At 37.7% G+C, this 121,220-nt stretch overlaps 5 protein-coding genes and 1 long non-coding RNA gene across 8 annotated transcripts; 5 read left to right on the plus strand and 1 right to left on the minus strand.

Annotated features, from left to right (window-relative positions):
• Positions 1–9,707: 9,707 nt before the first annotated feature.
• Positions 9,708–40,002, plus strand: lhfpl6 (LHFPL tetraspan subfamily member 6). Its single transcript, XM_082158300.1, has 4 exons — positions 9,708–9,971; positions 11,265–11,775; positions 38,465–38,563; positions 39,285–40,002. Exons 2-4 carry the CDS (start codon positions 11,391–11,393, stop codon positions 39,401–39,403), a joined length of 603 nt encoding a protein of 200 aa, XP_082014426.1. The 5' UTR covers positions 9,708–9,971; positions 11,265–11,390; the 3' UTR covers positions 39,404–40,002.
• Positions 18,572–27,000, minus strand: LOC309489498. Its single transcript, XR_014202428.1, has 2 exons — positions 26,596–27,000; positions 18,572–26,280 (listed from the first exon to the last, which is right to left on the minus strand). It is a non-coding gene; the product is annotated as an uncharacterized lncRNA (long non-coding RNA).
• Positions 40,003–42,996: 2,994 nt separating the features above from the next.
• Positions 42,997–47,466, plus strand: LOC309489456 (cytoskeleton-associated protein 2). Its single transcript, XM_082158240.1, has 7 exons — positions 42,997–43,155; positions 43,863–43,932; positions 44,077–44,861; positions 45,416–45,749; positions 45,852–45,912; positions 46,042–46,354; positions 46,480–47,466. Exons 2-7 carry the CDS (start codon positions 43,900–43,902, stop codon positions 46,766–46,768), a joined length of 1,815 nt encoding a protein of 604 aa, XP_082014366.1. The 5' UTR covers positions 42,997–43,155; positions 43,863–43,899; the 3' UTR covers positions 46,769–47,466.
• A 393-nt stretch (positions 47,467–47,859) lies between these two features.
• Positions 47,860–51,782, plus strand: thap12a (THAP domain containing 12a). The gene is made up of 5 exons (XM_082158239.1): positions 47,860–48,138; positions 48,665–48,785; positions 49,142–49,222; positions 49,364–49,403; positions 49,644–51,782. Exons 1-5 carry the CDS (start codon positions 48,050–48,052, stop codon positions 51,539–51,541), a joined length of 2,229 nt encoding a protein of 742 aa, XP_082014365.1. The 5' UTR covers positions 47,860–48,049; the 3' UTR covers positions 51,542–51,782.
• An 880-nt stretch (positions 51,783–52,662) lies between these two features.
• On the plus strand, positions 52,663–68,549 carry LOC309489553 (uncharacterized protein). 2 transcript variants are annotated; one of them, XM_082158371.1, is made up of 14 exons: positions 52,663–53,169; positions 53,720–53,840; positions 54,586–54,693; positions 55,371–55,407; positions 55,521–57,370; positions 57,520–57,547; positions 57,701–59,469; positions 59,552–59,600; positions 59,841–59,884; positions 60,884–60,926; positions 61,053–62,896; positions 63,048–63,084; positions 63,253–63,336; positions 63,440–68,549. In XM_082158371.1, the coding sequence occupies exons 1-14, from the start codon at positions 53,066–53,068 to the stop codon at positions 67,819–67,821; spliced, it is 10,500 nt and encodes a 3,499-aa protein (XP_082014497.1). In that variant the 5' UTR covers positions 52,663–53,065; the 3' UTR covers positions 67,822–68,549. The 2 variants fall into 2 exon arrangements, with proteins under 2 accessions (XP_082014497.1, XP_082014498.1); XM_082158372.1 differs by having other exon boundaries at positions 61,056–62,896.
• Positions 68,550–79,172: 10,623 nt separating this feature from the next.
• wnt11 (wingless-type MMTV integration site family, member 11) lies at positions 79,173–91,116 on the plus strand. Of its 2 annotated transcripts, none has more exons than XM_082157101.1 (6): positions 79,173–79,394; positions 80,826–81,039; positions 82,359–82,585; positions 83,816–84,096; positions 85,380–85,672; positions 89,841–91,116. In XM_082157101.1, the coding sequence occupies exons 2-6, from the start codon at positions 80,957–80,959 to the stop codon at positions 90,013–90,015; spliced, it is 1,059 nt and encodes a 352-aa protein (XP_082013227.1). In that variant the 5' UTR covers positions 79,173–79,394; positions 80,826–80,956; the 3' UTR covers positions 90,016–91,116. The 2 variants fall into 2 exon arrangements, with proteins under 2 accessions (XP_082013227.1, XP_082013226.1); XM_082157100.1 differs by having other exon boundaries at positions 80,829–81,039.
• The last annotated feature ends 30,104 nt before the right edge of the window (positions 91,117–121,220 follow it).

Here is a 121,220-nt window from a genome sequence, read left to right on the forward strand (position 1 = left end):
TCATCCCACACTACACAGATTTTTGTCCAATCAAATGCACTTTAGAATGAGAACGTAACTACTACGAAAACAGTACTTGCAACCAATTAGCAAGTAGCACATTACATTTCATTACTGTGGTATACAGTAGGATCATTGACTTCCTTAGATGTCCACCTAAACTTCCTGTTTTAACAGGAAATGGCTGCGTCTGAAAGCTTAAAATGGCTGCCTTAGGAGGATGCATTTGGAGTCGTGAATACTGTAACCCCCCTTACAATAGTATTAGTATGGGTGGTATGAATGAAATTCGGACGTACTACCAAAGCCATTTGAAGGCAAACCGGCAACCTTGGCCAAAAAAAGCAAACGCTGCGGTACGCAACGAAGGAGACAAGAGGCTGTTTTTTTTTTTTTTTTTAAAAGGATGTCAATGGAGGAGAGGCTTCACTCCGCTGAATAAACCACTTGAGGAAATAACTTATTTAATGATAGCCCATCGGCTAATCTTCAACATGTTTGCTCTTAAACATTCGTTTTGGATTTATCTATTTTTAGAGTTTACACCAACAAAAAAAAAAATGCTGTTTTATAAAAGAAGTTGCGAACAGGTATGATTCAGTTTACAGCACTTATAAATTTATATGGTAACCGCAAACAGTGATTGACTGTCGCGCAACTCTGAACGAAATTCAGTGATGTGAAGGCTAGAATGTGATTGGTTGTCCAGGAACACATGATCCAAATTAGCCGTTACGCTTTTTCGAAAGGCAGAGCCACAGATCCTCGTATCTCCCAATAATATGACATACTCCCAATTCGCTTACCATCCGACCTAAATCGTATTCGAAATTAGAATTAGTGTGTCCCAGACTCCCAAATCATAGTATGTTGAAATGAGTATTACAAAGAGACCTGGATCGTCTACTTTTTATGGTTAAAATCCGAAGTGCAGATCGATGCACACTCTAAGAGCTAATATTGCCCACAACTCATTGCGTGTTGGATGAGGATTCTCTATTAGAACTACAAACATGAATAAAGTGTTTAAAAAACTACAAACATGGCAGACGTGCAAGTCCGACAGTTAAGTAGAGAGGTTTAGATAAAAGGGTTTGATTAATTATCAATATCTAACCTGATAAAAAGATATGTATTCGATGTTATCCACATTATATTTAATCTGCAACAGCATTGTGAACTTTTGTACAGATTCGTTTGGTCATTAACGTTTAAATGCATCATTGTGCAAATTGCAAAACTCATGAGGAAAGTTCTCCGCATGAAAAACCCATGACTGCCAGATCAACGTGCTACTTCTCTAAAATGGTAGGAAATTTAATTTAATTTAATGTGGAGGATTTTAACTGTGACAAGATGATTGACAGGGCAGTTTAAATGGTGACAGGATGTACATAACTAAGTGACAGAGCTGTGCAATTATAACGTAGCATGTTCCAAAGCTTGCCTATACTCTTTTGCTACACACTCAAAAGTATTTACTTTTTCTTCACAAAAACAGTACATGCTTTTAGGGCATAAACACTGACGTCAAGGCTGTCAGTGTCAATGCCTAAGTGAAATTGGGACACAGCACATCTCTGGTATTACATCCGCCATGTTGTTACTGTCAGGTGACCTACCAGCGTCAGTTGCGATGCTTTACTTCCATTCATAAATCCCCTCTCGTGGCCTCACAGGATAGTAAAGTGTCCATCGGTTGTGCACTTCAGAATCTCTGTGGAAGTAGTATGTCATCCAGGCACTTCTCATGTACTGTTTTTCAAATACTATGGCTGCATCCGAAATTGCATACTTCCCAACTATATAGTAGACAAAAAAAAATAGTATGTGACAAAAGAAATATGTCCAAATTCACAGTACTCATAAAAGAGTAGGCAAAAAGTACCCAGATGACCTTCTTCCGGCAAGATTCTGGTGTGCATACGATGGACACTTTTCTCCCATGAGGCCACGGGAGAGGATTTATGAATGGCAGTGATGCAACGTAACTGAAGCTGCTAGGTTACATGATAATGACAACATGGTGAATGTAGTACATCCAGATTACAATCATACTTCACACACTCAAACTATATAGATCTCACTTTTGTAGCAGTCGTGGAGTAATTACTTATTAAAAACAAGTGCCTACTCAAGAAAGTATGCAATTTGCGATGCAGCCAATGTATTCAGACATACTACTCTTCTGGCTTAGGCTACTGTTTTGCATACTATATAGTTGTCACAATTATGTTCTGTCTTGTCTGCACCTGTTCTTGTTAGTCCCTGATTAGTTAACCTTCATCCACCTGTGTCTAGTTAGTTCACTCATTTACCCTGTGTATATATTCTCCCCGTTCAGTCCCTTGTTGGTTATTGTTCATGTTGTTGTTGATTGGTGGTCAGTTTTCCACTTTTGATGTCATATCTAGCGAGAAATTGCTATTGAAGTAATTCAATATTCGCTTAGTTATCACCAAAGCTCTCTCTATTTTAACTGTAGATCATTAAACCGTTACGCTGCCTAAGTCTGTCTGAAATCAGTTAAGGTACCTTCGCACGCAAAGCCTGGCTGCAAAGTAATTGCCTGATAAGGCAGCGAGGCAACAAGTCAGCTGCCTAAGATTTCGGAGTCAGACACAGCCAATATGTCAGCACAATCTGTGGAAAACTATATCCCACAATGCAATTTGCCATTGACCTTTGATTTCCTGTGACAAATGATTATCTGCAGATTTGAACAATCCTTCTTTGACTCATTATTTGATCAGACTGCCAAAATTGTATTAAATATTGAATATAATATACATCCATCATCAGTTGTGGAGATGTAAATTAAGCTAATTACATTTATAACAAAGTTTTGTTAGAAAAAAAACTGAAAAAGAAAGTCTAGTGATTTATTTGTTTTTTTCTAACATAACTTTGTGTCCTAAGGTATGAAATAAGTGAAAATGAAAAGACAGTGAAGGTCAAGCTCTTTTAATTAGATTTGTACATTCAAACACATCTTTAATTCATGCTGTGCTTCATACATGATGTAATAAATTGTACACAGTTAGTTCAGAAGTGTTTTAAATAACAGTTTTTGTTGCAAGAGACCCTTAGCGCCTTTTAACTTCAATTACATCTCCACAACTGATGCTGCATGTATATTATATTCAATATTTAATAAAATTTTGGCAGTCTGATCAAATGAGTCAAAGAAGGATTGTTAAAATCTGCAGATGATCATTTGTCACAGGAAATCGAAGGTTAATGGCAAATTGCATTGTGGGATACAGTATTCCACGGTGTCCTCAGATTTTATGCTGAAAGACAAAAAATATATGCACATCCAAGACAAACAACTTCAATTGCAATTTTAAAACTGACAAACTAATCAACAATACACAAAAATAAAGCTCCTTTTACTTCTTCACATCTTGTATACTATTTTTTTTTAACCAAATTAGCATACTGTGTAACGTATAATACTGTATACTGCAGAGGAAGTATTTGTAATATGGTAGTGCACTATTCCATGCTACTCCATGACAGGCAGGGTTGATAACAAGTCCCACAGCGCCACCTACTGGGTTTCAAGAGAAAAACTTGCCTCTGTTTATATTGAATTAATGCTAAAGATCTCCCTCTAGTGGAATGAGTCCACATTCACTGTTTAGTTGCCATTTTAGCAGATTTTTTTTTTTTTTTTTTTTTTTTGACACAAGCAAGGTTCTTTGTCAACACGCACATGAATTTTTGCATAAGTAGGCTAATATACCATAAGTGAAACCATCACTTTTCAGAGAAGAGCTATTAGAATAACATAACTCGCCCCACACAGGGTAATAAATACATTTCGTGTAGGTAGAAAATGATATAGCAGGGGGCCCAGCTGGAGACTGTATTTAATGAGTTATATTTGATGCAACCGAGAAAGGTTTTATTGCTGCTTGCTTGCGGCTGTCGACTCGACAGAGAAGTAAAGTGGCAAGAGCAAGGGGATAATGGCTAGATGAGTTTAAACTAAATCACAAAATCATGATAGGACAGAATGAATCAACTCATGCCTGTTTGCTCATAGCAAACACATTTTTGTCATTTTGCTGCCACTTATACTGGCGTGTCTTGCTTAAGCTGAAATAAACTTGTTTAGCGCAGGGGTGATTTGAGGAAACATGGAGCTGGATGTGCATCAAAAAGCATGAGTTCTACGAGAGGGCCATTTCCTGGATGGAACGTAGTAGCCTACGTCAAGCAATAAAAGCGTCTGCCCAGCTGCATGTTTACCTCCCTAAAAGGCTTGATGTTTTCAAATGAAACTTTTCATTTTTCCTTGGGATACTTGTATGGACGAGGAAGAAGAATGAGGCTTGTTGGCCCATCTATTTTTTTCACTACTTTGAAGTAGTGAGCATTAAAAGAATAAGAAATGCTGTTATTTCAATCATTTATGATGCTGCTTTTGATTCAAATACAACTTTATCCTCCAAGGGAATTTTTATTCATCTGGTGAAGCTTTTTATGCGAATCTTTGAGCGCTTGGTTTAAATGGTCTTTAGCTGTAATGTTTGTAATCCATTTAATCTTTTATTAGGCCTAAACTATATTACAACATTCTACATTAAATATTACTATACAATATAATTCATATATTGGGAGGGATATTATATTTTATTATGTAAAAATATAGAATAATTATCACATTTATCTATACTTTAGATTAAATTGTTTCAACTTTTGGGTCTGTTCTGATAGTGTCAGCAGGGAATCATAAAAAAAATAAAAAAAAAGTGGGATTAAATAGGGAGAAAAAACACTTCCCATGTCTTTTCGTTTCTGGCCTCAAAACATGTGCGTCCAATCAAACTCCTCAGTTTTTCATCACGGATTTTTTGTTTACTTTTGTGCGGTTAAGAATTTTGATATTGAGTTGTGTAAGGACTTGATGGCAAATGTAAAATCTGGATGCTGAAGCAGAACTAGATAGAACAATGGCTCCCAATCTTTACAGCAGTGGCCCACTAGGGGTCCTCAGTAAACTTCTGCAAGATGTAAAAAAAGGATTTTAATTAAGAAAAAATTTAATAAAGTAACCAACCACTAAAATGCAGCATCCAAAGTGACATCAAATTAATTACTCTGGAGAAAAATCAGAAACTTCCCAAGCAAGAGCACAATGACTGACTTTTTTAATCTAATGAATGGGGTGGCAAGATGACATGGTTGCCATCTACTAATTGTATAGGCCTGTTCATGGCTAAGCCAAGTAAGAAGCTACCTTTAGATTTATTGTCAGGTGGTTTTTTTTTTGGGGGGGGGGGGGGGGGGGGTTGCCTCTCTCTCTGAAAAAACTACACATGCTCCTTGTAATTACATTTGGTCTGATGAAAAGTGGAAAACCCACTGAACAATTTAAAATGCAAGAACATCTATAGGTCATACATTTAGTCATTTCTAAACTGTTTTCTTTCTAGACGTGTCAGAGATGTAACCCAAACTGCACTGAGGATCAGGTTTTGGAATAGGCTTCTGCTGGCACAGCTGATATGGCCATTATCTGGATGTCTCTAGGTCACACTGTGATGGTTCAACCTTGATGTTATGAAGCGACGATAATACTTTTTGAACAAAACAAAACAAAAATAATGACTTTATTCAACAATTTCTTCTCTTCCGTGTGAGTCTTTGACGCTTTTCACGTGAGCAACATGACGCATGCGTGTGTTCTCCTCGCTTCATAACATTAAGGTTGAACCACTGTAGTCACATGGACTATTTTAACAATGTCTTTACTACCTTTCTGGGCCTTGAAAGAGGTGATTACGTTGCAGTCTGTGAGGGTTTTAATCAAAAATATCTTAATTTAGGTTCCGAAGATGAACGAAAGCGGGTTTGGAACGACATGAGGGTGAGGAATTAATGACAGAAATGTCATTTTTGGGTGAACTGTACCTTTAAAGGATGGTGCTATAAAGTGTCACAGAAGTTACACACATTACTTATAATTGAATGAAGGATGATAATTAAAAAGGAGAGGGATAAAAGAAAATTGTTATCTTTATTCATTACATTCATCACTGACATTTAATTAGAAAGCAAACAGAAGTTGTCTATAAGCTAAAAAGAGACTACAGGGAGAAGCATAGGGTGTTAAAGTGTGAAAGTCAATTTGAGCGCTATGTGTTATGGGTTCTCTGTCCCTTTCTCCTTCACAGACTGCTGTGTTTGCATTTATGATTTGTGTTTGGAGGTTCATGGCTGAGACTTCTGGAGGGTGAATAACAGAACCTCTTTCTCTGATTCATTCACTCACTCTGTTGCCCTTTTCCATCATCTCCACCCCTCTACCCCTGATCATGCTCAAACAAGGTATCATCCTTTGTTCTTCATGACTCCTTCTGTGTGTCATTTGTGACTTCGCAAATCTGATAGGGTGTGTATTTAAACTTGGCCAAATAAATGTGTTTCCGTACTTGATGTTGCCCATATGAACTAAAAGCATCAGGTAGCCCAAATTGCTTTTACGATTGCGATATAAAATGCAACAGCTGTTATGTGCCACATTTTATTTTGTGCTCCCAAACGTACTTCCATACATATGTTGACATTGTTCCATTTGGAAAGGGTAACAATTAACGTATGTGGTTTCCTGAGGTGGTTTGAATGATCGCATTGGTATCGAATGCGACTTGGAGAGCACTTACACTGCATACAGCATAAATGCCTTCTTCTTAATCTTGGCTCAATTCAGTGAAGAAGGGAAGGACAATGGCAACAACTATAAAATGACTTTTGTTGTCAGCCTGAATGACGAATTTCTTACAGGGAGACTGTACTGTCTTCAAGTGTTCACAGTAATGAGGTAAATGTGTGGGTAACTGTGAGATCTCATTAACTTCTCTTGTGAGATTCTTCATCATTAGCAGGTAACAGTTATGGTGTCTCTGTGGATCACATTTGTCAGTTTAAGCAACATGACGCAACTACACCACACAAAGACAGACTATTTAACATTCTTATGAAGTTTTGACAGCTCATAACCACTTGTGCGTGGCTTGGGAGAGGGAATAATTATAATGGTCGGGTTTTGATGAGTGTCTTTGCTCTCCCAGGTCACAAACTGCCAACAAAGTCGGATGCTCCATATTGATAGGGTAACAAGGTCTCAGTTCACGCCTACAAAATCCAGATGATATCATTTATGAGGATGGTAAATGTCAGCCTGGCACTAAATTAACTACTGTCATATACATCTGTGACATGCAGGTGAATTCTATTGAACAGAACACACATCTGGCATCTCCTTACACTTTTAATAGACATCTGGGTTTACTGGGTTCACTGAATACTGAGCTGAAATCAGATCAGTCAGGTGGAAAGCAATATGGCTTCTGCAAATTGATTTGGTGCTCAAGTAATCATAAGAGCTAATGAAGCAATAACTCTAGCAGGACACAAATATCATAAGTTAAAGTTCTTTAAATTTATTAGCTGGTAAATGCATTTTATTGTGTTTCCTACACAGCACCCCATTACTAATAGCCAAAGTCAGTCATGTGGGGTGTTTATTTAAAAAAAACAATTGTATTGTTATTGTTTATTCATTTTTTTATTATTTTTTTTTTAATAAAATACAGTTTGTTAATTATTAATCAAATCAAGATTTTAAGAGGCAAAGAGGATGTCAAGATTGAAAATTGAACGTAGGCTGTTCAAATAATAATAATCGAATACAGATGAAATTTTTTTACATACAGATTTTAATTGATTGAATATGCTAAACAGAATAATATCATGCTGTGAGGGTGGTAAGTGAAATATTGCACCTTTTTCTTTGTGTTGGTGCAATTAAAACCACCAATGGGAGCAGCATCACAAAGTGTGTGTGAGTAACATTATTCAGTGCTAAGGGGGAAAAACATCAAGCAAACATATGGTCACAAACACTTCAATGATCTGAATGCAGAGCCAGATGCAAACGAGGTTTACAGAAATTAGTGTGGTGTTTTTCTGTAGGATCATGGTCCATTGAGAAGCTAAATGGTCCGTCTATCTAAAAGGCTTCATGCAGAGATTCAAACAGACCTGAGTTGAACAAACTGAATGAGATCAGAGGATTGTCTAGAGACTGCTCAAATTGTGCTCTCTCTAACGTTCGATTGAGAGATTTCCACTCAAAGGCAAGTTCTGGTTGAACTGTGTAGGAAATACATCCCAGTCATAAGTACCCCATAACTAATCATTGGACAGGCACTTGCAGCCCAGATCTTTAAACACTAGGCTATATCACAGTATACATATGATCAAATAAAGTAGTCTTTAAGTCTGGATATTTCATGCGCAAGAGGCGCTTTCTATGAATTCTGCATGACTGCTTACGGCTGCATCGCTTTACACAAGGGAAAGAAGTAGAGATGGGCTCCCCCAATTTGCATTTCTCATCAGGGTCAGAACTGCTTTAACATGCAGCAAATCTCTGATGTTGCTTTTGGTTCATAATAAAATGCATGAAACAGCAGTGAAGATATTGAATACTAAAACATCATTACAGCCACATTAGCCAATGCCACCAGAGATACACTGCTGATGAGAAATAACACTGCAGGATGGAAATTATAATAATGGATCAAGAAGAGGTGCTGACAGTGTACCCTCTCCTCTGTCGGTTCCTGAAGGTCATTGCTGCCCTCAGAACCATTTTGATAAACATCAGTTTTTATGTGCCTTTTAGGCATTGTGACAGCATACATGTGATTGATGTGACCCATGCTAGCTTTTAAAACTCAGCAGTTTGCATAAATGTTTCTCAGATTAAAAGGTTAGTTCACCCAAAAAGGAAAATTCTGTCATTAATTACTCACCCTCATGTCGTTCCAAGCCCGTAAGACTTTCGTTCATCTTCGGAACGCAAATGAAGATCTTTCTGATGAAATCTGAGAGCTTTCTGTCCCTCCATAGACAGCTACGCAACTGAAACTTTGACATTTCAAAAAGTTCATAAAGAGATTAGGAAACTAATCCATAAGAGACCAGTCCAAAAGAGACTCGATTGCTTTATATGATGAAGAGATTTAATTTAGTCTTTTATTCACATTTAAACATTGATCAGCGAACATAAACAGAAACTCAACCGATGCTGCTTAACGCCGAAAACAAACCTCATTGGTTCTTGCTGAAGCTCAAGCATGCTGCGTAACACACGAGAACGAACCTCATTGGTTCTTGAGGGAGCTCAATCATGCTGCATAACATGAGTATGAACCTCATTGTTTACTGCTTCAAGTAATTCAAAATTTCCTACTCAAAAGAACGATTCGTTCTTCAATCGCACATTTGACGCGGCATTTGGCGCAGCAGACATAATGTATATAATATTTTATCTAAATTATGCATTTTATGTAAACTTGAAATTGTATTGTTGCTTTTTAATTTTATGATTAAAATCGTCATATAGTTAATTTCATAAATTATTGTTAATGTTTATCCTTAATTTGTATTTTTTTTTAAATTAAGCCCAATTATTGTAGGCTGTACCCCATAGGGTATAAATCACGTATTTGGCTTGAAAACATTTGTAACCTGATATATTTTTCACCATAGCTGCTGGAGATACTACGTTTCTACTCTCCCACGGAACACCGAATGACAATAAATTACTGCTTTGACTTTGAAGAGGGACTTTGAGAGAGCGCGCGGCAGCCAGGCGGAGTCTTGGGAAACACAGCATATTGTCAGACCAGCCCCTGGGCGGAGGATCTGGAGATTGATGCCTCCGCTTGCGCTTTCCTTACTCCGTTTTAACACTCGGTTTAGTCCCGGTCGGAGACCTGCATGTGCTCGGGCAGTGAGTGGACTGTAGACGCCAGAGTTAAAGACTTCAGGGACGCTCGACCCAGGACAGGATAGAAGCAAACAGACAGCATACGCCACATTTTTTCGTGTTTTATGCTCTTTAGTTCTTGAAAACAAGTGGAATCGGAAACAGTGAACGACACAGACATGTAAGATATCTATTGCATGCTTAAATCAGTTTCTGCCATACTTTTGGACTCTGGTTCTACATGACAGCTCGTTTTCCTTTATGTTTACATCCCACATGGTTATGGATAGATGACTCATAATGTGTCCATTAACTTTTCTTTTATCAACATCAAGATTTTAGGTCAAAATGTATATGAACGCATGAGGAAAGTGTATGTGCTTTACCATTTTAAATCTCCTCTTACTTATGCTCGTTTTTTTAAAGTAATTTTAAATGGCCCTGACGTGTGACATATTTTAAAATATCACATGTAGTCTCTCCATTAATATGACGTCATAAAATGGATAATCTATTATGCTAATAAAATGAGCAAAATTCCGTATAAAATGATTTTAGATTGACTACAGCATGTTACACAATGTCAACATCCTAAAAATATTTTATGTCAGCAACTAATGTATATAAATATTATTAGGTGTGAAAATGTTAATTGTAAACCCACTCTTCATTCATTTAAATACCATAATCCAGAGTTTTGAGTCTTAAAAGTATTTTGTTGCCTGGATATTGTATTTTTGTCTTATTGGTGACATTTTATTCTATAATGCATTTAATAGTTTAAGTCTGTTCATTGGTCTCTTATATAGAAAACTATCTCAAAAATTTTAGTAATGAGTTGTAATCATGCATGACTGGAAAAGTCAATCAAAAATCTATAATTTCCTGGGTTCTCAGAAGTGGAAGTCGTCATAGTTGGGTAAACTTCTATAATGGTAAAAGGGGGATGACAGCAAATATATTTTTTTGTATTCCCATTTGCTTCAATAGCAAATGAAAAAATCCATGATAGTGTTTCCACGACTCCAAAAGATAGAAAATAGAGAGAGATTGATTACAGCAGTCTGAACAGAGAAAATTATGTAAAATTTGCCATTATACTCCCTGAGCTGTTGTACAGTAGAAGCACCCTAGCAGCAGCGTTAATTCATTTTTTGTCATTTACTGCCGGGGTAATATAACACAAAGTATAGTGTTAAAAAATGTATGTTAACATTTTTAAAAATTAAAACATGAAAAACTTTACTACAGTTGAGATGTTGATAACTGTGGAAACCGATCATTACAGTCTTTGAAAAGGGTCCATTCATGGGTGACAAACAGGCAAAGATTTTTTTTTAATGTTTACCTATGTTTAATGCACATATGAAAGTGAACAGGTTTCAGTAACCTTTATGCAATTTGAAGAGCTTAGTTGTCACCTTGGATTTATGACTTTTTACTGATGTTCCCACACTTTTTACTCTTTCCTCAGGTGTAACAGAGCAGGAAGACATCGGGAGGATCTGGGCCGGTGGGCTTAGGAGCTCTGCATGTGTTGTGCACAACCTAAAATCAAGTGTCTTTTGCATCTGAAAGCTTTTAGTTTGAGCTGAGCGTGATGGCATCCAGTCTTACATGTGCAGGTGTGGTATGGGCCCTGTTGTCCTTCCTATGTGCAGCCACATCTTGCATAGGCTTTTTCATGCCATACTGGCTGCTTGGGTCTCAGATGGGTAAGTCAGTGTCATTTGGAACATTCCGGCGCTGTTCCTACCCCGTAAGGGATGAAGCTCGTGGTGGGACGGTTATGTTGGAGCAATGTGGGCGCTATGCCTCCTTCCAGGGCATCCCGAGTCTGGAGTGGAGGATCTGCACGGTGGTGACGGGGACAGGCTGCGGACTGCTGCTCCTGGTGGCTCTCACAGCAATGATGGGATGCTGTGTTACGGATCTAATCTCTCGCACCATCGGACGAGTGGCAGGAGGGATACAGTTTGTGGGAGGTGAGTCCAATTACAAGGACCTTGACTGGAGATAAATTGGATGGGTAAATGGATAAATGCTTGGATGAATGGATGTATTAGTTGCCTGAATGAGACTGAATTGAGAGATGATAATTTTGAATAATGAAATAATTGAATGGACAACTGTCATATTAAGTGGTTATAGATTGACATACTAGCCATGATGATACTAGCCATGATGATAACCCTGCCGATATTTACTTTGAGTTTATCGTCCTGTAATATAAATAAAATGTAATTAGTTTAAAGGATTAAAAAAAGGTCTAATTTCAGATTTATACCAATATTGGATTTATATCGGCCACCCCACTTTCTAGTTAATTGATATCGGCATTGGTTGACTACTAGTTTTCTGTGCATTTATTGGTTGGATGCATAGATGGGTTGTCAGTATATTAATATTTTGATAAATGGATAGTCAGATGAAACACTGCAACTTTGCAAACACACACTTCCATTTGCTGTCTTTTTAGACGTACTTAGCAACTACTGAGAGGGAACACATGACGACCGCATCCTCTTAGTGAAATTCAGTTTGCTTGTTTTAACATTCGGTCGCTACGATTCGTGTCATCCTGTGAAGAGAGGAGCCTGTGACCTCTTGCTGATTTGGGCAAGGACACCAAACTTACATCCTGGTGAAAATCAGTTTGAGTTTGTTTGTTAACCGAACAAATGGTGAAAAGCAAACAAGAGTTTCTTTTCATGTCTTTAGTACTGTTTAGACGGGATTGGTTTGCAAAACGACGTTTGAGTTACAATTGTTAACACAGAATGTCTTATGATTTCATGTACTGATTTCGGACGGAGTGTGAGCATATTATGGAAAATTTGGTAAAATTATAAAATAAGTTATATACGTTATTATGTGTATAATTAAAAGCATAGTTCATCCAAAAAATTTAATTCTCTCATCATTTACTCTACTCACTAATCTACTCGCAAGATATTTTGATGTCTTATGTCGTAGTGTCGTAATGTCCATAGACTTTCCTTTTATGAAATAAACATCCTTCAAAAGTCGTACAGGTTTGGGCCGACATGAGGATGTGTAAACGTTAATAGAATTTACATTTGTTTGGTGAACTGTCCCTTTAAGAAAAGGAAGTCATTAAAGTAAGAACCATACCTGATGCTTCTACAGTGGCCTTTCTGATCAGTTTGTGATTGGACTTTCTGTAGTGCTTTTCTTTTTATATCGGATGCAATACCAGCAGTACTTGAACCGCCAACTGTTATTTTACCCAGATGGCAAGCCGAAGTCAGCCGAAAGGTCTAAATCCATCATGAAGACTCACCAGGCAGTGAAACGAGAAATTTAAGCTTTAGTTATGGCATTCACCAAAGGTCAAAGTAAATGAGGAGAAGAGTTGTGAAAAATAATATACTGTAATTGCACACATTCCTCTCCGGATGGTATTCGATTTCTCACAGGACCCCAGCATTAGCTGAGAAACTTAAATTGCTCAGTAATTTATACAGAGGTTATATGAGGGGGGAAAAGACTTGTTCAAACGTCTGTGAAGAACAAATTTACCTGACCTCCTTGGGGAAAACTAGTCAAATATGGCCAAATGCCAAATAAGCTTTTAATGGTCAAGAAAATGGATGTGCCTTGCAAATGTAGTCTTGCTCACACACACACACAGGTAGAAAAAGAGCAGGTTACACAGCATCATTTGGCTCTTGTAACTGTCCTTTTTACGAGATCTTTATATATGTGAGGCAGTAACAGATCTGCTTATGAAGCGATTGGCCCTGTAATGAGCAATATATGAGGGGAGGCGGGCCCCTCACGGGCCCTTATGACTTACATCACCCTTTCTTCTTTTGACTTGCCTCAGAGCAGAGACTTTGCTCCATTTCAATGAGATGGGAAATAATGAAGGTTGATTATACATGACCTCTCTATGAGGGACTGTAGGCAACTGTTCTCTCTTTCATATCCCTTTCTCCTTTGTGCTCTCTTAACTTAACCACACACACACTTTGATACGTACACCGGCTTGCTTTGTGATGTTTTATTCATGGGCAACTAAATATTTCCTGTTTTTAGTTTTTCCTTGTCATAGAAAGCTGTGGCTTTGCTTTGTTTTGTTTTTATCACTTGATACAGTAAGGGCGATAGAGACTTGCTAATTCTGGGACAGATGCCATATTGGTGTCACATCTTCAGTTTGCCCTTTTTCAGATGGGAATATTATTCATTAATAGGTTGAACTTGTGAAGTCTATTGTTTAACGTTCCCGCATCATGTTGGATTTCCTCTCACACCCACGTCTCGCTTCACAGCACCCGTTGCATGTTTGCATACATCACGCACCCCCTCCTGAAAGACAGTCGGCTCAGTCATGTTTTATACACTGAATTTACCATAGGATTTATGGGTTCCGTCTAAATACTGTCAGGATCCTGTCCAATGAGAACACAAGACCTTGAAATGAGTCTTATTCGCTTGAGAGATCTGCCGATATGACTCAGTTGGTCTGGGTGTTTTCTCAATTACTCTTTAATGTCTTCTTATCACATTAGTGAAATACTGAGGACATATCCTTTCAGAACAACCAGTTCCTGGGAGATGTTTCACACTTTGCTGTAATGACAATGCCTGATGAGTTTGTTACATTTTGCGAATACAAACATTTTTTGAATTTCTCCCATGCTTTTCCTCCCTTATGCAATGCCTTACTGTCTCCATCAAAGGTCTGTTCTCTAATTTTCTTTCCTTATCTCTTACCGTTTTCTCTTAACTGTTGAAGTATTTTCTGCACTGTATGCATTTCACAGTAGAAGATGAAAAAGAATGCATTCATTGAACCATATCAATGGCCACTAGAGTCGGTATCACTTTTTTTCATTTTCTGCAGTGCTTGCAGGCAAGACTTTTAAAGGGTTTATCATAAAAAAATATATATAAAAAGAGGAATTGAAGACGGAGTAATGATGCTAAAAATTCAGCTTTGCCATCACAGGGATAAATTACTTTTTAATTTTTTTTAAATTTTTTTTTGTAATAATATTTCACAATGTAAAATTTTTTGCTGTATTTTTGAGCTTGTTGTTGAGCATAAGAGTCTTCTTTCAAAAAAATCTTACAGACCTATTTGCATGTATATCCTATATAATATAATTGTGAATTCCCCACATTCAGTTCAAGTGACAGAAATTATGCCAACTTATGTCCAGCTGTGAGAATATCACAATCGTTCTGTTTTTGTGGCCCCTTCACTCCATAGATCACGTCATTGTATTTACAGTGGGGAACTCTTATACAACCTTACCCCGAGGAAAACACAAATAAGTCAGGTGGCAAAAACTCTGTGTACAAGTGCTCAAGTGAGCTTTGAGACGTGACGGTTCAGTAATCCAGGCGGCAGCAGTTGTCTTACTGTAATCTTTCACTTCTTGAACAGTAAACTTTCAACGAATACCAACAGAGAGTCAATTCAGCTTGGAAAGCATGTTATCTTTCAATGTTTAATGTTCAATGTTCTCAGAGTTTAAAAACTGCACAATAATATGGTGTTTTACCCTTATCTTTAAGTCATTAAGCAGGATAAGTATGAAAATAATCATTAACTTTTCCAGAGTTGTCCTTGACTTTCCGTCCGGTCACATTGGACTGCAGGGTTTGCCTCCTGATTTCCCTCTGTTAGCTCAGATGTCCAATATGTCACGTTTGTGTGCTGTGTAAATCTCTCTCGTTTAAATCTAGATTGGCAATATTTAATTAGTCACGCTGGAATGTTTCTAATTGGGGATACGACCGGGTGTCGAGAACTGCTGATTTTCGTGTACATTCGTGTGGGTGAATGGAAGCGTGTGCGCTTGAGCGACGTGCCGTGTGTATTTGTAGTTGTGTGGGAACAGGCCTAGCTGAGGGTGTAAACGCTGGTTTTAGCCGACCCGTGCCGACCCCTGGGCGCTTGGAAAGAGACGGATGGAGAGATGAGAGGACGTAGGGTGGTGTGAATGGGAAAGACAGGCAGGATCCAGCTGATGGAGACAGCTGCAATGGCAGTAAGAGACTTACTGGCTCCAGTACGACGAGAAGACTGGTGCACATCTCTCACTATGTCTCACTGTCAGTTTCTCACTGTCTGTCAATCCGTCTGAAAATTCCGTCGACTCATTGGAATGTATTTGGAATGTTGCTGGAAAATAGGAGAAAATAAGTCTGAGAGAGTGACACTTAGTGAACTGAACGGGGCAGAGGTAAAGAAAATCTGTTTCTGTCCTTCACAGAAATCAATGACAGTTGTAACAGATATTGTCTTGTAAACTTGACACCAATGGGTGTAACCCATTATGAATGCAGGATGAATTTCAATCCACATTTCCTCCTTTCTAAATGATACACAAGATTAGAAATCTCACAAGGCCAGCCATGTTTCACCCAAAAATCTAAAAGAAATTATATTTGACATAAAGGACAATGAAGCCTATATTCAAAACCAGTAAAAAAAAATTGCGCTGTGATGTTATTTTAATGGCTATTAAGCAAAGTTTCCCCAAATTTTCTTTACTTTAATGTCCCCAGTATTTATTTCATTAATGGTGCATGTTACAAGTTTATCGAATGGTTGTATAATGTATTATTAAACATAATGATACTCAATGCTGTAATCCCGTAATTTTTTTATTACTGTGTTAAGTTAAAAAATACTTGGGGGGGAAAAATCATAAATTACAGGTAGAACAACAAAAACAATTTTACAATTAAATTGATTTTGCACATTATGCTGATTATATTGTAAGAAATCTTTTTTTTTTATATTTTGAAGAAAAAGGAAAATGTACTTAGTCAATATAATATAAAAAATAAAAGATTAAAATGTTAATTATATGCAAAATATATATTCTTATTTTTTTCTTTCGATTTTTGTAGGGACTTTTTCATGACAGATTTTGTTAGATTCACCCTAGCGCCTTCTGAATTATAGTACGATATAGAAAATAAAATTCCAGAAGATGCCTGAATGATGTACTAGTGTGCATCCATGTGTGCAAATATTGCTTGCAACCCTTTGTGCTATGAAAGAGATGTTTGTAATTATTCCCTTTCAACTTCAACTTCTTTTACTGAAGTCAATGGCATAATGAAAAAAGTAAAGGCAGAAACTACCACAGCTTCTTTTGAATGAATTTAAACGTTAAGTTATAATGCATTTTAAAGTAATGAATTTACAGATGCTAGCAGTCCAACTTGATATCAACAGTGTTGAGGGTAACGCGAGTTACGTAATCAGATTACTTTTTTCAAGTAACGCATAGTGAAATGCAAACTCGGACTATTATGCAAACATGCAATAATTAAATATGTTAACACAAATATACTTTAATCTGTTTTTAATATTGTTATTTTTTTATTGTTATTAAAAAACAAACAAGCAAGCCCAGGTGAGAAAAAGTAATGCAAAAGTAATGTAACGCATCACTTTCAATGTTACTTTTAGGGAGTAACACAATATAACTTTCCGCAACACTGGATATCAAGATGCATTTTTTTTGACGTTGCATGTCCCTATGCTAGTATGTACTTTCCCATTGCAAAGTGCAATTATAGGGATATTTGATTATTTGGAAAATAAAAATGGGTCATTATACAAGATGTGCAATAACAGTTCCACTTGCCATTTTCTATTCTTTCTTGTTATTTGAGTCACACATAATTTAAGGCATATTTGGGAGAGATGATGATAGCATCTCTCCAGATGCCAGAGAAAACAATGTGAGAGCAGCAGGGCACCATCAGTTGGCCAATCTCAACTTTTATAAAGAAACCCACATGGTTTACAAGAAATGATTCCTCCGTGACTCCTTAAGGAAATGATTCTGAAACCATTCCATCAGGCCACAGCATTGGCCACCTTGACAAAACTGTACACAGCTGTAAGGATATGTAGGTCATGGCTTTGACTGGTTTTCGCATGTTTACATTCTTGTGAGAAAAGCGGTGTGCTGCATGACTTCATTTTCAGCGCCACAAAATCTTTGCCTTTGCTTTGCGCTAGTCTGGAATGATAGGTGCTGTCTTTGCTCACTTTGCTCGTTGTAGGTCAAGGACAAAATGCAAAGAAACTTGGGTTTGAGATCAAATAAATTTTTGGGGGGTATGCCTTTTGTGACAATATGAATAAAAAGGTTGTTTTTATTTTAGTATTGATATTCAGTCATTTTAACCACTAAATATGATGTAAAGTATTTCACAAAATACAAAGTGACATGAGAATAGTATAGTGTATATTGTTTGGACGACGAGACTCACAATGAGTTTGCTATGGATTTGTTGAATATAAAGAGGTTTGTGTTACCATTGTTTTGAGCATCTGTGTGAGGGTGTGTATGGCCAGATAAACGAGTCAGGCGGACACGTGCTGGAAGGAGAGCTTTCATTCATGAATTATTCATTGGGAAAAAAAAAAATCTGTCTTCAAATCCAGTTTGATATTTTAGCTTTGAGGCATAAATCTTGAAACCAGCTCACATAATTGAGAAAGGCAGTGATTCACAAGAGAGCGGGGACGTTCAAATCCTCAGATGCTCAGAATAGCATATGCGAGCATGTGGGTGAGAGCAGCGCACGAAAAAGCATCCTGATACTTTTTCATATTTGCCCGTCTACCATGTCCTCAGTCTGCTTCGGCGTCCCTTGAAAATAGTATCTAGCACTCCTTCTTCCTTCATCCTCTGACAAAACTATGAGCAATATGAGACATGGATCTTTTGTTCCAGTTAACGGAATAGTTCACAAATTTTTTTTTTTAATTCGTCATTTACTTAAAGGGACATTGTGTAGGAATTTCTCCCATCTAGTGGTGAAATTGTATTTTGCATTCAAACGAATAATGCTCTCCAGCGCCTCACTTTTTCAAATGCGCGTTGCATCTACGGTAGCCGTTATGTACCTAAAAGCTATGACAGGATGTCTTATAATAGCACTTCGAGTTTTTCTTCGGGTGAACATGTTTGTTATTTAAAACAAACTGAAACTTGAAACAACGAAAAAAAGAATGTTACAGTATGAACTACTGACTGTCAAAAACATTAACTATGGTAATTAGTAGTAATGCCTTCTTTACTCGTTATATTTTTTGAAGTATGTGCATTGTTAGATATCATCATCATCAGAGCCTTCTCTAACGTTACTTTACTCAATAGCTGCTATTCATCAAAGAGCCTGTTTAACTTTTAACTATAAATGTTCGACTGTCTATATAATAAAGTACACAACCAAGCAATGAAAAAAAAGCTTGTAATTAAGACTGTAACATTGACTTACCTGTCGAGAAGAAAGCAGGCAACTTCAGGGTCTCTTTTGAAAGCTTTCTCCTGCATTAGCTATCCTGACAGTAACCCTTGTTTTTGTAATCTCCGGTCACGTTTCCTTTTACGATCTATTTTGGACTTTTTCGACGACGAGGACTCCTTATCCTGTGACTCATATGTATGTATGAATGAACGGTGTATAAATAACCGTGCAGTGCAGCCTTTTAAACTTGCCGCGGCAGTGACAAGCGCCTCTCACTGCTCTGCTCCTCCGCTTCTGCTGGCTTCAGTCACGTGACGCTGGCTCTGAACGAAACGCGTTGTGGAAACGCGTTGGCCTAGTACTTTTTGTCCCTCTCTGCTATTATAGTTTTTCAAGATGGCGGAACTACATGGAAGCCTCCGTGGACTTACCCGTCCCATGTATATAAAGATAATAAATTCTTCGTTTACGAGGATTAGTCTGAACATTGGCATAGGTATTTGTACACCATTGAGGGCATATTTATGAATAAAAATATAGATTTTAGATAATAAAATACCTAAAAAGCTACACATTGTCCCTTTAACCTCATGTTGTTTCAAACACGTATGACTTCCACAGAACATATTCCAATCAGTTTCAATCAATGAGGACTAAGGTTTTCAAGCTTAAAAAAAATAAAAAATAAAGTAGTTCATTCCATGTCATAAAATAGCTTTTGACTGAAATCGACATCATTATTCAGTAATAATCATCCCCTCCAGTGAGCTGTTATCCGCTTTGAGTGGATCATTGAGTCAGTGAGTTGATTTGAGAACTGGATTAGTCTGATTAGTTCTTGAACATGATTCAGACATCTTTTGTGAAATGGATCAACCGATTCATCCAAAATCAACTGAAAAGATCTGAATCTTAAACTTTTATGTTTGATCACCTCCAATCTTTAATTCATGGTTACAACCTCCTTTATTTGTAAAATAATTGAGATATTTATGGTTTGGTTTGCCGTTGAGTTGAAACAATGGCATTTTTCCAAGGTTTGGAACTACATGAGGGTGAGTAAAGATGACAGAATTTAAATGTTTCTGTGAAATATCACTTTAATTTCTCATTACAAAGTTTTTTCTTATCCAGTAGGGCAAGAGCTAGACGTTATTAACTTTTCACAAATTTGCACACTCACATTTGAACAAAGCCAACTTTCTATGGATAAGTGAACAAAGGATCCTCTGTGTTCAAGAACTTTGAGAAGTTCCATGTCTGACTTGGCTCAGTCCACTTCCAGCGCTGCGTGGTCCCTCTCCGGCCTGGCTCCCTCCCTCAGATTGGAATGCAGGTCTGCATTCTCCTTAGGGCAATCATACTGGAATGTTCCAGGCTTCCAGATGGTCCTCTAAGGTCCACGACTGTGGCAGCAGAGACATTCTTTGGCTACAGTAAAAGAGGAAATAAATGGTTTTCTCTCCTAACTCAGAGACCGATCCAAAAGCGTGGCAGAGGGAGATTTTTTTGAGGATAAAGCAGAAGAGAAGAAAGGCTTGGACTCACACAGATGGCACATGCACGTTTGAAGGAAGCTCAGTAGAGAAGGGTTTTCATCTTTTGCAACCTGAATGTGTTATCTCTGAGGAACCATTAGAGCCTTGATGGATTTTTTTTCAGTCTGTTTACTGCTTTCTTGAGTTTGAATATTTTTTTTGTTTTTTTCTACAGCACTGTAACCTGCAGTTTCTGTTGAAGCTGATGTAGTGAAAATTCTGTCATTTACTCACCCTCATGATGATCTTTCTTACATAGAAGAAGAACAGAGAACAAACAATGTGTCTGCTCACTTTTTTATGCAGTTACATTGAATGAGGACTGGAGCTTTCAAGCTTCAAACAGAACAGAGACGCACCAAAACATATCATAAATATATCATAAAAGTGCTCCATATGACTTATTTATTATATACTGCAAGTCTTCAGAAGCCATGCGATATCTTTGTATTATGAACAAAACAAAACAAAAATAAGACTTGATCTCCTATTCTAGGAGTCTTGCGACCGAATCATTGAGTTCACATTGAGAGTGAGTTGAACTTTAGATCTGGATCTGATTTGTGAACAGATCATTCACACTGCTTTTGTGAACTGGATCAACCGATTTATTTACTCAGACTCAGAAGAACAATTCGTGAATGTAATTTCAGTAAATAATGAATAAATGTTTTGTCTTCTCAAAATAAACTATTATATAAGTAATACAGACTTGGAATTTAGCATATATGAACCACCTTTATCATACTTTTATGGTGTGTTTTTGTCTAATTGTGAAAATAGAGACAAGGATATTCAAATTTTTCTTTGATATATTCTTCTTTTTTTTTTTAAGAAATTAATACTTTCATTTAGCAAGGATGCATTCAATTGATCGAAAGTGACAGAAAATACATGTATTATAATGTTACAAAAGATGTTTATTTCAAATAAATGCTGTTATTTTTAACTTTCTATTGAAAGAATCCTGACAAAATAGAAACATTTTCGAATTTTCAGAACATAATTACTGACAGTGTGTTATAAGGAAGAAAGAAAGTCATACAGGTTAACAAAGGGTGAGTAAATAATAAAAGAATTGTAATGTTTGAGAGAACTATTCGTTTAAAAGGGAACTTGGCTACTATAATTTTAAATAGCTGAGATATTAGGTTCCTCTAAACAGAACTCCAGTATTCTTAATTCATTCCCTGCCTCACACCAACATTGTACAGGTTTTTCTGCAGTGTGATTTTTAAAGTAACAGGCTTTTGGAATAATTCTGTGTTTATGTTCATGAAAACATTCCCAGCTGTTGGCTGTTATGATGGTAAATGAATTCATAAGCTTAGGACACAGCAGTGGCCTTTTTCCTCTGTGTTCTTTTCTCTCACCATTTCATGCCTTCCTCAGTCTCTGGCTGATTGAAATAAGAGTTATGGTCCGTGTAAGTCTGTGGTGGTCTATAATGGTGTGTGATGACAGTGCGGCTTTACATCCTGTGCACGAGGCTGATAGCAGTGGCTGGCCGCCCGCTTGAGCCGAGCTCAGGACTGTCAGTCACGTCTAGGGATTGAATGCCAAGTTTTATGATGGAACTCCGTTTGGACACTTTGGTATAGCTGCGGGCCCAACTACTTTATTAAAGGGATATTTCACCCAAAAACGTATATTCTGTGTCTTTCCAAACCTGTAAAACTTTTTTCTTATGTGGAACACAAAACAGAATTTTAAAAGCTTAAACCAGTTGGAATAATAGTTTTGTAGTGGCTTGTTATTTTATTCTAATGTTCCTTGTTGGTCTAGCTCAAAGGTTAAACATAAAGACTATCCCTGTCGGGGTCAGCTGGAGCGAAAGGGTCGTCTGGAGATCGTTGACCCTTTATTGCCTTCTCACACGTTACTGTCGTGGTATTTTAGTCATGCTTTGTCGGTCTTTTGGTTAAAGAATTTTCAGAAGAACAAGTCAGAAGATGCTTTCGAGAGGGACACACACCTCTGTGTTCAAAGGAAATCTTGTCAGGTCAGGTTTGTTTTGACTGTGGCCCAAGAACACTAAATTAGCAGCCTTGGTTTGTCCTCAAATTTACTTTACCATTTTATTTTACAGGTCCCTTTTGTGTCCTCGCTTTGCTGGCACATTCTCATGCAGACTTTAACAAACAGCAGCTAATTCGTCACGAAAGCTGCCAAAAAAAGCCAGTCATTCATGGAAAATTCCATTTGTAACAGCAGGTCCGAGCCGGTGCAGGTCTGTCTCTGTTTTCACAGTGTTGGGTTGTGATAAGACAGGACTGCACATAAACATCCACTTGCCAACTCACATATAAGATAAAACAGGATGTCTGAATTTTTAGAAATGGTTGTAATTGCTATGAAGAGTTCCAGATTGTAAGTATGTGAGTTGTGGAACTTTCTGTCTAGTCTGACCAGTTGACTTGGCAACAATGAAGTCAACAATGACATGACTAGCCCTGGCAGTGATAACCCTTCATCCCTGGCAGGCCACTTCACAGATTGTGCTCTGGTAATTGAGATGTAATATGCCTAGTGCAGTTATATATAGATTGGAAAGTGCTTGGTGGTGAAAGTCAGATGAGGAGAAGACAAGCTTATGTGCTAGAACTTCCTCCTTTACAAACAGCTTTACAAACATTCCACTCCACAATCACTTTACTATTGACAAATGGTTTGATTAGTTTTCACTGTTTTTGCAAAGTCTTCATATGAACCACAAAAGGTCAGTGATTTTACTCTTTTAACTGGGGTAAAATCTAGGGATGCTCCATTTTTTTAAAATTCTTTCAGACAATTACGTTTTGGCTAATTAGTGATAAATTACTTAGATTCAATTTCTGCACTATTTGTTTAGACAAGTAAAAGATAAAAGATTAAAAACAATCATTTTAAACTCTACAGTGAGTTTAGGCATCACAATAGTATTGTACCCAAAATGGATATTAATTTTGATGTTTGCTAAGGATTACATTGTTTTAAAGGTTAACTTTAAGTGAGTGTTATCTAAATGTAAAAATAGGGTAAATGAGCATGATCAATTAAATAACATTACAAAAAATAAATAAAATTATATTTGATAGTGGTTGATATTGTTTAATTTATACAAGACAAATCTAATATCGGAAGATAACCAATATAGTATCAATATATTGTTACACACACCATTGAACTAGAGGGTTCTGGACGGTTGCTAGGGCATTTCTAATATGGTTGCTATGGGGTTTGGGATAGTTGCTGGGTTATTTAATAACCAAAGTCAAAAGTTCCCACCCATGATATTCTGGTCTCTATATGGCTATTTTCTTTAACCCTATTTTGTCCACCTCTTAAAAATTGTACTTCCGGTTTCTTGTTTAATACACACCATTAGACATACAAATGCTTTTATTCATGTTTTTTATTTATTTTTATTGTCTATTCTTCATCTTGAAGTTCTAGTTTCTGTATCTTCTAATACACTGCCTCAGTCACATTCTCTGAACTCTTTTTTGGCAAGCTTTATAACAGAAGGCTTGTTGCTGTTGTTGCAGGTTCAATAGACCTCCTGTGCGTCATTTGAAAGCTATTGATTTTCCATTTTGTAAGTGTGCTTTAATTATATTTTTAGAAAGTAAATGCAAAAAACATCTCACCTCAGTTTTCCTTCAACCTCAGGAAATGAAATTGGATTTGAATCACTGCAAAAGACAGACTGCATCGGTAATGCAATACTTACATTGATTTCTTTCGGAGAGAAGTAGAAGACGGACAGAAGTGGTAGAGAGTAATCAGAAATATAACATTCTTCAGTGTGAAACAAGGGCCAGCGGTTTAACATATTTAGAAGTTATTTTTTTTGTTTCTTATGAAGGACTGTGTGGAGCTGAATGGACAAGAAGCCAGTTTATGCTCAACCCCAGAGAGTAAGAGGATATTGTTTATTCAGTGTCTATTCAAAGCCACTGACTCTGGGTTTTATGTCTCAACCCACTGAAACTATAATACACTAGTAGAACTAGTTTTAGACACTAGTAATGGAACACATTTCTTTTATTGAAACTGGATAATGTAGATGACTTAATCAGTGTTTGACTACACACCAAAAAAATCTGTGAAATTTACAGTAAAAAAAAGTCAGTTGCCAGAAATTTACTGTAAAAAAAAATACAGTATCAACATTTTAGGTTTTACGGATTTAACTTAAATTTATAGTAAAAAAACAAAGAAACACATGATATAATGATAATATAACTGATGTAATGTTAATATACCAACCTATTGGAGTACTAATATCTATTTCTGTTTTGTACCTTTGTAATGGACTAACAACCACCAATAACAGGTTATAATGGGAGTCCAGAACTCAGTCATTAACTCGTTTGATTGACAGCTCTAGTGATTATAAACGGAGGACTGATCGCTTTCTATATACTATTATCACAATTTAAATAACGTCTGACTGTACATTAATCATTACTTCTCAGAAATCACTGGTCACAGATCAGGCATTAGAATTAACACGGTTACTTATATGTTGTGGCATTACTGTCGGGTCCATATCTTACAGCAAAAGTCTTTTTGCTGAAATTGAGACTGATTTACCAAAGAATCCACAATGAAATGTACCGAACAAACAAATAATGCTCTACTGAGAAATTCACAATAAATAAGCACTCTCCTAGCATTAGGATCCTTTGGAAGGTAATGTTATTTTTAGTCCAGTGATCCTGTATCGCTCTTCTCTCGGGGCCAAAGATGCGATAAAGTAGAAGTAGGCATTGATCTGATTCTGCAGCGGCAGGGTTTCATTGCACTATTACATAATAATGTGACAAAATCCGAAATGAGTCATTTTCAGAGCTTGGTTTCATCAAAAGCTGTTTTTGGACTAATGATTAAGTTTTACGTTCTAAAACTTAGAGGATGTTTTTAAAGTATAATGACCTCTTACATGTCAAAAGATCAAGGAAAATTTGATTCCTCAATTCATGACCCCTTTAAAAATGCATATAGCACGGGAATTGAAGATCAGATTTATAGATCAGCTCCACTCACAAGATTGATGAGACTTTTTTTGCCTTTCATTAGAGCTACGGAAGGAGAAGGCAGTTCTAGGAGATGTCCAGGATGTATTTTTTAGTGTTTTGTGCAGCCTAAACATGAAATAATTGGGACGTCTCACTGTTTTTTCAGCATCTTGCATCAAAGCATTGTGCTTTTTAAGACAAGACAGAGTGTTTAACTTTCTGTCTTTTTTAGAGCCTATTTTACTTACTTGTTTGAGATCCTATTTTAATAGTTCCACTGTTTTTTCTGTCTGGTTGTAGCTCACTAAAAGTCACGGTCACCTTCTCAAGCTGAAGAAAAGGACACAGTATTGATCATGACGGGACACAGATCAATAGGAAGATAATCACTCTTGACCCCAGTGCCTCTGTGACCTGTAAGAGGGCATGCATGGTTCTTTGTGCTGATAAAAATGTAGAGAGACGTAGTAAGGAGAGGTTTTGTTTGTTTGATTTATTTTGTGTGTTCTAGAGCAGGGAAGGTATCATAGTCTCGGGGGGGGACGACAAGTCATAGTCTGTTCTTTGAACTCCTGGTACAGCTGTCACAGCACACTGTGACACCTTAGTATGGCAGCGTAGGACAACCTGTGATGGATGATTTTTACACACACACACACACACACACACACACACACACACACACACACGTCTGGTTTACTATCTTTGTGGGGACTCTCCATAGACTTAATGGTTTTTATACTGTACAAACAGTATATTCTATCTCCTTACACTAACCCTACCCCTAAACCTACCCATCACAGAACACTTTCTGCATTTTTACATTTCCAAAAAAACCTCATTCTGTATGATTTATAAGCTTGTTTACCCATGGGGACCTCTATTTAGGTCCCCACTGTGACATGAGTCCCCATGAGTCTGTGTGCATTCAGGTTGAAGTCCCCACCGGGATAGAAAAACGGGTACACGCGCGCGCGCACACACACACACACACACACACACACACACCAATTCTTCACATGAGCAGTGGACTATAAACTAGAGATTTAATTTTCTAGTTGGCAGTCTTTCCATGATTTGTAACCAGAGTTTTCTGTCAGTAGGAGTGTGTGCATTTTGCATCATTTTAGTGGTGCTTGCTTGGACTTATTGCTCATACTCAGGGTTAGGGATTTTAACAAACCCTTAACCATAAGCATTCAACTTTGGCACAACTAATACCTATTTAGTGACACTTCAAATCATGCTGCTTAAATATAAAATAAAAAAATTATATATATATATATATATATTTTTTTTTTTAAATACAACTAAAATCGTTGTAACCAGCCAGAACACCCTTGCATCCACCTAGCGATGTGCTAAAAAACACCAAGAGAGAAACTATGAATAATGGCTTCTGAAAATGTAAGAATCTGACACTCCTTGTCAAACTCCCCTTCCTCCATATATCTCATTTTAATATCATCATCTATGTTTCCCTTAAAAATGTATTTTATTTTCCTCTTTTACTCTCTATTTGTCTCATCAAGCTTTGGCGTATCTTTCAAGTCAATGTTCACATCTTCACTAATGTTTCTGATTGAAACCTCTGGGTCTGTTTATTTCACAATAACTTTGCATGTTATTATTTCCTGGTTTCATTTTACAAAAACATCACTGGTTTTATAAACTGAGGGACAAAAGAAATCCAGTTCACCCTCTATTGCTATATAGGTGAGATATTTTTTCATTATTATTATGGCAGAGTATCAAACTCTGAATATTACACAGGGGAAAGAGAAAGCGAAATTGTATTAGGGTATCTTGATATCATCCCACTGCAATCCATTTCCTCTGAGCTTAACTGGGATTTTCTTTCCCACATCCAAGCTGATGATGACTCTACTTGTGATGCATGTCTCCTAGGCAGTGACCTTGAATTCTCTTTTTCTCTCCTTTTAGTAGGTATAACCGGTTGTGATGAAGAGTAAATTACTGTTCTCCTTCCTAATGTAGCACCTCACTTCATGCTGGCATTTTTCATTAGTATGATACTGGGAGTGATTTTTCACACCTCCTATCCACCTTTACATGTTTTCCATAACTCTTTGATGTCATTCGTTCCCTTCGCTTTTTACCCTTCAGATTCCTGCTCCACTGCTCTTCCATGATCAAAGCTCCTTTTCTATATTAAATCACATCTTGAAAGGGAGAAGATATTAAAAGGGTCCAGACTTTTTTTTGCATGGTAGAAACCTTACATGTGAGCTATTAAAATCCCATTTAAACAAATTAAAAGGCAGGGAACATTTAAAGTGTACTGAATTAGATTTGAATTAAATGTGGACTTGCATTTAAGGTATTAAAAAAGTATTAAAATACCATTTTGATGTGTAGAGATAGCTATAAGTAAGCAATGTGTAGGCTGATTCCCACAATAAAAGTGTGAACTGGCAAATTCAAAACATTGCATTGTTTGTTTGCCCGAAAACAGAAACGTTGGCTCAATCAATGGCATGAGTTTGGGATGGAGCTATCTCTTTGGCTGACCAATAATAGATGGGTGAAACAGTCATTCTTTTTTTGCAATTCTGTTTGGTAATTTGAGCCTGATAATGTTAAAATTAGTTTATTAGCTTCAAATGGGATAGTTCACCCAAAACATTTTATTCCATCATTATTTACCAACCTTTGTGTCTGTGTTTATATTGTAAAAGTCGATGGGGTCTAAAGTCGTTTTGGATCCCCTTGACTTTCACTGTATGGACAAAAACATTATTTTATGAATTTTATTAACAATATCTTTTATGTTCAACATTTGTACATTTCAAGTTTGTAACAATACAAATACATTCAGTAAATGATGCCAGAACTGTTATTTTTGGGTGAACTATTCCTTTAACATACAAGCTTCATGGTAATGAGTGAAGTTTATTTATTTATTTATTCACTTCTAAGAGCTTCTTCTAGAACAATGGAACTCTGTTCTTTTTCTGAGAACCTTGCGACTGTCATTTAACATCTGGTATTGATAGAAGTTGTGGGTCTTTTGGGAAGGTTCCTCCCATCGGTTCTTTTTCTCAACTCTCTCCTGCTGATTCCTGAATGACGTCTTCTCCTCTGTGTGGGAATGCACTGTGTTGTAACTGCATCCAGATGTTTCCAATGTTGACTTCAACCAAACTCAATAAACTTTCCATTCTCTCTAGGGTTAAAAAGAAAATCAACACTCAACATCTGCAAGAACGTTATGTTGAAACTAGTGAAATCAGTGGGGTGTTGAAAGCAAGACTCTAGAAGCACTTCAGATCATAACCGGTTTAAGAAAGACTTTCCGCTTTCTTGTCTCAAAACACCCAGTTAGTGTGCGGGTTAGGACAACAATGCCTTAGTTTCCCCTATTTAATCATTAATCCTGTTCAAGAGTTTATGGGTGGTCTGGGAGAGTCCTCTGCCTTCAGAAAATACTTGGTAGAATAATCAAAATGCATATTTTCTGAAGCAAATATGAGCAAAAACTTATTTCCTTCAGGGTTTGAGGAGATCGATTGGTTTAAAGTCAAATGAATTTGAGGTTAGAAAGATGATGACACAATTTTCAGTTTAAAGCAAATAATCTGTGGAAGGAGCAGCTCGATTGGACTGACCAAACTTGAAACGAAAACTCGTTCTGTAATATTTAACAGGAAGATGGTGTGGAATAGAAATGTTGTGTCATTCTCAAAAGGCTGTTAATTTCAGATTAGAATTGGCTTTGGTCTGTGTGGATATGATCTTCCACCATATGCTGCCATAATGGAGCCATCTGTGATCAGATCTTCCAGCCAAGATGTCACACACTGATGTTAACAGTGACAGGAGTGGATGCATGAATATGGGAGACCAAGGTTGGTCATATGAAGCCTTCAGGGCTCCATTTTCATGAGTTTTTCATCTAAATGATTGACATTAAAGCCAAGAACTGCCTCTGTTATAGGTCTGTTTCATTAGCCAGGGAGAGTTATTGAAGTCCACCAAATTATATTCCTAATAATTTGTGGCAAAATAAACGTAGGCAACATTGCAATGTGATCGCAAATCTTTTGTATTTGGTCATTGAATGGACAGCATGCAGGAATGAAAATTCTGTTATGCCAAACCTGTACGACAACATGAAAGAAAATATTTTGGAAAATTTCTTTTTTTTGTCCTTACAATGAAAGTCACTGGGGTTAAATGTTGTTTTGGACCCCACTGACTTTCATTACATAGGCAAAAACAATTGAAATGTTCTACAACATGTCTTCTTGTGTTCCTCAGTAGGCTCTGCTGATTAATGTGGCACCCGGCCTGGAGCCGCATCAAACCTCAGAAGTGCTTGCTCATGAGAACATTAGTGGACCTTGTCTAAACTTGCAGACCTCACGCTGACCCGTTTGTCATGGCCTTTCATCTTTGACCTGACACTCTTTCCTGAGAGAGGCAACAGTAGCATTGCTAAACGTCAGGCTGCTTTTGCAGCTGCTGAGTTTGAACCCTTCAGAAGTCATTAAAGTCTTCTGAAATAACTTTGTTATACTGACCAATTATCTATTGTAAAAACAAGATTAGAGTTTAGACAATAATTAGACAATAATGCAAATCATTTTATTAAAATAATTTATGAGAAACATGTTATGTCTTAGAGGAATGGATCAGATTGCTAGATTTTCAAGCTTTTGGACATTGGCTATTTTCGCAAATGTGACTGGAGATTAATTTCATTATTAGAATATTCAATTATTAGAATCATTTAGTATGTTGTTGAAATGTAATACTTTGGTTACTGGTTGGTTTAAACCAGTGTTATTATTTACTAATCTATAGTTTTCATTAGTTGAAGCTGAAATAATATAAAATATTAGATGAAAAACTTAAACTTAATTAAAAATTAAACTAACTGAAATAAGTTTAAGTACTGAAATGTAAATTAAAGCTAAATATTTAAAAAACAAAAAACAAATAAAAATGAAAAAAGCACATAAAAGTACAAAAGCAAACTAAAATTAAAAGGAAACCTAGATATAATTTTAATTATATTAATATTATTAATTATATTAATATTAATAAAATATTAATAAATCCTATAATATTATATACATAATAATCATAAATAACACTTAGTGTTAATAATAATAATAATAATTAGTGGTTCGAACCACTAACCCAAAGTATAAGCAATGGTAAGTAAGTAAGTAAGTAAGTAAATTTTATTTATAAAGCACATTTCAACATAGCAGAGCTATCCAAAGTGCTGGACTTAGTAAAGAAAAAGAAAATAAATAAAAGCACAGTAACGTAGAACCACACAAAACAAACAGTAAGACAAGGATATTAAGTATCAAAACGCCAGAGAGTAGAGGTAAACATGATGCTTGCATTAGCTACAGAGTAAATACATAAGGCTGTATCTTCAAGTCAGCAGAGATATTTATCAATATGGAAGAGGATTGTCTAGTCCAGTATGCAGTCCAAAGTATATCTGAGCACTTAACAAATGATCAGACCGAGAGGCTCATCTTTAAGCCAGCATAACACAATTCTTCTTCCTCCCCAGTCTTGGAGATGCTTATTTTTTTGAGAAGCAGAGGGAATGGAAGTGGGAGGGCAGGAGAGAGCAAGAGTGCAGGGCAGGCATGGAGCCAGATATCCAGTTCATGAAAGAGCAATGATAAAATATCCCAAAGCCTATAAGACCGACTAGCACTGTATGAATGCCTCCCTTCCTCGAAAATGATGGTTATGTCAGGACAGCGCACTCCAGTTCTGAGGAATGGCTTTCAACATTAGAATGAGGACCGGCTGGGTTTTGTTCTCAATCGAAGCGGTCGCAGCCTGCCAAGTCTTTTTAATAAAGAAGGGCAGATTTATGCCGACATCAAAGTGAGATTCTAAATGTCTGACATTGTTCGTCTACCCGGTGCCAAACTGTATGGAAAGGGCAGAGTTTGATCTATGATAGTGGTATTATCAAACATTTGAAGACTGAGTTCTTCTGAAGACACTTCACACAAACCTTAGATTTGCAGATGACTTTCAAGGTCACAAGTTCTACGTAGATTTTTAACCTTGGCTAGCATGTGGCATAATTTGACTAAATAAGTATTTTTGTTTGAGAAAGATTGACTTTATAATGGAATTACACACTGGTTACAAATTTAAAGAAAAATGAAAGCATATTTCTTAAAGGTCCACTATGAAACTTTTGGCCCTCTAGCGGTTAAAAAACAAATCCGCATGCATTTTGCGGAAGAACATTGTTTTGGTTGTTCGACTCTGCGTGACTGTGCGGATGAATATGACCCTTCACAATAAATAATGCTTTACGATGAACTCTTTTAGAGAGCTACATATGGCAATTTATCTGTTCAATAACATACCTTACTCACCTGTTGAGTAATAAAAACAGCATCTCCGTGTTGCTTTTGCAACATTTCAAATCCATCAGTTCTCGCCATCTCCAAAAAGTCAATCCAATGTTGATTCCTGTTTTATTACGAGCTTTGTCGCGTTCTCTTTTTGCCAGCAGACTCTCCTCTGTTCGGCCTATTTTTTTAAACAGGTGATTACCCGGAGGTTCAAGAATTAGCATATTAGCAAAGTTCAACCTTTCTCGCTCATTGTGACAACTAACTTATGTTAGGGGGCTTTTTTAATTATGAAATGGACTTTTGGAATATGATTTTTGATTTTGCACTAAGGGTCATAGTTTGATTAGCAAGGTCACAGGGTTGAAAATATTATTTTATTATTATTATTGGTTCTTGGCCAAATTTCCATATTTCTTTGTGACATCCTCTCTCTTTTTTTACTAAAGTCTTTGAATCGACAGAGAGGATGGGGTGAGTGATTGCAGTGGAGATGAAAGTGGAATGTTTTGAGACTGTTGTCTGCTGTCAGGTTGAGAGATATGTCTTATCATTGTGTGCTGGAGTGTTTACTGTATCCATGAGTGACTGATACCCACGCGTTCCCGACAGCAGATCTTCGGGATTGTATGTGAAATGTGAAGTTCAAGTCATTCCTTTTAGATGATGCTGTCCCTTCCTCCACAACATGTATTGTTCCCAGTGGAAAACACTTGGTACAGATACTGTATGAATGTCCTATATGCGCACTCACTGAAGAGAGCTTGCGTAAGTAGCAATCAGAGGTGTTGCTTTTAGTGATAAGACAGTTGTCTCAGCTGTCCCTGTGTTGGCGCTCTCATTTCCTGAGGTGTTGTCAGGCTGTGTGAGCACTGTAGAGTTGACAATAGACCATCTGCTGTGTGTGTTGCACAAAAACTAGTTATTACTTATCACCTCTAGAAAACAACCTATTCCTTTGTTTTCCCCAAGCAGGAGTGCAAGTTAATTTTAGATGTTTTTTTCTTTTTACTATGCTATGAAATATCTGTGTATATTGTTTCTTTGTTAGTTTTATAGATTGTTATTGTGGTTTATAATACATTTCTAAATGACTAATTTTGGTTATATATTTTATTCTCTAATAAATTTCTACACTCTTTATCAGTATGTACCTATTTTCCATCCACTAATTTTTCTGTGCATTTTGGGATATCGCATAAAAAAGCATGTATCGAAATGCCAAGATGAGCATAAATTCTAAAATTGTGTATAAAAAATGTAGGCTCTCAGTTGAGGCGGATACATGTTTTATCCAATAAGAAGACCTAGGGCCCTATTTTAACGATCTGAAGCGCAAGTATCAAACGCGAAACGCAAGTAACTTTGTGGGCTGGTCTGAAGTAGCTACATTACTCATAGGTGTGGTTTGGGCGTACCGTGTAATAAACCAATCAGAGCGTCATCTCACTTTCCCTTTAAAAGCAGGCGCGCTTGTTCCATGGTGGTTTGCTATTATAATGGCGGATTTGCCAGGCGCATGCCAGGAGCGGTTCACAGCCGAGGAGACCGACGTTCTTGTCAGGGCCATAAAATACACTTTGTCAGGTGTCCTTATATACCAATGTGTCTTTCCACTATTGGTCAAACAGGTTTGATCTGTCATTACTACAATTATCCTAAATAATTTGGGTAAATGTGTAAGCTAGATTTATGCCTATTTTTTCACATCTTCATGGACACCACAATGATTTCCCTTGTGTGGTAATATTTTTCATTGTAATTATGTATGGTTTGCACTAATTTGAACTGCTGCGTCTGTGTAGATGAGAGAAGCAAAGTGTATGCGTGTAACGCGCCACTGACTTTAGACTAGGTTTTTCCTGGTCTGTGGCGGAATAGTTTTCTGAAACTGCAAAATAGCACCAGGGAAGTTGGGAACGTTTGTGCCGGAACACGCCTCCTCTTTTCGCTGAACCGCCCCCGGGAGTGCAAGTTCATTCCCTAATTTACCGACGTGCGTCTGTGGAGGGAAAAGTCTGCTGTGTGTCGGGTGCAAAATAGGAATGATACATGCGTCAGTGTACAAAGTCAATTGCGCTGGGTGCAAGATAGGTCCCATAAACTACGGTGGAAACGCATTTACCATATAAATCCCTCAATACACAACAAAAACCTTTGCCTAAACAGAGAATGTGATTGGATAACTGGACTAACAACCAGCGTACCAATTTCAATTTCATAGTATCTCAAATGTTGGTTTGGTCATTCTGAAAGGCTTGAGCCAAAGTCTGTCATCAGAATGATTTGGTATAATGTCCCAGATGTGTCTCACATGATTGTGTTCCCAAACACCAAGCATCCGAACGCAATATAACAGGACAACGTTTATTGTGTTTCATCTGCGTGCTCTGAGACGCGAATCATTAATTATGCTGATAAAAGAGCCACAGTTGCTTACCCGATTGCAGCAACTTCCATTTTTATTACAGATGTTTTGCACAAATTTCCCAGGAAGTGAAGATTTTGTTCTCTTGAATACATGGGATACAAATGTGCTTTATTCACAAATGTTTTATGTGAAATTCCAATTTTGCACACAAGTTAAATTCACAACTTTTGATGGAAACATAAATTATGGAAAAGAAAACTGAATTAAAATCTTAAAAGGTTTTTATTTAAAAATTGATCTGTGGTGAGATGTTTAGACTTTTAGAAATGTATTCGAAAATGTTATTATTATTTCTAATACATTTATAAATTCTGCATCAGTTACTAAATTAAAGATTTTCTCTCAAATAAAAATGAGGTAAACCCATATTTCTTACATGACAAACATTGACTAATACTAATCCATTTGATATAAGCCTATATACTCATTCTATTTCAGGGTTCTGAAAGCTCAAGTATTGGCAACACATGTGACATGAGAGTTAGAAGATTGAAGTTGTTGTTTTTGTGGACTGAATGAAAATTCAAAACCCTGCCACTCTCTATGCAGGCTGAGTATTGTGTTTAGATGAGGGTTTAAAACAGGATTATGGGTTTCAGGTTAGAGCTTGATCTTTATATGTGAGCAACATGAGAATCCTTAGAGACGAGATGCTCAGAAGTAGTGTCTCCTATGCAGGATTCTTTTCTCCTATGCTTCTCTCTCACATGCATCTTTATACTTGATTTCCTCCAAATGTATGGCAGCTACAGATAAGACTTTGCCCAGCACACATAATGGTTTTCCTTTTCATCCTGTTATTCAAACACGTATGAAGTAAACACACACATGCCATTTCATGAGATCATTATCTAATGATTCAAACTCTCCACTGTTTTCTTCACTTTGTTCCTTAGATAACATTTTTTTTGTGCTTTCTGTTCAGATCCAGAATACATGACTCGCATGTACAACTGCAACTAGTCAGCTTTGCACACAATGTCATGCACTCTACCAAGTGATTTAGTTTTTATGCATTGTATGTAACGCATAGTGTCTGGTTTAGTCTTGTTGTGTAGTACATTTTTTTAGTAAATTCTACTGCATACTTGTTTTGTAGTGCATAGTGCCTAGTTCAGTCTAGTTGTGTAGTACATATTTGTAGTAAGCATTGCTTAGTGCATACTGTTTTGTATGTAGTTTTCTAGAGCACTTTTATATTTTACTGCACACTCTTCAATTAAAATGAACTTTTGCTAGTATGCACTAAGGGTGTGCCTGAAGCAGAATACAAAATTCGGAAAGGAAATAACACATTCTACGGAACCCCTTAAGGGACATGGTAATAGAAAAAATATGAGATGGGAGGAAAAAGTATATTTCAATGCTTTTGCGTCTCGCATAATTATATAGTTGGGTAATTATATGTGACCCTGGACCACAAAACCAGTCACATGGGTCAATTTTTTTTTAATTGAGATGTATGCATCCTCTGAAAGCTGAATAAGTAAGCTTTCCATTGATGTATGGTTTGTTAGGATAGGAGAATATTTGGTTGAGATACAACTATTTGAAAATCTGGAATCTGAGGGTGCAAAATAATCAAAATATTGAGAAAATCGCCTTTAAAGTTCTACATTTATGTTCGCAATTGTGCTGCATTCACTCACAAAAATAAAAGTTTTATATATTTACGGTAGGAAATTTACTAAATATCTTCATGGAAAGTGATCTTTTCTTAATATCCTAATGATTTGTGGCATAAAAGAAAAATCGATAATTTTGACACATACAATGTATTGTTGGCTATTGCCACAAATATACCTGTGCTACTTGTGACTGGTTTTGTGATCCAGGGTCAAATATTGTATATAATTTGCGGGCATCGGAGCCGTAATCAATATGCAGGGTATTAAAATTGTGGTAACACTTTATTTTAATGTGTCCTTGTTACACATTACATGTATTTACTGTAGTAATAACCATAAATTAGGCATAATTGTATTCAACCAACCCTAAAACAAAGCCTATTGTAAGTACACGTAGTTAATTACTATTACTCAGTACTTAAATGTATAATTACACTGTAACAGGGACACATTCAAATAAAGTGTGACTGAAATTGCTTTGGAATGTGCGCACGCTTTTCACTTTCGATTTCGAATTCACGATCACGTACTCGGTGTATACGGCTGTTCTGACCACACATTTTATAAGATAATATATTTGTCAATGACGCTCAAGACCTGTTGCGCATCAAATCCTCTACCTGGGCAATTAATGTAATGTAACCTACCTTAGCAAGCCAAACCATGTCCTTTTAGGGGCTCCGTAGAATGCGCTATTCATTTTCTGTGCTTTTCCAAATAAGGTATTCAGCTTCGGGCATGGATATTTATAACTATTTAAGAACTTTCCCAATGCTAGTGGTAATATGACTTTGAAAACACAGTGCAACCAGAAGCTCATTGCAGGCCAATAAGCTGCTTTTTTCATATTCTGAGTGTGCAGCTCTCCGTCCCTCTTATTCACTTCATCACTGTCAATTTTTCCTCACCTTTTCTGTGGCCAGAGGACCTCCTCGTTTCACAGTACTGCAACAGTCCATTTTTGTCTTGGTTTTGTCAAGGAGAAATGCTGTACTCGCAAACCTTAAAATACGTGCTCGACCACATGCCAGCGAGTGAAATGAGTATGCCGCTGCAATCCATAAAGTTAATTTCTGCATAAGTTGGCATTCTTCTCATGCTCTCACATCCACATAATAAACTTGCCCAATATCGACTTATCGATTACTCGCTCATAACTTCTCTGATTGCAGGATACAGGAAAGTGAAGCACGTAAAAGGTTATTTCCCTTCTCTCTGTATTCCTTTGTCGTTTTGAACTCTGAAGTAGAATGTCATTTTTATAAGTGCCTGACTCAGTGTAATGGATTTTCAGGCCTGCTTGAATGGTTGCAGGGAAAAGAAGACATTTGAAGAATTTTAAAGACAAAGACAAGTTTTGAAACGTATAACAAGGAGCGATTCCTATAGAACTGGAATAATAATGTTGTATTCTTGACTTTTTTTTATATCAAAGAATATCCATGACATCAAAGTAAGTACAAACGAAAGTGTCTTTGTTACTGGGATTTAGCTTGCACGGCAGTGTGGGAGTGTTCTTTGTGTTCAGTCCTCTGTCCTTTTATTATCTCAGACCAAAACTACTCTGCACAGACAACTTGAGACGATCACACACCCATCATTTGTAAGCAGACACAAAGAGAACCAAACATTACATGGCACACATAGTATGCACACGACAGCACTAACTGCTAAATATGTTCCATGCACACGGTTAGACAAGGCAAAGTCACTGTATATCTACTTATTTACATGTAATCTCTCTCTCTCTCTCTCTCTCTCTCTCTCTCTCTCTCTCTCTATATATATATATATATATATATATATATATATAATTTATGTATGTCATATCACAATCAGTATCACCACTGGGAAAAGAGCCTGGCATTGAAATAGATGAAGGCACATGGTTTGCAGTTCTTTTTTTATTAGGAAACATTCTGGTAAGGATTTAGAGAGGAGGTGCCACAGTGAAACTACAGTTTTATATATTTCTGGTGGGAATTACATGCCTGTTTATTTTTGCTGAATTGGTGAGAACATAAAAGGGGAAATATGATATAATTCCCAAGAAGCTTGTTTATAAATAAGCTACTTGCTGCATTCATTATCATATTTTCATGGCTGTTTGGATCTTGAGCCCAGATGAAAACAAGATTTGTGCTTTATAGTCTCTGCGGAGGTGTGTGTTTGCATTTGCGTGTGATAGAGTATCTGTGTCAAATGGGAAAAAAAACAAGCTAATGATCCTGCGTTGTTTGCAGTAAAACAAATAATAGCTTTTCAGACCGATGACAAAATGCGTGAAGCTATCATGGCTTTCATGGCTATCATCTATTTTTCAGGAGATATCACGCTCTTCTCCTCACAGCGGGGAACTTTGTGAGCTCTTAGTCATGTCTTAAAGTTCTACTTCTTGTGTACGTTTGGGTCTCTTTGCATTCATAGTGTGTTTTTTTCTCTCTGCAGGGCTGCTGATCGGATCTGGATGTGCCCTGTATCCTTTAGGATGGGACAGTGAAGAGGTCAGACAGACTTGCAGCAACAGTTCTGACCAGTTCGATCTTGGTACGTTGGTATATATATTGAGACGCAAAATTTCACATTATAATTTAGGCCTATATGGCAAAGTAGGGGTGTACCAATATTGAAATTTAAAAATATTAGATAGTCTACATTATATGAGACTTATTACAATTTATGTACACTACCATTTTTTTAAGAACTTAATACTTTTTTTCAGCAAGAATTTATTAAATTGATCAAAAGTGACAGTAAGACATTTATAATGTTCAAATAAATTCTGTTCTTTTGAACTTTTTTTCCATAAAAATATTAAGCGGCACAAAGGTTTTCAACATTGATAATAATAATAAATGTTTCTTAAGCACCAAATCCTCATATTACAATGATTTCAGAAGGATCAAGCGACACTGAAGACTTAAGTAATGATGCTGAAAATTCAGCTTTGATCACAGAAATAAATTACATTTAAAAATATATTAAAATAGAAAACAGTTATTTTAAATTGTAATACCTTTTGACAATATTACTGTTTTCACTGTATTTTTGATAAATGCAGCCTGATAAATGTATCTTACCAACCCCAAATATTTCAAAATTTGATTTTGCACATTCTATATATATATAATTATTATATATATAACAAATATAACAAATTATTAAAGTAAAAAAATTCTGTATCATGGTTAAAATACATGAAAACATTTTATTTTTGTTTAAAAATAGGTAGGCCAACTTTTGAATATGTGGTTTATGTTTCTTCCAGGTTCTTGTGAGATCGGATGGGCTTATTACTGCACCGGGGCTGGGGCTGTGCTGGCCATGCTGTTGTGCACGTGGATGGCATGTTTCGCAGGGAAGAAACAGAAACACTACCCTTACTAAACATGTGGAAGACAAAACAACAGTAGAGGAAACTATATGAACACCACATACGGGCATGACTTTCATTCTCTGATTCAGAGAGCTTGTACATCAGTCCTCTTCCCTAACACTTATCATATACAAGGAGACATGACTGAACGTTGACCTTTCCACGGCAGTTCCCTCTTGAGATTTTTTCTGTGACTGACCTTTGACCTGCATTGGAATCTTTTGCATTTGAAGTGATCAAAAAGAAATATGTCAAATGACCTATTGACTTTTGACCTTTGTAGTTGAAAAGGACTTACTGTATTACTCTCATTTATCTGTTGTGTTTGTGTAAGAACAGTATTCTTGGTGGCTTAAGTTGTTGCGTTTTAGTACATTGTGATATTATAATAACCTATTCTATATTATTCATTCAATCATGTCCTGTTATTGACTTAAATGTCTCCGCTGCAACAATATACATCTCAGACAGTCTGTGTATTTGCTAATTGTATGTTTGACAATATATTGTCTGATATCTTTGTCTGTTATTTACAACTTTTATATATCACATGCATAAATGTCCATTATATTTCACTGTATTTGTAAATAAATACTGAGATTTAAACTCGGTTGTTGACCCTAAATCATTCATGTTAGTGCATTTGTGTTTTTAATGCCTTTTATTTTAACCTTAAAAAGAGACTCAGTAAACGTAATTTCTTATCTGCATGATCTGTGTATTTTTAACCTGCATGTATCTTTCTCTTTTCGAATGATGGATTGCCTAGTGTTAATTTCCGACAGGGAGATGCAGTGCTGGAGAATTCGCCGCTGGAATGTGAAACTACAGGGATCCACACTGCAGGAAGATCTAAAAGCTGATCAGAAGTTATTGACGATCTGCTTTTCCCATTTAGCACCATCAGCAAACCGTCACACACACGCTGCAGTCAGCTGTTGTTTTAGGAATGCATAAGCCGGCCTGAATAAGATGAACTGTTATTGATAATCACAGCATTTCATCAAACCTTCCCCTGGTTTAACACTTGACTGAGTGAAGGAAAGGTTCAAACAGTTTCCTCCTTGATTAAGCTAAACCTGTCAGTGAGAAGAACAGGCCAATGGTGGAGAGCTGCAGTCAATGTAAGGCAACAGAAAATCAATGTCACACATGGTGGAGTTTTGACAAATGTATCACTTTGTTCAGCAAAGACAAGCAGAATCTGGCTGACTTAAGGGAAAACAAGCTGTCTATATGTATTAAGCTCATCTCATCACTGCTCTGTGATTTCTTCTTACCTCAATAGTTTTGTTGGACACTTTACTCTCACAATGTCCCATTGCTTCTACACCGGCATTGTCTCAAATCAGGTATGTCTTTGAATAAGACAGATATTTCATATTCACAACATGCACCTTTGGCCAGATATTTCATATTCACAACACTGTTTTAGACTGGTGTGGTATCGAAATCTGACGCCAATCTGAATCCATTCAACTTTGAGGAGCGCAAGCATTTAAAGCAGCCGATGTCAAAACTATAATAAGGAGAACGTTATCGTGTACTGGTGTGGACACTAATATGTATCATTCTAGTATCTTTATAGTTATCGTTCTTAGTGTGAATGGATCTTAATAGAAATAACAAACTTATCTGAGGTCATTTCACAACAATCGATAATTGGAAGGCTGGAATACACTTTTAAAAAATTCAAATTTTACCATAGCCTAGGCAGTAGGCAACATACACTTGCCGACTTTGTAAAAGGTTACAGAGAAAAACTAGGCATCATACACTAAATGACTGAGGATCACACACTACCAGGCATTCAAGTTTTTCAGAACAAAACAAACTCATGCAGAAACATGTGCCTTTGTTGCTGAAATGCAATATAGTCTTCATAGTCATAGTGTTCATAGTCTGAAGCTAAAGAATCGGATTCTGTGCCCAATGTCCATACACTACATATACCCATCAACTTTTGTACTCAAACTGCCCAATATCAGCAGCTAGCTATTTTCGGCAACTAGCATTAACTGTAATTTGGGGCAAAAATCTGGGCAAAAGCCATGTTGTGTTTTCCAGCCTTAAAGTCAACATTAAAAAGAAGTTGCGATAGTCTTTTCTTCCCTATTGTGACGTATATCTGAGTGAAACGGCTTCTCAAACAAGAAAAAAAAAAACGTTTTTTTTTTTTTTTAAGTAATGATGTGCACATATAATCTATTCAATAATAGCATGATAATAATATTATTTATAACAAATACTGCAATATTCCATAAAAAGAAAAGAAAAAAAAGAATGGTCAATTTTGATTTCATGGTGACTTTAAGACTCAAGATGCATTTCATTTTAAACAAAAGAGAGCAGTCTGCAGTGTGATAGACATAGAGGTAGCAATTCTATTATCCCTCACAGAAGTTGTCTTATAGTATGTGACAAGGTTTAGTGTTATTGTAGATTAAATACAAAACAGGGAATGGTTGATTTTGTTTTTTGATGTTTAGAGACATATGTGAAGTTTGAAGGGGTACATAAAGATGTTTCCATTTTTAAAGGTGAGAAACTGTAAACACTGATTCATTATAGTTTTTTCCCCTCTTGTAACATCAGGAGTGGACTGAATAACATTTAAATATTAAATTATATATATATATATATATATATATATATATATATATATATATATATATATATATATATATATATATATATATATATATATATATATTTATAAAGAAGTAAATGTTAATGGATATTAAGTAGGTCCATGTCCATTTTAATTCTTATTGTGCATAACAGAAAACAATGCTTTTCATGGCCCATGTCCACTTAAACAGAATAACCAAAATGTTGATCATGCTTGCTTGGTTATCCAACCTTGTTTTTGATATTGAAATGAGTCCAGTCCAGACACACAATTACATACAAGGTAAATTAGTTGCCCTTCTTTATTTAAAATGAATAAAGGGCATAAATGACCATACATAATCATGCAGTCAGCAGAATGTCTCATGAATAATATATAGCATTAATTAAAGTGGAAACCTCGAGGGAAGCAATTTGAGGTCACAGTTGGAGACATATAAGCTCCTTATTTACTCATTATCACACACTGAAATGAAGGCACATTTTACAGTCACATTTTACTCAGCGTAGAGCTGATTAAGGGCATCAAGATTGTGGAATCTTCTGCCATCTTGTGGCTAAATGTGATTTTTTTCTGCCCCATGTGGACAAGAAGTAGACAATGAACTGTGAATGCGTCCAAACTTTTTAATCGAGTACATTTTGAAGGTATGCAGGTGTGTAGTAGAAATATATTCAAAGACGTGCTACTATCCACCATGTTGGATAAGTCATTGTCCTTGCGCGTATGTTATTTGACTAGCAAAAACCATGAACACAACATTTTAAACATTTCATTAAACATTAATGTGATTAGACTGGAGTTTAGGTCAAGCGTCCAAAACACTGAGCAGTTATTAGAGGAATTTTATTTTGGTTCAAAACAGGCAGCACCCAGTTTTCAGAAAAGGGGTGAGGCCGACTCTATTTTTATCACGTGATCAGAAGCAGCCAATACATTTCGTTGGCTGGAGTGACTCACAAACGGTCATCGCCAAAGCCAATCCGACAGTTCGCCGCGCTGAACTCAAATCTCTGTTTGAATGAGCGTGCTCTGTATTTGAATGTTAGGATAATTGCTCTTCAAATTCACTTTTTAATCTGAGATACCTATACTTGTCTTGCCTGACTGATTGAAGAAGCCTCAGATAACGTAAGTAGATGTTGTTTTGTCAACCGTTAGCATTGATTTGTGAGTATTGCCATGACCTTTTTGAAGCGTGTTAGCATAATAGGGACTCCTTGCTGATTATTTAGTAACTATAAGTTAACGTTACTGGTAGAAACCCGCTGATTATTTTGAGTTAATATGTTCAACATGTTTATAGGTAACGTTATCATATGTCTGGGTGCAACCACCACCTGTTTCTAACAAACTATGGTTTTCTCTTACCTAGCATCTAGCGTCATCAGATAGAAAAATATATCTGTCATGTCAAATATTTGTCATAGATATTGACAAATCTAGCATTCACGTCAATAATTAATGAATTGAGACTAGTGTATTGCATATTTTCCATTATTATTATTTTTTAATGCAGGAGCCTTTTGGGGTATTGTCAGTTACTGAAATGCAGTTATAAAAAGTCCCAAACAATCATGCATTGTATAATTAATAAGTGTAGCCTAATCAAGAACAACAAAATGTCTAAAACTTAAAATAAAAGCTAATGTAAAATATTAATAAATACTTTATTAGTATATAAATCTAAAATACCACTTTTATACACACACATAGATTGAGAGGGGGAGGGGTCAAAGTTGAAATGTTGCTGTTTTAAAAACGATTAGGCAGGTCAACTTGAGACATCTTTTCTTGTTTTTCTTGTTTGACCATTATAACAATGTGATGTTCTGCAGGGAAGATCATCATCTTTGAAGAACTGTCCTTTCCCTGATGCACAGAATGGAGCCGGTGGTGACAAGAAAGGTAACATTGCAGTTTGTGAAGCAGACCAGCTCTTTCATAGCTTTAGAACATTTATTTATTTTATTTGTACATGTGTAAAATATGTCTGAATGCATGCATGAAATGTAGTTTGCTCAATTTTGCTCTTTTATTACTTCTATTTAGAATAACAAGGAGAACAATAAACCAGTTTGTGGCCCAAAAAAACAAGTCTGCAGTATTGTATCAAAACAAAGTGTGAGAGATAAATCGGCACCTCTTCAGTCAAAGAATGATCTTAAGGAGGATAACTCTGGAAAAACAGAGAGAGAAAAGGATGTTAGACTGAAGACCAAAACTAATGATGCTGATCCTACTAAGCGCAACACACTAAGCCAGGCCTTTCGTACGCAGCAGACTGTAAGACACAGGAAGCTTGTGGAAGAAGTGCAAAAACCACCTTCTACTGTCTCTGCCATTCAGAAATCCAAACCTGGTACATATAAGGGCCGTGTGGTACAGTCTAAAATTGACTGTTTCAGAAAGCCCAGTGGTGATGCGAAGACCACAGATAAGAAAGTGATTCCAAAACCTGAATTGCCTAAAGTCCGGTCCAAGTCTGTTACTTCCCTGCCGGCGTCCTCTAAACCCAGAGTCAACTTATCTAGACCGAAATCTGTTTCTGATGTCCCGCGGAATGCCACTGAAAAACCAGTCCAGAAGTCAGTTTCCCATAATCGGATACTTCAGAAGGTTCCAGGCTCCATCTCTCAAGCAGGTGCCCCGCGGGTTTGTGTTCCCCCCAGGCCAGCCCCTCTGGCTACAGGGCGCTCGACCATCAGACCCACCGCTTCAAAGAAGCAAGAGATGGCGAAACCCAAACCAGCCACCACTGGACAGAATGTCTGCAAACCTGTTACTAGTACAATCAGCCAGTACAAAGTGCAAATGAACACCGCTGAAGAGAGAAGGTGAGTTGTATACACTGCCATTAAAAAGTTAAGAAGGTAAGATTATTATAATTAAAAGACAAAGAACTAATACTTTTATTCAGCAAGGATGCATTGAATGAATAATAAGTGACAGTCACAGTAATATACAAAATTGCAAATAAACCCGGATAAAAATATATCATGGTTTCCAGAAAAATATCAAGCAGTGCTGTTTTAAATGGTGATAAAAATAAAATGTGCTTATTCTAATGTTTTCTGGAGGGTCATGTGACCCTGAAATGGCTGCTGAAAATGAGTCTCAGCTATCATAGCGATTAATTACATTGTAAAATGTATTGGAATGTTATTTTAAATTGTAATTATTTTTGATCAAATAAATGTAGATGTTGCCTTGGTGTGCATAAGAGACTTCTTTCAAAAAAACTTTACACCAAACTTTTGAACGGTTGTTTATTTTAGAAACTTCAGTCATATCCTGAATGCAAAACCTGATCGACAAGTGTGACAGTGCAGAGATAGTAGAGGATATATTAATGTGGTTGCCTAATGCTTCATTTATATTCTGCTTTCAGAGCAAAGCTTGCAGAGTGGCTGGCATCTAAGGGAAAGACTCTGAAGAGGCCTCCGGTCTCAGAAAAGTCAGCAACCTTTTCACAAAAACCAGCTCCGAAGCCTAAAACTAGAGCCAAAGCCCCAATTGGTGCCAAGTCTAATCCTGTCATCAAAACTGAGGCTGTAAAACCAACCCCTGCATTGCAGACCAACCACCAAACTGATAATATTAAAGTCCCCGACAATAAACCAGTGTATTCTAGTGGAGCAAGCAATATTCTGAATACCACACTAGACTTGCTGGACAACAGTGACATGGATCTGCCGGTCGACCCAGAGATAAGGATGGAGTCGGTAAGAACTATAAGAGAGTCTTGTTTGTCACACACACACATGCATGCATGCATGCACTCGATCATGTGTGTTGTCATTTTATAACTTATTTCTGTTTTGCAGTTGGTGATAAACTTGTGTGATAAACTGGAGGCAATGGAGATACCCTCATCCTGCGAAGATGGTGAGTCTCATGTGAATTCTTTATGGAGTAATTGCAAATTAATTCTAGTATAGTATTACTAGAGTTAACCAATTTGTAGTCGTGATGTGATTTTCATAAATTGCTCATGTTTTTGCCCATCCTCGACAGGCATAATTGCTGACAGAGCTGATGCGTTGGCAGAGGAAAGTATGGATGGACAAGTGGAGGAGCACGAAATGGATAAAGTGTTTGAAATTCTGGAAGAGGAAGAACTGAGATATGAGGAAAGCTCAGAGAGCGACATTTCAGAAGACACTAAGAAGGCTGGCATAAAGATTGAGGATGATGATCAGGAACCTAAGGAGAAAAAGCCATTTGAGAGTGAAGATGAAAGTGATGATGAGATGAGGAGTGCCACTCCAGAGAAGGCAGGGGCTTCCATTGTGAAATACAATGTGAAGACGACACCATATCTGCAAAGGTGAGTTTGGAGTAATTAGAATGATTATTAAAACTTTATAATTATTGTTATAGTTATTGTCGTAAGTGTGAACAGGCCTTGTGATGTTTAAATATTAATTTGGTGTTCTCTTCATGACCTTTTAGTGTGAAAAAGAGAATCGATTGTGAAACCGCACCAGCCAGTGGCTCGCGACGCAAAAGCACCATCAAAGACCTCAAGTTTCTGACACCTGTGCGACGGTCAACACGAATCCAGCGTAAGTCCTCTCGTCTGCCAGGTATGCTGAATGACCATGACACTTGTGTCTCCTCATTGGCTGAGCTGGTGCAGATGGACGATGCAGATGCGAGTGCCTACATCTACAGAAAAAATCCGGCCCTACTCGAAGACCTTCCTGATCAGCCTGTAGACTTTGCAAAAGTATGCAGTTAAACAAGATAAGCTGATACAACACTAATGTCACTTTCAAATTGGACATTTATTCAGTAGCATACATAACACCTACATTTGAAGTATTCTATGTGACACTATTAAAAATGCTTTATTTTAATATTTAAGTGTTTGTTGCATTTGGCTGCTACATGGAGTAATCTATTAACTGCAATGGCTTAAGTTTTAAGGACAATAATTTGATTTATAGGCACTATTGTGAAAATATGCTATGCTAACATAAGGCTCATGCAGTGTGTATATATAAAGAGCTATTTCTGTATTTTACGCGTTTTAACTCTACACTCCTTTTGTTTGGGAGAAAATTGACACGGTTGGAAAAAGTACGATTTGTTTGGTTGTTGGTCTGTTTTGGGCAGTATCAAAAAATTATCAAACCAAAGAATGTGTTGCATTTCACTTATGTAATTTATCTTTGTAAGATGTTTAAGATGCTGCAATTGTTATTTGTTCAGTTGTTCATTTTCTCACGTTTAAATGTGTAATTGTTTTTTGAACGTACAGTAGTCATTTATTGTTTTAATAAACTAAACTTTGTTCAAATGAGGATTTAATTCAACCCACACTGACCATGTCTTTTTAAAGGCAAGATAAGCATTCAGCTGTATTTAACCATTCTGTTGATAACTCTACTATGACCTAAAACAACTTAATAAAGAATATTTCATTGAAAAAATAAATCCTGTGTCATTATTAACATACTAGAATTATTGGTTTTAATTTATCATGCACGTACTGAAGGGAAGGGTTTGTTCAAAATGACAAATGTAGTTTATTCACGGTCATGTCTTCTGTAAATTACAAATAGAGATGTTGTGCAGAATGACAGTTTCAGTCACCATTCACGTTTATTATATGAGAGAAGCAAGGAAATTAAATCGTGACTAGACTTTTTCTTTTGAAAGTCATATAATAACGTGAGTTTTTTGGATAGCAGTTACTTTATAAATTGCACATAACATTTATTTTTTTCGAATCTATGATTTATTCAGGTTCCTCCCTAACTGCCGCCAATTTCTTCTCGTAAGCGCACTCTGATTGGCTGGAAATTTGAACTCGCGTTGCGAGAGCAAAGCATTGTGGGACGGAGACGAACTCCAACGCGCTTCTCCTCCAGGCCACACAAAGCACTAGAGTGCAGATCAATTTGCCGCTTTATTAGTCTATAAAACTAAAAAAAAATAACTTTCTGAACGGAATATCATAACAGTAAGTCAAATGAACTGGATTCGCTATTAAGATTCGACTCACAGTGAACGCACGATGCCTAATTTCTGCGCGGCGCTGAACTGCTCCAGGAACAGCACTCACTCGGTGCTGGCGTTCTTCAGGTTTCCTCGGGACCCTGAGAGGTATTACACACGTTTTCCTCATCTATCTTACTCCTTGTTAGCCAGATGATAGGATTTCACGTTTAACTTTCATTTAACTTCATTTATTTACCAGTACAGACTATGCAGAGCTCTCCTGGGCTAGTTAGCTTGCTTAAAGATCAGATGCAAGTCTGCCATTAAATAGTGTTTATATACTACACAAAGTATTATTACAGAACTGGGAGTTATTCACCAGACAGCCCAGTTTTACTCAGCATTTCTATTATTGGATGGGTAAGTCTATATGTTAGCCCAACTGGCTGTTATAACACAGATTGAATGTAACTTTACTCATCTGTCATATACTGTATATTATGAACTTTATTGATCTCAGTGTGAATGTTGTGTATTAGCAGCCAGGCACAATCAACATTGTGTAATACAGTAAAAACAAAAATATGCACTATATCATAGTGTTACACAGATACAGTCTTACATGTTTACATCATTGTACTTAATAGGCTAACTGCTATGATGCTCCATTCATGTCATATTTATTCCCTAGATGTAAGAAGTGGGTGGAAAACTGCAGTCGCTCAGACCTGAAAGACAAAACGCCTGACCATCTGAACAAATACCACAGACTGTGTGCAAGGCACTTTGAACCTAACTTGATCACCAAAACCGTAAGTTATGAATTCATGCTCAGTATGTAATTATTGTGGTAGTTCTAGTGTTCTTAAAATGATACTTTAAAATTATAAAATTAGTTTTAAAACCTTTAAAATTTCATGATTTTGTATATGTATAATGGAAAGGGTATGTTTTAGGTGCTGTTACACTTTAAATGTAATATTTTTCAAAATCTAAAATTCCCCAAAAATGCATTTATAGTAATTGTACAAGTATTAGAAATTGCTGTATAGATTAGTAAAGCATGTACAAGTATTGGATGCTACAGCTTGACATCACAATTTCCCATCAATAAATAACATGCGATTACTAACATATTGTATTGCACATTATTGTGATTATTACCCAGAGCCCTTTCAGGACTGTACTGAAGGATACTGCGGTACCAACCATATTTGACAATCCTTCCTTCAAACGGTCAAATAATGAGGTAATAGTTGCTCATTATGTTTTAATCTATGTTGATAGTGTACTGTTATGCCTGTCTCTTTACATTTCAAAGTAAAGTTGAAATTATGTCTAAATACTGAATGTGAGTGGTTTACTAAAAACACACCAAATTCTTTAACAGACTGAAAATAAGGATGCCCCTGAAGCGAAGAAGAATAAATGTGAGTTGCTTTTGTGTTTTGTTTGTCTTTGTTTTATGATTCAGAACTATCTAGGCATTGCAATATAATTTTTCTCACATATTTACATACCTCTCTTGCAAAATCTGCAATTTGAAATAAAACTCTTTACATTTTTTAGTAGTGCTGTAATATAGCTATTTGACATTCTTTATATGTACATGTATTACACAACACAAAATAATTACTACATTTACACAAATATTGTTTTTAAATTTTCAGCGGACTCCCAAAGTGAAGAAACTAAAGATAATAGTGAGACAACAACCAAAGAGATCAGTGCGAGCAAAAATGGTGATGGGGTTGACAGCAGCCCTCAGGTCATTGATGAGGAAACGCTGAATAAAGAGTATCTCAAGTCTCTGTTTGATGTTGTTGTGATGATGGGCACACAGAACATCCCTCTGCATGGGCACTCTGACAAAGAACCCAGAAGCAAAAGCTTCACTCCCAGCAACTTCCAGGCACTGTTGGAGTACCGGATCAACGCAGGCGACGATTTCCTCAGAAAGAAGTTTGAGGGGTCGCCTGTAAACCTCGAGTACTGCTCCTCCACTCAATTGCAGCAGATGCTGGAAGTGATGGAAAATTGCATTCGTGAAGAGCTTTTGGCTGATGTTAAAGAAGGACGCTTCTTCTCTTTGGTTGTAGACAACCTGGTTGAGATAGGCAGAGAGAGCCATCTCCCAGTGTTCGTACGTTTTGTGGACAAGACCAACAGCCTCCGGGAGGAATTCGTCGGGTTCCTGCTCTTCGAAGGTGATGTGGAGGCTATCACCGAGAGGCTTGTTGCTGAAGTGACCGAGAAATGTGGCCTGGACATGCAGTATTGCAGAGGACAGGCGTATTTGTGTTCTGGTGTGTCCGCTACGAAGGTCAAAGCGGTGGTGGCCAGAATAGCTGAGCTACACCCACTAGCCGTTCTCACCCCTTGCTCCAATTGCTCCTTGAACATCTGCCTGGCGAACACAATGACGTTCACAGGAGTGCATCTCGTCATGTCTACCCTGAAAAAGCTGGATGCATTTTTCAGTAAATCGCCCTTGTTGCAAAATCAGCTGGAAAGTGCTATTTCGATCTACTACCAGGGAAATGAAGACAAAGCCATTGTCCTTAAGGAGGCGTGTTCCTCGAAATGGACCGAGCAGCACGATACATTTGAGGTAGCTGTTGACCTCCTGGAGTCTCTCCTGCTTTGCATGGATAGCGTCCATGACAACGAAGATCACAAATGGAACGATGAAGTGGCGCACAACGCTTTCATCATATCCGAGGCATTGGCCGATTTTGAATTTGTCATGACGTTAGTGGTGCTGAAAAACGCCCTTTCTTTCTCCAGAGCCTTTGGTAAGAATCTGCAAGGGCAAACAAATGAGGTCTTCTTCGCATCTAACAGTCTAACTGCTGTTCTGCATTCTCTGAATGAGGTTTACGATAATATCGAGGTCTACCATGAGTTCTGGTTCGAGGAGGCTGTCAACTTGGCTGCAGCCCTTGAAATCCCGGTGAAAGTTCCCAGGCTGTACTTCAGAAAACGACCAACGTCTGGTGAGGAAATCCAACCTGAAATCTACTATAAAGAGCAAGTCACCCTTCCTGTGGTCACCCATGTGATTAAGGAGCTCGCTGACCTTTTCTCTGAAAATCATCTGAAGGCCTTGAAGTCCTTGTCACTTGTCCCTGCCATCATGGGACAGTTGAAGTTCAACACCACAGAGGAGACCAGTGCAGACATTTATAAAGATGACCTGCTGAACCCGGACACCTTTCCTGCCGAGTTGCACTGCTGGAAGATCAAATGGAAGCATGGAGGTAAAGATGTTGTATTGCCATCGACCATCTACGAGACGCTTCAGCTGTCCGATGTGAAGTTCTTCCCCAATGTGTGTGCTCTCCTGAAAGTCCTGTACAATCTGCCGGTCTTTGCTCTGACAAATGAGAATTGCAGTACTGCGAAACAACGACTGACAACATACCTGGAAGATACACCCGTGCATCACAGAAACAAGAGTATGGCCCTGTTCTATATTAACTCTGCCATTAAGCATGATTTGGACAACATGGTGGAGACATACTTGAAAATGTATCCAGATAGTGAGCCATCGGAGAAACGTGATTGATTACAGGGAGCAGTACAGTCTTATTTATGGCAGTATGATGACTCTGCTTGTCAATCAGCAGTTTGTAATTTTGCAGCTATAATTTTGTTACTTTTGCTCTTCATGTACAGTCAGCCAAGATTACCAGGACTCAATCCTTTTCTTATTGTCCTACTGTTTCATTTAACATTGTATATATACATCTACCCCCAATTTGAATTGATTTGAAAACATTAAAAAGATATTTTCCTGTCCAGCTCCATGAATGTGTCTTGAAATTGTCTTATGTGTTTTTCAGAATTAAAAAAGTGTCTTCAAAAATATAAACATCTTATGTTTCCTGTTCTTCATCTTTGGTATAATTTTATATTAAATCAATTTGGACTGTCAAATAAATTGTGATTTCCTTTGGACACTGTATTATTACATTTAATATGTATATATTTCTATAAAGAATTTAGAAAAATGCATTACAGATTTAACGGTTATGCATTGAATTTTCAATTATTATGTCATGCACATAAACATTTATTTTGTATGCATATTGCATTTACTAAAGATTTATATTGCCATATCACAAAGCTTGGTTATTTTACTGGTACATTATTTATTAATCCGGAGGCCTTTGATTACAGCTTCAAGATGCCATATTAAATCATTTATTTATTTACACATTTAAGTTCAGCTAAGTAAATACTAGAAAAACTATCCTTTTACTGAACAAACCACATGCCTTTTCTAAAAAGGTTTCAAAAACATTAACTCATTTAATAAAAACACTCCAAAGTGGGAAGCAATAACTGCCAAACGGAATTTATTATATATCTATTTAAATATTAATATAATTTAAAATGGTGGTTGTGTTTTATGACATATTTTAGAGAAGCAAACTGAAATAAAAAATCTGTAGGCATAATATGAAATGTTAACATGAAATCGAGACAGTCTGAACCTGTAATTTATTGTTGACATCTCTATGTAGAGTACATCAACTTTTATTATATCCTCAAATGTTACCGGTGGGATTAAATTGGTTAAACTAATTGTTGCATGCATACTTACATCTATACAACCGTTATGACTCAATATTAAGTGTTATTAAATGGGTGTGACCTCGAATGTTCACGTGGGTTACAAAAAAAAAAACCCCGCTTTGGCGCCTCGTGGAGACTGGAAACAATTTGTATTTGAGTTATCCCTTGTAATTACTTCTTCTTCTTTTTTTTAAATCGTTTGTGCTGCTTTTTTTGTGTGACATATTCTGTAAATGCGCGCGAGAAGGGGAACGAATGACGACGATAGATTTATTTTGGGGGTATCCGTCCTCAGTTTAGTCCATTTCCGCTCTACATAGGTGTTCTTCCTGGTTGTTGATTCCTATGTGAAAGTAGCAACATTTCGGCCATGAGCAAGTTCCAGTAGAATGCACGCGACGATTGGAAAAATCGCTCGATAGCGTTAAATCTATGTAGACGCGAGCGCGCTCTTTTTGCTGTCAAAGCATCTCATTTTGCACTGGAGGATCCATGCAATGCAATATTCATTATGATTAAGTCCAAAATGCCCGAATGCTGTGCCGCAGCAAACTGCAAGCAGAGTGCGGACCAGTCCAACGTTTTCTTCTTTAGTTTCCCGCTGGATCCTGATCGGTGAGTGCAGCCTTTTGTGCGTAAATGCAGTCGCAATTTAATCAATGTTATTTTTTTTCCTATTTATATTTTTATATAAGTACAGATTGAGCAAATTAGCTTTGTTTGTTAGCTGGTTAGCTTCTGTCCCCCTTTGCAATGATTCATTGAATGCATTAAACCCGTATTTTCAGTTTAGGCTTATCATGTTGCTATCATTAATCTTTATGCAGTGATTTTTTTTTAAGAAGGTTTATTTTGTACCTGGCAGTTAATAAATCACATTTCGTGTTTCTTCAAAGTGATTGCTTCAACTTTTATGGGGTTACTGTAAGCAAACGAGTCCTGTGCACGTTCGCCATCATCAGGCCCTTCCCAAAATGGCAGGAATTTAATTCCCTCAGAATACGTTATTCTGTTTATGGCTCTATTTGTGCTTTGCTGGTTTCTTTTTGTGGTATTTGGTATTTTGTGACATCCATTAAACAAAAATGCTTTGTTTTAGTTGAGGTTTTTAATGTTAAAACATATTTTTTTACACTACTGCAGTAACCTTACCTCATATCTCTAGATGTAAACAATGGGTGGGTAACTGCCACAGACCAGATCTGGAGACCAAAACAGCTGAAGATTTACACAGGAACTTCAAATTGTGTTCAAAACATTTTGAGACATCAATGATATGTCAGCAAGTAAGTGAGCATTTTTTGTTTCTTCGTATCTGGCATTATCTGCTTAATGTAAGTGTACAAATCCAGTAAAATTAATTTGTTTCCTAGTATTGACAAGTGTAGTGTTCACCAGTGGGCTGACATGTGTCTGTGTCCCACCCCCAAACAATTTTTGACATGTCATCATATGTTTGTATGTAAATGAAAAATAAAATTTCATACATGGTTATTAAAGTGAGTTTTGTGTGAAAGCAGATTTAATCAGGTCTAAATATAGCATTGTTGGTGAATTGCCCATGTTTGATACCACATTTATTTTGCTAAAGAGTTATTAAAGTATTATCACCCAACATGATAGTAACTGTGCTACATGCTTTAGTGTAAGTTTTAGTGGCTAAACTAGATTTCAGGAAACATTGTATTTAAATGAAATACATTAAGATTGGTCTTATTTAAAACAAACATTTGTAAAATTCAGTTTGCTCTTCTAAGAATTTGATTGTTTCTTAAAATGGATAAAAGGTTCAATTCATTCACAATATTAAATGTGTTTATTGGTGCCTGCAAAATAAGACTCTTGAGAATGGGATGTTATTAAACTGATAAGTGGGATGTCTTTTTTTTTATTGTATAAATTTCAGATTTTTATTCACATTTTATTTGAAATATAAATCACTCCCAAATAATATTCCCTGTCCCTGCCCCAACCCCATGTCAGTATACCCCTGTGTGGTGAAATGTATAAAACTCCTTTCTTTTTTTTCAGGGCGATCTTAAGTCTGTTTTGAAGGATGATGCCATTCCTACTATATTTGATATTGCATCTAACCAGGACAATGCACAAACTAGCAACAGAAAAAGGACAAGGGAGAAAGTGAGTCTCTGATTTACACTTCAGATTTACACTTTTTTTTTTAACAGAATCTTACTATTTATTAGTAAATCAGTAATGCTTGGTCTCTAGCAACTCCTGAAAAGAAGGATCTACCAAAATCTGGTAAGCCTAAGAATGATGTGAACTGTTCTGCATCGGACAGGTTTTAAAGAGTTTCTTTGTAAAGAGTGGTACAGTGAACCCAGCACATAGTAGCACATGGAGTTTCTGAGCTAAATGTTTTTGCATGCATTGCGTACTGAACTCTGCATAAGACAAATTTTCAGCATAATCTTACACAATACAGGCTTTTATGAAGCAACATAAAATAATGGAGCAAACTACTCACCCTTTTTTGTTGATGCTCATAAAGTTAATTATGCAATGACAAGGTACACAGACACTTTGGGATTGAATTCCGTGTAGATTAATTACCATTTGAATGTAAATGTGATTCCACCATTTCATGTAAATGTCATGCTTGTAATAGGTCTCAATGGTCCCTTAGCCAACAAGCATTTTATCATTTGTAGCTTGAAGAAATTTATTAGCTTTCTATTGTTACTGTTAATTGTTTTTATTTGTCATGTCTACAATGTGTTATCTACACATTGTAGTGTTGACTTCAAACATTTAGCACATGATGATACATTTTATTTTTTATTTTATTTTTTCAGACAGGAGATGGGCCGATTGTCACAAAGAAAACTAAAGGTAGATAATGCATTTCCATGTCAGCATCTTTTAATTATGTCTTCTTTTTGTAATTACACAAACTAACTAACTAAACTCTTTTGTTTTTCTCTCTCTCCTTTTTTTGTTTGAAGGTGCCACTGATAACTCAAACCCCTCTGTGACAGAGGTGGAAGTTAAAGTTGAGAGTGACTCAGCAGAGAACATTGAAGCTCAAAATCCTCCTGCACATGATGAATCAGAGGAGGATCCTGCTATTTCCAAAGCGAAGGAAACTTTGAAAGACTATTTCAAAGAGACCTTAGCCTTCACTGGATTCAGCATCGCCAACAATACATCTCTTAACTCTGTTAAGCCTTTGGGGAATGACCCAGCTGGGCCGCTTTCAGTCAATACCACATGTACAGAGAAGATCGACCAAAAAGAAGTGCTTAACTTGGGTGAAGATGTGATGCGTGAGGAGATCCGCAATAGCCTGCGCCTTGCACGCTTCTTTTCCATACTTCTCCAAGACAAAATAAACATTGAGGGCAAGGACCAGATTCCTTTGTTTATCCGCTCTGTCACAGGTGAAGGTTTCCCACAGAAACACCTCATGGGATTCCTTCCCTGTGATGTCGACTCTGACAGTCTGTTCCTAATGCTTATATCCGAGATCCGCAACAAGTGGGGCCTTCGAATGGAGCACTGCCGTGGCTTCACCTACCTGTCATCAGGTAGCATGTGTCAGAAGCTGAAGGAGCTCGCCTGCAGGATGCTGCGGGATTTTCCACAGGTAGTTTTGTCCCCCAGTGAGCCCTACGCCTTCAACATGTGGTTGATTCGCTCCATGCCTATCCTTCCCATTCAAGACGTTGTTGATACTGTAGAGCAGGTCGCTGCCGTTATTAGGCAATCAGAAACTCTGGCGAAGAAACTTGATTCCAAGATCACCGCTTCATACAGCCACATCAAAGGTGAGGTGGACCGAGTCAAGGATTCTTGCCAGAACCATTGGGAATATGGCACAGATGCTTTCCAGACAATGCTTGATATCTTGGAGCCGCTTTTGAGCAGCATCGGAGAGATGTGCACCAGTGCCCTTTCAGATGTAGATGCAGATACTGTCGAAGTGCTTCTAAAGCTGAAAGAGAAACTGAAGAACTTTAATTTCATCATTACTCTTGTGGTCTTAAAGAACACTCTGTGTTGTGTAAGCATCCTGAACCCCAGCCTCAGGGGAATAATCAGCATCAGCAGCACTTTACAGTACACCATCTCAAACGCCTTAAAGCTTCTCACCAAACACATGCAGGAGATTGACATTTTTCACCGGAAGTGGTTCTCCGATGCATTGGGCAGAGCCAAGAAGTTGGGGGTGTCTGTCAATTTGCCAGTGGAGATGGTGACAAACGGTGATGGCACGGAGAAACCTCAAGCATCATTGGAGGATTACTACAGGGAAGCACTGAGCAAGAAGGTTTTGCAATACCTTGTTGATGAAGTCAAAAGAGTCCTTGGCACTGAAATGGCAAGAATCCTCAGATGGTTGTCATTGGTGCCCTCATATATGGCTGACCACAATTTTAGCATCCGCAAAGACAAAGTTGCTGATGCTAACCTGAATAACTTGGCTCGTCCTGACTCCTTTTATGATGAGCTGGGCTGTTGGGAAGTGAAATGGAGGCATGCTAGCAAGCGAAGGATTCTTCCCACTAGCGTGTTTGCGACCCTCAAGATCCCAGATATAGGCTTTTACCCAAATGTACAGAGCCTGTTGAGAGTGCTGGGCACCATCCCTTGTGTCCACGCAGATTCAGATGTGTATGGGCAGTACGACATGGTGCTGGACCGGTATCACACCTACATGAAAGAAGTACCAGTGGAAAAAAGACTGAGCAATATGGCCTTTGTTTATGTCAATCAAGATGTCCACTTTAGCATTGAGGAAATGGTGGAGGCGTATGTAAAGAAATATCCAGAAATCCTGCAGCTATTACAGGAGGTAAAGATATTTTTATTGACTAATTTAAAAAAATATATATTTTTTTTTACTTGTGTTATATTACATTTAATTACAGGAGATAATGGCAAAAAAAACTCAAATATATTTTTAACCTGCTGTTCACAATTTCTTTGTGTGTGGGTTTTTAGGATGATGTAATGGAAGTGCAACCATCAGGTAAAACTTTTTACTTCTGACTTATTTTTTTAAATGTTAAGGTCATCTTGTTTTCATAGCTCAAACAAGATTAAATTGAATTTTACTGAATTTTATATTAGATGCAGGTGTTGATTTTTTATTTGTATTTTTTTTTTTTTAACCCCTATACAGTTCCAGAAACCAGTACAAATGACGCTTCTAAAGAAGATACGGAAGAACAAAGAGAGATGACTTTAAATATGGACGTTGAGAGACCGAAACCACCCGAGTGTTCAGAAACTGATAAAGAGGCATTAAAATCTGCATTACAGGCTGCTGTCACTGCAGCATATAGCAGGCAAAGCAGACACACTCAGGGTGATCAAGATCAAGAAGTAGAATATGTGACCAAATCTGAGATGAATGAAGTCCTTAAAGTGTGTGAGGATGTTGTTAGGGATAGGATTCTTTCAGAGGTCAGAAATTCGTTCTTCTCCCTGTTTATCGACAGAGTTGTCAGATTTGGAGAGACTGACTACTTACCCATCTTCCTCAGATTTGTTGACAGTTTCGATGTCATGCGCCTTGAGCTTATGGGATTTGTCGAGGTTACTCTTGACACTGAGGCCATTTGCGAGCGACTTTATGATGTTGTCACCAATGAGTGGAGTCTGGATTTAAGCTACTGCAGAGGTCAAGCTTACCTTGGCTCCGGTGAAGTGTCCTACAAGCTCAAGGCTTTTGCATGTAAAATACAGGAGAAGTATCCTCTTGCTATATGCACACACTGCTCATGTTACTCTTTCAATACCTGGTGGTCAAGGTCAGTTCCAGTAGCTGCAGTCATCAGAGCCATAGACACATTAGAGGAGATAGTGTCTTTTTTCCACAGCATGCCTGCCCTTGAGAAACAGTTAGATCAAGTCTTAGCCATAGGCCTAAGAGAGAGCTATGAGAAAATCCATGAGCTTCAAGGAAAATTCTGCTCTTCTTGGCTTGAAAAGCATGATTCTTACGAAGTCTTCGCTCAGATTCTGGAGCCTCTGGCAGATTGGCTAGAAAATATTGACAACTGTCAACCACAAAGATGGAGTTTGGCAGTATCCAACAGAGCCAAAAGACTACTTCAGTTAATTCGGGACTTTGACTTCATTGTGGCAATTGTTGCATTAAAGAATGCCTCATCCTTCACCAGAGAACTGAGTGCAGCGCTACAGAAAGACCATTTTAGTGCTGCCTCGCAGCTCAGCCAGATCAGTGGTATTGTGGCCACACTTAACCGAGTGAAGACCAACATCAAGGTTTTCCATCAGAACTGGTTTGATGAAGCTTGTTGTTTTGCTCAGAGTCTGGGTGTGCAGGTTAAAGTGCCTGATAGTGTGATTGTTCCCAGGGACAGCCTCTTGAAACCAGGTTCATACTACAAAGATGCAATGAGTGTCCCTTTAGTTGACCACCTGATAAACATGGTGAAAGATTATTTCTCTGATGACCACAAGGAGGCTCTCAACTTGTTGTCCTTGGTCCCATCCTCTGTGACAATGAGCTATGTTTTTGAGACTCTTAAGTCAAAACCTCCATTGTACATTGGTGACCTTCCAGATCCTGACAATTTCTTCACGGAGCTGAGCTGCTGGAAAGTGAAGTGGAAAACAAAAGTGGTTAGTGTAACCATACCAGAGACCATTTTTCAGACTCTGCGTCTACCCCTTATGCAGTACTTTGCAAACATCAATACGTTGCTGAAGATTATGTGTGTGTTGCCAAGCACAGCTTTGGAATATTGTGGTGAGGTGAAGCGGCATAAAATGTATCAAAACTACTTGAACAACACCTCACCCATGGATAGATTGCCCTGTTTAGCCATGCTTCAGATCGGCACTGACTTTAACAGAGACCTAGACAGAATGGTTGCTCAGTGCTTAAAGCTTACTCCTAAGACGCTGGAGGGCATTTGCCTGGTAAGGATCAGTTTTGTAAAAATTAGTTCTGTAAAATGTTTTATTTGCTTTCCAGATGTCTAATGTCCGTTGTGCCCCACAGGACAAAGAATCCAAAACCCTAGGAAGGACTGCTGAAATAAAAACAGAAGGTATGTAATCTATGATTATTCTTAATGATTATGATCTAAATGTCTTTCCCTCTCTTTTGGGTAATGGAAAAGTATTTGTGTGTGGGTGTATGTATATGCATACATGTATGCATGTTTATGATGTATACCTGTTTTACTGGTAGATAAGTTGTCCACATAAAGATCAATAACATGCATTAAGAAAATAGGGTGAATTTTCAGTTCATGCCAACTTTAATTCCCACTTTGCCAACATTGCAGATGACATCCACATGGATGAAGTAGAGAACAGGGACACTCTGCAGGTTTGTAAAGTTGCATTAATGATTGTGTAGTATATCACCTCGTATTTTAAGTGGGTTTAGAGAAGAGTGTAGTTTGGTGATCTAGTTAAAAATCGTTTTGAACTATTTTGAGTAAAACATTGCCTCATATCATGTTATTTGTAGAGATCGACCAATATTGATTTTTATTTATAACCGATATTAATTATTTGCATGTTTTTGTGCCTGATAACAGATATATAGAACTGATATTTATTTATTGTTTATTTCATTTTTTCTTAAATAAATATTTGATAAGGTAATCAAATGGGTAATGAATATAGCATGTAAAAATAATTCTGAATATTTATTTATAACAACAGCATATTAACAACAGTAAAAATAAATTTACTAAGTCTAATGTTTTCAAATGGAAAACTTAAATAAGTGACAAGGGAGTCTATCAACTCACCATAAATATAAGCATTCGTTTTAAACTACAGTTTTAAAAGGTTTATCTGTTGTTTGATAGGCTAAAGAGTGAAGAGTATGGAATACGCAAACATAGTCAGAAAAATAAACAAAACAGCTAATACATTATCGCAGTTACTGAGTCCATCTCATCTGGCATGTTATCAGAATTATTAATAATGTTTTTGTCGGTCTAGATTATGAAATAGTCTACCTGCTGACAGAGGGTTGTTTTTATCTGTGCTTTTACACAGAACGTCTCTCGTGGAGATATTTTATTTCCACAGAGCTACAATTATTTATTTAGAGGTTTATTAGCTAAATAAATGTTATATTGTAGAGGTTAATATAATTCAAGGCGTTTTAAATTAATGGACCCAGTGAGTGAATGGCACTATGAACGTGACTTCACGAGACTAATGAAGAACGGAGAGAGAGATTAAAATTCAGCGCTTTTATTTCCAACATGCACTCATTCATGGCTGTTTTAATTCATGTAAAGTTCGGTCGATCTCTAGTTATTAGTTTATTGCGTTTTTCAGCTTTATTCACAAGTACTTCTTTTCACAGGACAAAGACTCCAGAATACTAGTGGTGAATTCTGAGATAACAGGTAGTGGTTTGTAATTTTTGGGATTGGCTTTTCATTTGAATCCTTGATTTGTTTGAGTCATTAATGTAATATTTGTTTCATTTAAACTTGTACATTATCTAAAATAATGTTTACCCTGCCTTCTAGAAGGAGATATCCACAAAGAGGGAGCAGAGAGCATAGCGACTCAGCAGCAGTCTGAAAACATAGAAGTAGTTGCTGAGGACCAGCATGTAAAGGTTAAAGATGTGGAGCAGGTTGTGGATGAGAATGGACGTTCTGAAGAACCAACAGATAACATAAGGAACTGTGAAGAAGTCTTCAAACAGGCAGCCATACTTGCAAGGAGAAACTGCTCGTGGATCGACCTTAACAAACCAGAGCAAGATGCTGTTGTACAGAAACTTGCCTCATGTCATTGGGTACAGAAGGAAGGGGCATCATTTTCAGAAGGGGCAATGCTACAAAGTATTGTGAAGGCCATACGAGAAACAATCCTCACTGAAGTTCAGGACTCTCCTTTCTTTTCCATCATCACTGATAGAGCAATCTCAGTGGGCGCTGCAAAGTTCCTACCACTCTTTGTTAGGTATGTAAATGATTGCATTCCTAAAGTGGAGCTCATAGGTTTTCTGCCCTTTGATGAAAGCTCTGATCTGGATTTGCAAGCTAAAGCTCTTTCAACCACACTTGAGGATGAGTGGGGACTTCAGATGGGCTGCTGTCGTGGCCAGTCCATCATGTGCATTGGTACGGGGAGCCAAAGTCTCAGGAAGATGGCTTTGGGCTTTTTAGAGACCTATCCGTTAGCTGTGAACACTCCCAGTGAGTCTTGTGGACTTGCCTACTGGCTGGCTTTAAGCCTACAGAATGCCTACATTACAAAGGTTTTAGAGACAGTTGAGGATCTGCTACAGTTTTTTGACCAGTCACCCAAATTAGAGAGTGAGCTTGCCAAAACCATGGATGGGCTTCTGAATACCCCACGGGAAGCACTTGCAGAGATCCCAGAGACCTGCTTGTCTAGATGGAAAAAGAGAGAAGACTTTTTCGATATTCTGGTGGACATGCTAGAGGGAGCTCTGAACTGCTTAGATTCTGTGAGCACCAACTCCAGTGGGTCATGGAGTAGTAGCATGTCACTGCATTCTCAGACCCTGTGCACAGCTATTAGACAGGTCGATTTTGTCATTCCCTTGGTGATCTTGAAGAACGCCTGCGCTCCCTTGAGGAACTGCAGCACTGTGTTTCGCTGTGGAAACCCTGCTGACATTATTTGTGAGCTTGAGAAGATTATGCCAATAATAGATTCTCTTAGCAAAATGTTGGACAATGTGAGTGCAGTGCATTCTACCTGGTTTGAGGAGGCTGTGGAGCTTTCAACTAAAGTTACAGGATTGCTGTCATATGCGGAATCTGTTAGTAGCTATGATTCACCCGAAGCGTTCTACATGGAAGCAGTTAGCTTACCAGTTCTTAATGGTTTGATTGAAGAAATGAAGTTTAACTTCTCAGAGAATCACCTAAAAGCCCTGAAAGTGTTGTCCCTTCTGCCAACGTGCAACCCTCTTCCCATTCTCCCAGAATCCAAAGATAAACTGCACACAATATACCTGAGTGATCTCCCTGAGCCAGAAACAGTTGAAGAAGACATCAACACCTGGGCCACAGTATGGAGGGAGAAATATCAAGATGTTTGTCCTCCCACCTCCATCTCTGAGACTCTGCTCCATAATGAAGCCAAAAACCTTCCAAACATTGCTACCCTTCTTAAGCTTGTGGCTGTGTTGCCTAGCATTAGCATGGAGTGCGATCTAATGAAGACAACCCTAAATTCCTTGAGGACCTTACTTAGAGATGGTATCTTCAGCAGAGGCAGCAAGACTGATGCAGTCATGCTTCTTATGCATCGCCAGACACTACAGAGCCTGGAGGAGGTGATTGAGAAATGCGTGGATGGTGATCCAGAAAGTCATCAGTTTCTTGCTCAGGTATGGCAAATTTCTTAGTCTTTATACTGTTATAATTCATTGCATTCAGTGTATTTTGCTGTACCTTCTTATTAGTATTATAAGATAACTGATAAATAAATAATGTTCCTGAAAACCCTGTTCTATTTTCTGATTGTATTTAAACATGTAGGTAAAAGCAATAGTTAATCACCTGAGAATGGAAGGTGGTAAGTAAAACTAATTACTCAACAAAAAAAAAATATGCAAGTAGAAAAATGAATTATTGATATGGTAGTTGAACAGTTGTTTTTTAAGTAGCTGAAATGGGCCCTCAAAGTATTGTAATAAGCTGTTGAGTTTTTTATTCTGACACACTCTTTCCTGTCCTTTCTCAGAGGTGATTGCCATGGCTCCACAGGAGATGGCTGTGGATACAAATGGTTCTGGTTATCCACAAGAGGCAAAGGATGCTGGAATCGGTCAGTAATACTAAATGAGAAGTATTAGTGATAACCTTAGGTACATGAATTTAAATCATCTCTGTTTTTTTTCTTACACAATCATGTCTCCTATTTTGTTTAGATGTTAAAACTGTTGTTCCTGAGGAAATTCCAGTAGAAACCAGTGAAATAGAAAGGGCTGAAGAAATACACATCATAAGTACACCTGACCAGCCATCATCTTTAATGCTCATCAGTTCAGACAAAACTACAACTGCTGCTCAAGTCATCCCTGCTTGCAGCTCTCTGCCGACCAGCACAACTGACCAACCAACAGAATCTGTCCAAGATGCCACTATGCAAACCACAACAGTAGAACATGATAGAAGTGATCAACTGATGGCACTTGTTCAAGATGTAAATGATAGGTCTGAAGTAATTGATCAGTGTGGAATTGGTCTTCTAGTAACAGGAGATCAAATTGTAACTAATCAAGGTGTAACTGAGCAGTCTAATGAAGAACAGCCAGTTAGCATTGTTCAGTTAGTATCAGTTGACCAAAGTGAAACTGAGCAACCCATGGAAGTTGATCAGTTTGTAGCAACAGAACCAATTGAAGCAGACAAGCCAGCAACAGAGAAACCAAGTGATTCATCTATAAATGCTCAAGATGAAGGTTGTCACACAGTAACAGGGTTAGCAGATGGTCAGTTAATAGAGGATCAGACTGAATCTGTTCAGCTCATTGCAGTTGATTACAGTGTAAATGATCAGTTGGTGTCAGTAGATCAAAGTGAAACTGATCAAGTCATGGAAATTGATGAGAGTGGAAATGATACATGTGCATTTGAAGATCAAGTTGGAAATGACCGAAAAGCAACAGGGGAACAACGTGTAGTTGAGCAGTTGACAGTTAGTCCTGTTGAAACTGGTCAGTCTACAGTAAAAGGAAAGGATGAGGGTAAAACTGGTCAGTTGGTACCAGGGGATCAAATTGAATCTCATGAATTTGAGGCTGTTGATTGCTCTCAAGATGAACATTCTGCAGCATCAGGTCAGGGTGAAACTGATCAGTTAGTAACCAAAGAACAGTCTGTAAATTGTCAGTTCATGTCAGATGGCCAATTTGAAATGGATTTGTCAGTAGTAGAAAGACAAGATGAGGCTAGTCAGAAAGAAACTGGGTTAGCAAATGAAGGTGAGTTAATACCAGGGGATCAAAGTGAATCTAATCAGCTCATGGTAGTTGAATCTGGAAATGAACAGTCCTTAACAGCAGATCAAAGTGTAACTGGTCAGTCAGAAATAGTAGATCCAAGTGTAACTCATCAGTTCATGGTAGAGGGTCAAGATGACACTGCTCAGATAGAAACCAGGTTTCCAAGTGAAGGTGAAACTAGTCAGTTAGTATCAGGAGATCAAAGTGGATCCAATCAGCTTATGGTTGTTGACTCTGGAAATGAACAGTCCTTAACTGAAGATCAAAGTGTAACGGGTCAGTCAGAAATAGTAGATCCAAGTGTAACTCAACAGTTCATGGTAGTTGGTCAAGTTGAAAACGATCATTCTGTAGTAGAGGGTCAAGATGACGCTGCTCAGACAGAAAATGGCTTTCCAAGTGAAGGTGAAACTAGTCAGTTAGTATCAGGAGATCAAAGCGGATCCGAGCAGCTTATGGTTGTTGACTCTGGAAATGAACAGGCCTTAACAGCAGATCAAAGTGTAACGGGTCAGTCAGAAATAGTAGATCTGAGTATAACTCAACAGTTCATGGTAGTTGGTCAAGATGAAAACGATTATTCTGTAGTAGAGGGTCAAGATGACGTTGCTCAGACAGAAAATGGCTTTCCAAGTGAAGGTGAAACTAGTCAGTTAGTATCAGGAGATCAAAGTGGATCCGATCAGCTCTTGGTACTTGACTCTGGAAATGATCAGTCCTTAACAGCAGATCAAAGTGTAACTGGTCAGTCAGAAATAGTACATCCAAGTGTAACTGAACAGTTCATGGAAGTCGGTCAAGTTGAAAATGATCATTCTTTAGTAGAAGGTCAAGATGACACTGCTCAGGCAGAAAACGGGTTTCCAAGTGAAGGTGAAACTAGTCAGTTAGTATCAGGAGATCAAAGTAGATCTGATCAGCTCATGGTAGATGATGACTCTGGAAATGATCAGTCTGGAACTGAAGATCAAGATGTAACCTGTCAGTCAGTAACAGAAGATCAAAGTGTACCTGATCAGTTCATAGCAGTTGGTCAAGTTGAGTCAGATCAGTCTATAGTTGATGGTAAAAGTGAAGCCGGTCAGACAGAAACTGTATTTCCAAATGAAGTTGGAACTAGTCAGTTAATTTTGGGGGATCAATGTAGATCAATGCAGTTCATGGTAGTTGACTCTGGAAAGGATCAGTCTGTAATAGCTGATCAAGTTGGAACTGGTCAGTCTATATTGCCAAATGAAGTTGGAACTAGTCAGCTAGTTTTGGGGGAACAATGTGGCTCTGATCAGCTCATGGTAGTTGAGTCTGGAAATGATCAGTCTGTAACAGCAGATCAAAGTAGAACTGGACGGTCATCAGCAGATCAAACTGTAACTGATGCATTTGTGGAAGATGCAACTCATCAGCCTATAGTAGAAGATCAAAGTGGGTCTGGGTTAGCAGATAATGTTGGAACTTGGCAGGTAGCATCAGGGGAACAAAGTAGAACTGATCAGCTTGTGGCAGATGTACCCTGTGGAAATAATCAGTTTGTAGCAGAAGCTCAAGGTGGAACTGTTCTTGCAACTGCATTGAATCAAAGTGTACCAGATCAGTCTGTGGAACTTAGTCAAGTTGGAACTGACCAGATAGTACCAGGGAATCAAAGTGAAATTGATCAGTTTGGCCCTGACCAGCCTAAAGTAGCTGCAGAAGGTGGCACAAATCAGTTCAATTCAGCGGCTCCAGATGGCTCAGGCCAAGAAACTGCGGCAGTACACGTTTGCCTTTATCGGCCCTCTGCAATAACGCAGAGTGTTACTGACCGCTGCACACCTGTTTCCCCTGAGGATATTACTGATCATCCCATAGCAGCAGAATCAGAAGGCACAGACCAGTCTGAAGTAAAGGCTCATGATGGTGCAGACCAAGTAATTACCCTGGATAGCACTGGACCTGAAAAAATAGTTTTTACCCCCTACAATGCTGATGCTCGAGAGGAATTGCTCAAAGAACTATGTAACATAAAATTCTTTTCCATATTTACTGAAGAAGAGTTTGCAATTGATGGCCAACTGTACATTCCTGTAGGAATACACTACCTTGACACACAAGACATTCAGAGTGAAAATATATTAGCATTTATCCCCCTTTCCACAAATATTGCTTCATTTGTTGATACTCTCACCATTGTCCTGTCTGAGAAGTGGGGTTTGAACTTGGCACTCTGTAGAAGTCAAACCTTGGCAAGAACAGGTGCCTCACTCTCTCAGATGACACAGGCTTCAGCTTTGCTTTCCCAGAGACTCCCTCATGCTTTCAGTTTCCCGAACCCTGTAACTCTGAAGTCTTTGCTAGCCAGTTTGTCCTCCCTGAGAGAGATAACTCAGAGTTTTGAGTGCTTAGAGCAGCTGTTTATGTGGTTCTCTGAGGATGTTCAACGACGGGTAAGACTAGAGGATGCTGTTGTACATTTGTTCCAGAAGGACGAAAGGAAAGCCAGTGAGCTGAAAGCCAAGATCAGCAGAAATCAATTTGCATTGAGTCATGAGGTTCTGGAAATTACTACAGACATTCTAGAGGCCATCGTCCTTTGCTTGAATGAGATGAAAGGAAACCAAGATAATGAGGCAACTACAGCACATGCCCAGAGCTTCCTTTCTGCTGTCCAAAACTTTGATTTCATATTGACAGTTGTAATTATGAAAAACATCTTGAGCCTCACCAAAAACCTAAGTCTGAGTCTTCAGGGAAATTCCTATGACGTGTATCAAGCTGTAAACCGCCTGTCTGATCTCCTGCCCTCTCTCAATGAAATGAAGAACAGTATTGACATGCACCATAAAACCTGGTTTCTAGAGGCAGTTGCACTAGCTTCTAAGCTGCAGGTACCGTCACTACAACCACCCTTAAATGTGCACTACAGAGAGGACCTCAGTAAAGGGGCCATTGAGCACTATATTGCCGAGGTGGAAGGGATCTCCCAGGATGTTCTGTCTGCTCTTCACTGCTTACAGGTTGTGCCTTATGTCATGTCAAACGTGGAGGGATGCTGCAAGGACACTGAGTTTGTCAAGGTGTTTCAAGATGACTTACCTGACCTACACTCCTTCCACAATGAGCTGCAGAGGTGGAGGGACAGGTGGCAAGATCCTACTCCCACTCATCAACACCTACCTGACACTGTTCTTGGAACTCTCAAAGTTTCTGACATCCAGTTATTTCCCAACATTTCAACCATCCTTAGGCTCCTGGCAGTCCTGCCCTTCTCCAGCATGCACAGTAGCTTCAGACAGGGAAAGATGAAATCTGAGTTGTACCCTCTGTAGTAGATTTGACTTAACTTCCCCCAAACAAGCTCTCCATTAGGTTGTCATACACTGCTGAAACTTCAGAATGTCCCTCTGTATTCTCTAAACTGTAGATCACATCTGATTGTATGTTTCAGTATGTTTATTTTATTACTTCATAATTATGAATTAGACCTGTACACTTTAAGTATAATCACATAATGGTTTTATTGATGTTTTGTCTTTTTTATTTTCCTTTTACGTAAGTGGCATGGAAAAAGAGGACTGCCAATTTGGACCAATGTCTTGCCAAAAAAAATGAGAATAGGATGCCCTTGGGGGGGCCTTACTGCTTTGTGCCTTTATGCAAAAACCCTACATAACTCTGAATCACGAGACAAAAAGTCTGGATGGACGCTTTCAGACCAGACTTTCTGGAAATTTCCTAATGTCTTCAGGAACTTTTAAAGACTTCAAATCATGTAAATCCTCTGCGATGCATTGGGGGGTTAAGAAAATCATGTTTTATCACAATAAATTATGATGGTTGTGTTATACTGTCAAAATGTCATCCCACGGCACAAACTAAAAATGTATCATTGGATACTTGGATAACCCTGTATCATTATGCGTGTTACAAATGTTGATTTGTTTGCAGTTTTCTTTAGATGAATGGATTTTTCTGTAAACATTTCTCCCAGAAGCCCTCCTCATGAAGGAAGCATTCATATATATTTGACTAAAATAAATAAAATCATTGAAAAGAAGCAGTGTTTTTTCTGAATCTCTGCTGAATTCAAAGTCAAAACATTTCAAGCTGTCCACAAGATGGCAGTGTACACCTTTCAAAGTTTGGGGACTACTTGTGGGTAAGTATTTCATTTCTGTATTCTTTTTGTTTAGCTTTTTGCCCCAAGACTTTTTTTCTTATATGATTTTTCATGCATTATAGAAACTAATTTAACTGTATAATTGTTTTAATGATTTGAATAATTGGCCAGTTATATAAAATTGCAATAAAAAAAATGTATGCAACATTAATGAAGTTTGTTATTGGTGCAGTATTGTGGTGGCAGATGTCATTAGCTGGTAGTGCAGTCTGTTCAAATATTTTAGTTCCTTGTTTTAATTGCTTTAGTCATATTAATACATAGCTTTAAAAAAATAAACTATCAAGGATATAAAGACTAAGGAGAAGAATCCTGCTTCTGTTTACCATTTCCTGTCAGTGTCCTCTACTCTCCCACTGAGTCAAAGGTAGTTAATGATTAATGTCTTCACTTTTTAATGCTGTTTTCTAAGAGTTCAGGCTTTTCACAAAGTAGCTTTGACCCCCTGTAGCCTATCGATGATTTGCAGCCATTCTTTAGTCCTTTGGTTCATAGACTGCAGATCCATCATAGAATATTGTTTTCAAGAGTAGATTTCGAGATGTCGTTGAGAAGCAATCAGTCTCCCATTTCCATGTAACCTTGGACCTATGATTCACCCTTGGGGGCTTGAGTCTTTAACCTTTTAAGGTCATTTCTTGTAAGAGCGGCAGTATACATGGTTGGAAAGGCAAGAAAATAAAGCTATTAACAAGACAACGCCACAGTAATTGCAACTACAAATCAATCAAGGCCTGGTTTATTACTTTACTGTGTCAGACTGAATCTATGACTTGCAGTCAAGAGAAGAGTAGCGGTTCTGAGACCAATGAAGACAATTCCAAGGAATGTATGTATTTTTCTTTCTTTTCTCTCCTGGAATAGGATTACCAAGTTTTTGCCAAGAGCTTAAGTGATTTAAGTTTGTATCAAGACAAATGCATGATTTTTTAAATGATCAACAGTTTCATCAAAGCATTCAAATACATTCATACTCTTATTCTACTCTGTTGTTAATTAGGAAAGCGTGGTTAGAAAATAGTGTGCAAAATATATCTATCCTGAAAACAATTGCTTGTTTGGTCAGTTCACAGCGGATTTTTTTTATTTTTTATGTGCCGTTCGATAGTGTGCTGACAAGCCAAGTCCTTGTCCGTCTTCATCGACCAATGCGTTTCGCATACCACAGTGGTTTTGATTTTCTCCCCATTTTTCCACAAACAATAAATTATTTTGTCTGACGATATGAAAGCTTTACCGTAAGTTCTGCCGGGAAGACTCAGTTGTTACGTCACTTATTACTTTCTCATCTATCCAATCGTGTTCTAATACTTGTAGTATAAAAGATCGGTATTTACACATGTCTGAGTTCGCAGATGCTGACGCCTACATTCACCTCCATCCTCCCCACCACCACCAGGATGGTCCCTTCCCATACCTCCCAGGGGGTTGGCTGCGCCCCTGCCTTCGTCTTCAGGCAGGAAATGCAGATTCCGTACCCTCGGATTGTGAGCTACGGACGGGGCCTACGCCAAAGAACTTAATATCACAATACTTGCTTGCTGGGCTGTTAATAAATGCATGCTTGTTATTTTGCCTCCCGAGTCTTTCTGGTAGAACAGGCCAGATTGTTGTGAATGCTTTGTGATATTCATTGTACTCAAATACAAAGTTATATGCTACATTTAGATGTTCAACTACTTTCTCGTCTTTAGAAACCCCCAAAGAATTCAGGTGAACATCAGTCAGGTGAATTTGTATATAATTTTTTCTGCCACGGAATAGACCTCTTATTGTTAGTTACCACCGTCGATCTGTAGACACTGTTTCTCTAATGTTTTCAGATTATTTCGTGACTATTCATTATAAGCAATGAACATCTAGCCTATCTTTAAGGACTGAATTCTTGTTCCTTTGTCAGCCTTTTCCAGGCTAATAACATGAGCCTTAAAACCCCTGGAGCCATTAGCCGCAGCTGAAATGCCAAGATACCTTTTCTCTTGTGATCTGCTATCTGGGATTAGTACATTTCCTCTCTCTCTCCTCCAAAAGCACTCAGTCTGAACGTTGTTTCACTCTGTGTGTTCATCTGGAGCATCCTCCACTCTGATCACTGAAGAGGGCTCATGTATTCTCTGTCTGTAGGCCGAAACAGAGCTGCCCTCTCCCTCCTCTCAGAACAAGGGTCTGATTGTGTCTGCTCAGCCCGGTGTGAAAGAACTATCTCTTCGTGTTTCCCCTGCTCATCCACAGAGCAAACGGATCTGTAGACTGGGCAGCCCAGCAGCGCTGTTTGCAGACAGGATTACGTCTGAATCCTCTGGTCTTCTAGTTCTCAGAGACTCCCACCATCCGCTTTTGTCATAACCATTTTATTTCAAATATTTTAAATTCCTTTATCTGTTCATTCTAAGTTTTGTCTGTAATCTTTTAATATGTTATAAAATCAGATGTAATCTTTCAAATGGCAGATTTTTAATTATATATTTTTTTTTTACATATTTCATCACTCTCAGTTTGATTATATTACATCGCTTGCTAATCTCCTGGCCAAACCGAGAATTGCCCTAATTGAACTCCTGAGCTTGTTTCCTGCTGGAAGTCAAGGCTGGGCCATGCCGTAGGACCTGTGCCGGTGCATAATCATGTCCATGCACAGCATGGTTTTAACTATACTCCTGAGAGAGAGGCAGAAGGCTTAACAGGATTTTATTTCAAGGTTTCCACGCCGGCAATCCCTTGCCAAAATCTCAGAACCACCAACAAATAACGCATTTGGTTTGAGTTATTTCCAATGTCAGATTCGGAAACACTCTGTTTTTTTTTCTTCTTCTTCTTCTTCTTCTTCTTCTTTCATTCTGTGTATTCTGCATGTAAATCTAGACCTTAACATCAGATATCTCATGTATTTAAATGCCATGGATTAACCTGTGAGTTTTTAAGCAGTTTTAGTGTTTCGTCTCTCTCCGTCTCTACTTTTAACTGAACCTGAGTATTTTGGAAGTAAAATGGGCATATCTTTGACATTAATATGGCTATTAGAATTCTTGAAATAACTGTGTGCTTTTTGGCTTTCTAAATCAAGAGTATTAGGAATGTGTGTCACTGATTAATTTGCTTATGAGAGTTTGAGGTCTGAGTGCCTGCCGATATGAATAATGCCCTGCTGTAAGAGTGGAGGGCAAGTAGGATTACCTTGTGATTTGGAGTGATTAGGTTACCGCTCTGGCAGTCTTTTCTCCCAACTACTTTGCTTTCAGATCGGAGTGTCTATAGTTCTTATAACCGACCCGGTACTCTGGTTTCTTTTTGCTTTAATCCTACAGCAAGCTATTGATCAAAAACAGATGTGTCTGTACAGTTTATCTATTGTTCTACTTGTTACCTCTTTCTGCCCTGTTAATCTCTGCCGCCTTAGTAGATCAGTGTTCATCTACACCCAAAACTTTTGCCAAGTCTGTGCCCTTACCACCCAGACAGCTCAATCCATTCTTTCATTTGGATCAAATTCTTCAGAAACAGATATACAGGACAAAATCTGCAAATCAGGTGAAAGGCTATTATAATAGGCCATGTTCACACAGCAGCAGAATGCGGTTGTCAGAAGAGTTGCCAAATCCGCTTATTATGAGCGACTTTGGGATTTTTTTCTCTTCTTTTTTTAAAGTCGCTTATAGATTTGGCCAGTTGCAGGTTTTGTTTATGGTTTATTTCCATAATAGAGTTGCATATTTGGGCCTGTAATTGGTGTTGGCACCCTAGGACAGCCTATGTGTGGTGTGCAGCTTCAAGAGAGAACCCATACATCTTTGTTGTTTTATTTATTCTTTATTTTCTTCATTTTATTTTATCATTTATATTATTTATAAATTTATCATTCAATCATTTATTTATTTTTACCATTTTTATTATATTTCTATATTTTATATTACATATTTTCCTTGCTCTTCCTCGATGCTTGCAATTGTTGTTTAATCTTATGATTGATCACGAATGAGAGATAAGAGGTGTTATGGGATGTTGTTGTGAAGCTTGATACAAAAACACTTGTTGGATTTGTGGTGGTCAGACTGAACATAGTCAAATCTAAACATAAACCCTGCTCATTTTTATCAACATCACTCTGTCTCATGCTTTCTTCTCTTCCCTGGATTCTTCTGTCAGCTTCTCAGGCTAGAAGATTTTTAGTTTATACAGTTTTGGATACCAGACATAATGCAATGTTATAGGTTTTGGGTATCAGACAAAACAAGCTGACTGGTTTTGGATAACAGAAATGCTATTTTATAGGCATATGTGAAATACAACTTTTATTGTGTATTGGTTCAAGGCCAACTGTATTCCTCTAGCTCTTGTGTTGCACAGTTGCTTTTGGTCTCGCTTTTGCTAGGAATGCTGGAACGGTATATTGCGCCTGCTGTCTCATTTCCAATGACAGTGGTTATTTCTCATCTGTATAAACCTCCATAACTCGCTCGCTTTGGTTGATGAGCAGCTTCTTTTGATCTTGTTTTGAGCAGAAAATGCTCTTTACCACAAGAGTGTCTCTTCTGACCGATAAAGTAGCTGATTTTATCTCATCTATATCGCCTGTCCCAGCATTCTCCTTGGCAGATGGGTTAAGACTTTGATCTTGTACTGAGGGAAAAATTATGCTCTCTCAAATGTGGACAGGACAACATGGATGCACACAAGGCGATGTCTGGAAGGCCTTTCATGCTTCTGCTGTTTGTAGCCATAGCTTAATTCTCCTTCCATGTTTCATGCTGGCTTGTGAACAAGCGTTCATTGTTCTTCCCCTTCACTTCCTTGTCTTTCCCACCTATTTTATCATTTACAAGTTGAGAGATCAAACCCCACACAGCTACAGCACTGCAGTGACAAGCCACAGAGCATCGAGTTCCCTGCATGTTTGTTAATGATTATACAATTTGCTTTCATGAAAGGTCTACCTCCTTGTAGCAAGTTTTGTCATTTTCCAAATCACTTTGCATATAACCATATCTGAGAGACTTCTTTGAAGTAGCAAATGTTACCAGACTCCAATAGCATAAAACAAACGGGTGCATGTTCCCATACAGTGAGACAAGTCACTTGTGTTTTTGAAAGTACCTCCCATCTGGTACATGAAAGGGGCCATCGCCTTCAAAGAGGGGAGAGAGGGCCAGTCCTAAACAAATGGTCCCTTTCTGAAGAACAGGTCCAAACTCTCTAAACAGTCTGAATTGGACGCTGAACGTTTTCTCTCTGGGTTCTCCTGCTGAGTGTGACTGTCCCAGTGTTTTTACAGCAAAAAGCACGTGAGAACACACACACACCCTGACACAAAAGCATGTTCTAAGCTTCTTTTTTTTTTGTGGACTGAAAACAAGTGTTCGTGGAATTTAAAATGAAGTAATTTTGAAGAGTTTTTTGCATAGGAATCTTAATTGCGGGGAGCGGCTCTTAAGTTCTCATTCTTGATGTTTAGTGTATGTAAACTTCCTAAAATGTTCTCCTAAACAGTAATTTGTTTACATTCAAGTCAATTGAACTTTAGCACCACCATGCTTGCAATAGAAACAAAACCTCAGTATACTGGCATGCCGACATAAGCTGTTTGTCAGGTCTCTCTTCGTTCAGCCTATTAAATCATGATTTGTTTTTATGAGATTGCCTAATTAAAACAGGTTTCAAAAGAACAGCCAAAACAAAGCTTCTCCCACCTTAGCTTAAATAAACTGATTGGACACAGTGCTGCGGCCAAAATGATGCATTTCCTCTTAGTTTAAACAGCCAGTCAATGACAGACTCTCCATCACAGAGCACCAGACAGCACCAAACAGACGCTGCCGCCTTTCTTGTGTCTCAAACAAATGGATTTCGTATTTGTTGGAGACGCAGAGCTGCTGAACAATGTTTCAAATCAACATTGTTGCTGTGTTCTGTTTGTACTGTGTAGATGTTTTCCCTCAAACGGGTAACGATTCCACCCATTTGTTGCTGGCACCATGTATTCATGCAGAGCAACGCGTCTCAATTTTTCTATAACAAGTTTGACTTTGTCTAAAAAGTCAATATATATTGCTAACCAAAACAAGAAGCTATGATAATTTTTATTTGTGGTGGTCTACCAGTAGATTATCAACATAGATATTTTTGCATTCGTGAAAATATTTTGGTAACACTTTACAATAAGGTTCATTAGTTAACATTAGTTAACTAGTTAACATGGACTAAGAATGAACAATACTTATACAGAATGTATTAATCTTAGTTAATATTAATCTCAACATTTACTAATACATTATTAAAATCATTGTATTAGTTAACACTAGTTAATGAACTGTGAACTAACATGAACAAACAATGAACAGCTGTATTTGTATTAACAAAGATGAATAAATACTGTAACAAATGTATTGTTCATTGTTAGTTAATGTTAGGTAATATATTAACTAATGTTAACTAATGAACCTTACTGAAAGTGTTACTGATATTTGATATTATATGTAATATATGTAGACTATATAGTACAATGAAATATAATAATAAAATAGAGATGTATATGTTAATAAATGAACATATGTATATAATTATCTATCTATCTATCTATCTATCTATCTATCTATCTATCTATCTATCTAATCTATCTATCTAATCTATCTATAATGTCTATATATAATTATACATTTTTAATTTGTTTATACACACACAGACACATTCAGTTATTTGTGATATAAATTTTAGAGCAAGAGAAGCATTTCAATTTGTTTTTAAATCTTGTTGCACTTAGATCAAGCAGATGAAAAAGATATTGAATAAAGTTGTCAAACAAAAATAAGTCTACTCTAAAGTTGTAAATAATATTGATCACAGGTTTTATTATAGAATTAGCATCAAAAGACCATAAAACCTCATCACTGTTGACAATATTCAGGCACTTAAGATGCATTAAGACAGATATATTTGCTTTCAATTGAAGTTTATTTGTTCACATAACTCTACATCTTTACTGAGATTTAGACCGTTCAGATTTCTCCGTGCAGTTCTAGCTCTGCGCCGCTGACAGTCGCTGGGACAGGAGACAGCTGTTAGCAGGGCAGAGACCCGAGACGTCAGGGGACGGGGGGCACGGTGTCTCTGTACTCCTTCAACAAGCTCAGAATGAATGACCTGAATATGTGTCAGGGTAAATGGCACTATGTCTGATGATGTCTCAGATAGAAGACAAATTGCGTGGACCAGTTGGCACAGCTGCCGCAAATGATTCATTATGCAAACCTTATATCATTAGTATCAGTAATGGCATTAAACTTCACACATGGATCCCCACCACAAAATATCTAAAATTACTCAATTGAGTTAACATTTCAAACAAGAAATTTTCTCATTCAAAGCACATGTATTTTTCTGCCCCATGCATAATTTCAGTTATATAAACCAAAGTCGCTTTCTTGCCCTCTATGAACCAGCCTAAGGCTATGTAAGACTCTCGGCTTGAAGATCAAAGTGTCTGTGGTGTTGATCCTGGTATGGGGAGGAATTGAGAATCTGCATGTTAAAACCTCAAACAGAGACACTCTAGGGAGGTCACAGCTCTGTTAGTCAGTCTTCAGTCCGATTTAACCTGATATTAAGAGTTCATGCCCATTCACATCTCACTGCTACTAGATGCTTTTCACGTCCCTCATAAAAAGGGTGTAAGTCTCCATAAACACGCTCCTATTATGGCTCCACACTGCCTGAAAAGAAGCTCTTTGAAAGATGTGAATGCATATTTTTGGTTACTTTATAACATATCATGAATCAGTTGGTTTTATCATTAAAATAAGTCCCATTTATTGATGGCTACCATCTATTCACTATGTTCAGAATGCACTGAATCTCTGAAATGTAAGGTCTGTGGTTTTTATTCAAGTCCAAACGTCTATTATCTCCGGAACGTCCCCTCCCCCTCAGCTTGGCTAATTCCCATTCCCACATATAATTTGAGTTTAGCGAAACGACATATATTTGCTTTCCCATTGCTTTGGGTCGAGATTAGAGCTCCACGGCATTTCACGTTATATTGAGCTGAAATGATGCAGCTTGGCAGTGAATGAAAATGTCATGCTTCGGCAATTGGCGGTGGTATCTCTTAAGAGTATCAGATTAGCTCTAAATATACATGCTGCCCTCTTTTCTGCTCTTCGCTGCTTTGGTTTCAGCTGTGAGAGAAGGATTACTTTATTAGATTATTTCTTAAATCAATTAAACTAAAATAGTCATGCCTAGTTTTCAATACCATACCCCTCTTGCATGCCTTGTTGAAGTGAATGATATAAGTCTGTGTGACATTTGGTTCTTCCTGACATCCCTTAGTATGCCTTATTATGAAATAAGACGTGTAAGGAATGGCATTCGTGGGTCAGTCAAGGTTATAGTGCATGATTTACTGCACATAAGTAAATACAGTTCAAGATAATAAGTAGCGGCATGCATTTGCTCATACACACGCAAGACCTCGATCAAAAGGGATCTGCGCAGTTAGATTCAACTTAATAGGCGAGAAACATCCACTGAGTTTCTTTTGATTTTGAGAGGCATCAGAGAATAACCTCATTCAAACATTTGCAGAAATGTATTTTGGTATGAAAAAGGGTATTATTGAATAAATAAGCAGACTTTTTATTCTTCTTTTAAGTATCTGTATTGATTGTAATGCTGTATTGTTATGTAGTACTTTACAGTAATTTTCCCTAAATGTTATGTTAATCTTTTCATATGCAGTATATGGCTTTTTTTTCTTTTTTCTTTTTTTCACTGTAGCTTTGATGTTTGTTTTTCTTGTTTTTTTCTTTCTTGCTCATTTGTCTCAAATTCATACTCACAGCCCTATGTTCACACACTTAACCACAAAATCAGTGGAATTGCCTGTTTTATATAAAACAGATAGGCTACTGTTAACAGTGGAAAAACTCTTAATGGTCGTATTTTAATTGCGTCGTTATTTGAAAATTGGGTTGTGTGGTGTGTTTTACAGAGGAATCTTGTGAGTGTTACGGAATTCACTGCAGGAGGCGTTTTTGGACCAGAGAGCCATGCAGGTTAATAAGAGAAGCATATGGCCAGAGAACATCTTGACATTTATTACACCGTAGACACTATTAAAATGACAGTTACCATAGATGGTTAAAATATTAACTTGGCCATTGTGTGTGGTGGGAACTGTAATAAATGGATACACGTAGTGGACTATTTTTTATTCTATAAAAATATTTTCTCAACGCATTTATATTTATTATTAGCAATCTGTAAGGATAATGAATCCTTTAATGGACTCTTTTATACTTCTTGATAGACCAAAAATAACAAGAGAATTTAATAGCTCCTTATTATAAATTAGGAAATATCTTTGCTCAGATGTGGACTTCAATGGGCTACTGGGAGTATTTCTGAAGGTTAAATCATTTATTGTGTGAAATGTAGAAGAACCTTTGTCATATAGTGGCTATATGAAACGTGCATCGGGATGTATTCATCACGTGGAAATCATTATTAGCGTGCTTGGAAAATTGCCTTTGCCGTTTTTGGAGTGGCCAATATGGGCCGTGTACAGCACTGTAAATGGCATGAGTGTGGAAACTCTGGCTTACAGCCGCATAGCCTATAATTTTATGGACCATACAAACACTAGAACTGCCATATTTCCAACTTTGTAGCGAATTCTGTGATTTTATTTCCCGAAATTGATGCTCCCATGATTTCTCACTTAATTTACTTCTCATGGATTGCAGTGCAGAAAATAGTGTGTCTTTCCCAAAGTATCAGTTTTTAAAATATATGCTAGACAATTGCATGATATGTGCTTTATTAGAAGGAAATGTAGGCTAATGCTGATATTTTAACAAATATTCCGTTTTCAAAAATCATTACGCTACTGTACTACATAATAATAGTGACAGGATGGACTAGCCTATTTAAAATCATGCCCTGACAAAACAACAAGATAAAGTGATGATAAATCACACCTCTACGCTTGAGTATTTCATATCCTGCACGGATGATGATGTCATCATGACCGTTATGGAATTGTAAACCATTTTAATAAAGCACAGTTATGAACAACTAAATTATATATAGGCTAGAGAGAATGAATACAATATTTTTTTTCCCACTGAAATGTGTAAAGGATATTTGGATAATTAAGAATAATTTGGAAGCAGAAGAGGAAATTAAAATAAAATACAATAAAATATTTGCCTTCAATATCATATAATAAAATGTGTCAGATTGTCATTGGTAAAGTCATCGTTTACACACATACTCATGAGGGACACAAAACGCACCTTTTTCGAGGAATGACCCACAATGCAAATAGCCTTGGAAAAAAAACCCCGCTGAAATTCCCAATCAAAAGTAGCGAGATGTCTGAGTGTCACAGATCATATTTTCAACGTTTTCTTTGGCTTCGTAACCTTAACCACTTTGTTATGCTAATGGCCCCTGACATCAGCGCGAGATCAAAGTGGCGCGAGGGCTCATATAGTCTCGACCTCCGTGTGCACCGTCAGTCCAGCAGATTCCTGCGCGCGAGCAGCACAGCACAGCAAAATCAAGACTCTTCTCTTTATCACTGGACTGTTGCATGATGCTTTCTCACTCGGACTTCACAAAAACGGATTAACTGCAGAAGTTTGGCTGGATTTAAATAAAACGCACTTTTGGATTACTTTGCACAATCGGCATTTTTTTTTTGACGTCAGCCTCTGTTTGATAAAGGTGAGGATGAAAGTGCATTCCGTTTTATTGCGCATAAAGTGTTTACGCTTGACTGCGTCTCTTATTTACAAAGATGTCGTAGTTTTTAAATATCCCTGGTGCAAATTAAAGTCAATTGACAGGGCAATAATCTGCAATAGTGCCTAGATTGTAGACCACCCAAAGGGGTTATATATCGAGTGAACTAATTACATTTTAAGTTTACTTCGGTTCCCCCCCCCCCCAGGTGAAAATACAGGAGATAAAAGATAAAGTGCAATCTTTGCGAAAGCGCAGCCTGCAAGAGTAAAACAGCTGTTTTATTGCTTTTGCGTGGGCTATTTATTGCTACATAGCCTATAATATAATCTTATCGCTCATATCTTTAAATAGGAGTTATCTAGGCTATATCATAAATGAGGTTTGTTTAATATGTAGGCTGTATATGAGCTCTGAAAAATAATAAAATCTCTAAACCACGTATAGACGTAGCTATATCTATCCTAATGGGATATAGATTATAGATAATGCATGGGATGTAAACTACACTTGTATTGTTGTAATTTTCTTTAAAGCAAAAAAAAAAAGAAAAAAAAAAAAGAAGCTAAATTGCTGCCTTAAATTTGTTTGTAAAATAAAAGTTGTGTTCAAGTTACAATCTCCACTTTGAAATTTGTTGTTGATAAAAGCACTAATAAGTATGAAACCGTATCAATTATTATAGTAGAAATTATAGTAGCAAGTTCAACAGCAGAAAACATTTGAAGTGTAATACATATAACAAGTACTATAATTTTGATACATTAGGTACATCTGTAGTTGTAATAGCACTTTTAATGTATAGTTGTCTGGGTAGGTCTATAGCCAGGAGGGGGGAAAAAACAACAGCTCTGCTATCTGGACAATCACTGTCTGTATGTGAAAGCATCATGCCTGAGGCCAGACAGCATGTCCACTGGGAGTTAGAATCTGTTTATTGCCCTCCTGTTCCAGCGAATGGAATAATCTGAAAACATTTGATAACATTCCAAAAATTGCCACACCTATATTTCAGAAATTTGCATGCTGAGTATTAGAAAACACTTTGCAATTTTAAAACACACAAAAAAATTGCAACGTACTATTAAAAAAAGAGTTTTGCTTTAGAATAATTTAGCTTTTGTAATTAGTGTTTTCTTTATTGCTTCTCACAAGGAGATACAAAAACTTAAAATGTATTTAAAATTGTATTTTTAAACCCGCACAACAAGAGAATACGGTAATGCAATAGAATTGGCTAATAAAATAACAATACAGCTTTAAAATACAAAATTACAATTTCGAGCAAAGTGGTGTGTAAAATCTGTTTTTTTAATGTTTTAAAAATTCTTCAGAGTTTGTCAAGTGCACATTGCATATCAACCATCAGATGTGTGCGATCGATTTAATCTGAATCTTATTTTCTTTTTAAAGCAGGAGAGGGACAGAAAGAAGGAACAAGTGTCATGGCTTTTGGCTTTTAATTATAATTGTGTCAAGAAGCAGTGGGGTCAGCGAGCACCTGCGTCAGTGTCTTCTGATCGAGCTGGATCTTATTGTACAGCATGAAGCGAACCTTCCCTTCACTCCCGCTCTGTCTTCTCACATTCCTGCTCCTGTCTCAGCAGTGCACAGGAATCAAATGGCTGTGAGTTGCTCCTTTCTCTATATACCGAAACTGTTTCAAACGCATTCAAGATGTTTTTTCAAGTTGATTTTTTTAAACTATGTGTAACATGAAAAAAAAATGATAATAATGAATTTTGGAACCTGGGAATCGACCTTTTCTTGATAGTGGAACAATGGCTTTTAATTAGGAAAAAATCCTAAAAAAGTCGCTTCACAGAATTTGATCTTAATTCTATCAAGTCGAAAGTAAATCCAGTTCAACACTAATTTCCCGGTAACTTGTAATTTCTGCAGAATGTTTTGTATTCACATAATTGATACATTGGAATGGAAAACATGACGGTGGATAAAATTGGATGTGAAGAGGCCGTTTCGCATGCACAGGATGCTGGTAGAGAGTATTGCATGGCAAAAAATACAAAACAGATGCCGCCATAAACACCTGTGTTCCCTGGATAACAAAGACAGAGGGTGTATGTGTGTGTGAGTGCGGAGGTTAAGACAGGGGTCTGTCAGTCATATCATGGAACATAAAGTGGCGGCCCCTAATCTGAAACAGGCATAGGTAGAGCTGGCATTGGTTGGTTCTCACGAATAGTAATACATGTATGTGTTTTAGTAAAATAGAACAGGAATCATGAAAACAATGCTTGAATTCAACAGGTTTCACTACAAAGTCTTACTGAAATGAATATGGTTTATCTTTAATGATTTTGGTCGCAGACGTTTCGCAATAATTTCTTGTAACTGAAAACGTTCTACCTATTAGATCATTTCTAAGATTACATCTATGACTTGAGTTTCTACTATGACTTAACCTTGCAAAAATGATTCTAGTATTGTATGACAGCTGCTATACCATGGTACATTCTCTAAAGTTTTAACAATGAACAAATCATCTTGCGGATAAACAAAATTTTTTCCATTGGCAATTGCTTTTTGGTTCCTTTCTTGCTTCCAAGTGATGCAGAAATAGTCTTCTTCCATTTGCTCTAATCTTGATTGATTATCTCTGGGAATGGGTTGTTGTTTGCATGCCTTTGCGAGCGAGACACTGAACAATTTTAGCCCGCAGCTTAAATGCGTGCGAGAACGCTTTGTTGATGTTACTCTTAATATTTTAGAGTTGGCTTTAACCATGTTTATTTGAGTTTGAGTTTAAACTCAAGACTTGCCACAAATATTTTGATCACTTTTCACACCACCAAACATTTGAATTCTGTTTAACTTGTGATATAAAATTTGATTAAACATCTTCACCTCAAAAGACATTTAAATGAACGAATGGAGTTTACAGACATCAAGTGTTCACTGAAACATGTGTCTTTCCTCATCCAGGGCACTATCACAGACCACACAACACATCAACAAGACCCAGCACTGCAAGAGTTTACCAGGCCTCGTCTCCTCTCAGGCTCAGCTCTGTAGGAGTAACCTGGAACTCATGCAAACCATCATCCAAGCAGCACGGGAGGTTAAAAAGGTCTGCCAAAAGACCTTTGCAGACATGCGCTGGAACTGTTCCTCTATTGATACTCAAAAATTCCTCCCGGACCTGGAACGAGGTGAGTTACTGAAGAAAATCATGTCCAAAGAGGATTATTTCCAAGTCAAGCCTATTTTGTGTGAACCTTTTCTGAAATCTATCCACAGATGTTCTGTTTAGACACAGTAAGCCCTAAATATACGAAAGGGCCACTGTCCGTCTATTGCCAGTTCCTTCAAGGCAACTTAAGTGACCACACACCTCTCTTTATACCCGAGTATGGTTTCCATTCAGGCCTTAATAGGTCTGAGGAACCCATCTAATTGTTGAGGGAAAACTTTATGAGGGCAATGGTTTAAAAAGCAGCCTACGGTGATCCTTAAACACTCTCGCTCCGGGTAACGAAGACTATGCCAGTTAAATGCTGCAATTGGGCCTAAGTGCCTCGCTGCATGATAAAAGAAATCGTACCCCTGCTCACCCGGAAACCTCCGACCCATGGAATTCTTGCACATCGCTCTTCTTTCTATTGCTCCGTTTGATGTGAGGCTTCACGGAGGAGCAGCGTTTACTGTGAGGACTAACAATAGGAGCCATTCTATTCAATGAGAGATGCTATTGAGTGAGTTAGTCAGTAATGGACAGAGAATTGCCTTTTTTTTCGCTAGTTTCACAGTCTTTTAAATCCTAACAGTTTTACCCTGTGTCCGACCCCTGTAGCACAGATGTGATTTTTTAGCTGTCAACAAATTAAAGAAATATGAAATCAATTAAATAAAATAGTCATGAAAGGGATATCATGTTGTCCACTTTATGTTTTTCATTGCTTTTCCATGGATTTATGATTTGTGTCGTCACGTCTTGAATTTCCACACGGCGCTGACACATGCATGCTTTGCTTTAACGGATGGTTTAATCGTCCTCCCTATTTATTTATTAAGAGCTTTTAGCATGATCCAAATACTGGTTATGGTCAAACTAAATCTGGTTGAAGTTCTAGAGAACTGTCCTCCTTCCCAGTAGACCATTCGCATTTGTCAAGAGTTAAAGCGCTCCTGCTTCTCATAAGTGCACCGCTAAGGAGATGGTCTTTGATGTACCTTGTACGGGGTCAAGCTGAGCCTCTCCAGTTTCTACACCTATTATCTTGTCATGACATATGTGCACTGTGAGAACAGTTCAGTAATCTCCGCCATTATCCTTTCTTACTGCATTCTGACGGGTTTCTCATGTTGCTTTGCTTTTCTATAAGGGAAAAAAGTCAGTGATGAGGATTCAGAATTCATGTTTTTTTTTGTTTTTTTTTCAGGAACGAGGGAATCTGCATTTGTATACGCTCTCTCTGCAGCCGCTATAAGTCACACTATAGCACGGGCGTGCACCTCCGGAGACCTGAGGTTGTGCTCGTGTGGTCCGATTCCAGGTGAAATACCAGAGCCTGGGTACAGGTGGGGCGGCTGTGCTGATAACCTGCATTATGGTCTCCTTATGGGCTCCAAGTTTTCTGATGCACCTATGAAGTTTAAGAAGAAGTCTGGCACGCATGCCAACAAGCTGATGCATCTTCACAATAGCGAAGTGGGCAGACAGGTAAGCGGTACCTCACAGAAACCACATGGTATCAATTATTCACTATGAAAGACTCAAGGCTTAAAGGGTTAGTTCACCCAAAAATGAAAATTCTGTCATTAATTACTCTCCCTCATGTCGTTCCAAACCCGTAAGACTTTCATTCATCTTTGGAGCACAAATGAAGATTTTTTTTATGAAATCTGAGAGCTTTCTGTCCCTCCATAGACATGAACATAGAAAGTTCATAAAGAGATTGAAAACGAATCCATATGAATTGAGCAGTTTAGTCCAAAATTTCTGAAGACACTCGATCGTTTTATATGATAACCAGATTTAATTTAGTTTTTATTCAGATATAAACATTGATCAGCGAACCTAAACAGAATCTCAAATCTCAACAAACCTCAATGGTTCTTGCTGAAGCTCAATCGTGCTGCGTAACATGAGAATGTACTTCATTGGTTCTTGCTGAAGCTCAATCGTGCTGCGTAACATGAGAATGAACCTCATTGGTTCTTGCTGAAGCTCAATCGTGCTGCGTAACATGAGAATGAACCTCATTGGTTCTTGCTGAAGCTCAAACGTGCTGCGTAACATGAGAATGAACTTCATTGGTTCTTGCTGAAGCTCAAACGTGCTGCGTAAAACGAGAATTAACCTCATTGGTTCTTGCACGTCAAGCGAACGTGCTTGAGCCTCCGTTTACCACAACTGATGTGTGAGTTGATGAATGTTTAAAAGTGCATTACAATTAAATTCATTAAAATTTTTGGGTGAACTAACCCTTTAAGGTGCGTTTACATGTATTGTTGCTTGGCAAAATTTCACGGGACATTCCAACAAGAATTTACATGGGAGTTTTGCATCAGGGCGAAAAGTTTTCCACGAGATTTCGCTCGTGTTTGAGTTGGTGACACATATTTGCTGCATTGGTCGACAGAAAGCTGCTTGGTTTGACAGTCACTTCTGTGTGAGCTGTTCTTATTACATCCTACACTATTGACAATTTTGGCTGCGAAATTTCACTGAAATACTGCTAATGTGACCACACCCTTAATCTGACAGGCAGTCGGTCAAGGAATCTGATTCGAATTATAAACTTGATTCAAACCAAGTTCTTAATTAAAATGGGGTTTTTGGTATTCGTTTGAGTATGATCTGTTTTCAAAGTAGATTTTTTTCTTTATTTGATGCAGAAAAGCTGTCCAAATTCACTAGTATGTTGCATTCCCTGTGTAGATTGTCATAATGTCATTTTACTTTTGACTTCATCTGAATCCATCCCAAACCCCCCTACGCAGGCTTTGCGAGACGCTCTGGTCATGAAGTGCAAATGCCACGGTGTTTCTGGATCCTGCTCCATTCGGACCTGTTGGAGAGGCTTACAGGACCTGAAAGACATCGCAATGGATCTCAAGACCAAGTACTTGTCAGCCACTAAGGTGGTCCATCGGCCCATGGGCACACGCAAGCAACTCGTCCCCAAAGACATCGACATCCGGCCAGTCCGAGAGAACGAGCTGGTTTATCTGCAGAGTTCACCAGACTTTTGCATGAGGAATGACAAGATGGGCTCTTTTGGTACTCAGGACAGGTGAGACTAACTAATTAACAGATTACATACTTCAGTGCTCAGACAATAAGGATTGTTTGGTTTTTTGGGAAATTTGGAATTTATAAAGTCAAATTTATAAATGCCCCTCCAATATTTTCACAGGCCCTAATTTAGAAAGTATATTTCTAATATCATATTTTTATGCATTTGAGATTTTTTTTAAATATATAATATTTAAAAATATTTTATTACCATTTCATATACCTGTCATTGGACACAAGTACTTCATGTGACAGCAATGATAGATCATAAAAACATATCTTAAAGTGCAAACATTTGAAGTCCAGAAACAAAACTAGAATCAAATTTAACTAACTCTAACGGACTGACCTCTGGCCTCATTTTAAACTTGCTGATTTGTTGCTGATTAGAAAAACAAATTATTCCACATTTCCACAACTATTTTAACTTATAGCTTGTTTTTAAGCACAATTCTCATGTCATTAAATGTGGTGCAACCTTTTAGTTTGTCAGTTCATAAGGTTTATTTTGTCCCTCTTTTACTGTCTCTTCTCTTCCTTCTCTGGTGGCACCATTTTGTTGTGAAAAGCCCTGATAAAGCATAGAGGATCAGTCTGTGTGTGTAGTGTACACACGTGTCTTTGACATGTCCAAAGTGACTGTGTCCTCTTCACCGTTATCACAGTCAGTCTGTGAGTAATGCAGTTATTCACAGAGCTAAGAGCTCTCGGCTGATACCAGCACTGCACACACAGATTAACACGACAATGAATTCTTCCTGCTTATTTCCTATTGCTTTATCAGTGGAGACTCAGGTATAGATTTAGGTAAGAATGGAGTAACCTCAGCTTCCTTGCTTTTGTTATGTTTGCGTATAAATGTGCTCTGTAATGTTTTTTTTGGCTAAGATACATGGAATTATTGGATCATATGACATTATTTTTCAGCAACCGTGTGCAATTCACAGTCTTAAAGTCACCATGAACCTGACAATTCTTATTTTTAAATTCATGTGCCCTCATAATTTATAATCAAAATAACTTCCCCTCCTTCTTCTCTGATGATGTGTTTACTGGTGCGAGGGCAGGACAACCTATAACTCACATGACATCACAGCAATAGCAAACCACAAACATCCAACCATCCAATCAATTCCTGATTGACAAAATCAAGTCCCGTCCTACATTTCGTTTTGATATACATCACAATAGGGAAGTAAAGACTATTGCCAAAACACTTCCAAAAATGGTGGCAACAAAAATAAAAGACACTGGGTCTTTTAGTGTTTTTGCACCCTTAAAGGGCACTTTGGGAAGGGGACACCATTTGTAGGGGCGATCCAAACGAAAGTGAACTTCTAAATCTTTTCACGAAGGGCCCTTCCACAAGTCCGTTAGCGAAGGGAACATGCGATGGTCACTTCAAGGAAGTAATTTAATTGTTTATTAAGTCCTCGCGATTCTTTTTAAATCTAGATATAGAAGGTGAGCTGGAGTTAACGCATGACACAGAAGTGCCCTACTGCCTATAAAGTCCCCACTTCAAGGGTGCTGCCCTTCGGAGTAAGTAGGGCATAGGGGTGCTCACTTCCGATTTAGGCTTTACATATAGGTATTATAAGTCAGTGCACAAATAACCTAGAGACATGCTGTATGTCAGGTGCACTCAACACACAGTATGCATCCTCGGCCTTAATCCTGATAAGACCACTCACATGCGCTCTCTGTTCATATATTTAGTGCTTTGCACTTGGTCACAAGACACTGGTGTGTTTTGTAATCATTAGAGAACGTCAACAGGGAACTGTGTGTGTCGCACATGTTGCTTCCATGGTGGTCTCTGGTATGTAGAGGGTTCAGCTCCTCTGTTGAACCCATCACCCTATACCTGTCTCTAAAACATGTGACTACAACATCTCCTGTCCTCACATTTAATTGTTTAGATTTTCTGTCAGTTCTACAGAAGGTCAATTAGTATAATACCATTAAAACAAGGGTGAGTCTCATGAAACCTGTGAAGAACAAGTCCAGGTCATATTCCACCCCGAAATCAAATCAGCACTATATATCATATCAGCACTATAACAATTAATAATAACATTTGATTTTTATTTATTTTTTGATTTTGGGGGTGAAATGTGAGATTCACCCATGAAGTCAGGAAGAAGTCAGGAAGCTGCTATCATTGCACATCCTCTCTTTGTGATTTGGAAGGTCTTAAGATAATGATCCATAAGTGTTACCCTAACTAGACCTGCAGAGTTGGGTTCTCTAATCTGATTTGGCGATGAGAGATGGGTAGAGACCAAATGACAAGAGTATCTCATCGGCCTCATCTATAGTTACATTGCTCTCCGTGTTCCCCCGTGCCGCTTTGTGGGCCACAAGACTGTGATTAATGAAATTGGCACATTAGAAGTTCAGACAGAACAACATCCCAAAGGCTTAGAGATGATCGGTATCGCTAAAGAAACAATCTGTGAGCGATGTTTTAAAGATGTGTTTTAAAATGTGTTTTCAGTTTGAGGTAAAATTTTAAGTTCTGCTCACAGCTGTTAAATTGTGAAACTGATGGTAAAACCAGATCACTTTAAGAACATTAGGAGTTTAGGAGGAAAGTGTACTAAATTTAGGCTTTTTTCCCCCTACTCTTCATAAATTATAAACATTTTGACTTTTGACTCCACGTTGGTGCAGGTCAGCATTTGAATATATGCTACTCATCGTGTCCTAAAGCATATTTGCCTGCCTTTCAGCATTGACCTGGGAGAGACTTTTACTTTAGTTTTAAATAACAGCATTCTTCACTTTTCTCTCCTTCTCATAGTAGCCATGCCCTCTGTCTGTCTCTCAGCACCCTGACCATTAACACCACACAATTATAAAACAATGCACTTACACGGAGAGGGCTACACACAGGCCGACCCCTAGTGTATAGAGTGTGATTTATGACAGGGCTATTCATTGCTCAGATGCCTCAGGCTTCAGTACATGAGGGCGTCTGCAAGATCCACTCCTGCTAGATTTAAATTCAAGAGAAGAAAATGTTCCCTGGGTACGAATCAACTGGCTCTTAAACGAGCTATAAGAAGTTTTAGTGCTGTTGGTTTAATATGTGGCTGAGCTAAATGTTTACCTTGGTTTGAAAAGACGCTTATGTTTAGTAATGGCTCTCATGGTCACAGAGAGATGTTTGGTCATCTATTTGTGTAAAAATGTATTTTTGAAGTCTTGTTCCTGGATTGGGTACGAGTTAGTTGTCCAACAACTGACTAGTCATTTAGTACATTTATCTTCTACATTAATTAGTATTATTTTTATTTTTTTTAAGTGTGTGTTCCCCCCCAGTTTATTATTAAAAAGTATTGATACATTTTTAATCAGTGAGACAAATTGGCTGTTTTATATTTTACAAAAAAAGAAAAGATAATGGTAGATAAATATAGAAAATGATTCTGAAAATATTTCTATAATTTATCATTCATTCAATATTAAAATGTCTAGATAAAATTTTTTTAAAATAAGAAATAATATAAACTGTGAAAATAGAAAAATCTTGAAGATATTTCCAGATTTTATGAAAAATAAAAATAAAAATGTATATTCTTTAATATTAAGTGTGTTGATAAAAAATGGTCAGAATAAAAAATGTGTAAGTACTTATATAATAAACTTTATATGATTTTAAAAATACTTTTTATGAAAAACTGTAATAAAAAGTACTATTTTATCAGAAATATAAAAAGTGAAAATATAGAAAATTAAATATAGAAAATATTTCTGCAGATTTTTATATAAAATATTATTCATCAATATGAAGTCTTGCTAAAAAATAATGTCAAATAATTAAAATGGACTTTAATAAAAAAATATAAATAATAATAAAAAAAAGGAAAATATTTCTATAGATGTTTCTAAAAATATATATATATATTTCTCCCAAATATGTGTGTGCTTTGTCTTGCTAAAAGCATTGCTGTTAAAAATAGCCCTTAAGTGTTATGTAAAAATCTCCCGAGAAAGTCATCCAATCAGAGCAATTATACTAGTATAACTAATTGCTGTCAATCCATTACTTAGTGTAGTTCATTTTTTTATTTGCATAGCCTAAGTTTTTATAATGTTTCAGAGTTGAATGGTTGGTACAGTGTGTACTATAAAGTTGTTTTTGTCTGTTTGTTCTATAGGCAGTGCAATAAGACCTCCAGCGGCAGTGACAGCTGTGATCTGATGTGCTGTGGCAGAGGCTACAACCCTTATTCAGAGAGAGTGGTGGAGCGCTGCCACTGCAAATACCACTGGTGCTGCTACGTCACGTGCAAAAAGTGCGAGAGGACTGTGGAGAAATATGTGTGCAAATGAGTCTGCTATCCATCTCTGCGGTCTGCTCCGATAATTGTGCTGATCCCCATCACTCGTACCTATTCTCAGCTAAACTAATCTAAAGGAGATCTGGAATCCGCTCTACTCATTTTAACAGAACTGGACTGAATTCTCATTCGAATTCCCAGACATTGTGGTTGAACAAGCTGAAAATGTCAAGACTTGATTCTGTTCTAGATATATTCAGCCTGGGTGTGGAGCATAACCTTTGTCTACCTGACATACTCGGCCACAGATAACCAAAGCATGTTACCAACAAGGCTTACTTTTGTCTTATGCTTTTCCAGCTTGTATGCTTTTGAGAAAACATGGTTTATTTTTGGCTATATGAACTTTTATAAAGAAATATCAACTCAGAAGCTGGACTTTATTTTTTTACTGCACAAATGAACATGTTTTTTTTGTTAAAAACACCCAGCTCACCGTCCTCAAGAGGATTTTTCCTCTTTTTTTAAACATAAAAGCATATGCTCCTTTATCCAGATTTTAAGTCTATTTTCTTAGACAGTACCCGGGTCCCTTGTTTTATTTTTTTAAAAGGTACATTTTCCCTATTTTTGACAAGGCATTGATTTTAAGCACTCTTCTTAGAACCTTCGGAATTGCTTGACGTTCCAGAGGATTCCACATTCCAAGTTCTAAGGGATACAGGCTTCAAAACTCAGATGGTACTTTACTTTTACCAGTTAAGACTGTTTAAGAGACTGACGAGATAAAGAAAGTGCTGAACACGCAAAGGGAACTTCAAATGCGGCTCTTGGATGAGGAACTTTGCAATGGCTTCCATCTGTTGGTTGGTTACTTCAATTCTAGAGGAAGAATACCTGTATTTATTCCACGTATATCAGCAAGGACATTGGACTATATGTGTTGTGCCTTGTTATATTTTTTTTACCCAACATAAAAAAAATGCTGACATTCAAATGCCAAACCTCTCTGAGCATGTGAACAGAGTATGTGGGTCACCCATTACGGCCTTCGTGAACCACTTATCTGTGGATGTACATACTGTCATTTTTGTATGCTGAATTAAAAAAAAAGAAATATTTATAAACTAATTAAAAATCTTTACCATTTAAACCTCTAAGACTCCCTTTTTTCTTTTCATTCACAAGGACTTTCATGACATGTTGAGCAAGATTGACTGCAAAAACAAAACCACACTGGCTCATTATTTCTTGACCGGTATATCCAAAGTTTTAACATAGTTGTCATTAATTTAAGTTCCTTGTCTTGAGCAAATAACAATTTAGCACAATTACACATGACATTTCTATTAATCATCTCACACTTGTTATTGTTCCGATTAAAAGCACGCAAGAACTGGTTTCTCAAACTCAAAAACCCTGGGGAAGTGTTTGTTTGGACATCATATCCCAATAAATAGCAACTTGCTAGTGCTAGCGCAAGCGCTAGCAAAACCTCTGTGCTTGGCACAATGTGCTCAACTCTTTCCAGCGTTTAATTGTCCATTACTCAGGGGCCTGAACGACTGTTGTTTTATTCAGGTTTTACAACAACAGAGAAGATGACGTAGATGGACTGAAACCTTACATGAAAACAGTTCAGGCTCAATTCCTTGTCATTTTCAAATTGCTTCTCATGGTATGACCAGAACAGATTTTCAAGGGGTTAGCATTAAGATGAGCCTCTTTGCTTTAGCTCTGTTTTAACACTTTGAGGTCATGAGCACCACCAGGCAAGCACATGTTCTCCAGGTTGACTGACATTGTAAGAGAGCAAACTCGGCCAGGAAAGCAGACAGCGCAACGCAATACCAGACAAGGAGGCCTGGATAGATTTTGGAGCTTTTACAGTGTTTTGTTTGTTTGCGGTAGTCAAGAAATCAGTGTACGGGTGATTAGCACGTATTTTGAGAGGATTTTAATGATGAAAGTGCACAGTTCATATACAGAAAAGTTCTGCCTTGTTAGCTAGCCAAGCTGTTGTCATGGACTCATATAGGTTTTTCATGCTGAGAAAGCTCTCGGGCCAAGAACAACGCTTGTGTTTTCATACATGCTGAGGAAAATCCTGTAACAGAAAATCATTTGTAAAGTGGGACCGCTGAGAAGGAAGCAACGTGCTCGTACATCACATTTCAAGTCGATTACGACCCAAAACACAATTGCAGATAGTAGCAGCAAGCTCATTACTTCCCGTTCTTCCCTATCAGCGTTTAACCAGACTTTCAACACAGATAAGTGTTTTCAAGTGATGAGTCTATGCAACAGGGTCTAAATTTTTTCTTGTAAATTTAACTAAAAACAACCTCAGACAATTTACAAGACAGTCTGACAGTCTTATATAATCAACACAAAAGAACTTGTGAAAATGGAAAAACTAATTTTGGCTGTATCTTTTTCAAATTTCCCTAAATGGCACGTTAAAATAAAATGGCTGTCGTTGATCACTTTACATACCAGTTAAGGCAGGAACACACTACAGAACTTTTCGAATCTGAACAGATTTCTAAGACTGCATCATACACTTGCTGACTCTGTAAATGGTTGAGAAAACTGGGCATCATACACTTAACGGCTGAGGAAGGATGACATTATATCAGACTTCCAATTAAAACTAACTCACTCAGAAAACATGAAACTATGAAGCGCATGACAAATAAAAACAATCGGCTCAAAATATCAAATGTGTTTGATATCCTCCGACTGGAAGGATTCATAATTTGAAGTGAAGAAAGTGAAGTGAAGAGTCTTTGCCATTATACACTACATGATTTTCAATTACACTTTATTTTAAGGTGCCATTGTTACAATGTTATTATACATTTAAGTACTGAGTAATATTACATGTACTTACTGTATGGTTAGGGTAGGATTAGGGTTTGGTTGAGGGTTAGTTGCATGTAATTATGCATAAGTTTACTGTTATTACTATGGTAAGTACATGTAACATAATGTGACCCTGGATCACAAAACCAGTCGCACGGGTATATTTGTGGCAATAGCCAACAATACATTGTATGGCTCAAAATTATCGATTTTTCTTTTATGGCAAAAATCATTAGGATATTAAGTAAAGATCATGTTCCATGAAGATATTCTGTACATTTCCTACCGTAAATATATAAAACATGTATTTTTGTGAGTGAATGCAGCACAATCGCCAACATAAATGTAGAACTTTAAAGGCGATTTTCTCAATGTTTTGATTTTTTTTGCACCCTCAGATTCCAGATGTTCAAATCGTTGCATCTCGACCAAATATTGTCCCAATCCATACATCAATGGAAAGCTTTCATATGATGTATAAATCTCAATTTCAAAAAATGTACCCATGTGACTGGTTTTGTCATCCAGGGTCACATATTATGTAACATGGACACTGTAAAATAAAGTGTTACCTGATTTTCTGAAAAAACGTCAACTCGACTGCCCGATATCCGCAGAGTGGATCTGAATTCTGCAACTAGCATTGACTACTCCAGACAGCAAATCAGGGTGACAATTTGGGCAAAAGTTGTGTTAGTGTATTCCAGCCTTGAGATGGTCTCTTCCTGTCTAAGTGGGCAGTTCTTGACCAGAATAAGCAACAAACAGACTTTATCTTCCACTATAAGTTCACATGCCAAATTAAAATGACATACTGGGTTAGCATGAATAAAGTTAGTCATGGGGTTGAGCTGGCATTGGATGTCTATGTATAAGTCTAAGTTTGGGCCTGTTTGTGGGGGCAGGTAGGGAAAAGTGAGGAAATAGCCATCTTGTGCAGGTGGGAGGGGTACTTCAGCGCCCACAGCTAGTTCTGTCGACAGACTCAAGGACGCCTCTGTCAGTTGTGTGCCCTATCCTGGCAGCTGGAGGTGGGGGTTTGGGGTGTTAGTCACCCCTGCCCTCTCTCTGTCAAAGGGGCTTGAGCTATCACCAACACCAGGGACTCTCAAACGATGAGTGAGAAGACGCATGACCGGGTACCCCGTTAAAAGAGGACAGCAAACACAAAGACCGTGGAGGTCCAGCAGTCCTTTTCTCACGCACTCTCTCAGCCAGGAGCCATACCTGTCACACACACCTTTAAAGGAGTGTGAAGGTTGTCATGTCATGAGGGGGAAGTATGGCCAACTAATCATAATGGGACAGGTATAATGGGAACAAAACTGAAATAGAAATTTTGACAGTTACTGATAGCCAGTAATTATTTTCCATGCTGCTGCCGACAACATGACGTCTGATATTATAATCTATATTGTTAACAGTGTTTGCTAAGGCAAGCATTTATTTTATTATTGGGCATACTTCATACTTTAAAGTATAGGGCCTATATTAAACTTTGTGTGCATATGCCAAAATATAAAAAACTCAATCCAACCACATAGCAACGAGAGAGAGAGAGAGAGAGAGAGAGAGAGAGGGAGAGGGAGAGGGAGAGGGAGAGGGAGAGGGAGAGGGAGAGAGAGAGAGAGAGAGAGAGAGAGAGAGAGAGAGAGAGAGAGAGAGAGAGAGAGAGAGAGAGAGAGAGAGAGATAGATAGATAGATAGATAGATAGATAGATAGATAGATAGATAGAGCTGATACTGATTTGGTCGTATATTCATATATTGTACATCCCAAACCAAAATGTTTTTAATTTATGAGGGTGTATGCTTGGCTAAATCCACAATGTTATCTAATTTATATCATATTTTATTACTTGTGCAAGAGGATGTACTGTACACTGTATGCCTAAATATGGATGTACCTTCTTCTAAAAATATCATAATATCACCAAAATAAACATATCTGATTTGGCTTGAATAGCATTGCTTCGCTGCAGCAGATTAGATTTAATTCAATTCAGGAGTTTAGGAATGTTATTACTCCAGTTTTGACCTGATCACCTTGAAAATGGGACAGACAAGGCACATTTATATATTTTATATTCATTATTTCTTGTAATTGGTTTCCTGCTATACACAAGCTGAAATTTAAGACTATTTTGGCATTATGAATGATTTGTAATTCAATTACTATTAATTGTTCATGGCAAAACTCTGCATTCAAATTTAAAAGGTTTATCGAGTTTATCTTTAAAAGCAAGTCCCTGTGAGAGATTTCCCATATTTAGATGTTTGCTCTAACCCCAGCATCATGTCCTGTGTGGATGCTCTGAGGATTGACCTCATTTTGACCCCTGTAAAAGCAGGATTAGGCTGGGATGGAAGCATAATGCATGCAGCTCAAACTCACAGGGAGATTTCTCCAATCGCTGTGTCCTGACTCAAAGCCAGGCTGAAACGGAAGCGGGACTATGAGCTAATGTGAGGCGAATGGCTCCAAAGGCCGGGACCCCCTTTGTTACGGCGGCTAATGTCTCCTTAAAAGCAGAATCCTTTTGGTGCTCTGAAAAAGGCTGATTGTTCCATCGTACAGAGGAACTAATTATTGTTAAAGGCAAGTTGCCGCATCTCGCTCTCAGATTGCTTCACACTCGAAATGACCCGTGTGACGGAAAAAGAAAGGGAGAAGTTTAATGGCTTGATAGAGAAAAGAAAGAGCAGTTTAATGGAGAGGAGCCAAAATCTGTAGGGTTAATGTCAGCGGAGACCATAAACCACCGGACGGCCTTTTGTGTGTGGCGTGGGGCTAGATACTTATTGTCAGTGGGGGGGACACAAAGAATTTGACTGGAATTGTAAAGGTATTGAGATGTACTGACCCGTACTGTAAATGGACTTTTGTGAAGCTGCTCTCTCCCCAGCCTCCGACCCTTTTGTAAATAGCGGGAGCAGTGTGCTCAGTTAAATACTGTTTTGTCATCATTGTGACCCTCAGGCTGTTCAGGACAGGCTTCAGGCATGTTGCCATGGAGAAGGTTGATGCAAGCATTCCCATCCTTCCCTATTCTCTCTGCTATAGGGGCTGGGGCATTAAAAGTGGCCATGGATTTGCAATCGGGAACAACCAGGCTGAAGAATCCTAGATCACTGATCGAGTCTGAGAATGTATTTCCATTCTAGAAGTTCTGTTGTAGTCTGCACCTCTCAAATGAGTCTGTTGAAAGCAGTGATTTGTTGGTTTGTTGAACTTTGTTATACATTTACAGGGTTTTCTCATGACAAAATTTTTGTTGGAAATGGTTTTGAGTTAAACACATTAGTTAACTATGCAAAGAATTTTAATGTTACAACGTGAGGATAAATATAGTCCCTTTAAAAATTCGGTTAAAATTGTCATCTCTCTCTCTCTCCACACACACACACACACACATATATATATATATATATATATCTTGCATTGGAATGGTTTAAAATGGTTTGAATGTGTAAATTGACAAGACAAAAAAATGTGCAAATGATAAACCTTTACTCAACTTTGCAAATAATCCGCTATAATCCAATGCTGAATTGTGGGGCCTGGTCCGTATGGATCACAGATCAACAACGATCCGCTACACCCGTAATATATACACTACTGTGCAAAAGTCTTAGGCAAGTTAGTATTTTCACCCCCCAAAAAATGGTTTTAAGCCAGTTGATCATATATTTTGCTGTAGTGTGTTAGTAGGAAATATCAGTTTACATTTGCAAACATTAATTCCAATGAGATTTTTGTATGCACATCGAGTCTGACAACAGCCGGTGCTCCACACGGAGATCTGATCTCATCATAATCGAGTCTTTCTGTGATTACATGAAAAAAAGGAAAAAACCTACCTGCAAAGCTATAGTACTTGTGTAAAAAGTGAGGATGCTTTCAAAAATAATTGTCATAAATAGATTTTATTTATCAATTAACTTCTATTAACAATGTCAAATTAATATTTGGTGTGACCACCCTTAGTGTTTAAAACAGCTTTTGTCCAGTTTTAAGTTTTTCCAGGTAGCTATGGAGAAAGGTTTCTTGAAGCGTCTTGAAGACGTTGCCACAGTTCTTCTGGATTTAGTCTGTCTTAGTTTTTTCTGTTTCTTCATGTAATCTCAATGATGGTGAGATCAGATATCCGTGTGGAGCACACCGGCTGTTGTCAGACAAAAACCTCACTGGATTATTACAATTAATGGCAAAAGGAATGTTTGGAAATGTAAACTGATATTTCCTACTGACACACTTTAGAAAAAGATATAAATAACTTGCTTAAAACCATTTTTTGGGGTGTGAAAAATACTAACGAGTCTAAAACGTTGGCACAGTACTGTATATATTACAAAATAATAAAAAATAAATAAATATTGCTTTGATAAATTCAGCCCAGAAATAAAGTTTTAAAGTTTCAAGTAATTAACTATTGGCAGTTGTATGTCCCAGCCCAATAGCTCCTAAATAGGATAACACTGACCTAAGGAGACTAAGGTATACAGTAATGGAATTCTGTTTCTACAGTATAAAATCTGGAGTTAAGCACTTTGGGAAAAGTCAACACGAGTCTCTGTAATTGCTGCAAATCTGAACGGCCGAGGTGGGAGAGAAAGGTTTGGCTAAATAATGGAGTCAACAAACACCAGCACAATCACTGTGAGGGGTATTAGTAGCTGAGGCTGGTGAAAGGGGAGGCGACCCTGGGAGCGTTTTTAAATGGGCACTGTTTGACTGGGGCCTCTGCCAACCCCAGCTAGGGTTCCATATGTGTGCCTTTATTAGAATGGGATTGAACTTAATCACGTTTGGCTTATGTTGCACCCTGTGATTGCCGAGAGTAATTTTCAAGGCCAGCTGCTCATACAGACTCCCCACATTTCCCTATGTCCTCTGCTCTTAAACAGGCTTCAAACCAATAAATTATTTTGCTTATCATGTTATGGCCGCTGTCCACTACGAACACACATACTTAACACACTGTTGCTGGCCAACGTAAACTAGTCTGGTCTACCGCTCCAGAGCTGATGCGGTGGCTACGGTTTGGTCAGGCCAGAGATCAGCGTCGATAATCCGACGAAATGGATGAACTAGTGCTTGAATCTGACCTCAGCTGAGAGTGAGGGCGGTCAGCTGTAGATCTTCTCATGTCAACGCAGCGTGTGATGGATTTGTGCTGTTTTCTTTACTCTAATATACAGCCGGGCGTGCTCTGATAATCTGGCAGAAGAGGGCTCTTGTAAATGTGCCATATTAAATTCCTCAGCCGCTCACTCTACTGTAGCATTTTGTTCCCATCTCCCAATTTCCGAAGGATGACTTTGGTTTCAAATAACTTGGCTGGAGTGCAAAGTCCAGTTTGATTCGTGTTACTTAGTAAATACTAAACTATCACAGCCTCTAATTGAGTAATACAATACTGCTTAGATTTGCAACAAATTTGCACACTCATTAATATACAAAACCATTCACTTTTCAGAACGAACAATGCATTTGAAGCGAATTAAAATAAAGTAAGGCCTAGACACATGGGTCATTTAATTCACTCGTATTTCATTGTGCCATTAACATCTGACAGAAATACAAGTCTTTGGCTCACAGACATTACCTTATAAACTTAATACGGTATAATTATACGTGTAAAACGTTCAGCGATGCACCTGCAAATGGAGAAACCATAAAAATGAGATTTTAATTCCAGTACAGGAAGTACGGCAGCCTCTGACATCCGAATGACACCGTGAAGTAAATAAATCATGCGGCCTTGGAATCTCGATCCATTTTTAACGTTTTTGCAAGGCAAGGAAAACATCAGATTCCATTTGATTAGGGCGAAATTAAAACGTACACACATGTACGTTCACATCAATCTATCTCCTGCCACTGAAAGCACAAGTGATTGTGAGAGGTAGCTCTGCCGTTAATTGCTTCCATATATTTCAGCATGGATGAGGTAATTCCATGTATTTAGACCTGACTGAGAGCGAATGGCAGCAGTCAAACTCATTACAACTGATTATGAGTGCTTACAGGAGAGTATTGGCCAAAGTGCTTGAGAACGGTCTGATTGTGGCTCGTCCCATCAGGAATCAGGGTTGGTTCTTCTCCGCAAGCAAAAAACATTTTGACATATCATTAAACAGTCATATACTTATTTTTCATATTATAATTAAGGGACACGCCATGCATCCCCCCTACTCATCTATCATGGTAAATTATTATTGTAGGAGAAGGTTCCCTGCGTGTGCTTTGATTTATACATTAGCGGATCCATCGCTCTTCTGTTCATTTGAGCAGAGCTGGGTTTTGACAGGGAGAGCAGTCTATCACATCTCGGGCAGCTGACCCCATTCATAGGCTGCATATATCATACCCAGACCTGACAGAAACCTGATTTACAGTATTTTATTATAGCACAGTAATGTGTTAAACCTCCACCTGGGCTGCTAAAACAACTCTGTGGGTAAATCTGGAGGGAGAACTAACTCTAGACTCAGAGCTGTGAACTGGCACTTAATAAGCACAGATTGTAGCCCATTAAACCCCAGAGAGGACTGAACTGTATCAGTCGAATATGAGAAGGAAGACCATCTAATGTTCTGAGAAAACCCTCACAAATCCTTTGACTTCACCTCGATTTCACCCTATACGGCTCACCCAAACATTCATCTCTTCTGCTTGGACTGTAATAATCATTATTTGCATTCCAGTTCAGTCTCCATCTATATTTGGAGACACTGTAAGAGGTTGATGGTAAAGTCTTTTTTGCAAGGACTCAGCTGAGTGTTTGGAAATGAAACCCAAACACACTGTTCAGCATGAAAGAAAGCACTTACTTTGGCTCCTCAACTTACACAACCAGTTAAAAGTCTATACACACATCATTTTTTATTATTGCAACAAAAAAATTCATTTAAGAAATACAAAAACACAAACTGGAGCTCACACTCAGGTAAAAAACCTTCAAAATGTATTAAGTAATTATAAATATAGATTAATTATATAATATATAGAATACAAGTAAAGTCATCAAAATTATGAAATAACAAACAGAAGTATGGGAATTATGGTACATTATCAAAAAATCAAATTATTTTTAAACTTTAATAAAAAATTATAAAAAATTACAGCTTAACCAAATTCATGAGACGCATCCTGGGATACATTTAAACAGTATTAAATGAGTTTGAATGTATGTTGTGCGCCTATTCTAAACTTTAGATATTAAGCTAAACTGGAATGAATGAATGAATGAATGAATGAATGAATGAATGAATACCATGTTTATTTGGCTGGATATGAATAAAGATGTAAGCAGTTGGGCTTTCAGAACAATGACATCTCAACCCAAGACAGAAGATAAATGAAAACCAGTTGGCCATTTGAAGAACCCAACAAGATGTGTAATTTTGAAGTATTAATCTTTATTTTCACCAGGATAACACAGCTGCAACTGATGACAAATATGGTGATCCATCTCAATTTCACTTGGGATTGTGTGGCAGAGAAGGGGGAGGGGGGTGGGGGGTATATCCATCTTACTCTAACTTGGGCATAGTAAAGAGATGAAAGAATGTCAGAGAAACAGAGCAGCTGTTCTGAAAGTTTAAGAAGAGAGAGAGAGATAGAGGAATCAGATGTTTGTTGCAGGTTGAGGGCATCATGTCTACAGCATTAAACGATGATTGAAGCTCATCTCTGGCATGAAAGCCATTCAGGTCTAGTCTTTCATTATCAGCCTGGGCTGCATCTCCTAAAAGCATCTTAAGCCACCAATGGTCTCTACAATAAACTCAGGCTTATGATGCTTTAGTAAACACAGACCTGGTGATTGTATGAAATCGGGGCCTTTTTCAGTTTAATTGTATTGATTAAACTTTATTAAACATTCTATTAGACATAAGTATTAAGACATAAGTATTAACTAGATGTACCAAATATGACCGCCGCTCAGGCCTGCACTGGCTTTCCACAAAAATAAATGACGTGGAGCAATTTGGCTGTATTGCGTGTTTATGTATATACCTAAAAAAAGTAGTAGTATGTGCATGTCTGTCTGTGTGTGTGTGTATGTGTGTGTGTTTGTGTATGTGTGTGTCTGTGTGTGTGTGTGTCTGTGCGTGTATGTATGCGTGCGTACATGTGTGTGCGCGTGTGTGTTTGTTTGTGTGTGTGTGTGTGTGTCTGTGCATGTGGATTTGTATGTGTGTGTATGGGTGTGTGTCTGTGCGTGTGGATGTCAGTGTGTGTGCATGCTTGCGTTTGTTTGTATTCCTGCATGTGTGTGTGTGTGACAGTATCATCCTAAACCAGCAACCCTTCGCTCAACACCACCATCTACAGGCCGATGAGTGTACAGTCACTAAATGTGCACATAAATGAATTTATTTTATACCCCCCCATGGATGAAATTCTACGAAACTTAGCATACCCCCAGAGGATGTCAAGTTAATCATACACATGAAATATGGTGCAGTTCTGAACATCTCGACTGAAGATAGGGGCGATTAAAGCAGAATAATATTGCATTTTCATTTTTTATGGGAGGGGCGCAAATCACAAATGAGTGATTATGGGCTAGGTTGATGTGGGCCCTTAAGACCAACATACCATAAAAATTTCTTCATCCTCGGTGCCACGGTTCAGGTAGTTATTTAGGAAAAACTGCATTATACGTTTTTTCATAATAAGTACAACGGAGAGGGAAGACGTGGGTGCAGTATTGTTCATCTAAGTGATACTCATGCTCATCCTGGATACCGCAACCTATATAAAAAAAATACGATTACGTTCGCTTGCACGATCTCAGTCGGAAAGATTGACTTTTCACAAATTCCCAACATTTGAGAGCTCCCTCCCGCGCATCCTACATTATGCGACTGGAAGCTCGCGCTGCATCGTCAATTTCACTTCATAAAACCTCAATGAATTGTCAAGAGCCACAGGTATTAATTTTGTTTTGCCTTTATATATATATATTGACTCTAAAAGTGATGGTAGCCATTGACTTGCAATCACCAAGGAGGACCAGATAAGTAATTGTGACTCAAGGTATTAAATGCCAACATTTCTACTAATATAATATAATATAAAAATAAAGTTTTGTTTATTTTTGCCTATATTAAGTTGTTCAGGACGTATGTAGCCTACTGTATGAACTATGAAGGCCACACATTTCACCTGTTTTGTAGAATGACCCAGCTGCCTTTTTCCTTCATTATGTTTTCCATCAGCTTTGACAGTCCACTAATCAGCCCTGGATCCATTCACTGAGGAAAACTCCTTCAATCGACAACCGCCTGAAGCTAAACAAACACACCTTGGTGTCAGAGAGGTTCTTCTGCTTCCATACACTAAAACACACTCCCGCACAAATCCACATTTACGCACCTCTATGCATGTCACGATGTTTCCTGCTCATTTTGCATCGCGTGTCCTAATATTTACTCTCGGCTTCAAGTCCGGGCATAGGGTGTGCTTTTACCATCAGCACTCTAACTGAAACTGTCATTAATTCTAGGCTTCTTGAAGGACAGTATGACAAAGATTTGCCTTTTCACTGTACAACTATGCGCTGCGCGGAGCTGTATAGACTGACAGCAGCTTTTATTGCACTTCAATGCAGGCGATTAAGTAATCCAACCTTTGAATGGTTATATAGAACAAAAACAAGCAGGGAAAAAATAATAATAATCTCTCTGGTGTGACTATGCATTCAGTGAATATGGGCGGGTTGGAACTAGAGTGGGAATTCATATGCCTACACATGTACCTTTTGAATCGTCATTGACCGAAAGTATGTGGAAGCTTATAAAATGAAAAATGAAAAGGAATGTTTGTGCAAACAAATGTAATAACATCATTCATCACAACGCAATCCGCGAATGATGAATAGATATTAAATAAATATGGAAACAACATCTGCGCAGATCAGAAGGGGATAGACTGAAGAAAAGATGACTGTGTCTGTCTATGTGGCCAACAGGAGTGTATACAGGTCTGACTGACGTTACACTAAGTAGATTGATGTCGTCTAAACTCTGCCCTTTCTAGAGGTTCAAGAGTTCCATCCAAGTGCAATTACTCTCTGATGTAGAGCGAGACAAATGATGAATCGTTTTCATTCTTTCTCTCACTCTCTCTTTATTGCTCCTCTCATTAATCTATTTTTCAATAGTCCTTTTCATGTAATGTCCACCGGCTGCCTTGCCAAATAGAGATTAGCACTACAGGCAAATCCCCTGCCCAGCCGCCCTTAAAATGGCTCACTCCTGGCCGAAGCATTCCACGGCTGGTCACATGTTCCCCAATAGAGTAGGGTGTTTGAGTCTAAGGGTTCAAACTCAAAGCTAACATTCCTACACTGTCCACACATTTTGCTGCTGCTCATCATCAGCGACTCATGTGACAGGTTTACAGTATCATACATGTGGACGCAGTCTTCAAAACTTGCTTTTTGGGATCAGAATGGGGTAATTATGACACCTACCAGCAGGAGGATGCTAGCTTATGTTAATCAGCCAAACCCAGTCCTCTTGGGGCCGACATAGTGACATTAGCTCAACAAATATCTGGAGTTTTGGTAGAATCTGTTTGGCTAAAAAATGGAACATGGGAAGTTTTTGGAAAACTATTTGCAAAAAGTATTTTTCATTTAATTTGGTGCAGAATTTGCTTATAATTTTATTAAAACATATTTCAAATAACAAAAATGTAGCATGCAAACTGTAGGTTAAGGAAGGAAATACATATTTCAAATTGAAAATGTATTTCATGTAAACCTTCAAATAACAAAATATATTTCCAAAATTTACTTCAAGGGGACAGAGAAAACATTTCGAACCTTAAAATAAATTTTCTGACCAGACTTATAAGACTGCATGCAAAGAGATTGCGGAAAACTTTGGCTGAGGCTTTGAAAAATAGATGATTGTCAAAAACAAACAATGATTTTATTTAGCAGAGATTTAGAACTGCACGTTTACAGCACAAGGTTCAACTCAAGACATTAGATGATGTGTAATGGACTTAAGCCCTCATTATGCTTCTGCGTCAACTCCACGGCGTAGCTACGCCGTCACTCCAACGGCGTCGTGACCGTTTTATGGTTCTGCGTCGGGTTGCGTTGCATCGCGGTGCATTTCACCGCCAGAACGCTAGGGGGGTGGTGTGGTTCGCGAATCTCTTTCCTAGTTTGTTTTGGTTCCATGCGCCGGTTCCGCTTTTTCATTTCCGACAATGGCGAGCGAAAGAGAGAGAATGTTGTTGCAGCTGGAGCTAATCAACGTTGAACAACAAATGATTTTATTGCAAATGTTTAATCGTAGAAGAAAAAGAAGACGTCAGCGAAGGTGGTCTGTACGACCAGTGCACGAAGACAGGGGAAGGATTGGCGAATTTGTTACGGTTGTTCGACCGCTGAGGGACTTGGACGAAGAAATGCACTTTAAGTATTTTCGGATGTCGAAAGGTCGATTTGACGATCTTGTTCATCGTTTAAAGCCGTTAATACAGCATCAGACTACACACAGTATGCCTATTGACCTCGCTCAGAGACTGGCAGTGACTTTAAAGATTTTATCTTCGGGTGCAAACCAACAGATCACCGGGTTGGGCTACAAAATGGGTGCGACCACGGTGTCCCGCATAGTATCGGAGGTCTGCAAAGCGCTGTGGACTGCGCTGCAGCCCGAATTTTTGCCCTGCCCTTCAACCAGCCAGTGGGAAGCTATTGCTTCAGATTTCTGGCGACTTTGGAACTTCCCAAACTGCGTTGGAAGCCTCGACGGGAAACATGTTAACTTGGTTAATTACTTGATATCCATGATGTACCCGTGAACATTGTATTGTAAATAAACAACAAACTTTTTTTCAAAACAAACATTGATTTGATTGATTGAAGTTTATTTCTAGCAACAACAAAAAAAAGAAAAGAATATATATAAATATATACATATACACTACCGGTCAAAAGTTTTAGATCGGTAAGATTTTTAATGTTTTTAAAAGAAGTCTCTTCTGCTCACCAAGGCTGTGTTTATTTGATTAAAAATACAAAGCAAAAACAGTATAATTGTGAAATATTATTACAATTTAAAACAGCTGTTTTCTATGTGACTATACAGTAAAGTGTAATTTATTCCTGTGATCAAAACTGAATTTTCAGAATCATTTCTCCTGTCTTCAGTGTCACAATGATGTATAATCTGACCAATCACAGCCCCTGCGGTCTGCGTCACCGCGACGCGTAGTCACAATTTTTTGGAGGTGCACGTCAAGCTACGGCGGAGGGGTCGCGTCGAGGTTCGCGTCGACGCAGAGGGGTCCGCGGGGGTACGCCGTCGATTCGACGCAGAAGCATAAAACAGGCTTTAGGCATAGCTGTGGGTTGACCGGACCGAGGCTTTACCACAAGGAAATGAGACCATGTTTGGAGAAGTCTACATCAACAGAGTCAACCTGGACAATAAGTCAGTGGAGCTTGTCCAGCTTTACCTTGGCTTGAAGTCAGAACCAATTATACCTCTCACAGTAAGATTGAGTAATGATCGGTACACTGTAACAGCTGTTTCTTCTCCATCTACGCTAACAAGACGAGATAAGTTCTGGCAAAGCTGAAAGACTCATTTGTTAAAATATCAAGAGGAAAAATTTACATGAATCACTTTGCTTTGACTCTACAATGCTGGAATGAACATGAAATAGAGTGATTATAAAACACGCTTTGTCCTGTGGACTAGCATGATAAGCAAATGTTGTTAGCGAAAAATTTGAACAACTTAAAATGGGGCTGAAAGATAGACCTGAACCCTTAGACCAGAGACAAAATAGAAACATATATTCCTTTCAGATTTCTCCAAGGAAATCAGAATCCAAAAAATAAGTTCCATGCAGAGGATAATTCTAGGAATTCTAAGCTAGTGAAGCAAAACAGCGCATGAGAGTTATTAGCTGCTTGATAAATTCTGGGAATTCTAGAACCGCAGCTTGGATGGATTTTAATCATTCTTCCAACTATGTTTAGCTACGTTGCTTTTACCATGTTTTTGGACATTTAAAACCATCTGTTTGGACATGCATTGATAACTACAATGGCAATGTTACAGAAAAGCCATTCAATGTCCATAAATGTGTTAGTCAGCTAGAAAAATTAACTCTAAAGACGAGAATTTTACTCGTATTCATTGTATTTCTTACTTAACCTGTTCGTTGATGTTTCATGTTCTTCATGTTTTTATGACAGCCACCATTTAAATGTTTATATTTTAAAAAACAAATAGAAACATAATTATGTCATTAAAGAGTTATTATTATAATTTTATTATAAAAAAAACTTCATATGTGTCATTTAAATGTAAGTAGCCTATAAATCAGTGAATTTTAACCTTTAATATTATAGTAATGTACATGGGTTCCCTGTATAGTTCGTAAGAAAAATTGCCATGTACTATACCTGTTACATAGCCCAATTAATTGATTTCGAATTGAATTGAATCAGAATCTGAATTGAATCCAATCGCAAGCTTGTGAATCAAATTCAAATCGATTAGTGAAATTTGTGCCAATACCTAGCCCTACCAAGAACATAGCTTCTTCTAAATCCTGTCCAAAGCAGAGAAAACAGGTTTAGGATGAGGAAATGAGGATGACGCTGCTGGCAACGGACATAAGCCTGTCTGAGTCGGTGCCATCCTCAGCAGGAGCTAAGTATGCCTAAGAGCTGATGGGGGCCATGATAGCTCCCACATGCCTTTATCTACGGCGACAGGAATGCCCCTTCTGAAGTCCTGTCTGTGTTTATAATTTGATAACGTGTGTTTGTTTGTGCATTTTCGTGTGTTTTTATGCTGATTTTTGATAGCTCTGTTTGCTTTCCCGTTCACTTCACTCTAATACGCATAGGATGTTTGTGAAGTGGATGGGCAAAGACATTTATTTAAGCCTTTCCCCGAGCGAAACAGCATTGATTTCGACGTAAACAACGTTAGGAGTAATCAACAATCATAATTATCTCCTGTTGTGGTATGATAACAAACACTTCTCACTTTAAAAGAAATTATAATCAGACTTTGATCAAAATCAAAGGGATATTTCTTTCAAGACATTATTACAAATAACGTGTGAATTATTTTGAACTGCAGAGATATAGAGAATGATGTAAATAATGTCGAAACGCAGAAATAAATACTCTTAACATGACGTGCAAGAGTAAATCAGTGTTTAGCAATCCAAAGTTTGTGTGGTCACAAATGTAAGCAAGTCGTGAGAGATTTTTCTTTCGCATCTAAAGTTAAACAACCAAACAATTCAGGCCGAGCACCATTAGAGGGCTGATTAATGCTATTGCTCCGACAGATGCTGAGCCGGTGAGTTTTCTTAACATCGCTGTGGAGCAACACTCTCCTAGGGGACAGATCTTGGCCACAAACACTTTCATAAGCTTAAATTTGTATTCCTCTTTGAGAAGGGTCAGTATTTAAAAGATATAGTAAAAAAAGGAGGCAATCAATTTCTCTTCTTATTGTTTTTTCCCAGTTCCTGTTTGTTTGGGTTAGATCTGCCATGTTTTCACGAACACATATAGGCCTCCTTCTGGTTGGCTTTGTGTCAGTGTTCTCTCATTGCTCTACTGAGTTTGCATTTTCCAGTGCAGTGCGCTGGGTTGGTTTAACAGCTGTGCAGGGTGAAATGTGTGCTGTCTTTTTATGCTTGAGGATCATTTCCTGTGCACCCCTCTAACCTTTTCTTTGCCTGACTGTGCCTCTAATCCACAGTGTGTATAACAGCACAGGACAGATACAAGCGAATTACAATGAGAACCTCGCTCCGATCTGATGCCACAACTTTAAACTTGTAACAAAATTGATCTGCTCTTTTGTGTGGAAGCTCATTTCCACCACATAGGAAAAAAAATATGCTTTGGTAAAACTACACTCATAGAAAAAGAGGTTCAATGGGTTTCTATATAAAACTCTAGGGTTCTTGACTGGATTTTAAAGAAGGTTTATGCCAAAAAGGTCTATATAAAGAGAAATGCCTTAAATTATTGCCTAATGCTTTCATGTTTAAAGGGTTATTTAAATTTGTATTGTGATAAAGCATGTTTCAAAGCTGTAACTCATAAATGTAATTTAAAAAAATAAGATTTTTTCTTTTCTTAAAGCTAAATCCATAAAATGATCACATAATGGGATCCCCTAAAATGGTTCTATGTATGAAGCATCTGACAGAAATGTTTAAGGTTCTATATAGAACCTTTTCTTATATAAGAGTGAATGACATAGAAGGTCATAATTATGAGATACTAGACATAATTATGAGATAAAATGTAAAAATTATGACATAGGCCTACTAAATCATAAATATAAGAAGAATACAATAAATTTGAAATAATGACAAAAAGTCATTATGAGATACATTTTCATTATGATAAAAAAAGTTACAATTATGGAATAAAAATATTTTTGTCAATTACGACCTATGACTGCTTAAAGTGATAGTAGTGATGAAGACAGAATTTTAAATTTTTGGGTGAACTATATCTTTAATACTTATAACTTTAAATTTCATAATTATTTCCTTTCTCATGGGTAATGAGTGGAATGGACAATCCATACTTTTGACTAAAATCAAACCAAAATTAACATTTGCCTAGCAGTAGAAAGTAGTTGTGGTGAGTAATTAAAACTTAGCGACTCATAAATAGATAGAGTCTGCTGTAGCCTTTTTACACTTTTTAAACATTGTTACTCAAAGAAATTTAAGTTCAGTCATCCTTTTTAGACCTGGTTGACAACAATGATATAGTGTCATGTGTCCAAGTTCATTGGGCTTTAAGGATTAAATTAATGCACGGTGGCCATTACGCAGCATACAGAAATTCGGTTTGATATTGGCTGATACATCAATATGGATGAAAAGTTTGGTAAACATGACATACATATTTTTTTGAGGCAGTAAGCGGCAGGAAGCTTCTGTCCTGAAACTACACAGGCCAGTTCAAATCAGTTTAATTCTGTGTGTAAACATGGATCTGTATAGCTTTACATGCCTGTTTAACTGCTATGTTCCACTTAATCTCTACAGGATACGATTTCCATTTCAATCCACCACAGAAATCCCTCCCCAGTGGGTTTTAAGTCAAAAGCTATGGCTGAACAAATTCATGTATTTTAATGCATATTCAAACAACCCTTTTGTACACCACCGATTAGACATTTTTAAATCACAGCATCCTAAAACTTGATTTGTACGGTCTAGCCGAGACCTATGTTATGATTTGTACAATCTAGTGTGCAATATTCAGACCCATGAGACACCTTTACATGAGGGCAGAAACTTCCATCTGACTTGTGAGCTGAATTGTAATCGTGTCTGACACAGCAATGCCACATCCGTTGGCTCTGCCCTCCCTCCCTGCGTGCCGTGTGCAGCCAGACAGCAGGAGTGAGTAACAGCTGATTTATCGATGGGTTAATGTGGAGCAGAACTCTTGGAGGGGGCCCTGAGATGGAAAGCCATGCACAAACACACTCGCAGGCACGCACATTTGAGCAGTCACACATATTCTAATACACATACACTACCAGTCAAATGTTTGGACACACTTGATTGATTTTATGTTTATCATGATCTTTAAAACGGAATGAAAGAATGTTTTATGCTTAATCGCCTCCTAAAGTAGACTAAGCGAATGCCCAAAAAGTGCAGAACTGGTAGTGTTGCATACAGAGAAATCCACCAATCACACAGCTTTTACACTGATCTGAGGCTTGCCAACTTATAGTTATATGCTAAATTATATATAGGCTATATATATCCAATCATATATAATTATCCTTCATAAATTCTTCATATAATATGGTATTTACATGGTACTCCAAAGACTGTCCAAAACAAAACATGGCATTATTTATCAAGATTCATGTCCAGAAATCCAATTGTAATAACTTTGAATTATGAGAAAAGCATTTTACTGGAAAAGCAACCAAATCTGTAGCAACAGTATAAATATATTTTAAAATGATGTGCAATTAACCTCTAAATATTTACATGCCAATTTAATTCAGTTCATGTCATGAGGCCTGTTTACAAAATTAAATTGAATCGCATAGTAAAAACACCCCCGTCCGACGTCATCCATCTGCTCTGACAGGTGGATTTAACTGCAAACAAAGACACTGTAAATATTTACATTCCTTCATTGTTCCTTGGATTCTCTTCTCCGTCCCTCATCCCTCATTTTCTCCTCTCTTTTAACCCTGTCTTCAGACACTCATTTACCCAGGTCATCTGGCGTAATTGTCCAGCACGCTCTCCCTGGTGTTCGTATGTACGATTCCAACTTGGTTCTATTTGAAAGTGTTTTATCCTGTTACAAAACAAATGTAGCTTTTGATTAAACACAGCTTTCAACACCTTAATGAGGTTAGTTAGATCTACTTTCATCTCGCTCTCCAAAGTATACATTAAAATACACAAATTACTTCTTTTTTTCTCTCTAGGTGCAAGTCAGTGTATATACCATATTCCCATCTAATTAATAATTAGTGTAGTCGTTCCTTCCCCATTTTCCATACAGTGGCCCCCAAAAGTATTTGTACACTGGCAAAATACCAAGTGCAAGAAAAGTAAGACATTTCAAATGATAATACAGTCAAGATGAAACTACAAGAAAAGTAAGAAAGTATTCGGATCACATGTCAATAGTTAATGTGCTGAACAACACCTGTAGGACACCTGTATGAACTTGAGGACTTCATACAGCCACATTGGGAATAATCGGTTTTAAAAAAGTGCAAAAATGTCACAGAAGAGTGAAGATAGTTCTAAGAAAAGCTCTAGTGTCATTTGTTTGCATATGCAGCTTGGTTTGATATTTTGTATATAATTCAAAGATAGATTATTAAGTGTTATACTGTAAGCTTTTGAGGTAACTGTATATGGTCACAAAGTGAAGGACAGAGGAGAGTCTCTACACGGATGCCCGACCATCTGCCCAACATACCTTCCTGAATGAGAACTCAAGGGACCACTCATTCCCTCTCTCCATTTCTCTCTCTCCTGGTCATACCGGGCCATTGGAAGCACAACTATGCATAAACACCCATCTGTTTCTATAGCACTTGAAATAAATGCAGCTCTAGTTGTCATTATTTAGCTCCCCATGTGGCATCATTACACAAAGCCAAAGAGAAATAGAGATATGGACAGACAACAAGAGCTGCTTTCCTAGTCATAACAGACATACCTCATCTGCAACCTGCGATCTAACCTTGGTTTCTCTGTTCTCAAGCCTAATAGATTGCATCTGTATTTTTTACTTTTACAAATCTCACAGGAAACTCACAAAGTCACAAACTATTACATTTACAGACTGTTATAAGTTGTCTGAATCACGGGGATGTTTTCAACATTAAAGGAATAGTTCACCAAATAAAATACAATCCTGTCATTATCTACTCACCCTCATGTCGTTGACATTAAAAGGTGAGTTGACAATGACTGAACTATGGAGTCCTGCAAAAAAAAAAAAGATATTGTGGAGACGACTTAGGAATTCGCTCCCACAATTTATTAATACACTAACATATTTTATTAAATTGTTTCCTCCTTTTGGTTAAATTGTGGACACGTTCACTACTCTTGTCAATATAATAAAAGTGTATAATAAAGTAATAAAGTATATAAAGTAATAATTTGGCTATAAAGCTCAAAACGATAAAAACAAAAATATCATACAATAGTCATCTAAAGTGACGAGCTGCATGTGACGAACAGACCTTAAACTTAAAATTTAAGTCACGTTTTATTTTATAAAAAATCTGAGAGTTCGTGAGAGTTCAATGTCCGATTTGCTAATGAATCTTTCTTTTGCATCGAATCAATTTGATGAATCGGCTTATTCAATTCATAAAACTCAGGGGCGTAGCAGGGGGTGGCTTCTGGTATTTCAAAAGACTAAAAACTTTTAGGTTTATTAATTGTGTTGTCAAAAATAAAAACATTTCGATGCCATAAATGGGGGAAAAATTTCCCTGGATCAATTTGGGCTAAGCCCCGAATGTTTACCATGTCTGGCTTCGCCCCTGATTTAAAATGTTTTGAGTTCAACTCACTGACTAAATGATCCGGTTGCAACAGTAATTATCAGGGCCTTTCATAAGCGTTCAATGTCTGATTTGTTAAGTCGTTCTTTTGCGCCAGATCATTTCAATGAGTCAGGTCAAAACTGATCTAAATGTTTCATTTACTGATCCGGTTCTTGGGTTCATCTCCCTGATTCAGTGATCCGGTTACAACAATTATCAGTCTGTTCATCACACAAAGCTATGAAATATAACGCACAAGCTGAACCACTTTCTTGATGCATTTATTGTGCCTTTGCTTCCATTTTGAAGCCTGAAAGCTCCCATTCATTGTCACAGGGCAAGCCATCAGGATATTACTGAAAATGTCTCCCTTTTTTGTTGTAAAGAAGAAAATAAGTCATATGGGCTTTGAAATGACATGAAAGGGTGAGCAAATAATGGATGTTCAGGTTTTTTTTTTTGGACTACCCCTTCAATCACATCATGCACCGCTGCGCTGATAACTCGTGTATGGTGTATGAACAGCTATTCTTTACACAGTTTCCACTGTGATGAGACAAGGGCAACCGGTAAGCATGCACAAGGGTATTGTATTCCCTTTAGAAGCAGATTGCTATACAGCGGTCACAGCAACAACAAAAGAGTTTATTAGTCTCTCCCTGCAGAGCTGTCAGCATTAGTTTTATTGTTATAGATGGATGTAAGAGGAATGGACACATCCTGTTGTCCTCTAGAAAGGTTACTGGAATCATGGGTGTCTTGTGAGCTGGGGAATAACAGCAAAAGGTCAAGCCCTGCGATGTAGCCCAGTAGGGGGAGACATATGGGGGATTATTGTCCTCAGATTGGAAGGTAATAAGCTATTTATCATGTTCTAGATCAAAGTAAAGCCACATCACTGGAGCTGTCCGTGGCACACAGCAGGCCATGGGCAGGGTCAGAGCAATGTGCCCAAAATAAACATGAACCGAGTCTGTCGCCTTCACACTGCTGCAATATCTTCTCTTAAAAGTAACAGCATGTGTTTGCTTTTGTCTCACTTTCTGTGGGAGTCTTTGGTTTGGTTGCCCTGAACCAGATTTTGACCATCAGGCCACAGGCAATGAGGCCATTAGTTTAGAGAATAGCCACGATTTGCAGAAATGTTTTACCAAAACTGTATATAAACAGAGACAAACAAAAGTAGATCTGCTGAGCACCTGTGCTTACATGCTTTCCTTTTGTTTTGTCATGCACCAAGTTCAAGACATATTGAGTACACAGCACTCTTTCTTGAGATAATTATTTGCTCCTTGAGCATTAATTATTTCTTGCGTATCAAGAGTTTATGTAAACTGTGCCTGGATGGGATTATTTATATCTGTAGTTCGTTATAAAATAAATCTCCTAACTCGACATTTCTCATGCCCATTATTTCCTATCAGTTTTGGAACTATGGAAACAATAAGAATATTATGGCAAGGGAAACATCTGTGCTGGACATTTAAAATCTAACTTAGACCTGCAAATAAAATAAGTTTTAGGATTTGGATGAATTTAAGACAAAGAAAATAAATTCTGCACTCTATTTTTTTTCTAAATTCTCTATTTCTAGGTCAGTAATATTTTTTTCCAGGTTTTTTTTATTGATTATAAACACAAATAAGAGTGTAAACAGTGTTTTGATGTTGAGTATGTGGACCTCAGATGCTCTTTTGGTCAATCTCAAATCATGCTGGAAAACATGATCATCAGGTCTATTGCTGCTGACACTCATGCAAAAGGGAGAAAAACCTAAACTAAGACATTCTGGTTTCACTTTATTTTGATGTTCCCTTTAATACATTCTGTTGACCATAAGTAAAGTTGCACCTACATGTCTATTAACTCTCATTAGAGTATTAGTAGACTGGTAGGGTTAGGGTTACAATAAGTTGACGTACTTGCAAAGTTACTTATAGTCAGTAGAATGACTGTTAGAGGACCATCACAATAAAGAGTTTGCACATATTAAGCAGACAGTCTACTGATACTCTAATGAGAGTTAGTTGACATGTAGTTGCAAAGTTACATATAGTCAACAGAATTGTAAATAAATGTATATTTTTCAATTCAACTTACATTACGCTGATAATAGAAATCTGTCAGACTAAGATATCCTACTACACTGCAAACTAAAGCACATTAGGGTTTCATCTGCTATTGTTTGTGTGGCTATAATGAGTCAAACTACCACCTCATAAAAGTATGCATGACCACAGAGTCCACCATAGTGGTGACTGCTTTCATGTTTAACACCAGCGTTGGCCTGAGACCATGTGCAACCATCTGTCAGACCTCAAACCTTAACCAAACACTAAACTATGTAATGTTTCTCTTTATGAAGACAGTTTGAAGTAAAATTCTGCTCAACCAATGTGCATCTCCTGTTATAATAGGGCTGTAGTTGTTTGCTAAACTTTGCAAAGACACTATAAGATATCATAACAGCCAAATATATGGGTCCTGATGGTATGGTATAAATTATCCTCCGTAAATCACAAAGAAAGAAAAAACGCTTTCCCCAGCATAATGGCAACTGTTCAGATTTTTCACAAGGTTTGGAAAGGAACTTTGGAACCACAACCTGAATGATATCATTTTACTGTTAACCGTTATGACGTTTGTTTGACCGAGCGCAATTCACGGGGAACCGTTTTTCAGAATGGGATCTTTTTAAAGGGTGTTTGTGGGTGAAAGCTTCTTTTAGAATGACATAAAGAGAATGTTATTGGTAATGAAGAGAAGGAGTTTGCATTTTGTATATTGAATGTTTAAACTCTATTTATACTCAAAGACATCAAAATGAGAGTTTAGGGCTTTTAGTTCATTAATGTTAGCTTTTTCAAGCTAATATATATATATTAGCCTGAAAGAGCTAACACTAATGAACTAAAAGTCCAAAACTCTCATTTTGATTTCTCATATGATTTAAATTTCTGACAAAAATACAGATGACTCCTGCACTACACAGATTTTTGTCCAATCAAATGCTGATAACACCTGCAAGCAACTGGAAAGTAGCAAATAATAATTTATGGCTTTAAAGCCATGCAAGCTTGCAGTCGATTGTAAGAAATGGGAGGGGTTTAAGCAGGCTAAATGATCAGAGAAGTCTGGCATATGTTTTACAAAGAGTAAATATTTTAATTAAAAATGAAGAGGTTAAAACTGAAAAAAGAAAGAATAATAACATGCATTTTAGGGTGAATTTCTTTTTCATGCCAAAAAAATATATTTCCTGCCCAAACTTCCTGTTTCAATAGGAAATGTGACTACACAGGATAGAAAACTTTCCTTTAGACCTTAATACCAACCAGCGATGATGTGAATGGATAAAACAGAGACATTCCTTTCATATTGTTTCTCCATATGGGGCTGCATGTCTTTAGGATATATATTTGTGTAGATGCTATGCTCTGCCTGGTACCGTAGGTCTCAGTAACATGAGTCTCCACAAACTCTTGACAGATCTAAGAGCAAATGTACAGAAGTAGCAAAATAAAGCAGCTAAGGTCATGGCCACTACGCAGATGTCATTTCTCAGAGACTTTGAGAGCCAAAAAGGAGCCACTGATGTGTGTGTTTCTATTCACTCCAAGAGGAAATATTCTCACTCCATTTTTCAAAACATACCGCCTACACTTTTTTCAAGTCCTATTCATCTCCTCTACATTTTCCAGAAACTCATTAAGTGTGTTGTGTCAGTGCTGAATGGTTTCAATAATCGAGGGCAGGTGGTTATGACTCTACCGAGGACCTAAAGTGTCTAGTCAACTCCAGAGTACTCTCTACTGTAGGCTCTAAAGACCCTGATATACTCATAGCAAAGTTATTTTTCGTCCTCCGCTTAGTGGTAAAAAGAAGTTTGAAATACTTTTGCAGCGATATACTGTTAGCAAACTTCCCGATGCCACCCACGCTACTGGGAGCAGCATTTAGATGAATATGCATATGTACTGCACGCTTTCCTCTCAATAAAAATGACAGCGGTAAGTAAACAGTTAAGAAAGCATTTGATCATATAGCGATGTGAATATGTTTGCACTAGCGCTGCAATTTGACACTCCAATCAAGTCAAGTTATGTTTATTTAGGACTTTATACAATAAATTAAACTAAACATGAAAAAACAGTGTCAGTGTCTCTTTAAATTAGAATTACAACTTCAGTTTCAACTATAAACAGCTCTCCAGTGTTTTCATGTTTTTACTCATGTTTGATTTTCACGCACTAAACAGAAGAAATGAATCGGAGAAGATTTCCTTGTCAAAGAAGGCGGAGCCTCAGAGCACATCTATTACGTAATCACCATGATGGACCAATGGTAGTTCGAAGGTGTTTACCAGTCGGAGCAAACTTTTCCGGCAAGCTGTTTCGAACTCCCGAAATGAACTCCAAATGAACTTCGTTTTGTTTGAAATTACATCACAACAGTTCGTTCTTCGATTTCGCTTGAAGTATATCGGGGCTTTAAATCAAGCTTCTTTGCCATTCCCTGGCTTTCCTTTCAGGTCAGACTTTGGACACATGCACCCAGGAGCTGAAACACAACCATGCCCACCCTGAGAGCTTCATGTCAAAGGTCACAGACATCAAGGGGACCCTATGACCCAACTGTTGACCCCTGGGACAGCTTCACTCTACTTTGTGCCTTTGTCACCATGGCCAGTCTAGAAGAGTAGCATTGATTTGCATCACTTCTGTCTTGCTGGCGAGGGAGGTCTCGTCATCTCTTCCCACCCATGGACTTCATCTCACCAAGTACCGCTGACCCTCACCCTCTTGGGGCCGACGGGAGCTTTGAAGCCCCTAGGACTCGGCTCCTAAGCCTGGTTTTATTGCAAGGGAATGAGACGGGTCAGGTGCCTGTGGAGACCTGTTGAGTCATTCTTATCTGTACGAGCCTAATCTACACAGCAGCTACTGTGGATTAAATCTCAAGTGCCACTCTTTGCTGTTACGGTTCACATGTGATCATTTCCTCAAACTGGAGTCTAAGAGGAGGGCAAGGCGAGTGTGTCGTTGAGGTCCGGAGATTGGATTGAATTACGCAGAGGGCTCTGAGTCCTGAGGCTGTTGGGCTGCGTTTTGTGCTTTCCTGCAATTCATAACACAATGTGTAAGTGATCAATTGAGGCAAAGTGGCCTTACAATTGCCATTTAGAAGCAATTGCTTTTAAACAAAACGCTGGCACTTCAGGGAATTTCACTGGGAACATTTGAAACATATTTGAGCGGTTCTTATAGAGTAGCAGAAAGATCACAGCTTGAGATGTTTTTTTTGTTTAGCTCCATTTCAAAAGGTCATATTTTACACTTGCATTTACCATTAAAGCCAAATAAGACATTTGTTGTCCACCTCTAAACTGAATATACTCCAAGATCAATCTGGAACAAAAGAAATTTGTCCAGAACAGAAACTGTGGCTGCATATTACGAATCGTCCCACGTGTCCCATGTTCTGCGGACTCTTTTTTTACCCAAATATAGGCGGGCATTCTTGCTTTGGTACGACCTCAAGATGAAACCTCTTTGTTCTCACTTAGCTTTACACAAATCTTCCTCATCATCGAGCTCCTTCAGCTCCCTCTCCCTCAGTCTGTTAATCATTCACAGAGAGCCGAAATAAATCACCAAAGCAAGAATGTGCCGCTATGAAACCATAGTGCTCTTTGATGGGGTAGATAGGGGCATCAGATTTCACAAACATGCCAGTTTTGAATTTTTATAGAAGTGTATTGAATTTATGTCTAAATTGAATTGGGGATTTTTGCAAGAGCATGCAACCATTGAGAGAACGCTTGAATGATGAAGGCCCGTAGGGGCAAACAAGAATGTTACAGTCTAAACATACAGTTTGGAAGCAAATGGGATTTAACCATGAGAAAAGAAATGTAGTGTTATTTAATTGTTTAATATTTTTATATTTCATATTTATTTTGCATCAGGCTATTATGTTATTTTTATTTTTGAAAGTTTCTTTTCAATACTTTTTGTCTGACTTAAGTCAGGGCTTGTCTGCACTGGAGTAATAATTTAATGCACAATGTTGTGATAGTTTAAAGCAGAAACCCACTACACCAGAACACACAAACTTTATTTTATTATTCCTGTGACCTACTCCAACCTGCCCGTTTCCCTTATAAACTTCTCTTCTTATGGAAAACCTTCCAACAGCACTTTTTACTGTGACTGCATGCAATCTACATCCCTAGAGTGAAAGAAATGCGTCCTAACTCCATTTGCATCTGCACACATTCTTTTCCTGTATTTTATTTTAAGTGTTCTTGATGTTACAATATGACACAAATCTCACTCTCAGCTTGTTCCTAATCACTCAAAAACCACTTACTGACAAGAAAACCATCAGTTCAGAGAGCCTGTACAATAAAAGTCTTGGAACCAGGCAAGGTTACATTCATCACACCACAGAAATGTCACAGAATATGAGAACGATGTCCTTCAATTACGAGTGTGCATCATAAAGTTGAGTGTGATTTCATAAAGCTCAGGCTTAAACATACAATTAGTCCTTCACTATGAAGTAATGTGTTTAGGAGCTACTGTACTTCCTGTCTGAAAAACATGTCATAATATCCTGATAAGCCCTGAAAGCTTTCACAGGGCATTCAGGAATGGAAACTGCCCCCTTTACAGAGCCCATCAAAACAATGTTCATGTGAACACAAATCACAGAGACTCAAACATATTGGGCATAACAAGTGGTTTGAATTTGATAAAAAAAATAAAAAATAAAAAAGGCTCTGCCTTTATCTAATTGCCCAGTATTGTCGTCATTTCATTTTCACTATGTGGTTGAAGTCTTTGAACATTTATTTAGTTTTTATGGAAATCTGTGGAATGAATTAAGCTTATGGTGAACAGATTTTTCCGAATATTTCAAAACATGATAATGTTTTGAGGTTAGGCCTTTGTTAGAAAAGCAGCTATAAAGTAAATTTATCTGGTACATTTTTTGCAAACTTGTTTGAATGACCCTTGTTTTAACAATGGCATTTTAACTTGTTTGAAAAGAGTGATACAATTCACTCTTTTACAGTCACTGTAATTATCTTTACAATGTAATTCAACGAGCCTTTTTATCAGTATCAACATGTTTTTTGGTGTGCTTTACTATAAGTGGCTATTTTATTGATTCATATTGTAGACATTAAAGATGTATAGTGCATACATTTTCTATTTTTGTAATCATGCGACAGATGCCACATGGAATATTTGTACATTGTTAAAAATATAGTTATAAAACCATGATCTTATCACCGCCTGACAATTAGATTTTTTTCACATTTGCTATTTTGTTAATGCTTTTGTAATATGAAATACATAATATGAAATACATTTTTAAACAACAAATTTTTAATCAATGTTTAATAAAATAAGTCAATAAATTTGAATTTATCAACTTGTCAATCTTAAAATCTAATTTGAAAAAAGCAACATTTCATTTTGCATAAGAATTTACAAATAAAAAATATGAACAAATAGTTCATATGAAATAATTCATTTTACATAAGCACGCTATAAAAATGTCATATTGTTCCCCATATTTTTTAAATGCGAAATGCAACTTTGACTTTTGCACAATTTTTACACAATGCTTATGTAACATGAAATATAGATATTTTTTCAACATTTGTTTTTCGTTGCACTACATAACTCAAGCTAAAATATTTAAAGTTGTACGCCAATTAGCAATTAACAACTAGAAATCATCATGACAATGGTAATTTAACACAGATGGTTCCGCAAACATGCGCTCATCTTCTTTTTATGGCATCCAACCTCAGAGCGATCACACTGATGACATCAGTTCCTCAGATTTGGTGCACCTCACACCCCGTAACACGACAGTAATGCTATATGTTTTAAAGACCTGTCAGCTGTGATGGATTGCCAGACCTCCCTTTAATTCAAAATGTCCTTCTGTCGGATCAGGCAAAGGCTGTGGTAGTTTTACGTTGTCTGTGTACAGCTGAGGGAATGTGAGATGGTTGTTCCCCTCTGACCTCAGTGTAGTTACTGTTTTACAGAGATAAGAACTAAAGCTTTGAGGAGACCAGATCCCTTTTTATGTGTCCAGTAAAGACACACAGCGGCATCATTGTGCAGGTGGTTCAGGCCCTCTCACTTACTCACACACACACACACACACACACACAAACACAGAAAGCGCTCCAACTTTTGTCGATTGTCTGGACGGCTGAGAAAAGCTTTCCCTATGGAGTTCACACGGATATGTTGGGCAGACTTACAGAATGGATGAAAATACATTCAACACTGACTCCGCTGACCCTTCCTAAAACCGGCCCTGATTTTTCCTCAGCGCAGAATAAATGTTTATACTCTGCAGCTCTCGCCTTCTCATTGATTTTAAAATGAACGGCCTTTGGTAAACAGGTCGGTATTTGAATAGGGAACAACCTCTGGCTTCGATTGAAAAAAAAGTGAGGAATGTTATTTGTTTGCCCAGGAACCAATGCTGAACATCGCAAGGGCCAAGTCTTATGACAGCTGAAAAGAGACTCAAATGGAGGTGGATGGTTTTAAATAAATCGACCTCATGTTTTGCTAGAAGGAGCCAAGAGTAGATGCAGAAAATTGCAGGAAAAACTTTAACTGAGGTAATACATGTCTGTGTTTATTTGCACACACAAGCTCTGTTCCAAAACCGAGTGCTACTTTACTGCCTATAGACAACTTCCATATGAATGCATTTATCAATACATTTCAGTAAAATAAGATTCCTAAGTGGACAAGAAAAACTGGGGACTAAATTTCATTATTTTTCTTCTTTAGGTCCCAAAAAAAATTGGCTTTATCTAAGATTATTGAAAAGAAAAACATGAGGGAAAATGGAAAATTAAACAGGATGATGAAAGGAAGAAGCAGTTTGGTTACTTTGATTATTGCACAAAATATGTCCCTTTTTCTGCGCTGTAGGTGGTGGTATGTTTCTTCCACATTATTTATGGCTGGGATGGAGCTCTTGTAGGGTAATTAATAATGACTTAATTCATCCCAGTCCAAGAGTTCTGGAGCCTGTGGGAGGGGAAACAGGGAGGCTTGACCTGATCCTCCAGGATGATTTAAATCCCAACTGCCCCTTCTCCCTGCTGTGTCCTCTCAGGATCTCCACTGAGTGAATATACAGACCCATATGATCCATACAACCATGGACAGTTATTATTAAATTCATTTTGATGTAACTACGTTTATGGAGATTTTATGGTAAACATCTTGACACACAAAAGACAAGTTT

This window comes from Leuciscus leuciscus (genome assembly GCF_965113295.1).
Source record: "Leuciscus leuciscus genome assembly, chromosome: 24".
Lineage (NCBI taxonomy): Eukaryota > Metazoa > Chordata > Actinopteri > Cypriniformes > Leuciscidae > Leuciscus > Leuciscus leuciscus.

Bases quoted from the DNA above. Each gene is read 5' to 3' on its own strand.
- LOC309489553 (XM_082158371.1), top strand. From the start codon at position 53,066: ATGATTAAGTCCAAAATGCCCGAATGCTGTGCCGCAGCAAACTGCAAG. The intron at 59,470-59,551 runs GTAAGGATCAGT...TGTGCCCCACAG, and splicing joins CGCTGGAGGGCATTTGCCTG to GACAAAGAATCCAAAACCCT. The intron at 63,337-63,439 runs GTCAGTAATACT...TATTTTGTTTAG, and splicing joins GGCAAAGGATGCTGGAATCG to ATGTTAAAACTGTTGTTCCT.
- LOC309489456 (XM_082158240.1), top strand. From the start codon at position 43,900: ATGCACAGAATGGAGCCGGTGGTGACAAGAAAG. The intron at 43,933-44,076 runs GTAACATTGCAG...ACTTCTATTTAG, and splicing joins AGCCGGTGGTGACAAGAAAG to AATAACAAGGAGAACAATAA. The intron at 45,750-45,851 runs GTAAGAACTATA...TCTGTTTTGCAG, and splicing joins CAGAGATAAGGATGGAGTCG to TTGGTGATAAACTTGTGTGA.
- thap12a (XM_082158239.1), top strand. From the start codon at position 48,050: ATGCCTAATTTCTGCGCGGCGCTGAACTGCTCCAGGAACAGCACTCAC. The intron at 48,786-49,141 runs GTAAGTTATGAA...ATTATTACCCAG, and splicing joins CTAACTTGATCACCAAAACC to AGCCCTTTCAGGACTGTACT. The intron at 49,223-49,363 runs GTAATAGTTGCT...ATTCTTTAACAG, and splicing joins TCAAACGGTCAAATAATGAG to ACTGAAAATAAGGATGCCCC.
- lhfpl6 (XM_082158300.1), top strand. From the start codon at position 11,391: ATGGCATCCAGTCTTACATGTGCAGGTGTGGTATGGGCCCTGTTGTCC. The intron at 11,776-38,464 runs GTGAGTCCAATT...TTCTCTCTGCAG, and splicing joins AGGGATACAGTTTGTGGGAG to GGCTGCTGATCGGATCTGGA. The intron at 38,564-39,284 runs GTACGTTGGTAT...TGTTTCTTCCAG, and splicing joins TTCTGACCAGTTCGATCTTG to GTTCTTGTGAGATCGGATGG.
- wnt11 (XM_082157101.1), top strand. From the start codon at position 80,957: ATGAAGCGAACCTTCCCTTCACTCCCGCTCTGTCTTCTCACATTCCTG. The intron at 81,040-82,358 runs GTGAGTTGCTCC...TTCCTCATCCAG, and splicing joins TGCACAGGAATCAAATGGCT to GGCACTATCACAGACCACAC. The intron at 84,097-85,379 runs GTAAGCGGTACC...CCCCCTACGCAG, and splicing joins ATAGCGAAGTGGGCAGACAG to GCTTTGCGAGACGCTCTGGT.